This window comes from Pelecanus crispus, chromosome 8 (assembly GCF_030463565.1).
Source record: "Pelecanus crispus isolate bPelCri1 chromosome 8, bPelCri1.pri, whole genome shotgun sequence".
NCBI lineage: Eukaryota > Metazoa > Chordata > Aves > Pelecaniformes > Pelecanidae > Pelecanus > Pelecanus crispus.
In genome coordinates, this window is record NC_134650.1 from 10,680,251 (window position 1) to 10,811,786 (window position 131,536).

Here is a 131,536-nt window from a genome sequence, read left to right on the forward strand (position 1 = left end):
TGGCAGGTTGCTCCAAAGAGAAAGGAGGAAAGTTGGCAGCTGGGCCCCGGCCTGGGTGTGCCAGGGTGTGGCTGCTTCAGCCAGAGTCAATCCTGGGGAGACGGGCTGTGCCGGAGGTATTTCCCCGTTTGGGGGAAAACAGAGGGGACCCCAGCTACACTGGGTGCTGCCCCAGCTCTGCATGGGCGGGGAGCGCTGCACGGATGCTAGGCCTTGGTGCCGGGTTCGTGCAGCACCAGGCACGGCGTGGTCCCGGCTCCCACGTGTCACCGCAGCACGCGGGCACTGGGCGAGATGGCCCGCAGCAGGTTGGGAGCCACCAGCTGAGCCCTGGGCTGGGACCTTGGAGGGACAAACATGTCACGAGCAAAACCTCCGACCGCGGCGCTTCCTGCCAAGTTACCCCACCCTCCGTGGGTGTGCTGGAGCAGCACGGGACTGAACATGGCAGTCTCTCCACGGTGGCAGCACACCAGTGAGGGACGATGGGTTGGGGGCCTCGGTGCGGCCCCACCGGGGCAGATGCTGGGGAGGAATGGTTGCCCCATTGCCAGATGCAGATAGGGCAGGAGGGAGCGCCCGGGCAGGGCCAAAGGGGCAGCGGGGTAAGCCGGGAGCCCTCAGAGCTGCCGAGGCACACGGGCAGGGAGGAGGCAGGGTGCAGGGCTGTGCAGGGGTCGGGCCCCACTGCCCCTCCGAGGTGCAAACCCGCAGCCGCTCCAGGAGGCTGTTTTCGGTGAGGGAAGGCTGCACCCCGGCGGGGTGGCGACGGCCGGGCAGCGGGCGCTGCCTGCCTGAGTGTGCAGAGAGGCTGCTCCGGGGCCCCGGCCCGGCGGGGGGGAGCGCGGCGCCAGCACGGCCGGGGGCTCCCGCACGGCCGGGGCGGGGGTGGTGGCGGCGGCGGCGGCGGGGGGGGGGGGGGTGCGAAACAAAGGGCAGCGGCGGGCGGGGGGAGCGGGTCCGCCCGGGCAGCGCCGCGCCGAGCCCAGCCGAGCCCCGCGGCGGCACCCAGCTCCCCGCCCGGCACCCCGGGGGGCGGCCGGGCCCTGCCCCCCGCGCGGCCCGGGCAGCACCGCCCCGGTGCCACATCCCTGCGCTGCCCCGGCCGCTGCCCCCCGCCCGGCCGCCCCCGCCCCGTGCCTGCCCAGCCGTGCCGGTGCGGCGGCGGCGTGGCGCGGCGCCCGGACCCGCGCGGCTGGCGGCGGAGACCCCGGCCCCCATCTGGAGGTAGCGACGGAGCCGCCGCCGCCCGCCGCCCGCCGCGGGGCCGCCGGCCGGCCGAGGGGGAGGGGGTGGGGGGGCGGCGGGGTTGCCGATGGCGGCCCGGCCCGGCGGAGCGGGCGGGCGCGGGGCCGGCTGCGCGCCGCTCGGCGGCGGGAGGGCGGGCGGGGAGCGCGGCGCTCGCTGTCCGGGAGCGGCGGAGCCCGGCGAGGACAGCCAGGCCGCGGGCACCCGGGCGCCGCTCCCCGGCGGGCGAGGCTCGGCGAGGCTCGGCACGGCAACGGCGGGCCCGGCGGAGGGCGACGGCCCGGCCCGCCGGTGCGCGGGAGGGCGGCGGGGGGAGCGCGGCCGGGGCGCCGGGCCCGGCCCGCGGGGCGCGGCGGACAATGGCAGGGGGTAACCCGAGCCCGGCGGGGGCGGGCGGCGGGGCCCGCGACCCCCGCCCCACCGGCCGCCCGCTGGGACCGGGGGCCGGGACCGGGGGCCAGGGCCGAGGCGGGGCGGGCGGCCTGCGCCGCCGGGCAGGAGCCGCCGCCCGCCGGGTGCCCCGCCGGGCCGCAGGGCCCGGCCGACTCCATTTTGTTGGCGCCCGCTCCGCCGCCGCTCGCAGGCCCGCGGCCTGCCCGCCGGCCCCGCGGCCGACGAGGCGGGAGGGGGGTGGGTGGGGTGCGGGGGCGGCCGGCCGGGGCGCCGGGGCCCGCAGGTGAGGCGCGGCCGGGCCGCCCCGTCCCGTCCGCGCCCCGTCCCGTCCTGGCGGGGCCGCCCGGCGCCCCCCGCCGCCGCCGCCGCCTAAGATGGAGGTGGGGGCGGCGGGCCCGAGGGCGCGGGGCCGCCATGTGCGCCGGGCCGGGCCGGGCCGGGCCGGTCGAGCCGGGCCGCGGGCGGGGAGCGGGGCCGCGGCGGGGCAGGCCGGCGGCGGCGGCGGGGCGGGCCGGGGGGGGGCAGCACTGAGCGCCCCCTCCCCTCCCCCACCCCCGGGCGGGCGGCGCGCGGGGGGGGGGGAGGGGGGCGCCCGGCGAGGGGGGGGTGGGGGTGGGGGGGGTGGGGGCCCCGCGCGGGCGCGCGCTGATTGGCCGCCGCCGAACCCCAAGAGCGGGCGCGGGGGGCGCGCGCGCAGGCGCGGGGCGCGCGCCGGCGGGATGGCGGCGGCGGCGGGCGCGCGCATGCGGGGGAGGGAGGAGGGAGGCGGCGGAGGAGCGCTGGCGGGGCCTGGCCGGGCCGGGTCGGCGCGTCTCCTTCTGGGCCCGCACCGGCGGCAGGCGGCGAGCCGGCCGCGGCGGCCGCAGGTGAGCGGCGCCCCGCGGGGCGGCGGTGGCGGCCGGCGAGGCGGGCGCGGCCCTGAGGTCGAGGCGGGCCGCGCCGTGCCGGGCGGCGGGCCGCGGCCTGGGCCTAGCGCGGCGGCGACGGCGGCGTCGGCCCGCGCGGGGCCCGGCGGAGCGGAGCGGGCCCCCGGGCGCGGCTGCCATTTTGCGGCGGCTGCGGCGGCGGCCGGGCTGACCCCATTGTGCTGTGCCCGCAGGTGGATGCCCGCGGCCCGGCATGGAGCAGGCCTGCGAAGTGAGCCGCCGCAGCTGCCTCGTCCCCTTCGGCACCTCGCTGGCGGCCGCCGAGGCCAAGGGCGGCCCCTTCGGCGAGGGCCGCGGCCCCGAGCCGCCCGCCATGCAGCTGGCCGCCGCCAAGCCCGTCTACGGCCAGGACCCCTCGTCCTGCTACATCCCGCTGCGCCGGCTGCAGGACCTGGCCTCCATGATCAACGCCGAGTACCTCGGCGGCGCCGCCGACGGCGCTGAGGCCCTGCCCGACCCCGGCTCGCCGCCCCTCCGTCTCCCCGCGGCGCAGGACCCGGCGGCCGGCGCCGACGGACCCGGCCCGGCGGCCGACGCGCCCCGCGGGGCCCTGGCCTTCCCCCTGCTCCTGCGGGGCGGCGGAGAGGAGGCGGCGGAGGAGGAGGGCGCGGAGACGCCGGAGGAGGAGGAGGACGACGACGACGATGAGGAGGAGGAGGAGGAGGAGGAGGAGGCGGCGGCGGACGGGGAGGAGGAGGCGGCGGCCGAGGCCGGCTCGCGGGAGCGGAGCCGCGGCCGCCCCGGGCCGCAGCAGGGCCCCGCCAGCCCGCCGCCGCCCCGTCTGCAGCCGGCCGAGCCGGTGCCAACGACGGTGCTGGACGGCTGCCCCGCGGAGAAGCCGGAGCCTCCCGCCGCGGCGGCGGCGGCCCTGCAGCTCGTAAGCACCGGCGGGGCGCGGGCGGGGAGACGGAGGGGGGGGGGGGGCGCCGGGCGGGGGGCCGCGGCCGCTGCCATTTTGCGGCGGAGGCCGGCGAGACGCGGAGCGGCGGGGCCGGGCCGGGCGCCCTCGCAGCCGGCACCCTCGAGGGCGGGCAGCCATCTTGCCGAGGGGACCCTGCCGAGGCGCGGGGGGAGGCTGCCGGCCTCGGGGCGCGCTGCGGCCGCCCCTGGCCCGCTGTCGGGAGCCGCTCGGGGCTGCCGGGCCGGGGGTCGCCGGCCTGCGCGGGCTGTCACCGGGCTGGGCCACGCACCTGTGCCCCGGCCCGGCGGCTGCGCTCCCCCCGCGTCTTTTTCTCCACCCGGGAGTGAGAGGCAGCAGGGTCCCTCTGCCCGAGAACAGCGGATCGCCGCAAAGTTGTGGTGGAGTTTTTTTTTTTTTTTTCCCGTTACAAGTTTGGGGTTTTTTTGGGTTTTTGTGGTTTTTTTTTTTTTTCTTTTTTGGGGCTCATTGGAGATAGCAAGGGCAGGAGGAGAGCTTTCCCCTCTACTGCCTGCTCCGGCTTTAGCGCTGTCAGACGGCTCTCTTTGTCTGGCCTGGCTTGAGGTACCCAAGCTGTGAGACTTTGGCGATGGCCTGGGAGGGGCTGTGTCATGGCCTGACAGACCTCACAGGCAGGAAACCTTGCCCGTTATTCAGGCTGACTTTTTTTTTTTTTTCTTTCTAATTTCTCTCTACACTCACAAATTCCTTTAGTTTGTTTTCTAGTATGCTTAATAAGAAGCAAAACTGACTGAACTTTTAGAGCTCTGAAAGGAGTTAGATGCACCCAACTTTTTTGTTCAATGCATTTTTGAATGCAAGTGTAATTTTTGGATTGTTTTCAGCATGATTTTTTATTTGCAGATATGTATGTGTATTTCCTGCAGCTCTTCAGTAATTTTTTTTTTGTTTCTTAAATATGTTTTTGTAAACTTAAGGCTCGTTACTGGAGGATGCTCTGGGTTTTAAGTATTACTTGCTGCAGGGTGTGAAAATTAACTCGTGACGGCACTCACACCAAAACCATCTTGCTCTCTTTGATTTCAGTGTAGCCACTGATGCCGGACAGATGCTACTGGTGCATGTAGCATTTGGGGAGAAATCCTCGCTTTCACCTATGTTCATTTGGGAACATGCACTGTTCCTGCTGTGTGCTCTGGGAGGTGGGGGAGCGCTTGTCACAGAGTGCCCATGGAAGGGGTGATTTCAGGAAGATACTGACAGCAGCTTAATTTATCTGTGGCACGGTTAGGCTCAGCTCTGGCTCTGGGTCATGGATCCTCTCGAGCGTTCCTTGGGAAGAATCTGTCTCCTTATGGAGACTCAGTCTTTAGTCTTTGGGGGTAAGAGGCTGCTGTTGGTCTGAGGTTTGTGCATATACTTGGCTTTGTTTTGCAGAGCGAAGCGGGGATCTCTCAGCAGACATGTGCTCAGTGATGCGGTTGTGGGAGGGTCTCACTTTGTAAACAGAAGCTAGCAGAGGTACTTTCACAACACTTGCCTCTGCTATCAGTGGCTTTACGATGTGCTCCACAGAACTGCAGCTTCTACTGCGATAAAATTCTTTGTGATTGAGCCTGTTATTTGAATATGCAACGAGGGGTTGACTTTTCAGTAAAGCCGCCTTCCTGTCTGCTGTAGTACAATGTTAGCCTTGCTGAGTTGTTTTGGTGACTTAAAAGCGTAGCTGCGTTCAGAAAAAAAAATGCAAAGACAACAAGCATTTTTTAGGCAGCCTGGGATCCTTCTCTCCTTGAGTCTTTGCATTCTTCCTTTAGTTAAGTAAGTGCCGGTTGTCTGAGTGGTCCTTCATTTCAGCCCTGCTGCTTGTGGAATGGGAAGAGAGGGATTTTTCTCTGTGCCAAGTTACCAATGAGACAGTTAAAATCTTTTAATTGTTGAACATGATGTAGTAGCTGGAAATAACCAGGCTTGCTCCTCAGATCATGTATTCGTGTAGGCATTTAATTCCTGTCTCATTTGTCTTTGGGTAACTGGAATCAACTTTTGTTGAGAGCCTGCTAAAACTTAAACCAAAAAACCACCCCAAAACAACAACCGCAAACTGCCGGGAGTTCTGCGCTGCTATTTTTAGGGTGGCTTGTCATAGCTGGGCTACTCTTTCAGATAATCACTTTACCCAGCCTGATGATGGGGCTCCTCCACCTTACAGTGAGACTTATTCAGAGCTTTTATTTTTGAAGCTCAAGGCTTTGAGTATGCCCACTGCTGCTCAAACTTCCTGTTTCGCCAAAAGGAAAGTGTGCATCTATTTCGGACCTCTGTGTCTGCCTCTCGCAAGTTCTGAATTTTTCACTAGAACTTGCTTTGAAAATGCTGATTTCCAAAATGTCAAGAGTGCTTCCAGCAGAAGAGCCAGCATTTGGTTTAGTCTTTAGTGGGATGCAAAGTCCAGCATTTAAGTAATGCCCCTGGGTAGGAGGGCTGGTGGTTGGTATTGTTTTGCATGGGGATTTGTTAATAGCCCTGGCATCCATTGCACTCAAACATTGTCCCAAACAGGGGAGAGGTTGCTCAGGTAGCATTCAGTTGTAAAGAGGGATGTGCATATTCTGAAGTAAAGTTATTTTAAGTGTCAAGTTAATCTCAGTTAAGGTTGACTGAAGGTCTCCATGCTCCCAGCAGCTCCTGACAGGTTTTGTGTTGGAGAAAAGGAAATTATAGCAGTGGTTCTTGGGTCTTGTTTCTGCTCCAGAAGTGACGATACAGTGACTGCTGGCAGCTGCTGGATTACTTCCTTGTACACATGTTGGGTTATCGCCATTTAAATTGAAATGGGTGGTCATTTTTAAATTTCTCTGTTTGTTCTTTACCATCTTGACATGAGCTTTTAGTGCTTTTCTGGCTTTGCAAGTTGTCGAAGTCCTGGACAGCATTATGTGGAGCTGGAGGGAGAACTGAGCCCAGGCTCCAGTGCTGGGAAGGGTGGGTGCAGCCATGTAAGGTCTGAGCGCCATAGGTCTTGCCTGAACTCAGTTGCTGAGGAATTGGAACAGGTGGACTCGTTTCTGACAGAACTCTTGTGCTGAAGTTTTGCTTTTTTACATAACTTCTGGTGCAATGTTACTTGGCTTTTGTTTTGCCAGTTTGTTGGTTTTTAATTGCTACCCACAGAGTATGTTAGAGTCATTCGGTTTGCAGAGTTGAGCACTTGGAAGCAAAGAGTTCTTGGGTTTGGGTATGTCCGTACCACTCCTGGTGCACGTACGTTACGCAGCATGTGATCCTGGGTTATGCATTCACAAGCTGTTTTTTCCACAGGATCCTGATGGCTTCAGGCTGCAGGATGCACAGAGCTCGCCTGAGGCACTCGCTCAATGTTGCTTTTCATTCTTCTCGTGCTATTTCCTTGTTGCCCAGCTCCACGCTGTAGGAGCGTGATGTTCGGGTAGTGGCAGTGAGGAAATGAGGTACAGGGAAATCCAGAGCCAGATCTTTCATCGCTAAGGATGGATGCTTCCAGTGACTGGAAGTAAGGAATGAGTAGGGCAGGGCTCTTGGAAGGTCCTTGCTTTACCAGAAACACACTGTATGCAATGTGTTAAAAGTACCGAAGGCCAGCAAAGTCCTGTCTTTAAGCCTAGAATTAATCCGTGATGAACTTCAGAGTTCTGTTGCAACCTGCAGCTGTGGGAGAGCACTCTTGTTATAAAGTGCTTGTATCCCTGTGTGAGAGTTACTCTGGTTCTTCATTTATTAACTGACATGTCTAGTGCCATTTCTCTCTTTGCTAAAAATAAAATAAAGGAACCAATGCCATGTGATACTTGCTACTCCTGTAAACGTTTCTGAAAGAATCTCCTACTGCACACTGTTGATTTGAGGTGTAACTAACTACTGGTAACATTATATCCCTGAGATACAATAGGCATGGCAGTGGTTTGTTTGAGCAGGGAACATAAATTTCCTTGGTCAGTTGACATCTTCCTGATGGGAGATTAATTCCGTTTGGCCGTCTGTGCTTCCTGCGGGCATGGTCTCCCTCTACGTGCACCTAGCGAGATCAGGCTCTTGGTGTACTACTGTCCCTGTGCGTCTGATCTGGCACGCACCCCTCTTTGCCACTAGGATTTACGCTGTTTGGAAGATGTTATTTTTTCTTGGAAAAGAGCACGTAGCTGGATCTCGCCTGGCCATGCAGTCTGCTGGCATCCACTGGGCCCCTGTACTGAAGTGCATTCATGTCGCAAATAGTTCTGAACTTAACCTGCAAAGGACTTAAGCTGCAGTGGGCATCCAGAAGAGTGGATACTTCCACGGTTAGGGCACTGTCCTCAGCTGTGTTACTGATCGACCATAAAGTTTTGAGGTCCTTAAATGACTTTGGTGCTTTCGTGATGTGATGGTGCTGCATCGCCTCGTTGTCATGGTGGTAGTATGAGTGGGCTGGTGTTAAGACGCTGTCACAGCAGGACAGTGGTGTGTGGTGTGAGGAGCAGCTCACTTTGTGTGTGGTGTGAGGAGCAGCTCACTTTGAACGATGGCAAGTTTTTGAAGAGTCTGTAGGATCAAGAGCTCTCCTGCACAGTGGATTGGATCCTGGAAGTATTTACTCTAGCTGTTGCCTGTGATTGCTCTTACTCTCCTTGTTTCATTTATATTTGTTCTCTAATCTCGTATGCTGATGAGGTGCAAAACATCTGCTTGTATATGTGATGTTACAGAAAATAAGGTGGTTTCTTTAGTAAATATGGATGTTCTGGCTACCTCCTGTGCGGTGTGAAATTTGAATGACCAGTGCCTTTGCAGTTCACATGGGGCCTTGCAGCTCTCTGAAGCTGAACATGTCTGTGTGCAAATAGCAAAACTAAAGGTATTTTCTTGCAGGTTGGCCAGTCTTGAAGGTGAGGTTTTGCTGAATATAACAGCAGAAACCTCTTATGTAATTTCTGCTTTCTGTATTTAAAACTTTTTTTTAAAGCTTGGGTAAGAGAGACTTTGTTCAAGTGATGTCCTAGTTAACATAATGTCTGCAGTCATAAATATTTCAAGTTTCTAGTGAAGATTGTTGCCAGAGTGTAGACTTCACTCAGCTATTCAGCAGTGTAGTTCTGCTCTATGCAGTGTGGCATACTTAATACATTGCCTGCTACTGTTACAGGAAAAAGTGGCCAACAGTAGCAACAAAATAGTCTTTTACAGGTGTTTTTTTAGGATGCGTGCTGCCTCTCAAGGCCTGCTACCTATGCTAACCATCTTTGTATTTACTTGGTGATTTTTTTTTTTTAAAGTGCATCTCCCAGAACTTGAACCTTTTTTTCTAACAAATTTTACACTGTTGAGGGTACAGTGATTCTAGTTCTGCTGTCACAGCTTCTTCTAAGCTCTTGCTAGAATCAATGGCTCAGTTTGATGCTGTAGCAGTAATGTTTGACTTCATGCAAAACAGGAATATGTTGCCCTGAAGTTAGGGATTTGTTGATTGTTTCTTGCAGTATAGCAGCTTCTTGTCGTACCCCATTCACAGAAGTGGGGTTAAACTGTGTGATGTGTAACAATTATTAGTTTGTTGGGTTTTTTTAATTTCCCCATGTTAACTGAACAAATCTATAAATCACTGAAGAGGTGGCGTTGTGGTTTAACCTGGCAGGCAGCTAAACACCACACAGCTGTTCGCTCACTCCCCTCCTCCCCAAAGGAATGGGGGAGAGAATTGGGGGGGGGGGGGGGGGGAAAGGGAGGGGGAGTAAAAATCATGGGTTGAGATAAAGACAGTTTAATAGGACAGAAGAGGAAGGGAATAATAATGATAATATACAAAATAAATGATGCACAGTGCAATTGTTCACCACTTGCCAACTGATGCCCAGACAGTCCCTGAGCAGTGGTACTGCCCCGCCAACTCCCCCCGGTTTCTATACTGAGCATGGCATCATATGGTATGGGATAGCCCTTTGGCCAGTTTGGGGTCAGCTGTCCTGGCTGTGCCCCCTCCTGGCTTCTCACTGGCAGGGCATGAGAAGCTGAAAAGTCCTTGAGTAGTGTAAGCACTACTTAGCAATAAATAAACCATCAGTGTGTTATCAGCATTATTCTCATACTAACTCCAAAATACAGCACTATACCAGCTACTGGGGGGGGGAAGAAATTAACTCTATCCCAGCAGAAACCAGGACAGGTGTCAACTCTGAATATGACTAACAAGCTACTTGAGCCCCAAGAAAAAAAAGTGCTATTTTCTGAGTTATAATTGAGACTGTATTTCTTAAAAAAACTATTCTTAACTCAAAAAATCAGTATTATGGGTGATGATCAACTTTCAGTCTAGTTGCTTAGCATATACTTCTGTTTTTCTTGCCTGTGACTGACAGCTTCTTATATATAGTAATTTTGATTGGTTTTTTAGTTATTTGGTGTGGCATTTAGAAAGGCACAGGGAATAGAAACACCTGAAGAAAGAAACTCAATGCTAGTGGAGGGGGGGACAGACACACTTATCCTGGGAGTTTAAAAAAAAAAAAAAATCAAGTTAATGCTATTTTTAAGAATTTTTTTTTACCAGAAAAATATGACCTATGTTCTGTTCTGTCTGCATGGAGCCATCTGTGCCATGCAATGCAGTCTTTGCTCGGTAAAATGGGAGTTAAATCCTTTATGGTGGTTAAGGCATTGCCAGAATTTCCAAGTTAATGGGTGGAAAAGGTCTGTAAGAGGGTCTGCTTTGAATTAGAGCAGCAGTTTTCAACCTCTATTGATTTGTGGACCCCCTAAACACTTCCCAGGTGCAGACTCTTGTCTAGTGAATTTAGACCTATCAACAATAGCCTTGCTTGCTTTCATATAATTTCATGGCATGAGAGTATTTTCCTGTGGCTGTGAGTTTGCAGACTGCTGACTTCCAGAACACGTTGCAAATGTTAGTTGCAGTGTCTGACCTGTGTGAATTTTGTGTTTAGTCAAATGTAATGTGGCATTTGGGCTGTGGGTCGCTGCTGGAGCAGGCGGGAGTGCTGTCCCCCTCCTGCCTTGCTGCTGTCATGTGTTGCAGGAGTGCTTGATAAAAAGTTGCCGTTTGCTTTGCTGAAATAGTTACTGGAAGTTTAAATGTTACTTTTGGGTGCCTTGTCCTGGGTGCAGTGTTACAAGCTGGTGTTGGAAACTGAAAGGTGTGGTGACATCAAAGAAATGGCTTGGTGCTAGTGCAGAGGGCTTAGGGCTTTTTGGTGTGACATGGGACAGGACTGTGACTGGTCACTGGCGTTGCCGTACCACTGCTCTGTGGGGAGGGCTGCAAAGAGCAATTCATGGTTTTGCCTGCAGGGAGGGTAGTCAGGTACAGGTAGTGTGTCCCGCACTTTTTAGGTTTGGAGGCGCTCAAGCATAGTCCTTGCAGTTGTGCCTGGGGATTATAGGAGCCTCCTTGCTACGTTTGCAAGGTTTGCCGGTGGTGCAGGAAGCAGGGTGCCAGTGGGAGTACTACTGAGGACATGTGCAGGGCATGGGTGTGTGTCTGGGCTCCCTCAGGAACATGTCACGCTCCTCCCAGCAGGTAGCTGCAGCAAGGGAGTTTGGCATGCCTGCAGAGTTGTGGTGCTCTGGAGAGTTGGGTGTCCCACTGGTTCAGTCCTGGGTAGGAGCACGGGCATTGTTTTGGCTGATCTGAGTGGGTGCTCCTGACTCCAGTGCCCAGGAGAGGAGAAGATGCTGCTGTGTGGTGGAGGTGGAGGCTGATGCCCCTGGCAGGTGCCAGCTGAAATTCTCTGTTCTTGTTAAATTAGAAATCTGTTTCAGTGTGGAATCTCAGAGTAGCTTTGCAGCAGTGATTAAATGTGCAGCAGAGATAAAGATGGACTTCATGCGTATCCATCTCTCGTGTGTCCAAAAGCATTGATGAAGTTAGGAGGGATTTCAGCAGTGTGCTTTGCCTTTATTGAAGGATGGAAAAAGACTTGTTAAAGTTGACATGCTGACTTTCTGTGGTTACCATTAGGATTGCATCAAGGTTTCATAGAATCATGGAATCGTTTAGGTTGGAAAAGACCTTTAAGATCATCCAGTCCGACCATTAACCTACACTGCCAAGTCTACTCTAAGCCAATCAAGGGTAGACTAGACTAAACCATATCCCGAAGTGCCACATCTACCTGTTTTTTGAATACTTCCAGGGATGGTGACGCCACCACTTCTCTGGGCAGCCTGTTCCAATTCTTGACCACCCTTTCCGTAAAGAAATTTTTCCTAATTTCCAACCTAAACCTCCCCTGGCGCAGCTTAAGCCCATTTCCTCTCGTCCTATCACTAACTACTTGGGAGAAGAGACCAACACCCATGTCACTACAACCTCCTTTCAGGTAGTTGTAGAGAGCGATAAGGTCTCCCCTCCTTATCTCACCCGGGTCTTTGGAAGAATGGCAAAAAGAAATTGGGAGAAAAGTCCTTGTGTATCATCTCTCTTTCCCAGCACTTGTGAGGGCAGGCTGGCCCTGGCCAGGCACCTTCGCTTCTGTCTCTAGCATAGCCCGAACAGCAGGTCTGTACTAAGTTGACCCACTCAGCTCATTGCCTGGTCTGGTTGTAGCCTCGGCAGTGATGGAGCTGCACAATCCACAAACGGATGGCTTGTCCAGCAGCCAGCGGCATCTGTCTGCTGCCTCTTCAGGGCTGAGTTGCTGCCGTGGCTCTGTGCGAAGCAGCAGGTCTGCAGGTGGAAGGGGCACCGCTTGTGATGTGCGTGACATCGGGGAAGGGAGTGGTTCAGGGATGCTGTCGGTGGCTGAACCACAGGGAAAGGACAGCACATCTCCAGCCCTGGAGGCTTTGCCATGTCCCTCCCCATCCTCTTCCTCATGGGGTGCGGGTGGGCGGGGTGCTGGGGTAGGGAGCAGCAGGTAGGGTTGATAAGCAAAGCTTTGTCTGTGTGAGTTCTTGTCAGGGAACTTGTTCTGTGGGTTACGTACAGTACTGGATAGCTGCGAATGCTGCTGGAGATGGCCCATTCACACTGCTGTAGTCTTTGGGGAAAAAAAACAGTTTTAGAGATAATAAAATAGCAGCATAACTCGTTTTAACTTTCAGACACACATCAGAACTAATGCAACGGGGACTCACTTTTTATTTTCAGACATGCAGAATTTGACTTTTGTGTGTGAGAACCTAGAAGTATTGAGTTGGATAGAGCAATCCAACACAGTGTTGCATACTACTCAAAGGATGGGATGCCTTTTGGTTTGGTATTTTTTAGGAAAAAGTGGACAGAATTCCTTGCACAGTAGTATCTCAGCGCACTGGAAACCTCCAGCTTCTTTTTTCAGCTCCTGTCGGGCGTCCAATGCTGAGCGTGCAGCGAGGTTCTTGCCCTGAGCCTTGCTTGAAGCTTCCGTGTTCCTCTTGTTTTGGAGGAGTGTATTCAGGTCTTTCCCTCCCACTGCTGGTGGAAAGATAGAAACCTGCCTGTTGCCTAATGCGAGAAGGGCAAGGAGCCAGGGTGGTTATCTCCCTTTTAATAGTTCCTCCGCTTGCCCTCATATTACTTTGTTGTTTGGCTTTCCCAAACATCTGTTCAGACTTCTTGCTATTCTGGCTAATGTGGCGAATGCCCACAGATTTCTAAATTGCAGCAGTGAAACAAGTCAGGTTCCTCTAATTTTAGTTGGCTGTCCTCTCACAATATGTGTGTGAGTATGTTTAGGAAGCTGCATCCGCAACATAAGGGTTAGGAAGCCTCTCTGAAGCATAAGTTTGCAGGACCTGATGACTGAAGCATGAACCTTCCTCAGGGTGTGGCTCTAAGTGTGGATATCAAGAAATAAATAAGACAAGATAAGTTTATTGTACTGCTAGTGTTCAAAAATTCTAATTTAATTTTTAGTAGGGCTTCAGGAAAAGCAGCTGAAATTTTAAATTTAAATTAAAACTTAATTTTATGTGAACAGAACATTTATAATTTTTTGTTGTTTTGGAAAAATGGTTCAATTGGGCAGGGGGGATTTGCATGCTGAATACACCCTCATTTTGAGGAGGTTGTGGTCTTGTGTAGGTGGCATCTTTTCCATTTGGGCTAACAAAGTGGGACTGTACCTTCTTCTCTTGTGGGCAAATCATAATTTCTGCAGAAGATTATGTTTGCAAGCCCTGGTTAAATGTTTGTTGCTTTTAAAGAAGCCCATGGAATTAAAACAAAAAAACCCCAAAACAGACCGAAAAACCAACCAAACCAAAACACCCAACAAGCAAGTTTTAGTGGTTACATATTTAATTCAACCCAAACTCCCAATTTTTAGCTGTTAAGGTTCTAATACAGTATTCACTCTTTGCACTGCATGTGCATGTCATTTTCTAGTACTGCTTCATTCTGGTTACAGCTTAAGCTGTAATGGATACAGTTTACATATATGAGTTGGAATATCCAAGTTTCATTTTGTGCTGTTTGAATCTGTTTTTCATTTCATGGATTTAGAAACTTCATTTTTGAAAATGAATGTTGCATTTATGAGATGTCTTGCTTGCGAACAATTTGTTCAATAATATGAAGGAGCACAAAAGTAAGGCTGAAAAGGGGACAGATCTGATGACCTAGTTTCAGTTTGGGGTTTTTTGCTAGTTCTCTGATATAAGAAGATACTTGTTGATATTTGTCCATTATGAGACTTAGCAAAGTTCTGGTAATGCCCACAGTTCCTCTCTTACTTGAAACAGTTAGTGCTGATTAAAAGAGCCAGATTTAAAGAGAGCTTGGCTTATAATTTAAAATGTATGCAGATAAGCAAGTGTGAGAGTTTCTCCTCTGTTTCAGGCTCCTGGCAGTGGTTTGAGATCTTCTGTATGTTTGTGTGTCTGTGGATTTCTCTCCCCTGGGGATCTGGGTGAGATGGTACCCCTTTTTTCCCACTTATTCCTCAAATCTTGCTGTCAGGTGCATTTCTGGTTATTAGGATGCTGAAGTGCCAAACCTTTCTATCACACTGCTGTTCTATCCAACCTATAAGGAAAATTATCTCCATTAAGAAAGCAGTGAAACAGAGATGCTCTTAACCGGTTATCTTGGTGTCTTGAGGCTTTGGTGTTCTCACATCAGTACATTCTTTATTTAAAATTCATATATTTATAACTCTTGAACTTGATACAGGTGCTTCAGGATATATGAATTACCCAATGTTGCACAATCAGCTCTATTTTAACCTTTCACAGTAGTTCATACGTACATAGCACCCTTTGCATTTGTAGGCTGCCGCGACCTGGAAAAACTAGCCAAAGACAACAAATATCCACAAGCATGTAGATAACAGAAGTTTGGCTTGTATCATAATCTCTGCTGTATTTTTTGCTAGTGAATATTTAATTAGCGAGTATTTAACACTTCTGTGTGATAATGGTCCCAGATAAGAGGTAGTATACTTTTTCAGGCACAAATGTAGGTCAGACGCCTGTTTTTGCTGCAGTGCTGAAGCTGAAGGAAGACTGGAGCAGTGGGGGGACAAAGATCATGGCCCCTGGTCCCCAGCAGCGCAGGCTGCCTGTGGGTTTCCAGCAGGCTTCTCTGACTTCTGTGTTTGACTTGAAGCTTGCCATAAAGTTAAGTGGCAGTGTGATGATACTGCTGATGAGGGAGGTGATGGTTTCAGCAGATATGCTTGCTGTGCAGGTGTTGTGGTTTGGGTGGGTTTTCTTAAATACTTACTCCAGTTGGGCTACCCCTTTCCCTGTGCAGGGATTTATTCCTGTGACTTTTCTCATAGCGGAGCGCAGACGGCTGCTGCTCTGCCCGCACTAGCACAGGTTCAGCATCGCAGCCTCTCTTTGTAAAGGCTTAAAGCTCATATACTTTGTAATGCTACTTTGTACGAAGGAAACATTGATTGATGACCTGTTTTTACTTGACTTCAAATACTTCTTAAGCTATGAAGTAGATATAATTTAATTTTCTTTCCATTTTATGTTTTTTCAACCGATTTGGTTTTGATTTCAGAAAAGCTTCTTTAAAACAAGAATCTTTGCTAAAGAGAATTTATTTTTTGGCTTTCATCACAAGCAGTTACTAATTTCAGTTCTTGACTTTGCTTCAGTGTTGTTCTTAATCTCATCTCCTTTTTATCTTTCCATGCAACATTCACAAGCAAAGATTATTTCCCAATTCCTGTCTTCTTTCCTTCTATCTGTATTTGTTCACTTCTCAGTGCATGAGTGTTGGAGCTGAGTGAAATAATGAACAATGGATCCCTGAGCCTTCTTTCTACCCTCCCATCCTTAAGAGCAGGATGGTGTTAGGAGTTGTAGTTCTAACTATCTCTGACTGTCAGCAGCAGTCATTGTATGAGAGTTGCAGCCATCACTGCTTCATTTTTGTGACCAGAGTTAAAGGATCTGGACCCCCCCCATCATAGGAGCTGTATGGGCTCGGGACAGAAGGATAAACCTGAGCTCAGAGGGCTGAGGTTGAAGCTGCTCTGCTTTGTCTTAAACTGTAAGTTAACTCAATGAAGTTGAACTTCAGCTGGAGGTAAGCACCATCTCATGAAAACTTTTGGGATAGCTTTAGCAATGCCCTTCCCAGCTAGTTTTGGGAGTGCTTTTAATAGAATTTGCCCCAGTTGCTGCCCTTCCTTTGCCAGGGCAGAGGGTGAGTAACCTGTTGTGTGATGGTGAAATGGCAGGAGTTGGGAGTGTCATGCTCTAGGCATGGCACACCTGTGACACCAGCAGTGTGGTTGGTTGTGTTAGTGGATACTACTTCAAGCAGACTGTTTGGCCCAGGCTAATCCAGGTGCCTTCAAATGTCATCTCTCTCTCAAGTTTGCTTTGTTAGATGTATCCCCCCCCCGGCTTCACCCCAGTACAAAGAGCTGTTGATCTTCAGCCGGTTCAGCCATATCTGGGGGTGGATTAGTGGCTGGCAGGAATTAGGTGAAATCCTTGTCAAATCATCCTGTTCAGGAAAAAACTAATGATCATTGAACTTTAAGGGAAAAAAAGGTGGTGGTGGGGAAGACAGTGGACTGACCCTTGCCAGGCTTCCAGTTCTAACTAATAAGAAGTAGGTATTGGGAATAGTTTGTTTGCAATCTTGGGGGTAGGTGGGCTGCAGGGAGAAGCACGAGAGTTGCTGCCCCAGGAATGAGGAGCTTTGAAGAGAGCACTGGAAGCTTATGGGGCAGAGCTGTTGCTGCCTTCTGCCCCTGGTGCTGATGTATGCGCCGGCTTGTGTGCAGGGTGTGACTTACCTGGCAGCTACTGGTGTGGTGAGATCTGCTCACGAGATATCCTGTGCTCCTGCTGCAGGGCCCTGGGCAGCTCTCTGCTGCACTTCGGCCCACATGCTCAGCGGAAAAGGCTATTAGTGTCATTGTTTATCCTGTATTGTTTAATTATCGTTTGCATGTGCCTCCTCCTTTTATTTTCTTCCTTGGCTTTGATTCTGTCCACTTCTTGCCTGAAACAGGCTTGGCAGGATCTTCCCCCATTATTATTGGGGGTCAGTGGCTTCCTTCTTTCTTTTCTCCATCCTTCTCACGCACAATCTCTTTTGCTGCCCCAGCCTTTTTCAAAAAGCATGTTCTGTCCCTTCACTGAATTATGTCATGTTTATAATTAAGTCAGGAATGAACTATAATAGGGCTATTTTGTCCAAGCATTTCCATGATGGCTTTCCAAAGCAGGTCTGAATTTGAAGTGTGCAGGGCTATGACTGTGCTTGGACTCTGGACAGCTAGGCTCTTTTGGTACATGATACTGAAAATCTTGGCCTGTAACAATATATATATCTGCCCCTTTGTGTGCAGTTTGGTCTTACCGTGGCTCTGCCAAGATGTCACGTCCCCAGTCACGCTGTTGGGGCACACTGGGTGTCTGCAGCCATGCCACGCTGTGCTGGAGATGATGGTACTGCTCTAGTTGTTACGCAGAGATGACCAGTGTTATAGGAAAGGTGCACCCTGGGGCTTTCAGCATATGTGTGTCTTTGTGGACTTGTGCTTTGTGCCACTTCTTCCAGCAAGATTAATAGATTGAACAGCAGCTTCAAGTGACGTAGCCAAGAGTGGTTACTGGATAAGTGTTATTTTGTCACTTTTTAATGATGTAGTTATTTTAAAGGGAAGAAGATTGGAGAGAGACAGTCGAGGTCCAACAGTATGTGTACAATCATATTTGCTTTATGGTGAGAATTTCAGGAGGGCAGAGATACTGTTTGTGTAGTTGTCTTGCTTATGAGAAAGCCTCCTTTCTCATGCAATAACCAACAGTCGGCGCTCAGCTTCACTTAGTGAATTGCAAAGATTGGTGTGTTTTGGCATAGTACAAATTCAGGAGGTGGCTTTCAAGGTAGAAGTGTTTGTGCAATCCTTCTGCTGAACCTCAGCTTGTGACCCCTTCCTCAGTGATCATTTGGGATCTTGCATTGGTGGAGAAGGTTTGATTAAAAACATCTGCAAGATACATTCTTGTTTTCTCCAAAAATAGCACAAAATGGTCTGAAATACTGTGTATCGTCTAGAGTTTAGGCTGTAGCTTGTCCCATCTGAACAGCAAATTAAAGCCAAACAGTTGATAAAAGGAGTGAGTACTGTCTACTCTGTTAGGAGTACATCTAACAATACAAAAACTGTGATGTTGCTCACCGACAGAGTAGGGCACTGTCCTTCCCTTCCTCACTAACCCAGTCTCTTACCTGCTTTGAATTTCTTCTGTCTATCTCCATGGAGTTACAGCATGGTACCTACCTGGTATGCAGTGGCTTACAAGTTTTTTTGTTACTTAAACACTTGAACATTTCCATGCTCTGTAGGTAAACAGTACTCTCACCGTATGTAGGGATTACATCTGAAGTTCATTGTGTTTAAAAAAACTTGGGCTTCCTCTAGCTCACAGAAAAGTTGCCATTACTGCAGGGCTGAATTTTTGGCCATCAGGATATATTAGCAGTTTGATCTTGGCATAGTAATTGTTAATTGTAATAGGAATGAAATTTGTTGTATTCTGACCCAAGAAATACATGCTTTTGGGGCTGTAATTCTGGCATTGTGCAGCAGAGTTCAAAGGAAGAGACTTACTGTACCTGGAGATGATAATAACTGCTGCTTTCACTCCTCTGCTAGGTTTTTTTTGTGTGTGGTTTTTTGGTTTTTGGTTTTTTTTTTTAAGTGAAGACATCTCTGGCCAGGTGGTGGGTATTTAGGGGGAGCAGAGATAAAATAGTGCAAGACAGTGACCTGCTGCAGTGTGTCCTGTCATAGGGCTCTTCCTCGGGGCATCAGAACTTGGTGTGCTTCCCGATCTGCCTCTTCCACCCACTGGTGGGGCCTTTGTGGTGGGTGGTGATGAGGCCAACATCTGACTGCTAGTGCTGGCAAAGGGAGAGAGCAAACCGGGGCAGGGGTGTGGGGGGTGGGGGGTGTGGAATGAGAATAGCTGCGGAAAGAGGTAACTGTTTAAACATTATCTGAATAGTTTCTTGAAAGCCACGTCTGTGTGGGCTATTAGAGGGTGACAAAGAGTTGATTTAAATGCAGACTTGCCTCTAGGCAGGGGATGTGGGTGTCCCTCAGGTGGATCAGTGTGAATGGCTTTGGCAAATCTCCAGCATAGTTTTCCTGCTCTGTCCAGCCGACTGTGCTCAGGTTACATTTGTCAGTAGGATGCACATACATCGTGTGTGTACTATGCACTGCATTTGAGATAATCAGTTAGTTATGATATACATGGGCCCCATAAAGCCTAGGGTTAAAAAATGTGTGTGTGGAGGATTGATGCAAAAATCACATTTACAAGAAGAACACAAGCTGGAAAAGGACCAAAAAAAAAAAAGGGGGTTTTGCATCTGAAAGCGCATCCGCATTTTAAAAGCCCCAGCAAAGGCAGCACCTCTGGTTCCCATGCTCACGGATGCACGTTTTTGTTCCAGAAAACCTGTGTCTGTGTCGAGGTGGAGGCACGGAGGCTGCAGCAGGGCAGTGGCAGAGTGAGGGTCTGCAGCCCGCTGCCCGGTGCTCCTTCACGATCTCCATTCCTGAGCTCCTGTTCAGCGATAAGTTATTGTGTGGCTTTTGATGACTGAGTGAGAAGAATTTCAGCAATGTAGTCTGTAATGTCATTACCTGCTTTTTTTCATGTAGCAGAGGAGTTTATCCTTTTGCATTTTCTTTAACCATGTGAAGAAAACCCATAAAACTCAACCTGAAGCGGAATATACCTTTTATTAGAGAGGTCTGTTGCGTTTTAGTTGCTAGGTTGTTGAACTGTGAATTGCTAGAGACGTGCCTCGGGAAGGGTGGTGAGCAGGATGAAGAAGTGAAGTGAGAAGGTGTGTATTTGTGCTATGACAGCTTTAATGAAGAGCATATTGCCAATGCTTATTGGCAAGAATAATACCTGCAGCACTTCATGGAGGTGAACCCACCTGGGACATGTCATTGGCTGGTGCTGGTAAACAGGCAGGATACCCTACAGCTGGGCACAGGGACTCCTGTATCCCATGAAAACCTATTGTACCCTGTCTTGGCTCAATTAATCACAACGCTGGTAAGCTCCTGAATCATCTTGGCAGAGGTCCTGCTGGTAGCATGCTGCCCAGCCAGAGTGTGCGTACTTAGCAAACAACACGGGATCTGCTCTCTGCTCTTCGATAGCGAGGCAGAAATGGCATTAAGCAGCTTGAGGTTTTTGTGTGTTGAAAGATTTTGACATTCTTGTGATTGCTGTGTAGCCCTGTGAAGCAGAGTGGGTTTGGGTGTCTGTTTCTACGGAGTTGATACTTGTGAGCAGGTTTTGGAGACAGGAGAGCTCTGTGTGTTTGTCTGTTAGAGGAGGGATGGCTGCCTTTGTGCTCCCTTTCTCCTGCTCTGTAGTTTTGGGGCAGAGCAATGACAGTTCTGCTCATATAAACTAAAAATTAGGACATAAGGTTTTTTTTTTTTTTCTGATTGTACCTGGTTTCAAGTACAAGGTGAAGCTTTTTCCTGAGCACATCTGAGAAGCAGGGCAATTACTAGCTTGTACATACCAACTTTTTTTTTCCTAATTGATAAACACTTAATTTGCTGTTCTCATCACCTTCCAGTCAGGAATGTTTCATTGTCTCTTACTACTACTTTTTCTGTACACTGAAACCTTTGAAATGAACAAATTGGTGTTAGTGATGTAATGGGGGCTAGTAGTGACTCAAAATACTTACCTGCTCAAATGTGTCAAGTTTGAGTGCAGTCATTTACCAGAGGTCATGTTCCTTACTAAAAAAGTAACAAAAAACCCCCTCGAACCCTGGTTTATTGTTTTGTTCTTTCAGAAGGATGGGGAGAACGATTGTGTTCTTTGAAGGTGTAGGAGCCACTAAGTAAAATCAGGACTTGCTTTTTAATGTAAATGTCTCTGGTGGCCAGATGTAATCTGTACAGAAGGGTGGGTGGAGGCGGCAAATCTCTTTAAAAGCATCTGGAGCTTTAGTGATTTCTTGTGTTCTGGTTTTTCCCCAAAGATCCGAGCCAAGAAGAAACCTACTCCAGTGAAGTATGAAGTTGGGGATCTTGTTTGGGCCAAGTTCAACAGACGCCCATGGTGGCCATGCACAATTTGTCATGACCCAGTGCTGGACTGTCACTCAAAAATGAAAGGTACTGTATCTACTCAGACCACAAAGTGGAGGTGTTGTGTATGGCAGGGTGCTGCAGTTTTTAATTAATTTAAAAAACATTTCTGGCCCTTGAAATGTGTGAAGAAGTAGACTCTATTGTGGAAGACCTGGATCTATAAAGTAGACCTAGATCAGGGAGGTGACAGGAGGAAGATGGGGCTGAGTTTGATGGAAGTGGCACAGATAGCTGTTGGACATGTAGGCTTTTCTTCCCAGAGCATAGGAAGGATGAGTAGCTGGGCTGAGCTCAGGGCGGTGCAGAAGAAAGAACAGCCTCTCAAAAAAGGGATGCAGAGAAAAAGGAGTTGGATCAGGGAGGTGAGGATGGAGACGTGCAACGGGTGGGCAAGCAGAGCTGGGTAGCCTGGAGTGTGTGAGGACACAAGGTCGGCCAAGCTTGGAGAGCCAGAGGCTGGAGAGGCCGAGAAGCAGGGTGTGGGGTAGCGCAGTGTAGCTGCCGAATGCCTGAAGGTGTGATGGGAATGTGTGAGAGGAAGTGAATTTTTTTTTTTGTTTTGGTCTTGTTTGGCACAAGGAAACAAGGGGCTGTTTATGGGGAAATATCAGAAAAACGTGGAGGTGGAGCAACATATGTGAAAGTTTAGGGCATAGTGTGTCAGAGAGACTAAGAGCCAGCTGAGTATGAGGGGAAGAGATGGGGGAAAAAAGACAGAGCTGTACGTGCATGAATGTAGGGGAGAGCCAGGAAGGAAGAGGGTGTTACAATCTCAAGGCAGAGGAGTGTAGGTGAGTGATGGAGAGAACAGAGGGGAAGCAATTGTTTGGAAATTGCAGCTCATTTGAAGGCTCTCACAGTGCTTTTAGGATCATACTAGCTGCCATGGGGAGACTGCCACAAATGGAAGGGCTTATTTATTTGTTCTTGGTTTCCCCTTATTCTTTTTGTTCTGTGGGCGACTGGAAACCCCTTGAACTGGTGCCATCTGCCACTGACAGCTCTGAAGACTGGTGAGGTTGCTGCTCACTGATGTATTTCTTTCCAGTTTTTATAGCCTTCACCAGCCGAAGAACAAAGTGCTGAGAGCAAGTAGACTTTTTTTCCTAGTGGCCCATCAGCTCAGAGCCCTCTGCTATTTCTGTTGAGACACAGAGTAGCTTTTCCTACATTGTGCTCATGTCATCCCCAAGTCTGGTTGCTGTAGTCTTCTTACTTGCTATTTTTCCACCTTCCCCTTCATCCTTGGGGAAGCATTCATCCTGATTCTAGATAATACTGAATGTGCTGTTTTAAATAGTCCCTTTCGAGCTCTCAAATTCCTGTCAAAGATGTTGCCGGAAGATATGCCAGACATATTCTTCCCCCACATCCCTCCCCATGAAGTTTTGGACAGGATTTAATGTATATAGCTGTCCAGTAATCCCCTCTCAGCCTGTGTATGAGGATTTCTAATAAAGGAATTCTGCAGGGAGGAAGCATGCTATTAACGAATTCCAGCAAGGTCTGATCTCCAGCTACACGATAGACTCTCCCATTATGTTTTATCTGTGTTCAAACCAATAGAGCTCTGGGGACAATTGCGTTTTCCAGTTGTGGCTGTATGTAACCTGCTCAACTCCCCTCCCTGATGCCAAGGTGGCAGAGTGGGTGGATCTGAACTCTGATGCTTTTGGGCAGGGGGAGCTGCTGGGGCACTGTAGGAAGCCAGGTCCTCCTGCCTTGGCTCTCCTGTTGCCATGGGAACAAGCCCTTCAAAACAAAGCAGATCGCTTCAAACTCATCACTTGTGCAAAAACCTCTTCTCCTCTTGGGTTTGAGGCATGGTGTTTTGTTTAAAATGGTTTGCCTTTTGTCAGCAAGCCATTGACTCGAAGATTTTTGCAGCTGGAAGATTGAGGCTCAGTGGCTTGAGTCCTGCCCGGTACTGTGAATGGGACAGATGAAGTCTGTCATCTCTGCCCTTGGTTTGATGCTGCCCTGGTCATTATTTGTCATCCTCTCAGTGGTCTTGGTCAGAATCTCAATGTTGGCATCACTAAAGGCCAGGCTACTGCACTGTGCTGGCACTCCTGGAAGAGGCAGCACAAACCAAATGGGCTGCGATGTCCAGGCTACGTGTTTAGAGAGTGAAGGTGTTCCCAGGAGAACATGAAGCACATGTTGTAGTGAAGTGCAGGGAGAAGTTTTTATCACTTGTTCAAGCCTTGTTTGCTCTGTTCTAATGCTTGTAACTTGTCCTTTTTCACCAGCACACCTGGTACTGGTTCAGTTCTTAATTGTACCATGTCTGTTCAGCATTCTTGCACAGAAAGCACCTTTTGAAAAATCTTTGGTTGTGCCCTTATGATTGAGTTTCTTCTCTTACTCTGCAGCTTTGTGCCCAAAGTGTGCAGATACTCATTGCAACTAACACTTTGTCATGTTGCACCTAGTCCTTGTAGAGTGTGTGTGCATATGTGTACTTAAATAACTGCTGTTAATGTTTTATATCCTAAATAAGAGTTTGCTTGGTAACAAAGCATTGAACAAGATGGGACATATTGTGGTGGGGGAAATTCAACCTGTATGAGTAAATCCTATCCAGAAGGATGTCATATTTGGGTGTTGCCAGCACACTGTTGCCTTTTCCCAACGGTCAAGCGGACTGGACTGCTTAATCATTAATCAGGGAGTAGCAAAAAAGAAATGTCCTGCCTAGCATGTTAAAATGTCTGAAGGGAAAAAATATTTGGATATTTTTGCAATTTCTTTTGCAGCCAAACTGTAGTTTTTGCTCTGGAGAGATGACCCATCTTAGACCTGTTAATCAATTGTTTGTTACCAAAAAAATTAGAAATGGAGAGTAGCAACACAGAACATAGACAGCAGAGGTCAAAGGGGTGTCCCTTAGTTCTGAGTAAAAATCCGCAGAACTGGCATTCATGTGGGAATGTTATTAAGCAAAAAGTAGTTGAAAATTAACTGGCAAATTGTTACCGTTTTCTGTGATTCTTCTTGTCTGTCTTTATTCTATTATATGCAAGGGGTTAATTCTGTTGAATTTCTCAAAATAGTTTCCAATCGGAGACCGTACCGAGAGTACTATGTGGATGCCTTAGGAGAACCTTCAGAGAAAACCTGGGTGGCTGGGAAAGCTATTGTCCTCTTTGAAGGAAGACATCAGTTTGAAGAGCTGCCTGTTCTTCGGAGAAGAGGAAAGCAAAAGGAAAAAGGCTACAAACATAAGGTGAAAGATCTGTTTTCTTTAATATGTTTTTGATTCTTTGGATCTGCACAGTACAAAGTATTCTCCTTTATGCCTGGAATTGCACTTTGACAGCTTTCTTCTGTGGCAGTGACTGCAGCAACATGATCAGGGAAGTGATCCTTTGCATCTATGATCCTTTCAATGAGCATAGTTTATAAGCTGCCAGGAGTTTCTAGGCTCTCTTTTATGTCAGGGTGTGGCCTGCTGCTTTTATTGCCCTGGACAGCTCTGGGAGGCAGAGGAGTCAGGTCTCTGTCCGTGTGAGATGTGTTCAGCAGCGCAGCCCTCTCCTGATGTCTATTACAGCATGCTTCTAAATAACTTCCTGTGCTCTCTGGCAGCCTCTTTTGGCTGATCTGAAGCAGAGGTGGAGTTGCACGCTTCACTAGATCACTGACTGAGATAAAGCAGTGGGGTTTTTAGCCCTGCTTCAGTAATTCTCTTTATAGAAACTTGTTAGGAATTATAATTTGACTTGGGAAACGCTTGGTCAGTGAGCCTGTGGGAATGAGTTTTGTGGCTCATCGCATCATCTCAGTTTCCAAACATAACAGCCCGGAGCAGTTGTAGCCAGTATAATGTAACGTGACACAGAGGGTCTGGTCTACGTCTTTAGGAAGGTGACTGGAGAAATTAACTTTTTAGAATTGCTGAAGTGAAGAAGTGTAGAGGCTACTGCATTACTGTAAGAGAACAGATAGTCATACTAGGCAATGGTGTCTGGTTTTCCTTTTTCTCTTTTTCCAAGAGGTTTATTAGCAGTTATGTACTTAACCTATGTTACTGCAAAACCATCAGATTAAATGTGCTCTTGCAGATGTGAGTTCCCGGGTGTAATGCTTTCATTTGGTTTTCCTTTTCCAAGGGCATGTTCAGTATCTTCTCTAAGGACTTTTCTCCTTGTGTTCACAGCCCCCTACCAACTAGTTACATGCTCCCAAATAACTTTTCTGGTCCTAGAAATGCTCCATGATAGAGTCTCATCCTGTACATAAATGGCAGCACCAGTGTGGCAGCAGCAAAGGGAATCTGATGTTTGTTGCTCGTGTAGATGTCCAGGTTTGCCTCCCTGAAAGCCAAGATGTGATGCAAAGCTGCGAATATTTGGCTGCTTTGCTACCAGGCTCCATAAAACTTATTAATCTGCTGAGATGAAATTTTGTTGGAGTGTTTTGTGTTGTGGGTTTTTTTTAAAGTAAGTGTCAGACATTTGAGTTGTTCCTCCTGCCTTAGAATTGGTTTTGATTTTAGGAACAGTTGTGAAGCCTTTGATTTGCTGTTGTGCAGCCAAGAACAGCACGCACAGATAAGAAACAAGTTTCTTGCTGTTTTTAGATGTTAGCAGAGGTTCCTGTCCAGTATGGAGAGTGCTTTTTGTTTTATGCTAAAGGTACAGAGTTAAAGCTATGAGATGTCTAGGTAACAGACGTCTTAAATTTGTTAGAGTATGTTTTAGATGTGTGTCTGGATCTCACGTTTGCACCGAGGTGAGTTGATGGAGAGGGAAGATTGAATTGTGCTCTGAGTTCAAGGGATGCAGAAAGAATAAAGAATGAGCAAAGCGAACATGTCTGCTCAAATATTTTAAGGAAAATGATGCTGCATTTGCCTGGAGGGGCTTGTTGACTGTTGCTTTGCATTTCTGTGCCGGGGATCCATACCATATGCATTCCCCTTTACAGGCTGTTGTGTTCAGCATGTGCTGGGATGCCAGGTCATCTGGTTCCTGGGAGACCTGTGCTTGCAGGACCTTTTTTCTGTGGTGGGAACGCACAGGGATTTTTATTAGTCTCAGCAGTAGTGCAGGGTATGTACCCAGGAGAAGTATTTTCTGTGTTCACTAGGCACAGTCTCTCGGAATCCATGTGATTGTCTTAAAGATGCAAAGTGCAGGACTGTCACTCTGTTCTGTGCCTTGTGTGTCTCTACCTCACTTTTATCTTGTTGCTTACCGCATCAAATTTTTCTTTTTTTTTTTGTCTCCTCCAACTTTAAGGTTCCTCAAAGATTTATGGCTAAATGGGAAGTCAGTGTTGGACAGGCAGAAGACATTCTTCTCGGGGGGGCAGAGGATCAAAAATGCAGCCAGAACTCCGGCGAGCTGGACAGCGAGAAGGAAGTGCAGTCGGAATACTATGCTAATGGCCCTGGAGCAGAAAGGGACAGGCAGCTGAACGGTTGTTTTAAATCCTTGGCATTTGACTCCAGACACCTGGCCAGTGAAAAAGGAAAACTGCGCATTAAGTCACATGTGAAAAAGAGCTCTGACAGCAGAAAAAGGACTAGAGTAAAAAAGAGTGGTGCAAGAGGGGAAGCATCTAGGGGAGAAATCAAAGAAAAAATGCCAGAGAGCATAGTTAGAAACATGATTGTTGGGGACCTACCGGATAAACATGCCTCTCATGAACTTCGCCGAATTGCCAACAGCCTAACGGCATCCAGTAGCACCAGGGAAAACCATTTGCTTTCCTCCTTTGGAGAGAGACGTTTTGAAAAGACAACTTTGAAACCGGACTATGAGAATCGTAGAAGCGATGCTCTGAAGAACATGCTACAAGGGGATTTGTTTTCCAGTGCATCTTTGCAGAGAGAGAAGAGCTCCCTGGGCATTTTGTGCAGTTCCAAATTACAAATACACTATTCTGCATCTGATACTGGTATTGAGAAGAAGCAAACTGAATCAGATTCATCCTCTTCCCTCTCAGATGGTGGGAACAGTGATGTAGATACCATGGACCAAAGTTCAGAGAGAGCCTCTAGTGCTCTTGAAGTCAGTGATTCTTCAGATAAAGTGGAGAAGGAATTTCCTATGATGTCAAGTGGAAACATTAAGCTTTCCATGTATCTTTCTCAGAAGAGCAATAGAAGGGCCAGGAAGAAGTTATACAGAGATCGCAAACCTCTGGGAGGTTCAGTAGCCAGCAGAGTTGATGCTGAATTTGCAGATGGGGAGCTTGAAGTGGGCTTCTCTGATGCTGAGAGGTCATTGACAGCTCTTGAGCGCTCTTCAGATGTGAGAAATGACAATCTTTCCCTAGCACACAAGCACACTACTCCCCAAAGTATTTCCAAGGACAGCTCCTGGCCTGCTGTTGCAAATCAAGCAATCCTAAAACCGAAAAGCATGAAATTGCCCCGAATCAGGAGTATAAAATGCAAACATAAAGAAAAAGTTGCTGGGTTGGAGCCTTCTCTTGCAGAAGAGGAGGGTGGTGTGAATCGCTGCTCTTCTGATACCAAAGGTTTCTCTGGTCTTCAGAGAGATTCTCTTCAGAGAAGCGGAAAAGTTGATGGTCAGAAACTGTTAAACAACATGCATGAGAAACCCAGGGACTCTGCTGAAATAGAAACGGCTGTGGTGAAACACGTCTTGTCAGAGCTGAAGGAGCTGTCTTATCGGTCCATGAATGATGATGCTAGTGACTCTGGTGCTCCAAAGGCCACAGTACCTTTACTTTTCTCTTCCGCCTCTGGTCACGGTCCTTTGCCTATTGAGCCAGATTACAAATTCAGCACCTTGTTAATGATGTTGAAGGATATGCATGACAGTAAGACAAAAGAGCAGCAACTGATGACTGGTCAAAATATAGTCCCATTTCGAAATACCAGCACAGCTGATGGTTCTGGAAGCAATTCTGCAAGTGGTCTGAAGTCCTTGTCTATTGTAGGTCCCCCATATAAAATAGAAAAAAATGGAGATTGTGTCCAGGAAACAGTAAATCCAAACTCAGCTATAAGCAACTCCTCATTTTCACGCAATCCTCCAACCAAGTTGACGGGGATTGGTACTAGTAAAAGGGAGCCCGCGAGTACTGCTGTTTCTGGGACAAACGGCACAAATTGCATGTCCAAACGCAACTGTTCAAAATCTAAGCAGTCATCAAAGCTTGGAGATAAAACAGTTTCAAACAGAAAGGACTTAAAACCAGGAGGGCCAAGTAAGTTGCTAAGTCGGTTATCCAGAGATTCAGGAGAACATGCATTCCGCGTTCACGGTTTGGTTACCAGTCCTCTAGGTAATGAAGCAGAAGATACTGAGAGGAAAGAGTCTGTTGATTTAACAGAACATTCAACTGATGAAGACTCTGCCTGTTTATCTGATGACAATTTAGATCGTATTGGAAGGAGACCTGAAGCTGGTAGAAATATTGAGAGCTGCACTTCTGCTGAAAATGGGGAGAGTCCAGACTTGGATTCAGAGGCAAATAGTGAGAGCTCTCTTGGTGATGAGTCTAATGATATAAATCACGTAGTAGCACCCAAAAAGCGATGGCAGCGTTTTAACCAAAGCAGTGCTAGATCTAATAAGCACATCAGTAGATCTAGGGAACAAGGAAACTTGGAGAGTGCCTTTGGCCTGAATTCTCGTGGCTTTTCACGGAAGGGAAATGAGTGCTTGGGACGTAGGCATTCCCCTCATTCAAAGGTGCTTGAGGGAGACCTGACAGATCAGGACTATGAGAATCATTTAGACTTAGTTGAGAAACGTTTGAATGTATGTGGTAAGCCAAACAACAGTGTGATGGACTCAGAAACAGAGCTTGGCAACTTTGCTCCCCAGTCTGAATTCTCTGCACAAGGTAAGGGAGCTGGACTTGCACCAGAGTGTGTATTTGTATACATTTTATACTTTTTCATTTAAAGCATAAGTTATGGAACTTGGGGCTGTTTGACACCATGGAGTTGTATACGTCTGAGATGAAGAAAGTGTGATGCATTGGTTTTGGGTTCTCTGTAAGCATGGAGAACAAAGAAGGCAGAGCGATTATGGGATTTTGCTTAGCTTTTTGGTCAGAAAGTTTAAATACATTACAAATCATTAGTTCCTCCATAGCGAAAGGTAAAATAAGCATCCTTCTGAGTTTGGGATTTTTTTTTTTTCTTAAACTTATACCTTCATAATGTATTGCTTAGAGCCATGTGCTTGGTGTTGGCTGGATAGATCAGCACTGGAAAGCTGTGGGAAACTGAGCCTCAATGGCTGCTCTTTTGGTCATCATCTGTCCATCCCCATGTGTCATTGTTCCCCCCTGCCCCCCCAGTGCTGTTTGACATAGAGTCTGTCTTTGGTTTATTCTGTAGGATTTCATTGAGACAATGTGTTGAGGTGTTTTGGCATTTTAGTGTGGAATTTTATTAGCTGCTAATAACAAATTGGGGAACCCCACAGATTTCCTAATTTACAGCTCTGATGTGGCTGCCTGAGAGGTGAAGGGGAGAACAGAAGAGGGGGAAGCTGCCAGGGAGGCTGGGTTGGAGGTGGGACTGGAACATGGTAGACAGAAGTAAGGCAGCATCATTGGAAGGGAAATCACCTAGGAAGGAGGAGGCTTCTGAGGACCACAAGGCCAGACAGCCCTGCCTCTGCCACAGAGATGGAGACATTTGGTAAAAGAGAAAAAGAAAAAAAAAAAAAAAAAAAGTGTGTGCGTGGAGGGAGTAGGTCCAGCAGAACCACATTCAACACATACCATCCTGAGGCTTCTGCAAAGAATCTGGAGAAGCAAACCTTAATGAAAACAACAAAATGAAATTTTTACATAGGTTTCGCCAAACGAAATTGTTCTGATCTATTTGTGATAACATAAATTAATAGAACTTGTCAGACTTTTGAATGTGGGTGCATTTAGTCACTTGCATGTTCCCTCAGTGCACATTTTGGTGTGTGTATTTTGCTATTAGTGGTTGCTGGAGGTTGCCTGCACCTCTGTTTGTGTGGAAGAGGCAGCTCCTGGCTTAGCAGTCATAGGACCTGCCCAAGGCAAGTCACAGCAGGCACAGAAAACGAGCCCATAGGGTGTAACGCATGGGGTAAAAGTTCTGGTTTGAAATCATGTCAAGCTTAATCACCCACTGACTCCTCTAGCTGTGGCTGCGTGTTTTTGAGGACTTAAGTCTTCACGGAGCAGGTGAGAGGATGCATGTTGTTCCGGGGCTGTCAAGGCTCTGCCGCAGGGGTGTCACAGCCTGCTGGAGGGAATGAGTTCCTTGTTTGCACTAAGATGCAGCTGGGTTCTCATGGCTTCATGTCGGTTTTGCAATTGAAGCGTCCCTGTAATGTTGCTATGTGAGATAAAGATGCAAGTCTACAGAGAGAGCTAGAGAAGAGCTGCTAAGAGGTAGTAATATTAGAGGGAAGTGGCAGAGGAAGGCAGCAGGCTCCTGGGCGAGGCAGTGCAGAGCTGTCCTGGTACTGCGCACAGGGATGCAGCAACAGTGGGGGCCTGGATTCGCTTGCAAAAGTGACAGATCAGCAACTGCAGTGTAATCTAATTCCCCTGCCCGAAATAGCACGTGAGCCTTGAAGCACACCTGAAGCTTATCTATACAGATGTGCCATAGGGAGGCACCGGAGTGTCTGTGTATGAGGAGCTGCCTGGACTGCTGTTAACATCCCCAGTGTGCTGGTGGTAGTGAGTAAACCCCTAATGCTGTGAAAAGCCCATTTGTGGAAACCAGTCTTCCTTTTGTATTGGGCAAGGCCAATTACGTAGAAAGTAGAGAGAATGGTGCTGGAAGTTAGACTAACTGCTGCTTACAGAAGAGAAGGAGTTTCCTCTGTTTGCCAGTGCTTTGAGAAGATGTGGCTAATCCTTGTCCGCAGCAGGCAGAGTATCAGTGTAAGAGATCACAACGGATTGCACTCACAACTGTGTAATTTCCACAAAGCTCAAACTATATAAAGTCTTCATCATAGTTCAATGGCAACATTTGCATATTTTTGCTACAAACTTTGTGGTGCGATTTAGAGCAAATAAGGCAGAAGTGAAGATTGGTGGAATATGCTAACTTAAAACATTTTTATAAATAATAGTTTTGTCAGGTATATGATTTGCCAGTGCCAATCAGACTGCACGTGGGATTCTTTTATGGGATTTTCTTTGGGGAAAAAAATGCAGTTAAGCCAGCCCTTCTGGCACATTGCTGTGCTCTGCTGCATGGCTTTGGAGCTCTAAGTAGTTGCCCAGTGAGGATACTCGGCCTATAACTGGTTATGTGCTGAAATGTGTATTTCACCCAGACACCTGTGCAGAGCGTTAATAGAAGCTGAAAATAGCTGTGTTTGAAAAAGTTGTTCCTTTCTTCTCTTTTGGCCAAGTTTGATGTTTTCATGCTTGTTTAACCACAAAGCCACAATAAAGTGTAGCAATCTTGTCCAACATCCCTGTTCTGAAGTGTTGCACTGGAATGCTTTGTTATAAAATGTTTCCGTTTTAAAGAAGAAAAAGCCACCTCCCACATGTGAAAAGAAGCAAAGAGAATATTTAGTGTTTGTTCCTAAACATCCAAGAGACCACAAATGTTTTCATGACTAGGAGAAATCTTTTGACAATATTATTTAATAATTTTGAAAACTAATAAAGGGGAAAATTCAACGGTATTCTGGGAAGTGAGAAAAAGACATAAACTTGCATTATCTTGCTTTTGCAGCTTGTTGAGCAGAGATGCTGTAGAGCATTAGGGCTCTTTTTTTGGAGCTTGCCGTGTGTTGGGGTGTTGAGGTGGTATAGCATGGGTGGTTAGGTTTGTATCGAGGAAATACCTGTTAACTGGGTTTCCCTTGCGATGGTGCAGCATTGTGCAAACAAAGACATCTGAGCCCTCAAGAGCTTGCAGTCGCTGGCAAGGACTGTTCGCTCCCTGATCTCATTGTGGAATCTAATGTTGGTAAGCAAAGGCAATAAATGGGCTTGCAGTAGCAGATGGGGAATACAAGGCTCTTGTAGTACATACAAAAATATGCCAGGGAAGAGGGGAGGGGAAGGGAAGGAGTTCGTTTTATGTGTTACTAGTGAGACTAGTGACTGAACTGTGTTACAGGAAAACAGTGTTTTCCCCTGCCACTGCACTAAAACCAAAGGAGTTTGGGTTAACAGCAAAAGTAGCATGATGAGTCTGAGTTGCTAATGGACTTAGGTTTTGGTAGAAGTACTGCAAGAAGGTTAGATAGTTTGTCTAGGGAGATGTTGGGTGAAATTCCAGGAGCCTCTCAGTCAGATATCTAATGGTTTTTGATTTTTTTATCTTAACTGCTTGAAGTCTCTTAGGTCTTTAAAAACCCCACCTGCCCTGTCAGGACAGTGCAAAATAGGAAGCTCAAAAATTATAAAGAAGTATAAGGGCTCTTCCCACATGGAGCCCCTGGAAGAGAAGGCAGGAGCAACTGTTATCTACAGATCACGAGGAGAATTTTTTTCTTGTGATCCTCTCAGAAACACAGTCTTGAAGCTGCTTTCCTTTTTCTTAGTACATTCAGAGAGGAAACGCCTTAGAAAGCCAAGTAAACGGCTTCTGGAATATGCAGAAGAATATGATCACTTATTTGCACCCAAGAAAAAGTCAAAGAAGGTCCAGGAGCAATTGCAAAAGGTGGGTGAAGGCTAATGTGCTCTTCGTGGTTATTACCCTGAGGCTCTGGTCTGCTTGCTTTTGATGAGTTTTTGCTGGCTGAGTGTTGTTGTGTGCAGTGCCACGCAGGATGAAAGTTTTCACCAACATGTTTCGCTATGCTAGGTGAATTCTGTGGTGAGGTCTGAATTTGAAGGAGGTCTTCCTGCACAATGCAGTCCTGACAGAGATACCCAGCGGGGGCCGAGTCCTTTGGTTTCAACTCCATCTTCAACCAAAGAGTCCCCTCCCATCCTTGAAGCAGAATGCTCCTTCTCAGAACTAGGATCCCATTCCACTGATCCTACTGATCAACTTCTAGAAGGACCTTCAGATTTTCCAGAGCTGGTGCTGTCTTCCTCAGATGTTTCTGAAGTTTCCGCTTCTCCAGATGCGGAAGAGAGATTCCTGAAATCAGGTGAGCGGGAGGTGGTGTGATTCTGCTCCTGTAAGTGAACGTGTCACAAGTTCAGCAGAAATTGTTGCTTTGGTCAGAGTGAAAAGGTTAGTAGTTGGCGATCTGTTAGTTTGTTTTCGCTTTGCTTCATTCAATCACAATTACTAGTGCTGGGAAGGGAGAGGGGGCAGGTGCAGTGGGTGACCCAGTGAGCTGGATGACTACACTTATTCTTTTAGCTTTCTGTAGTGTATGATGGTGCTCCTTAGGTCCTGGCACAGGATACCCCTTTACCCAAATTAAGAAAGTCATAACTCCTTCTTTGAGTCCTTGCCATCTGTGCTTGCAAACAGTGGCATTCCTTTAGCTTGAAGGTCTCTTGCTGCTGTTAAACCCTTTGGATGAACATTGCTGTCCTGAGGTTGATACACAAGGTCTTAATCTGCACAGCTTGTGGGGTGACCTTTAGCTCTCCTACTGAGCTTAGGAAATTGTAGCACAGAAATCCCTCTGGAAAAACTTTTTTTCTTAGAGGTTCTAAGCATCTGTAGAAATTGTCGGAAACTTGTACTAGCAGCAAGTCAGAGTCTTAGCTTTCAGCAAGGCACAGTATACAAAGAGGGAGTGTGGTCTGACAGGCTTTTCCCCTTTCCAGCAGAGTCAGTATCAGGGTCTACTTTGCAGTACGTTCATTCTCTGGTAGCATCTAAAGACATGTCCAGGGTTAAAGCCCTGGTGTTCTGCCTGTGTGAACTTGGAGGCTCTAAAGGGCCTATGGTAAAAAAAAAAAAAAAAAACAACCAAACCCAAAACAACAACAAAACACACACCCCACCACCACCAACAACCAACCAAAACCCACCCCCCCCACCCCCCAAACCAGGTGGACAGAGAGGTATGGTCAATGGGAGGTCAGCTAGCCTGTTATATTTGAGGGCAGAGGGGTTGCCTCTGGGGGCTTGTGGGTGTCAGATGGAAAGTTGGAGAGGATTAAAGGAGGAAAAACTGGGGATGTGAACCTGAGGTTGGAGATGCAGAACAGTACAGGGTGCAGCAGTGGGAGCAAACGTCCAGTATGCAGGGGTTTCATAGCTCTTCCCCCTCCTGAGAAAACTCCCCTCTTACTGAAGCACACAGAGCCCAAGCTATGAGAACGATGCCGTGTTGTCCCTCCCTTAGGTGTCTGGTGCATAAGCAGTGCATGCAGAGGTGTGTGTCACAGAAAGGACGTGGCCGAGGCTGAAAACAAGCAGAGGAACAGGTTAGGATGGGTAGCAGGCTGTTTCTGTGGACTGTCTTGCACTCATAGCATTGTCGTTTCCTGGTCGTTTTTATACTGTTGACAAAATTAGTGTGGATGAGCCCAGGTCTAGCAATTTGTTGCCTCCCGAGTGCCAGCAAAAAGCTTGAGTAGGAAATGGTGCAGGTTACAGCTAGTTTGTTTGGGGTGTCTTTTCCCAGGTAGTTTTAACTGGGAGTGTGTCCTTTAGCCTGTTTACTATGTGCAGCATGAATGCTGGTGTGAGTGGTGTGGGAGTGGAGGCAGGGCTGTATTTGTCAGTGGTAGGACTGGCTTATGCCAGATCAAAGTGATTAGGAAATTACGATCTGAATTGCGCTGCCAGGATGTGTTACCTGCTGGCATTGACTTCATAGTCTCTCTTCTGTGGGTAGATTTTTGCATTACACATTGAGGTATGCCCGAAGGTCGTGGCAGACTGAGGTCCCTTTTTGTGGAAGTTGTACAGAAACAGGTAATTGGCATCTCTGCCCAAGGAGCTTATGATCCCAAAGACAGGGTGAAGCAGATTGTTTTGAACTGTTGGCTGATATTTGCTTAATGCTCTTAGTCTGATTGAAGAGAAGAAAACCCCGTTTATCTGATGTGAAGAGTTTCATTGCAGGAAACTTCGAAAGCAAGCGTCAAAGGAAGCCCACTAAAAAGCTCTTGGAATCAAATGATTTGGACACTGCCTTTATGCCAAAGAAGGATGAGTGGACTCCCCCAAAGAAGGTACTTTTCTTCCAGCTCTTTTAAAAACCGGATAGAAAATGAGCCTAGACAGCAGACCCTGCTGATGAGACCCAGTGCAATGAGCTGGGTTTTTTAGGGTTGGTTTGTTTTTTTTTTTTTGGCTGTGGCCCAGGAGCAAAGGGTCCACCCTTCCCAAAGGTGCTGGCTGCTGTGTTATGATGGAGAAGTCTGCTGATTACAGATGTGTTCCCCACCCCGCCCCACTTGTAATGGGGATTGGGTAGTTTTGGCTGTAAAATCCCCTTTGACCATTGATTTATATGGAAAAGGAGTCATCTGGATGCTGGCTGGGAAGGTGTGAAGGCTTTCTGTCACTGTTATGTTGCAGTGTAGCTTGAGCTTGAACTTAAGGCTTTGTCCTTTTCCATCAGATTTCTTCTGAGTGGTGTTCCCTTTGTTACCTTCCTGAGTGAGCTGGTGAATCATACATAAGTGCAGAGCTTGTAGCAGGATGGAGGCTTGAGTTGTATCACATGTAGTATGCAGTGCTTGGTGCATATTTTTAAAGAAAATGTTCTGCTCTGCTAAATGCTTGATATTCAGTGACATGGCTTGGAAAAAAGCAACTTGTAAAGAATTATTTCAGATGGTGTACCTGTACGAGACTTGTTGCCACTGTTTCAAAGGCTGACTAATAACAGTTTTTTCCTCCTTTCCTTTTTTCTCCTCTGTGTGGCACAGTCTTAATACAGTTATCATGGTTGCAGTAATGCAGAGGCCAGTGTATTTCAGTCTTAAGCTCCGTAAAAGCGTAAAGCCAGAAGAGTCTCTGTTCCTAGCAGCTTACAGAGTGTTAGCAGCCTTTTTGGGAATGCTCAGGAAACAATGGATGATGCTGGTGAGCACAAGACACAGCAGACTCAGCATCACTCCCTGTCCAGAGACTGACTTTGCCATGTGGGATCTATCACACACACAAAACAAATGTTTTCTTGTAAAGTCTCTAATCACTGGTGAATTCGTGACCTGAACTGTAAGTTACATGTTGCAGTCTGTTGTAAAGGGTCCGAGTGGCTGAGGAACGTGCATCTCTCGTTTGCATCTGGTGACTTGACTCTGTTGTGTATTTGTAGGGCACTGGCCCTTCAGAGAGCGACAGCTCTGAGCTCTACTCACCAGCCCACTTCTCGGACCTGGGAGAAGGTAAGTGAAGGCAGGGCTGTGTGGGTAGACTGTTGGTGACATTTGGATCAGTGCCTGTGGCTTTGTGTGTGTGTAAGGGCTTATGTGTCCTGGGCTCAGAGAGGTTGCTTGCCTCAGCTGAGGCAGTGGCAGAAGAAATAGGTACCAAGATTGTTTACCCAAGGTACTGTTATGGCTTTGATTTCCCTATGGGAAGTGGAGATGCTGGGCTCGTATTTCTATGAGATGATGTTCACTTCTCATTCATGGTCTGGGTGCTTGAAGGAAACTCACCAGCACAGGTCCTGTACCATTGCCCTGTGTTTTGCCTGATGGCATGCTGTGACCAGGCTTAACAGTGGCTGCCCTGTCCCGTGGACAGTTGTGCAGTTGCATTGTACTCCCTCCCTGTCTGCCTTTGTATCGCATTGGTATTGACATGAGGAAGTTTTTGTTGCAGTGCAGTGGGAGGAGGTAGTTACCAGCATTTGATTAGCAATGTAAGCTTCGTGCTGGTAGCGCTGCTTCTTTTCTCCTGGGGGGCTGTCTCAGGAAAGTCAGTGATATTGTTCAGCAGCCTAGCAAAAGAAGCTTAAACCAGTATGAATTGGTGGTCCTCTGATGGTTGCAGGGCAGACTGCCTGGAGGCTGGTATTACCCCAGCCCTTATGCCCTCAAAGACAGTAGGACCCAGCCTGAAGCTCTCAGCGTGTAGAACTTGCTGGTGGCACCTGTAGCAAGGGAATTATTTCTGCGTTTTCTTTGAGTGGTCTTTCTATTGCATCCCAGCTTCTGAAAAGCTCTTGGAGAAGCAGCGGAAGCGGAAGCGACAGCGCCATCCCTCTGCAATGCATTCCAAGAAGGAGAGAAATGAGGAGGGGCTGGGGGAGACCCCACACTCTGAGGTACTGTTGGGTCTTCCTACATGCTGTCATCCCTATAACCTGTCTGCTACTTCCCAGGGCACTTTGCAGAGCCTAGGCCAGGTCATCTTTGGCTGGCTGGCATGTCAGTTGGGAGTTTGTTCCACTGATGTAGTCGCATGAGCTGGGGTTAAAGCTGAAGATACCACCTTGATTTAGTAGCTATTTTGTGATGACTGCTTAACTCAGGCTCAGTTTTTAAGCTGCTGCTCAGCTAATTCTCCAGGAGAGAGGCTGTTCTGATCTGATGGAACCAGGTTTTGCCTGGCATCTTGTTTTGCACCTCAGAAGGTCTAACTGCTGTAAAAGGTCTTCTCTGGTAGTGGTGGTAATCTTGCCCTTTTACACACCAGTATGAAGTACCAGCACTAGACTGTGGACTTCAACCCCTTCTTCCACTTGCCCCTGCACGCCAGAGTGAGCTGAGAACCACATTGGAGGGGATGGGGGGAACTGTGACTGCTCACAGGAGCCTCTGATTCCATTCTGCCATCCAGCAGAAAGGGATAATTGGGGCAACTCCCTTCTACTGCATCCCAGCAGAGTCGGCGTACAAATATCTCTGACAAGCGCATTTTGCCTTTTAGGAATGAGCCAGGTATCACGAAGTGTAGGGGAAGCAAGACTTTTCCTGGGAGAGGCGGGACACCTCTGGGCCTCTCACCATCGCCTCTCACTTCCAGTGGCCCAGGTTCAGCAGCAGGCTGTTCTGTCAGGATAGTCAGTATGTATTTCAGGAGCCAATTATAGACATATATTGTTGTATTTGTTGTTGTTATACAGCTTCCAGGAGAGCACAAACATCACACTACTTTGAGTAGTGCCAGCCACCCTGCTGCTGCTTTTTGAAAAGGGCGCTTCTGATGGGGGTGATAAAGTGGGGTAATACCCCTGGGCCATGCAAGCCTTCCTGTGATGGTGTTAGTGTTCCTTCTGAAGTGTGCTCATCTGGAATCATGTTTCAAAGAAGCCTGTGCAAATTTGCCAATGCTGGGGGGTGGTTAATGCTGTCTGCTGTTAAGCACCCACTAAGAGAATGGCTCAGCTCTGAGCCAGCAAATTCTCTGTGAATCTTTTATAGGGAAGAAAAGAGAGGGCAATTCAGAGCAGCAAAGTAGCTAGGCATGGCTCTGAATCTTGCACCCACCATTCACTGCAGAGGAAGCCCAGGGAGTCTTAACTGCCTCCAGCCTTAGACATCTGTGTTGAGTACCAGAGTTAGGCATGGTAAACCATGCCAAAAAAAAAAAAAACCAAACCCAAAACAATGCTTGGCACGTTTTGCCAGCATCCATTTCTCTGTGATTGTGTCTCTTGGGCCACTGTGGTGAGAGTGTTCACCCCTTGACTTAGGTGAGTGCATAGGTACTGGTGAGTATCGGGGTGCTGTGGAGATGCAGTTGCACTTTCTCGTGGAATTCAGACCGTGGTGGTCCCTAAGTGACTTCCCACCCACTGGGCAAGGAACTCCACTTTGTGCTGAACAGTGCTAGAAGAAATAGACGGTCTGATGATGGTCAGCGAAGCCTTGGATCCAGCTGCTTTTGAAGGAAAAGAGGGCAGAGGAAAGCTTGTCTGTCTGGGCTGAACTAAGCAGCTTTCTCTGTCCTTGCCTGTCTGTGGAGCCAGGAGTGCAAGTTTACAACATCAGGGCAGCAAGAGACTGAGAGAAGGGGATGGAAAATGCTGTTGAAATGGTTGTCAAGGTTGTGAGCCAAGGTCAGGCTGTGCCAAAGAACAGGCCAGGCTTTTGAGGATGTGCCAGATACAGCAGCACAGATAGCTCTGGAAGAAGACCCAAGATGAGAGACCTGCCCTCTGTAGGAGGTATGTAGTTTTGCAGTGCTTGTGCTGGGTAGGGGAAGGAGGGGGGAGCAGTGTGACAGGTTCTTTTATTGAGTGATGGCCTTGAATGGTGATCCCCTTCTCCCTGTTCACAAAGCACAAGTATCTGGCCTTGCCCATCCTGCTTAGCTCTGACATTCCCTTCCCTATGTGGTTCTGGGAGCATTGATTAAAATAAGGCTAAGATCTTGGCGTGTGAAACTTTCAGATTAGCCAGCTGTTTGCGGAACGAAATAGGATGGGTTTAGGCTGAAAGAGCAGGGCTAGAGCATGCTGTGCCACACTGGGCAGCGTGGGCCTAGCTGTTCAGGTAGCATTGCTACTAGCAAATGCTTTCAGATCTGAAGAGGGAGTTGCTGGTTAATGTTATATGACTCCTTAGATGCAGGTTAGTCTCTCACGTGTGTGAAACATGGCCATCAGGGTTCAAACCAAAGAGTCCTAGCAGCCATGGTAGAAAGCAGCCAGAAGGATGGAAAGACGAACTAGTTCTAAATCCCTCATACCTCTGTAGCAAATCTGTGCATGTCCCCCGCTTCCAAAACACTCTCTTGAAACCTTAGCTACAGCAGGAAGCTACTGCCACTGACCACAGTATGGGTGGTGCTTGTTTACCAGCACCCTGCCCCTCCTGACAGGGACCTCAGTGACCACGAGAGGGGCTGAGCTCACTTTGTGTCTGTAACTCTGGGGCCTCAGCAGAAGCTGTAGCTTTTGTTGTTTGCCCATACCAGTAGCTGATTAACCCTGCTCTTGTTCTTCATTACAGTGACCCCTGCAACCCTGAGGTCACTGCTGAGCTGAGCAGAAGAGGGAGCACCTATGTAGGAATAGGAGGACCTGAGCTGTAACCAGTCCTTGGAGCACTGGTTGCCAGTGCTGCTCCTGGAGCATTCCAGGAGCCAAAGCGAGTGTTTGGGCCAGAGGGCTGCCTTGCAGCAGACTACATAATACATACATAATTCCTAGCAGAAATACAGCTGCAGGAGCAGAAGTATTGTAGCACTTAGCTTGAGAAGATGCAATTTTGTATAGAGACAAAGGTGGCTGTTGTGTTCTTAGATGGTCTCTTTAGCAGCGCTATAGAGACCTTTCCCTTCCCTCTGCCAGGGCTGTGTGGTAGGGTGGCAGCAGCCTATGTGCTCCTTATCAGTACTCCTGCAGGCTGCATTGCTGCCAGCCTTCCAGCAAGATTGTGATGATAGTCTATAAGGCTGTACACCATATGTTATGTTGGACTGGCAGTAGTTTGTAGCTGGGACTTTGCTTTTTTTGTGCTTAATAAAGGCAATTTATACCATTCATCTTTGTATTGTGTGCTTTAATATACTATCAGTGCACCTGTGCATCATTGCTCCACAGAACTCGCATGGCTTTAAAATGTCCCCAAATAAAAGCATACTGCTACATTCAGGGAATGAAGGGGAGGGGAAAAAAAACCCAACAAACAAAAAACCCCCAAAACAGACAACAACAGAAAAACCAAACCCCAGGCAAAGGAAGCATCATTATCTGACCAGAATACCAGCTCCAGGTTTTTCCAACTTTAAACTTTGGGAGATCTTTATGTCCTTGTTTTGCCCAGACTAACAGTGTGTTCAGAGGGCATTCAGCTCAGCTTGCAAGCTTTAGTAGCACCACAACTCAGGCTGATACTCTCCCATACAGAAAGTGGTGCAAAGCTCCCTCTTGTGCTTGTTAGCTGGGCAACTGGTACCAAGCAGGCTTGAAGGTATGAGAGTGATGGCTGCTGCTCCTGCTAGCAGTTTGAATTCCTCACAGGGTCTTTCAGGTGTACAGTTTGTGTCTGGGCATACACTGGGGTATGGCTTGGTGACCCAAGGAGGAACTGGCAGCTATGCACTGAGATCACTTGGCTAACTGCAGTGAGCTGCGATATTAAAAAATGGCAGAGTCCTTAAAATGTTCTTGCTCAAAGCGCTTAGCTAAAGGCATCACTTTGGTGCAGCATTAATGGTCCTTGTATGTGCTCTGGAGTGGCAGCTGGGGCTGGTGAGACCACTGAAGTGTAGACTGTCCCCGAGAGGCCTGGAAGGTGGCAGGGTGGTGTTTCCTAGCTCCAAGTTGCCTGTCCTGGTAGAACTGAAGGTAGTGCTGCCATGTGTGGCTCCAGGACAGCAGTATATTGTGGCAGAAACAAGTATCTCTGGGATACCTGCTCCTCTCCTTCATTCTGACGGTGTCTGGGCAGCTCTTGTGGACGCATTGGAAGGTGTCCTTCCACCTTGGGAAGCCTTACAGCAGGATCCCTGACTTGACCCATAAGGGTGTGGTTGGGCATTTATCATTTGAAACCCATCTTCTCAACAGGATACTCTTTCACCAGTAGGTGTTATAGCCACCGTAAGATGTTACGGTCAGTGCTGTGATACTCGTACAGAACAGATGCTTATGAAAGGCGCTCTACCCCAGACAGGAGGGTGGTGTAAATGCCATGCTGCACTGTTCACTTTGGTGTTGGCCAGCTAGTTCATACTAACACAGGCCTTGAGTACCTATGTGCCTGTATTTTACGTGGGTTAGGACAAGCTGAGACAAGCATGGGGAAAAGTCTGGCTCATTTGCTGGGTGACAAAGATTGTTTGAAGTTTTTCATTTGCATTTCCAGTGCAAGCAGACATCAGTATGCAGGATGCTTCAGACTATTCCAGTCTATCTGATTTGTTTCTATGCAGGGCAATACCTTTCTTCCTCAGCCATGACTCCTTCCTCAGAGAGGGATTATGCACAGGAAAACAATTGTGTTGAGCGTGTATTTTTTTTTTAATGATCTAGTAAACTAAGAGCTTTTTCCTTTCTTGTAAGTCTTTTGGTGGAACTGTATGGGGGATGTTCTCTCCAGGGTGGGTAACACACACAGACCAACTGCCAAACCTGTTATGTGCTCAGTGGCTGAATTTGTAGTTTTCAAGTCAGGATAGGAACTACTGACAGCCCTGATTCTGGATTTCTTTTTAAAGGGGGAGACATCGGTTCATGGGACTGCTGCAAGCCCCAAAGAGGGTAATGAAGAGGGGTCAGAGAATGACCATGGAGTGCCTTCGTCCAAAAAGATGCAGGGGGAGCGTGGAGGAGGAGCAGCTCTCAAGGAGAATGTGTGTCAGGTAGTGTCCCTGAAGAAATCTCTTTGGAACGTTACCACTGTAAAGCATTTTTGTGTAAGTTCTGGGACATGCTAGTGCCCTAGATAAGCCTAGGTAGCCTCAAGGTGCTTATTGTAGAATTAACTGGCTTTTTGTGCTTTGAATTGAGCCTTTCTTCTGAGATTGCCTCTCCTGCTAAAGTTCACAAATGTTAGGGAGACGTGACCAACGTAGGATTCATTTTAGCCGATGCATAGTAGCAGGGACAGGATGGCAAATGGTGATGCACAAACTACCTGAATTAACTGACACAAGGAAAACTTAGCATTTTTCCACAGAGGTCTCTGCTGGCAGCCCTGGCCAGCACATGTGATTGTTCTTGTCTGGGTTGAATTGGGGAAGGAGGTTGCTCAGAGCTGACATTGTGCTTCTTTCCCCACAGATCTGCGAGAAGCCAGGGGAATTGTTGCTGTGTGAGGCGCAGTGCTGTGGTGCTTTCCACCTGCAGTGTCTTGGGCTCTCTGAGATGCCAAAAGGCAAATTCATCTGCAATGAGTGTTCCACAGGTACGGTAGCTTCTGCGAGTGCAGAAGGACAGGGTGCTTGCTGTGTGCTTACCTGGTGCTTCCTTTGCTGGAGTGACATGCCTGCAGTAGGGCCGCTAGCTAGCTCTTAGTTCTCCGATTATTGGTTTAACGTTTGATGATGACTTTCTAATTAACTGGTCTTACTGTTCATTCAGGCACGTGAGGTGCGAAGAAGTAAATGTCCAGGATCTGATGGGAAAGAGAAGGGGAAATTCTTACCTGGGACTAGGGAGAGAAGGCTGATAAGGGAGGATGAATCTGGAGTGGGCTGGAAAGCGGGGAATATCTAAGTAGGGTTGTCAATTTTTGTTTTAGTTCGTATTTTTCCCTGGCCTGAAATCACAACTATAATAATACTTTTTTTTTTGATCTGGAGCGTTATTGCAGCTGCAGGCAAAACCAGCCTGCTGCAGAGACCTGTGCTTTGGGATAGGTACAGCAGGTTGGGAAGTTGTGCTGTGCTAATATGCAGCCTGGTGGAAGTGTCAGGTCTTCATTTAGCCCTTCTATGTGACTGGTGTCATGTCTGCTCCTCTTTCTCCAGGGGTCCATACCTGCTTTGTGTGCAAGAGCTGCGGGGAAGATGTAAAACGGTGCTTGCTGCCTCTCTGTGGGAAGTATTACCATGAAGCGTGCATACAAAAGTATCCGCCCACGGTCATGCAGAACAAGGGCTTCCGATGCTCCCTGCACATATGCATGACTTGTCATGCTGCTAACCCAGCAAACGTCTCTGCGTCTAAAGGTACTGAAATCTTTTAGAGTGGTCTAGGGGATGCAGTCAGAACCCTTTTCTTTGTTTCATGTCTGTGTGCAGTTATCTGGTCCACTAGTTGTTTATGTTGATTTTCCGTCCTTGCCATAGTGCTTGCTGTAGCATTTGCTGAGGAATAGTTTCTCTCAGGGGAGTGGAAGGGTTGGTGTCAGTATGTGTGAGGTTGCTGCTCATCAGCACTCCTGATGGTCAGACATGGCAACTGAAATGTTCTCATCTGTCCAGACGCTTGGATGCCTGCACGTCCAGCGATGCCACATGCCTCTCTGAGGTTTTGAATAAGTCTCTGGAGCTGTACAGACACTCATATGTTTCTCCTGCCTACTTTTCACTGTGCCAGTGCTGCAGATGATGCCTGCTTAGTAGCACTGGCTATCAAGGCAACAGCATAGAGAGCAGAGTAGTAAGAACTATGATAGTATTCTAGGTTTCCTTTTTTTTATAATGCAAGCTCTTGTCTTGCAGTAGTGACATCCTCGGGTTAAGCTTCTCGGGCAAACATTTGAGCTGTTTGCAGCAATACCTTGACTTTTATCTCACATGATTAAACTTAAAACTTTACGTGATTGCCTTGTATGTTTGCTTCTAAAGCTGCTTTTCTTTAAATCCTTGGTATCTTAAGACAAGTGACAATAAGACCAGCTCTATTTTTGTCCTCAGGGTCTGCATTAAAGTTGTCTTTTTTTCCCCACGTATCAGTATTTGGTGTAGAAGGCAACACTAAGGCCTAAAGCCCATGGCTGACCACTTCCCCACTGAACATTTGTGTTGTGTTCCTCTGGCTGCTGCTTCTTGGTGGTCAGATTTACCCCTTTCCTCCCACCTCTTCTCCCTGTTAATAGTCTCCTGTGAGGAACTGAAAACAGGCTCTCAGAAACTGTGGATAAATTAGGCCTGTAGGCAATTCTGGATTTTCTGTTCTGGAATTTCAGGGCAAAATCTGATAAAGTGGAGAGGCAAGTGCCAATGTTTTCAGAAGCTACATGGATTGGTTTCACTATGTGCAGCTAAGCACCTGGAACACCCCCTCTGTAATTATTGTCTGAGCTGATTTACTAATTGTTTGTATATGATAGGAAGCAGTCCCAGTCTGTGAACTCTTGAACTGTTTCTGCACAGCGTGCAGGAGGTTTTTCATGTCTAAATAATGCAATTGTGTATATGTTATATACAAATATATATGTAATTTTTTATATATTTTGTTATATTAAATAATTTCGTAGGAATCTAGTGAGTATGTCATAAATGGTCTATAAAAATTTTAGGTCAGTTTCCATTTCCAAAGATCACCTATGGTTGCTTGTTTTGAGCTTAGGTATCAATAGAGACTAGTTTTGGGAGAAAACAGTATTGGCCTCTCAGTGTTTCTGACATGTTCTGGTGCTAGGTCGCTTGATGCGCTGTGTGCGATGTCCAGTTGCGTACCACTCCAACGACTTCTGCCTCGCTGCTGGGTCCGTGGTCCTTGCCTCCAACAGCATCATCTGCCCCAATCACTTCACTGCACGGAGGGGCTGTCGCAACCACGAGCATGTCAACGTCAGCTGGTGCTTTGTCTGCTCAGAAGGTGAGACGGTCTGCGCAGGGTCCCCTGTCACGAAGCAAGGTCCTGACAAGAAGTCATTAGAGCAGGCAGAAGGTTTGCCCGTCCAGAGCATGCCAGTGAGAACTGCAGAGAACAGCTCCTATCCATCCCCATTTAAGTCCAACTTCAGGCTAGAACTTTTTCTGAATCCTTAGAAGGGTTCTTTGTGTAGCATAAGTAGGGCACGAGCTGTTGAAAAGGGTTTGCAGAAGAGCATCATGCCCTGTTTCTGTCTGGACATATGGAGTCCAGGGCTTCTGCACAGTGACTCTGATAAATTCTTCCTCCTTTTCTTTGCAGGGGGCAGTCTTTTATGCTGCGAGTCGTGCCCGGCTGCGTTTCACCGTGAGTGTCTAAACATTGAAATGCCAGAGGGAAGCTGGTATTGTAATGATTGCAAGGCAGGCAAAAAGCCACACTACAAGGAAGTAGTCTGGGTGAAAGTTGGGCGCTACAGGTAGGTGAAGGTAGAACAGACTTGTCCCCATCCCTTCTTTATCACCACTCATGGTGATTGAGGTGAGAAGCTGCTCCTCTCTGCAGGGTACAATGCAGCAGCCTCTGACTTTTTTGCATGCATGTAGCAGCTGGTAAAACGCATACGTTCCTCCTCCAGTAGCCTCTTTTCTCCCCACCAGCTTTGCTGGTAGCCCTCAGGCACCTTTTCCCCATGTCTTCATGCAGTAGCATGCTTCTGAGGTGGTTGGAAGTGGGGAAGCCAGAGGTTTCATCTGCCTTTCCCTGTGTTGCAGGTGGTGGCCAGCTGAGATTTGCCATCCTAGGACAATCCCTGTCAACATCCAGAAAATGAAACATGACATCGGCGAGTTCCCCGTGCTATTCTTCGGCTCCAAGGATTACCTGTGGACCCACCAGGCCCGTGTGTTCCCTTACATGGAAGGTGATGTCAGCAGCAAAGACAAGATGGGGAAGGGCGTGGATGGCATATACAAGAAAGGTAACTTGCCTTCATCCAGGGAGGTACATGTTCTGTTTCTCTTCGTTCCTATTTGGAGAAATGGCATTCTTAGAGAAAATATCTTTTTAGAGCTAACACTAAAATAAATTTGCAGAATGAGCTGCTGCTTATCTATCATCCAGCACACCCAGAATGTTCGTTGGTCTGAGCTTGCATTGAGGGGGAAGTGTGTGTAGATCTTGAATCCTTCTCCAGCTCTGACATAGCTGCTCTAAATCTGAGCGAGCTGCTGCTCTGTCAGATTTCCTGTGTCTAATACAGTCATTATCTGTATATACAAATGCACTTGAGAGTTGCGAATGCAGCTGCCTGACACTTCCACCCAAAAGCAGGCAAAGCTAGCTGACAGTTTGGATGCTTCATCACCCACGGGCAGGTCTCTTATTGTAACTCCTGCGACTGCCCTGTTGCATTGGCCTTTTCTTCACCCTCCTCCAGTGAACCTCTGTCTCTGAGGTACGCAGCCAGGGAGGTTTGCTTGTGGAGCTGTGAGCACTGGGTGGACACTGGCAGCCCAGCTCTGTGTGAGCAGAGGGAGTTCCTTGTAACACACTCTGCTCTCTCACTTAGCTCTTCAGGAAGCTGCAGTAAGATTTGAAGAGTTGAAGGCACAGAAAGAACTGAGACAGCTTCAGGAAGACAAAAAGAATGACAAGAAACCTCCTCCCTATAAACACATCAAGGTGAGGGCAGGTGCGGGAAAGAACTCTTGAGCTGTCAGTGCAGGTGATTTACAGGTATACAGAAACATTTCTACTGTTGGGCATATGGCTGCATTTGAAGGTTACTTTGGTCCTCTTGGCATCTTCAGTCATCCTCCCAAGAAAGGATTAATGTGTGCACAGAGCTGTATGGAAGCTGGACACCAGTAATAGAGGTACTTTGATTTACTGGAACAGATCTAGACATCTCTGTGCTGTTCCATGTCAGTTGCGTGGTCTGAAGTAAGTGTCTCTCTACCTTGGGGACTTAGGGGAGAGTGCTAGTAATACGCAGCATGTTCAAGTACTGTGTACTACTGGTGGCAAGGTGGGCATCCCAGGTGGTGTCAGATAGGAGATGGTCAGGGTGAAGTGGAGGAGAGCTGTGGGGAGGATGGTAACCTACAGTGGAGCTTGACAGTATCTTGTTTCATTTCTGCTGTTGTTTTATGTCTTTTTCTGTGTCAGTTGGTGACTGAACAGAAATATTAAAGCAGATGTACGTGTTGGAATATGAGCCCTTTTGCTGAGTTTTGGGGAACTCTTCATGTTTAGGGCTGTATTTTGAGGTAGAATCGGAGGACCAATAGAAGTCCTACAGCATGGATGTGACTTGAGAGGAGAGCTGGGGCCAAGTGGGTACATGTGCTTGAGATGTGGGTCTAGACTGATCAGAAGCCCAGTGACTCAGAGACTATGTTCTTCTTTTTTTCATTGCCTCTGCTCCTTCCCTTTTTTTATGTGGCAAACTATGAAAGCTTAACTGGTTGCTGGCACTTTTGATTTCTAGCTAGGATTTCTAGGCAGGCAGGTATATCCTACATGAGTTACAGTATAGTGTAAAGAACACAACTGAATGCTGTGGCAGCAGTATAGGTCAGGCAGCTTCAGTGGAGGAAATAAAGTTTCTCATAGGTATTTTTAAGCCTGTCTCTGGCCGCAACATGAAGGAACTTTGGAAGTGGTTTGGAGCCTTTGAAATGCCCTTTTAATATAAATAGTAACAGTTGTGGTCATTAGCCATGGCAACTCCTCTGAGGTCTGGGTGCAAGGTGTTTGTCTTTGTGAAAGCAAAGCAGTTTGCAGGAGCATACGGTGAACTGGAGAAGGCTTCAGGGTGGAATGGCCGAAGCTGGTTGTGCCCACTCCCATCCCAGGCTTCTAAGGAGATCAGCACTTTGGGGTCCATCCTGAGGAGTGGCAACATGAGAAGCTGCTGCAAATACACTTGGTATCCTTCATAACATCAGGGTTGCGGCTAGTCCAAGCATTGCCCTGTTTTGGAGCTGGTTCTGTACCAGCAGTGCCTTAGAGAGTAGGGCAGGCCTGCTGGGCACGTGTGTGCATTTAGAGGGGTACCGTGCTCAGAAACTGTGGTTGCTTGGGGTGGCAGTGCCAAAGACAGCAAGGGCACCTCTGTCTGCCCGGTGGTGGACAGTCCTAATCCTGTGAGTCTCATCACTCTTAACAAGGTGATGAGCTAACAGTCTGAGTAAGAGATGGGAAGCAGCAGAGGAGAACACAGGAGTGACAAGGAAGGTCGGATGTGGGAGGCAGTACTAGGAGGAAGGGGAGACTCTGCGTGTTGAAGAGGTTAATCTGGGGGTTCTGCAGGGTTTGCTTTTAAACAAAGAAGGAGGGTAAGGGCTCGGCCAGCCTCTGCAGGCTACCAGCGCAGAAACTTTGCTCTGTGGGTGGGACTAGATAAATTGTGTGTGGGCTGGAATAGTTTTGCTAAATGATCCTCTCCTTTTGTGTTCTGAGAGAGGAAAGGGAGCTGATGGTATTGCTTGCCTAGGCAAAGAACAGCAAGGAACTTTTCTTCAGTGTCTCTCTCCAAAGTCCTGACTCTCTGTTGCCTGCCTTTCAGCGTTCGCTGCCTTTAACCAAAACCAAAGGACCCTGCTTGTGCCACAGACATGCCAGTTGCTTCTCCACCTGGTGCTGCACTCTGCTTCCTTCCAGAGCGGTTTTTAGAGAGCTCCTTGGCTTAACTCTGAGCTCCCCTTTGGGCCTTCCAACCCCAGCTTTGTCTTTTTCTTTCATTTACATCTGCAGGACAGTTGGGTAGGGAGCTGCTTGTGGCCTCGTGCGTAGGTAGGCCCTCTGTACTCTGTTGGGCATGCCAGCCTGGTTCTTATAGTGACAGCTGAGAGCACAAAACAGCTTGAAGGTAACAGAGTCAAAACCCAGGGCTGTAAAGAAAAGCTAAAGAAAAGCACCTGAAACTCAGAGACTGGAGAAGGTGCTGTTTCACGCAGAAAATGGTTTGGTGTTGGTCGCAGGTATGGTGTGCACCCAGCGAGAGCACTGGGACACCTGGGCTGGATGTTGGCACAGTGGTGATGGGAGGGGGGACAGTTGGCAGCCTCTCCCCCCTCTGGGGGTCACAGAACGCACACTGCACCAGGTGATGCTAATGGGGGACCTGAATCCTCCTTAGCTCTTTCCTCTAACTGTTTACCTCCTGAAATGGTGTGCCCAGAACTACATATGTGCCTGTACTTGTGTCCTTCTGCCCCTCGCTGTAACTAACTCGTGCTGCAGCCTGTCAGCTCGTAGGCAAAGGTTGAGTATAGAAGTGACTGTCAGGATAACTGGTTGTTCTAAGAGCTAATGTCCTTTGTGTGCATTCAAGGTGAACCGGCCAGTGGGTAAGGTGCAGATCTTCACTGCAGACCTGTCTGAGATACCACGTTGCAACTGCAAACCAACAGATGAAAACCCATGTGGCCTGGACTCCGAATGCATCAATCGCATGTTGCTCTACGAATGCCACCCCATGGTCTGCCCTGCTGGGGAGCGCTGCCAGAACCAGTGCTTCTCCAAGCGGCAGTATCCCGAGGTACAAATTTTCCGCACGCTGGCACGAGGCTGGGGGTTGCAAGCCAAAACAGACATCAGAAAGGTACATACTCTGTTTCTGCATGTAATTTTCTCCTGCTGCTTCTCTCTTGCTCAGTGTTGGTTTCAATAGATTAGAAAAATTACTGTCTTCCATAATTTGAAGACTTCTTGCCATAGAATTCCATTTAGGAAAGAAGTGGATGAATTTAACTTTTCCAGTCCTGACAAGAATGTTTTGCCTCAGCTAACCAAGAAAATGGTTTGCGTGTTGATGTCCCACAGGATGAGAAAGATGATTGCCCAATCTGTCTGCTTGTATGGACGATGGGCTTTATGTGAGTACACCAGAACGCAGTGGCCTGAAGACAGTGCTCAGGATTTCCAGATGGGGAGCAGTGATTATACCTTGCTGCCATTCTTGAACAGCCAGGCTTTTCCAGCATGAGAATCTTGTATCAGAAACTGAAACCAGGGCTTGGCTCTTACAAAAGGGTCTTGGAGATGGATATTATTGTTGCTGAAACTGACATCTCTGGCTAAAACACATACATATTTTTTTAAATCTAGAGAACAGTAGTTCTGTGGACACATGTCTGTGCTGAATGAAGAAGGAAGAATGGTAAAGCAAAGAGAACCCCAAAGCTAAGAAAGGGTGAAGTGAAACAGAGGATAATTAGCGTAGTAGGAGAAGACTGTTTGAAAAAGGAGTAGGGACAACATGCTGTGGGGGAGGGCTTGATAGCAGAAGGAGAAATGTGAGTCTGTCCTGTTCAGGCTTTGCTGCTTGCTGTGATACAGGTTAAAGGATCTCTCTGCTATTCCATTGCACCTGTTATGTTTCACTTTGAGCAGACAGTCTGGAAACAGCAAAATTCAATTATTTAATGGAGGCACCTATTTAGCTCCGGTGGAGCAGAGCTGGGGTTCCCTTTGATGGTTGAATTATGGCCCCTGCAGTACTTCACTCCAGGGGAACTCCACGGATTCACTGTAGGAGCAGCTGCCCTAGGTGCATCATGCTGCTCAGTGTGGTTGGTCCCCAAAGGGATATTTTTTCCAGCTGGAATGCAGTTATATGATGCTTTGAGCTTTGCAGTGAAGCACTATTCTTGCAGTTTGCTTTTATACTGTCCCTGAATGTTAATTCTTTCTGTAGCACAAAGAATAATCTGATGGCTTTTGTTGCTTTATTTAATGTATTTCAAGTTATTTGTTGAGCGTGTGAAACAGATGTATGATTCTGGGCTCTTAATGAAGATTATAGGTCAAGCTGGCTGCAGAGCACAGAGGAAGATTTTTATGAAAAGGTTTCCACAAAGGAAATAGGAACTAAGTTTTAGCACAAAGGTGGATGTCCCCCTATCCTGGAGGGAATTTGTCTCGTCTTATCAGCTTGTTTTTTTCTCTGGCAGGGTGAATTTGTTAATGAGTATGTCGGGGAGCTAATTGATGAAGAGGAATGCCGAGCCCGAATACGCTATGCTCAGGAGCATGACATCACCAATTTCTACATGTTGACACTGGATAAGGTATGTGGAAGGAATTGCCAGGATCCTAGACAGAAGTAAAATGATTGCAAGGAAGGCATGATGGGGTCTTCTCCAGCAAGTAAAAAGGTGCTAAGAGTTGTTGATGAGCTGGTCTGTATTTCCACGAAAGAGAAGACTAACCAGCCATTGGAGTTCATTCAGAAGAGGTGAAGCAGTTATCTGAGTGCAATTGCCTGAGGATCGCAGATCCTGTTTCAGCATAACAGGGTGAATTTGTAACCTCAGGACCCTTCCCAGCAGCTGAACCATGGAGAGTCCAGCACTGGGCCAGAGAAGGCATCAGCCCTCAGGTGTACAAGTATCAGGCACAGTGAGACCCTCATTTAAGTTCAGATCCCAGGTCTTGCTGATCTAAGTAGAGGGGTGGAGTTTGTTACATCCACAGTAGGTCCTGGAGGCCAAGTTGTTGGTGTGAGCTCCTGGCTTTCAGAGGTAAGTAGTTTTGTCAGCTGCTTTCCACACTTTGTCACTCAACCTTGGAAAGTTTAGAAGGAAATCATGAAAGCAGGCATGGGAAGAAGCTGTTGAGTGTGGGACAGGATAACAACGGGACTGCTTTCTGGATCTCCCATTTTCTTGCTGGAAATTCACACTGACCATATCTTGTTCTCCTCTTCTGGCTGATGGGTGGGCACAGGGACAAAACTAAGTGTTAATATCTCCCTCATTATTACAAAACCTAATCTCAGTTGCAGCTGCCCTCTCCTCTCTGATGCAGTCTAACAAATGGTAGTGTACTGTACAGAAGTGTACCTCACATGTTACATACCGTTCCTGTTTTCCTTCTATACATTGACGTACAAGAAATAGGAACTGGTATTTTGCTTTTAAGCAGAAGTTGGGGTCTGGAACCGCAAGTGCTGCCTTGGAAGTGTGCTTGGTATAGTGTTTATCCAGTACTGACACCGCAGGGAGACCTAACTTCCCAGAAAGCAGTAGTAGCGCTTTCCATGCTGTTCCGGAGCCTGTCTGTCTTTGAAGAGTAAGATGATCTCTCAAGGTCCCTTCCAACCCAAAGCATTCTATGATTCTATGATGTATAGGAGACTATATTGCCATATAATCTGCCAGCCCCGACCAGAGACATTAGTGTGCGGAAACTGGTTGGGTGTCTGCCGATTGTCCAGGCAACACAACACCACCTGTCCCTTACGCTTGGTTAAAACACATGTACGAACTCAGGTGCTTTGCAAGCGTCATCAGATGCCTCCATTGTCATAGTTTTCACTACTGATTAATGCTTTCCTGGTATACTGGTACCTGGGCTGCAACAGCTTGAGCGGGAAATGACAGTTTATTAAATATGGTTTTCTGGGGTTTTTTTTCAATTCCAGGATCGAATCATTGATGCTGGGCCAAAGGGCAATTACGCTCGATTCATGAACCATTGCTGCCAGCCAAACTGTGAGACTCAGAAATGGTGTGTGAATGGCGATACTCGGGTTGGGCTCTTCGCAATTGTAAATATCAAAGCTGGTAAGGAACCCCACTCTGTCAGTACCTGCAGTTAAAAGCATTGGAGTGTTTCTGTAAGGAAAGGGGAGGGTTTATAGCTCCCTGGGAAGGTATTTAATTTTTGTTTTCACATAGGCAGTCATGAGACTTAACACCAGCACTGACATAATGAAGCACATACATCTGTGGTATAAATGGATGTTCATAGTTCTAATTGACAGGGTCAAGAAATGGAGCTAAGCATGCTACAGTGTGGGGTTGAATGCCCTTTTTGGCTGTAGTATGTGGTAGGAGTGTGACAGTCATTTGTGTCATTATATTTCAAAAGTGCTTTTACTTCAACAGTAAGATGTTCTTCCCCATCGTTCATTACAACTTGCTTGGTTTTGATCTGCTTTTGTGCCAGGGACTGAGTTGACTTTCAACTACAATCTGGAGTGTTTGGGAAATGGAAAGACCGTTTGTAAATGTGGTGCCCCAAATTGCAGTGGCTTCCTAGGAGTACGGCCAAAGGTATGATACCTCCTTTAAGCTTTTGTTCTTCCAAATCACCTCTTTGCATAGATGTGTATCATTTGTTGCAGAGATCTCAGGAAGGGTAATCCGGTTTCAGTGTGGCCATGAAAACACTGCTTGAAATGAGTTGAATATCCAAGTGTTCATTCTGAGCGTGCAGATCTTGGACCTGAGTTATTAGATTTGCTGTAAATAATGACAGGAAAATGTATTTTACAACAAAAGAGTAAATGAAAGATTTTATTCAGAATTTTCTGCTTACTAGCATGACAATTTCCGTCACATTAGAGGGGCAAAGGACAGGCATGGGAAGACATCCAGCGTATAACCAAGAAACCGCAGCTCAGTCCATTTCCCAAAGTGAAGGACTGAATAAATTGTGAGCATGCATGGAAGGCCAGCAAACTTGCATTCCTTCAGACTTGCAGTTACTTTAGAGCCAGAAGGCTTCTGCATCACCATCTTTGCGGCAGTAAGAAAGTTCGTGGTTTTTTTCCCTTCTGGTTAAGCAACTGAAGTGCACACATCAGACAGGAATAAGAAATTTGCCATGTCTGTAAATAGAAAAATCACTAGCTTTTAGAACTCACTGACTTTTGAAAGCTTCATGGTGTAACTGTAATGTTGCAGTAACAGCAATTGATTTCAATTACCTTCTTGTGTGAGCTGGTTCTCACTGGGAAAAGGAAATAACAGGAGCAGTTGGCCGAGTTCCCAGCTGTCACCAGCTAAATCTATGTCTCAGCTGTTGGTTTGTTTCAAGAGCTTCACCAAATCAGTCTGTAATCCCTCTGCTCTGGCATGTGGATACTGGCAGCTTACTTACCCACAGTTAAGGGTTAAAAACTCCAGCAGCACAGTTGTTAAGTCCCATTGATATATAGGGAAGGTTTTGTGAATTCTTCAGAGAGCTTAGTTCTGCAGAAAAATTAACTTATGATTAGAAAAACTTCATGTCTTCAGAAGTTGACAGATGAGGTGAATTACACATCTGGTGTATTTAGTTCTTTCTTGGATTGCAATTTAAAGTTCAATTGATTTTGTGCTGCTCCTGTGTTATACATGGCTTGATTGTCATTTTTGCCCTGAAATTGTAGGTTGCATGATGGAAATCAGAGAAAGGTGCCCTTTAGTTGGCATTAATGTTCCATTGTGATGCCTGAGGCGACTCATTCCATCTTTATGAGATGGGCTAAGAAACAATACCCAAGAAAACAGTACCTTGGTGGTTTTTTTTTTTTCAAATTCATCCCACAATTGATGCATTTTTAAGCTTCCCGAAGATACAGCAAGACAAAACTTCACTGATTATACTCAAGTTCACTCCTAAAAGTGATCTTTCGAACTCGGAGTGTGGAAGAATGCTTGGGAGTCTATTGTACTACAGTCAGCAAGTGGGAATTGCTTAGTCCAGCTGTTAGACCTCGCTTAGACATTCAAATTAGCTGTGAAAGGTTTTTCTTGTTCTCTTTGTAATTAGATGGCTGAGGTACTAGGTACTGAGAATAGGTGGAATAGTTTAGGTAGAGAGATTTCACTGCCCGCATTTTCAATGATAAGAAAAGCCTGACTTGTCCCCATTGTCAGTGGGAATGACGGTATGAAAACAGAAATATCCACATGTGAAGGGGAAGGAAACAATCAAGAGATGTGACTCCCTGGTGGCAGGACAGCTGGATAACCAGTGCTGCTGAATTCTGAAATTGTAGGTCTGGAGACAAAGGTTTTTAAATGTTTTTGTGGTTTTGTTTTTAATCTTGATAGGAGAGTAATGAAAATAGTGCCCAATATTTATGCAAAATAAAGGATGCAAAAATTTTCTCGTAGGCATCCTGTCAGCACACAAAGACATTCTGCGTGAAGAACATGTATTTGGACACAAAGATATGTGGAAAATTGCATAAAATTTAGCTCATGTCTATTTAGAGAAACTAAACTGATGGTGATTTGATAAGGCCACTGACTGGGGACAGGTAGCATCATCCTTGTGGATTTGAGTGAATGGTACAATGGGAGGCTTAGCCTGGAGAGGATCTGTGCTAGGGAGTTAGGAGCAGTCTGAGGACCTAGCTTGAAGCGGGGGAGCAGTGTTGCAGGAAGCCTTAGGCCAGAGAAGAGAGTGCTTAAGCCATTTAGATGCCAATCTTGGGACCAGTTGTGGTTATTTCATTACTGGCTGTAACACAGCTGTTAGAAGCATGGTAATTTAACTGTACTGATGACACAAAGATGTCAGGTGCCATTGGTGTGGGAGAGGGAGAGGATGGGGCAGTTGCAAAGGGATAACTGAGTATAACTGGGAATGTGCTGAAGTTCAGAGATTCAGTACGCCAGAGTACATGCCTGGAGGGTAATAGCAGAAACAAATCTGCTGAGATGAGAAGGTCATGGATGAGTAGTCATGGTGGAGAAGGAGTTGTGCAGTTCAGCTGCCACAGGACTGAACTGCTGTGGTGACACAGCTGTGAAAAAGGCAAATGCTGGTGGTGCTTTGGGAGTAATTTCTTACTCTTCTGGAGAAGTGTTGATGTCATTGTACACGGCCTGTGAGGCATCATCTGAAGGAGTGTATATAATTCTGTAACTTGTGTTTGGGAGAAATAAACTCAGTAGGGGCAGAGAGAAGCTATTAGGAAGACTGAGGTTGCAGACTGTGGAAGTGTTTGGCTTATGAGAAGGAGAGTGTGTCCTGGTGGTTACTTCAGGGAGAAAAACTTTAGCTGGAAAAGAGCAGCGTTGACATGAGAACAAATAGGTCTAAACTGATCACAGGTAAATTCAGACTGAAAATGGAGAGAGGAGTGAGGAATGTCAAAAAGTGCAGGAAGGCCTGGGAGAGACTCCTCGTGAGTCATGGGTGCAAGGAGACCCAACTGCTTTGACGGAGGACCTAAAGAGTCTGTGAGAGGCAGCCCATGGCTCCTTATTCTGCTGTTGCTAATTGTATATATCCCATGTTTAACCAGACGTCGGTGCAGGGCTTCCAGGCTCTTTCAAAAAAAAATAGAATTATTTGCTGTAGTAAATCAGTTGCCAAATGTTAAGAAGCACTGTAGAGATGCTACATACATTTCAGGTATGGCTGGCAGTGGGATTTTTATTTGCAGGGTTTGCAGTTGTCTCCACTGTAGCAGGAAGGGAACAGATGGAAGGGGAAGAGACCTGCATTAACTGACGTTGTCTCACCCACAGAGCCAACCCAGCCTCACCGAGGAAAAGTCCAAGAAGCTAAAGAGACGGCCGCAGATGAAGCGCAGGTCACAGGCGGAGGTGATGAAGGAGCGAGAGGACGAGTGTTTCAGCTGTGGGGACGGAGGGCAGCTAGTTTCTTGTAAGAAGCCAGGCTGCCCCAAGGTGTACCATGCGGACTGCCTCAACCTGACCAAGAGACCTGCAGGTCAGTGCTCCGCACGGCTGGGCTGTGCTTGGGTCACAGAGTTGGCTCGAGGTGTCCCAGGTGCTGCTCATCACCTTGCACTCACTTCACAGCATCTTAAAATTTAGAGAAATCTTTCTCACTTGAACAGACTTTGTGGCCCACACAACACAACCCTAGTTTGCACCCCACTGTGACTGCAAAAAGATGAATTAATTGCTGAAGGGGGAGCTGGTCCTTGCCTAAGAAATGGTGCTTGTGAGCTGACCCCATCCTTGGGGCTTGGCAGAGGACAGTTCCAACAATAGTTGAGGTATTGGTTCCTCAGATTGGCCGTTTTCCCAAAGTGGGAAGAAGACAAGTGAGTTGAATGGTGAGGAAAAGCACTGATGGAAAATAGGAGTTAGAGAAGAATGTGTTAAATGTCTGAATAGCCATGAGTTCATAGTTAAGGAGGAGAATGGTAACCAAGCATATCCTAGTTTGTGGTGAAATAAGGGCAGAAATTTGAAATAAAAAGTATTCAAAAAGTACTTCTAGTTGGGTGCAGAGAAAGGAATAGGCTCCCTGTATGAGTGATAAAACATCTTCGAGTTTGTTAGTGGCTCAGGAGGTGTAAAGTAACATCCATTAGAGGGAAAGATTTAAGTTGCATTTAGAAGTTATAAGGGAGCTGGTTGAGGGGAGTGTTTCCTCTGTAGTTTCAATTTGTCTTGATTACTAATGGAGTTCCCAGGACCTTTAATGAGTGTTCAGGTTTAACCAGTGCTCAGAAAGGGAAGAAGTCTGACCTGAGTCTTGGTAGGCCAGTTGGCTGGATGTCTGCCAGGCCAGGAGGATGGAAAAGCTGATAACGGGATCAAGTGCCTAAAGAATTAAATGATAAGAATATAAACAAATACTAGGTGACAAGTTTTTAGGTAGAATAACTCATCAAACCTAGTTTAGGGGGTTTTGCTAAGATAATAAATATGTTTAATAAAAGCAACTGCATTGAAGGAATTTGTTTAGGGGGCTGTAAATCTTTTGATTTAATACTGTAGGCATTGCTATATTAGAAATTCTCTATAAAGCTCTTTACAGTATTTTCTAAACACATCGGAGGCAGGCTGAGAAAGATGGAACCAAGCAGTCTCTGAAAGTAACTGCCAGGAGAGTCACTGCAACAGAGTGTTTCTGTCAGCACACCACGGGGAGCGAGAACTGGGCGTTCAGCACCTCTAGCTGTAATTTGGCAGAAGGTGTAGAAGGGCTAGTAGCATATTTTGTAGATGACAGAAATTATGTGTGTGCATGTGTTAAGTTTTGAGGAGAATAGGGCATTTATACAGAAGAGCTTGGATTGCTCATTGAACAGATGCTGTAACAGAGCAATGTGAAAGCCAACGGGATCGCAGGTCATTCCTATGGAAACATCGTCATTCAGGGTGAGGGAGTCCTGAATATCACCTTTCTATGCATTTTTGCGTGCTAAGACAGGGTGCTGTATCATCCTGGCAGGTTTTCCCATGCTTTAAAGTCTCCAGTAAAGGAGAATCCAGCCATTAGCCTGTTCCTCTGCTTTCCATTTGAAAAGTTTCTCCTAACAGCCTGACTTGAAAAAACAAAGGATTGCCATCTCTCGGATACCCTTTTTTTTTTTTTTCACACACTGGGAGACTGTCACTTCCTTAGTCCTTTTCCGGCTTAAACACAGCCTCTCCTTGCAGCTCTTATTTTCTAAAATGATTATTCTTGGTCTGCTCTGGACTGTGTCCCACCTGCCTACACATTTTTTAAACCGTGGTAACAAGAGTATTTTAACAGTATTGCAGCTGAGGCCTTGCTAACTCTGACAGAACAGAATAATTATATTTTGTGTTTTACATAAAATACCTCAGAAAATGAGATTCGACTTGTTTTTCAACACTAACTTTTATATTTATGTGATGTTTGTGATTTGCCCTATCATCCTTGAGTCCTCTTGTCTTGATCCTTTTCACATATTTATTTTATTTCTTCCTCCTGCAGTCCTGCTTTGCACTGGTCTTTATTTAATTGCACCTTGTTGGTGCAAGAGCATCTGTCCAGTTTAAATTCTGAGCCTGTCTAACCAGATTTTTGCAGTTCTTCACAGCCTTGTTATCTACCCGGTTCTATAAGAGTATTTGCTGTTCTGCTTCCAGGAATTTAAATTAAAATACAGACTAAAATAGACTTCTGAAGAACATCACTGGAAATGCCCCCTCAGTTTGCGAGAAGACCAGTAAGAGCAGTTTTCTGAGAATGTTTTTCAGCCAGTTGTAGCCATTTTACCATTTTTACATGTAGGCTGTTATTTTCGTAGCCTGCTCCTTAGAGTATCATACAGGACGTGAAAGGTTCAGTACTTTTTACTTAAGATGTTTCTTTTGCCATGGGCATTGCTATTGAGTAATTGGAATTTTCTGCTTGTTTGCGTATTACTAATTGTGTGATTTTAGTTTCGAGAGCTCCTCTGCTCGGAGCTGTCTCTGGAGAGGCTGCTTATTCATTAGGCCTTTTACCCTGTCAAAGACTATTAGAGTGGTTTGATAGGATTTATCCTTCCTGCAACACACTGGCAGGTTTTGACTTATTTTATTTTCCATCCGTACAATTGACCTGTTATAATAATAGTCCCAGAGTCTTTCCGGTGGCTAAAGTGAGTGTTGAGTGTGGCTCTCTGGGTTGCTGATGGTGTGAGGGGAGCAGCGACAGCCTGTGCTACAGCACTGCAAGCCCAAGAGGAAAAAACACGTGCAATGTTAAACAACCCCACTCTGAAAAGGATGCTGAAAAATTGGAGAAGATGCAGAAAAGTGGTGTACATATTTTGAGACCAGAACAGAAGCCTTGGACAGGCTTCAAAGGAGGGGAGAACATGCTACATGTTGTCTTCAGCCCCAGGGGAAAAGCAGTATGCGAGAGGAGAGTGGAAAGCTGATGTTGCACAAGTGCATGGAGAGATGCCCACAGCTGCTCAGTGCTGTGCTGCAGTCACACTCTCTTCCAGCCTCCCTGCAAAAGAGCTGGTAGCCAAAGCCACAGATGTGTGGGCTTGGTTCAGGGAGGCTGGGAAGTGCTCTGGCTCGTCTGGTGTCCATGGCTGCCCTCCATCATTGCTCGTGCTCTGAGCGCAGGCTGGCCTGTGCGAGGGCTGCTCTGCAGGGAGCTGCTCTTCGCAGCAAAGCAGGGAGCTGGGGAGGCTGTGGGGGTATGGGGTGTTGGGGGGAGCATGGAGGTAGGAGGCATAGTTGGAAAGGCAGCCATGCTGCTCCTATGGTGAGAGGTCAGGAACTCAGCGTCATGTATCCTGGGTGCAGAGAGTCTCACTGTTCTTTGTGTCCATGAACTAGTGAGAAGCATTTAGTAGAGACGGCAGCAGCTTTGGCTGTGGGAGCAGGGGGCTGAACCCGTGAGGTCATCTACAAGTGAAAAAAACCAGCAATCTCTGAAGTGCAATGTTGGTTTTTTTTCCTCCATAATGGTGTTGATGCTGAATGGTGAATAGATTCAGCGTGGACATGGAGCTCCTCAGGGAACAGCTTGGCTTTGTGTTAAGCAGTATTTTTATCGTGGCCATACACAGAGGTTAAGGAAGATGCCTTTGTGTACAAAGACAATAGAAACTTACTCCCTTGTGATCACTCCCTCTCACTTCTTCTTTCTGATAAACAGGAAGGGAGGTTGTTGGCCCAGAATTAACAAAGACTTAGATGAACCTGATGCATCTAGTTAAAAAGTCTGCTGGGTGTATTATACACAGATACCACTGGTTTTGTCTGTGGAAATCAGAGTCACAGAGATGTGCAAGCTGGGGGTGTCTGCTCTTCTCTAGGTGCCCTTATTGGTTAGTGTCATGCTGGAGCCAGATGGGCTTTTGGTCTGACCTGGCATGGCTTGTGTTTGTTATAATTATCATTGGCCTTGTTGCTTCCAAGGATGCAGGTTCCTGTTAACTGGCTGTTGAGCTTGGGAGCTGTGGCAGAAACTGAGGACATGTAGAATTGTATGGGAGTGTTATAAGGGTGTTCCCCCTCTCCCTTGAACTCCCTTTGCAGCAGGCCTTGTCTCTTCCCCTTGTACCACTCCTAAGGTATGTCTTCTCTCCTGTGTCTGTGCTGCAGGAAAATGGGAGTGCCCATGGCATCAGTGTGATATGTGTGGTAAGGAAGCAGCTTCCTTCTGCGAGATGTGCCCCAGGTCCTTCTGCAAGCAGCATCGGGAAGGCATGCTCTTCATCTCCAAGCTGGATGGACGTTTATGCTGCACTGAGCATGATCCCTGCGGGCCTAACCCTCTAGAGCCGGGAGAAATTCGTGAGTATGTGCCTCCCATAGGAGCCCTGGCTGATGGCGAGGACACCCAGCCACCGGAGCAGCCGCCTGCAGACACAGACACAGACCTGAGCGTTCAGCCTCTGGACAGCCTACCTCAGTCTGTGGCCCTCAGACTGCAGTCACCAGAAAAGCCCCCCGCTACCCTAGCGCTGAGGCTGCCACCATCAGACAAGCCCCCCACCACCCTAGCCCTGAGGTTGCAGCCATCAAACAAGCCCCCCACCACCCTGGCCCTCAGGCTGCCTCCACCAGACAAACCGCCCGCCACCCTGGCGCTGAGACTGCCACCGTCAAATAAACCCCCCACCACCTTGTCACTGAGGCTGAAGCCATCCAACAAACCCCCCACCACCCTCTCGCTCCGCCTGCAGCCTTCGGACAAACCTCCCACCACCCTGTCACTCCGTCTGCAGCCGTCGGACAGGCCCCAGGCTGCCCTGTCCCTAAGGCTGCAGTCAGAGAAGCAACCCATCATCGTAGCTCTGAGGCCTCAGCAGCCCGACAAACCTCCCACCAATGCGGTGCTGTGGCCACTGGACGAGTCCTCCAGTGATGCCTCGCAGCCTCATCTGCCGAGCAAATCTCCTCCAGGAACTCCACAGTCGTCAGACGAGTCGCTTGTTACTGCTAGCGCCCTGCAGCTCCAGCTGTCGGACGAGCCTCCTGCCGCCCCCGGGGTTTTGGGGTTGTTGGACAAGTCTCTCATTGACACCAGGACCCAGCAGGCTGAGCTGCTGGATGAGTTCCCAGCGAAATGCCTACATCCTCAACTGTCAGACAGACTTTTTGCCACAGCGGGGACCCTGCAGTCCCAGCCGGTAGACGAGCCTCCGGCGGCTGATCAGCTTCAGCCGTTGGACAAAGCTTCTGCCCAGAGTCCGCAGCCTCAGTCTGTGGAAAAGCCTCCCAGCTCTGTGGTGCCACAGGTCCCAGCATCAGAGATGGTTCCTGGTCCTGGGGTGCTGTGGCCTCTGCCCATTGAAAAAGTCCCCAGCTCCCAGGTCTCACGCATCCTGTCCACGGAGAAAGCTCCTGGATCAGCTGTGCCACGGCCCCCACCTCCGGAGAAGGCTTCCTTTTCCGGGGCAGTGCGGGTCCCAGCCACAGAGAAGGCTCCCAGCTCTGGGGCATCCCGTCCCCTGCCTCCAGAGAAGGCTCCTGCCTCGGGGATGCCACGGATCCTGCCCGCAGAGAAGGCTCCCAGCTTAGGGGCGCCACGGCCCCTGCCTCCAGAGAAGGCTCCTGGCTCCCGGTCACCGCACATCCTGCCCATGGAGAAGGCGCTCGGCTCGGGGGCTCTGCGGATCCCACTCACACAGAAGGCGCTCGCCCCTGGGGTGCTGCGGCCCCTGCCTCTGGAGAAGGCTGCCGACTCTGGGGCCCTGCGGGTCCTGCCTCTGGAGAAGGCTCTTGGCTCTGGGGTGGCCCGACCTCAGCTCTTGGAGAGGCCCCTCACTCTTACAGCTCCGTGGCCTCAGGCGTCGGACAAGCTGGCTGCTGCTGTGGCTCCTCGGCCTCAAGCCTTGGAGAAGCCTCCAGCTGCATCGGCTCCGAGGCTGTTGCTGTCAGAGAAGGCACTGCGGCCCGTTGACCAGAACGCTCAGCCGAAGGAGAGAGGAGCCCCAGCTGTGGACCTGAGTCCCCAGCAGAAAGAGAGGACCATGTTAGCTGGCGAGCAAATCTCTTGGTCTGCTGGGAAGGTGGTGACGCATGTCGGACAGGTACCTTGGCCTATGGAGAAACTACAGACACTCGAGCAAACCCACTGGCCCACTGCAAAAGCCCTGACACCTGCAGAGCAGTCTCCCCGGACAGCAGAGAAACTACCAGAGCCGACCCTTCAGCCCAGCTGGGAAGTGGCCTCAGCCCCCGCAGAGCAAACCCCTTGGACATCAGAGAGATTGCGTGCGTTTGAGCAGACCCCTCGGCCGGCCAGGGAAGCGCCGGTGCCCCCGGAGCAGATGCAGTGGCTCGTCACAAACATTCAGACAATGGACCAGATTTCTTGGCTGAGTGGAAAAGCACAGACTCCTCGGGGGCAGGACCCTTTGCCTGAACAAAACACAGCGCTAGCCCGTAACCAGGATTCTGTCTGTCGTGAGTTGGCTGACTCAGAGCCAAAGTGAGGTTGGTGAATATGGGAGGCAGGTTTCAGTCTTTTAATGTTTAGGGAGGGGGATCTTTGTTTTATGTTTTTTTATTCACTTCCCTGAGCCCAGCCCCTAACCCATGCACATCCCATCCATATTCTCTCGTGACATGAGCAAGGACATTCACTTAAAGTCTGAGTGTGGCCCAGCCGAAGGGAGAGAGCATCCATGACCTTTTCCTCTTCCTTTTACAAATGGTAAAGCTGAAATAAAGAGTCCACTCTGGGTAAAAATCTCCAATTCCATTGAAATGGTCACATTACTGATCCAGCGTGTTCGAGCTCCAGGTCTGATTCATAGGCGGGTTCCCAGGTACAGCTAGGGGCCTCGCTCTTGTTACTGTATTTAGAGGAAGCAGATCGCTCAGGCTGCCCTGGGACTGGAGACGTTTCGGGGATCAGGCGGTGAGGAGTCAGGCGTACGCCCTTGCTGGACTCTGTGGAAGCAGGGAAGGGGTTTATCTGTCATCTGCCCAGCTCTCTGTCCCTGCAGGGTGTTGCTTTGCAAGGTTTGTCTGTATGTTCACTGGGACGTGCTGCGTGCGTGGTACACTGAAGGACAGGTATCGTCTCCAGCTGAGCTGGGAGAGGAGCCCTCTGCACTTGCTCAGTGCAGTTTTCTCCAGCAATAGACAATATCCATTCAGGCTCCTTTGTACAACGCTACAACTGGCCAGGCCTGAGAAACGGGGGATCTGAAGGAGGTCAGGGAAAAGAGAGATCTTGGAAGAAGCCATCTGGCAGTTTTTTCATTCTTGTGTCTTAATCCTTCAGCATAGGACATGCGGAGTGTTTCCTGCACTTGAAAACATTGTGACCTATGAAGCAGCAATAGCAGAGTAGGGCAGAGTGGGTTTCCCCAAGGTGCTGAGCACCGCCCTGGCAGGGTGGTGGTGCTCCCTTTCAAATTTCCATCCAGTCTCTTCTTGACTTCTGTTGTCATCGTGAGCCAGCAGACTGAGCAGTCTTTTCTCCCCTTGCCTCAGACATGTTCAGGACGTGTTCGCTGTTCGCATCACCCCTGGTCTTCCCAGCAGCGGGACGCACTGCCGAGCTGCAAGTGAAGCCTGTACCGTTCGCTACACAGCACGGAGGCAAGGGTGCCGTAGCTGTATCAGGACCCATCTCAACACCTTCCCCTTGGGTAGCTTCTGGCTTAACTCTTCTACAACCAAAGGAGACTTGAATCAACTGGACTGTGTTGGTGTGCGTGTGTGTGTGTGTGCACGCGTGTGTGTGTCCTTCCAACTGAATAGTAGTTCTCACACTGGAACACGGTGGGCTCCAGCAGCTGGCTGGCTTTCTTTTTTCCTCTTCTCCCTTTTCCAGTTAAGGAGATGTTTAGTACCTGGTGGTCGTCAGGCTGGCGTCCAGACTAGGCCTGCTGAAAGCCATTTACTCAAGCGTTGAGGCAGAAGTTCACTTGGCCATGGTACTTGCAGGGCGAGCGGTAGAGTCCCAGGGACCAACCTGGAGTGGCGTCTTGTGACCACCGCCACCCTCGCAGGCAGGAGGAGGACGGGCGGCGCTGCCCGGGCTGGATGGGGTCGGTATCCTGCCAAGGAAGCGCTGCTGACCAGCACACTCTCCCACTCTCACAACACATTACCTCCATGGTTTGCCTGACCTCCACCGATCCGGGTGCCGCAGCCTCGGATCTCCGTGCCCACCACCAGACCCTTGCGCAGCTCCAGTGTATCCTTCTCCTTCCAGGCAGATCCGCAGGTCCCTCCCCGGAAAAGGAGCATTCAGCTCCAGGATGACCCTCTCCCTCCGACGTGGGAGCAGGTCCTTGTTCCCACCTGGCTTGCAAGTGCCTGCTGCTCCCAGAGCAGACGGTCATGAGCTTTGCGGTTTTCTATGAAGGGAGGCAGACACTTGTACCAAGACTAATCCTGATCCATTCTCCTTTCCTGATGTACACACCCCAAGACAACATCCTGCTGTAAAGGCCAGGTGTGCTGGGCACGAGGGGACGTTACAAGCGCTATGGTGCATCTCTTCTCTAGTCCGAATCATTTCAGATCCTTTGTAGAATAGCTAGCAACTTCAAAAAGCTTTACAGCTTATGGAAACTTACTGTTTAATGTTGTTTTTTTCCGGGAAGACTGGCAGGTCAGTTCCTGCTTGCTGCTGAAACTGGGGAAATGCAAGCAGCTTGTGTTTCTGCGTGACTCCTGCACAAAGGGAATCAGGACAACTCCTCAGAGCCATTGAGAGAGAAGATAATCTAAGGGCATTCATTAACTTTTTTAAACAAAATAAAAAAAATGGTAATGAGGTTCAGTATATTAAGTATTTATCATGTGTGAGAAGGAAAATAAATCTTGAATTTACTTTTATAGGCCTTCCCATGAGCTGGACTTAGTCATGTAGATTGTGTAAGTAGGGTTACCTCCATGCCAGCCACCCAGCCAGCTACAGCTGTAACCAGAAAGGTATCTGCACTGCTCTGTCCACCTCTGCTTTGCATTGTCACGTGTTAACTAGTTACTTGTTTCATGAAAAATAAACTGTGAATATTTTTGGTGCAGGCTTTTTTAAATCTGTAAAATGGAGACGTTCTCAATGAATTCTCATAAGTGCAGGTTTGAAAAAAATCACTTCTATAAATCATGTGCTCATGTAGTAAGGTGAGGTTCACGGCAGCAGCAGCCTTTCACACAGCAGGCTCTTGCCCAAAAGCTTGTTTTGAACAGTGAACATGGATTGAACCGTTGCATGGCATTTCAAACCCGCAGCCTTATTCCTTGCATCTGACCATACCCCACCTCTCTTCTTTGTCTCCCTTCATGCCTTTTCCATGAGGATCCAGGTTCCTGGCTTGCTGCCTTCCGGCTACATCCTGGAAAGTTGACTTCAGCATAGCTGGGAAGCTGCTCAGTAAAGTTGGTGTTTGGAAATGTCGTTGAAGGAGGAAGCCAGCAACCTGCTCTTTCCTTCTTGCCCTCGTTGGGCCCCTGGGCAATGCTCTGTCAGATCAGGAGGGCTTTTCAGATGTACGCGGGGCTGGCAGAGGGACTAGTGGTGCTGTTAGGAATGGCTGTGCTGGGTAACCTCGGCACGATGGGCAAGGCCCGACCAGGCGTAGAGATGGGCTCTGGCAGCCCTTCCCAGCCCAGCCTGCCTTCATCGGCTGTGAGCGTGGTCTGGGAGAGAGTTCCAGGAAACACAACCCTCATGAAAGAAATGTGGGCTTCTTCAGCATTTGAGGTGACTCTGGCTGTTGGTGGCAGTTGGTAGCACTGCCTTGGAGGAGGAGAGGGAGATGTCTACCGAAGTAGTTGGGTTCATTTTCCGCGGTTCATCGCTGCCTTCAGAGTTCAGCCAGTTTGAATCACTGGGGTATTTTTAACGTAAAGGAAAGTGGCAGATAACACATACACCCAGCAGGCTGCTCCTGCAGGAGAGACTGCTGCGGCTCTGCTCTGGTCTCCCTGAGCCCTCGCGCTGGGCTGGAGCGAGCCGAGGAGCTTGGCCAGCTTTGCTGTGTCTTCGTGGCTGAGGCCACAGCGCTTCTTTGCTGCGTTGGAGGGAGCCAGACCTGGCCACTAACAGTCTTGGGTCAGGCATAAATGCACCCAAGGTGGGGGAGAGGTGACTCTTGTGTTGATCTGCTGTTGTGGAGAGTTGTAGAAGCAGAATTAAGGGTAATAGTTATTTCTGCTCATAGCTGTGCCCCTTTCCTTGCTGTTCCAGGGAGGCTCACAGGAGCTTCCCAGGCTCCTGGGTCCATTTCCACTTGTAGGGATGGCTTCCCCTTCCCAGTTCTGAAAAGGCTGAAAGATTTGCTCCCATACAAATGCTTTGCTGACCAACATGCTTGCTGTCAGGATGGCCTGGCTGCCACTGCTGGGAGCAATGGGCTGAGGTCACCAGCTGTGGCCTCTGTCCCATGGGGGGGACCCACTTCAGTAGTGGGTTTCCACGGTGGGCAGGAGAGTCTCAGTTGACCTTTGGTGGCAGATGAGCTCTGGTGAGGGGTGACGGCGTGGTCGTGATCTGCCTGCCCAAGCCAGGGAGGAGAGTTGCAGAGGAGGAGCCAGCACAGGGCCCGTGGGATGCATCGGCAGGAGGGGAGTGGGCACCGGCCGCTGTCCTGCATGGCTTGTCCCATCTGCAGCAGCTTGCTGGGCTGGCGCCTGCTGTCAGCTAGGGCTCTGGTGAATCTAGCAGAGAAGCAACCACTGTAAGAGATAATCCCTGACTGCGCATCTTCAGATACTAACTAGCTCATGGTAGCTTGCTTTATTGCTGTTCTCGAGTTAAAACTTTTCCTATTTGACAGAAAAAAACTCGCAAGAACCAGATTCACTTCAATGCATAAAGTATCCAGGTGGTACTGTGGGAGCATGCGTTACAGTTCAGGGTTAAACCCCCCACAGGCACAGACTTCACTTTGAAGCTGTGGGTGTAGTTAAAATTCAGGAGATGAGAGAGAGAGTTGAATCTAAAGGGCAGTAATGTACTAAGGTCAGACCATGCGGATTGAGGGTGCTAGAAGAGCTTCAGTTCAGTTTCACAGAAAAAAAAAAGAAGAAATTAAAACCAGCCCTAACCCTGATGCATCTTGGCAGTGGTTTAACCTGAGCACGCCGTGGATGTGTGCTGCTCCTACCTGGACGCTGCAGCCAGCGTTGCGACAGGGCAGGGGGAGTTTGAGAAACCTCAGACCTTCAACACCTTCCGTTTATTTTTAATTTCAGCCTTAACTTCTGATTTTGCTTGATGTTTGGAATAACCGTAATTGTAACCTGCTTGTAATGTGCTTTGCCCTAAATTACTGATGAGGCTTTCAGCCTTTGCCAGCCAGTGAGTGTTAAAGCAAAGTGGCAAACCATGCAGCTACTCTGAAAGTACAGGGGGGGCCGGCGAGGGCTTGCGCCGTGTTTGATCGCCTGGGCTTTGTCCGCACTAATTACTCCCCTGTGGTAGCGATAACGCCGGTGGCAGCATTTGCAGCCGAGGCTGTGCCTCTTGCAGCAGCACGGCCACGCTGATGGGTGCTCGGGGCTCCCAGGGCCTGGGAGATAGGATGCTGGAGCTTGGGGACCGCTCCGCCGCGTGCCTGGCTTCAGCGTGAGTCTCACCTGCGGGGTGGCAGTGCCCTGGCTTAGCAAGAGGTGGTAAAAGGCAAGATTTGTGCTCTGGGTCCTCCAAAAGCCAAGTCCGGCGCAGGGGGACAGCGTGCATGAGCTTGGGCTAGAGAAGTGACCGTGATGGACAGTCCCTACAGCACTGAATCTACCTCCTAGGGAAATCTGAGAAATGGGTGTTGCTATGTCCTATTTCAAGGTAAAGTTTTAATCAGTTTGCCCTTGGCGAAGCACTTGGGCTATTGTGGTGCTATTGTAAACCGTTTGGCAGCTTAGCACAGTAGGGCTGAACTCACAGCTCCTAGCCCACGGGCTGGAGGTTTCTTCGCCGGCTGAATCCCGTCCCCTGATAGCTGGGGCTGGGCTTCGGCACGTGTGACAGAAACAGGATGAGGCGTGACTCGGTTCCTTCGATTTATGATGGTTTTGAGACTCAAACCAGCGTGCCAGTGGGCCCCGTGGGTGTAGGGAGCGAGTGGAGCCACGTGAAGCAAGGCAGGCGTCCGCAAACTGCATGTTCTTTGTGTCCGTTTGGTACTGAGCTGGTTTCAGTTTTTGTTTTTTTTTTTTCTGATGTTTCCAAGTTGTTGACTTCAAGGAACTGGGTTTTGTGTATTTTTTTAGACACTGGGAACTTGTTAAAAGGAAAAGCAGCAGCACCGGGAGGCTCAAGGTGGAGCATGGCTGGAGCTGAGGGCGGCCCCGGCCGATGCGGGTGGGAGGAGGTCAGATGTGTTGGCAGCGGCTGGCGCGGGCAGGCAGGGAGCAGCTCTCCCTGCGACGGGCAGAAGCCTTTTGGCAGCGGCACTTCTGGCCCTGTTTAACCACAGTGCCGAGTTCAACGCCCCGCCAGCCTGCTCGCCTCCGAGACACCAAATGTGTCCAGTACCGCGCCTGGCTTTGAATGTCCCCTGCCACTCCCCGGTGCCACATGCTCTCAACTGGGGTCCTGGCTGCTGGCTAGACTGGGGGTCCCGGGGAGGGTGGCCCTGGCTGCCTGCTCCCCCTTCCTCGCTGCCCAGGGATGCGGGGTGCCACCCGTGCCAGTGGCGTAAGTTGTGCTGAAGCCGTGAGCGGGAGGTTTGCTCAGAGAGGGGGGAAGAAGCCTTGGTGTGAGCAGCCCCACGCTGCCCATGGGCTGGCGGCGGAGGGGAGTCCCCCGCGGGGTCCTGCCCCACAGGCTCAGCCGGAGGGGAAGCACAGCGGGAGTCAGGGTGCCCAGCTGAGGCAGGGGCCAGCCGGAGCTGCAGGCGGGCACCGGGACAGTGGCTGGGGTGAACACTGCGTGGGGGATGCGTGGGTGCTCACCCGGGCTGGGATTTGTCTGTCAGTTCTAAGCGGGGATGCCAGAGCGGGGAGAGAAACCTACATATTTCCAGCATGTATATTATTTTTAGAAGAGGGAGAGGGGAGAGGCTTGGACCATTGATTACTTTCATTTTGCTCCCCTTAGACTGTTGGCTGTGTATGTGAAACTTATAATGAAAAGAGGGTTGCCCTGCCCAGGTGCTCCCAGAACATGTACTGTAATTCTTTGTATATAGAAGAAAAATTACTGTAAAGTAAAGTTTAACTTTACTCTCGATGTCCTCTTGTGGTTTGTCTTGCCGAACGGGGGGACGCGGGGGGAGCCCGGCTGCGCTGACACCCGGAGCAGGAATGGGAGAGCCCTGACAGCCTCACACGGCAGCAGCGCAGGCAGGGGGACAGCTCAGACCACAATGCATTTTATTTACATTGTACACCTCGAGAGAAGACGCTTAAATAAATCTGCAAAGAATCAGGCAGCATCTCCGAGAGAATAAGTTAACGGCCGCTGCTGGGCCACAGCAGCCATGCGGGGAAGCAGCTCCCGCAGACGCTGGGTGGCAGGGAGAGGGTCCCCAGGGGCAATGGCCCCGCAGGAGGCTCCCGGTGCTGCACGGCAGCCCTCTGCCGCTCTGCACGCCGGGAGGAGAGCGGTCCGCAGGGCCACGCGCTGCTGCTGCGTTGCAGACAGGCCCGTACAGCTAAAACACAGCAGGTAAAAAAACCAGGAGTCTGGTGTGTGCCGGCTGCCCGGCCGGCAGCAGCAGTTCCCTTTTGGCAGGAGGTCTCAGTGGTGGCAGCAGCTGTAGAAGTAGGCACCACTCCTCTGGCCCAGGTCGACACCCTTCTCCTCTGGAAAAGAGCAGGGGCGGCAGGCTACCTCCATGCCACGTGGAGCCCAAAAGCTGCTGGTGCCAGGACTGGGCTCTGGCAGGTCCCTCGGGGAGGGGTTTGGCGTCCCCGCAGCGAAGCTCACGGCCATGGCACGGCCCAGGGCGGGAGGCGTAGCCAGGCCGAGCGTGCCTGGACAGGCCCGGTGCAGAGCTGAGAGCCCGTCCTGCAGCCGGGCAAGGCTCCTGGCTGCCCATTTGCCAAAGGCCACCCGCAGCCCAGTCGGGGTGGATGTGCTGAGCTGAGCCCGGCTTCAGCAGTTACAGGGGTGCCGTGATGGGGCCCAAGCTCTGCAGGACAACCCCCGGCACGGAGCCACAGCAGCCCCAGGGAGGGTGCCAGACCCCACAGCGCTCATCCTCCACAGCCTCCCCAGGGGCACATTCCCCCCCTGGCACGGGAGAGGGTGCTTGGGGAGGGACGGATCCTGCTCGCTCACCTGTCATCACCTGGAAGGCGGAGAAGTGGACGTAGTCCTCGGCCACCTTCTGGAACAGCTCATCTGGGGGGAGAGCGGGCAGGGTGGGTGCGGGCAGCCCCACCGCCAGGCAGAGCCCCCCCAGCCCCGCTTGGGTGGGGGCATGGCTGGCAGCGAGGGGGCCACTCACCCACGCTCTGGCCTGTCTTGCTGGAGGTCTCGAAGAGCTCTGCCTTGATCTCTGAAATGAGGGCCCGGGTTAGCGCCTGTGGCTGCAGGACATGGCCCCGCGGGCTCAGCTGCCCCCAGAGTCACCCCTCGGTCAGGGCTGCCGACAGCGGGCTGGCAGGGGCCCAGGGCAGGGCTCGGCACTCCTGTCCCCTCGGTCCAGCTGGCCGCGCGCCTGCCCGAGTCAGGACGTGCCGTGCCTGGGGAGGTCCCGGGCAGAGCCGGAGCCTTGCCGTGCAGGGAGCCCTGGTGCCTGGAGCCGCCAGATCTGCTGCGGATCTGGGGCAAGGGCAGAGCCCCTCGAGCCTCCCAGGCACGCATGGACGCATCAGCTCCATCCCCCGCCTCGCCCCCCACCCGCTTGGTGCTGCGGGAGCCCAGGAAGCGCCCACACTGCCCAGCTGCGAGCATCCCAGCCCTGTGCGTTGCCCGGCCGTACCGTCGGCGTAGTCCTGCACGTCGTGGAAGTCGACCCCCCGCTTCCTCCTGTCCTCCTCCAGCAGGTCGCTCTTGGTGCCGCACAGGTAGATCCGGCAGCCCTGCGGCAGGCAGAGGGGCGGGAGGGACGCGCCCGGGGGGCCCGCCACCGCCACCGGCTCCCCTTCCCCTCCGGCGAGGCCCCCCAGCTCCCCCCAGCCCGGCCGTACCTCCTCGCAGTTCTGCAGCTCATTCACCCAGAACTTGGCTCGCTGGAAACTGCTGCTGTCGGTGAGATCTGGGGGAGAGGGGTCAGGCTCTGCTCCCTCCCTCGCTGCCCACCCCACGCCGCAGAGCCCGACCCACCGGTGCCGGCACCACCCCAGCCCGGGACCTTCGCAGCCGCCGGCTCCTTCCTCTTCCCGCGGCGCCGTGCCCTTACCGTAGCAGACGACGGCGGCCCGCGCCCCGCGGTAGTAGATGCGGCTCATGGCCTCGTAGCGCTCCGAGCCGGCCGTGTCCTGCGGGGGACGGGGAAGAGCTCAGCAGGCGGGGTGTGTGTGGGGGGGGGGTCTCGGGGGTCTTCGTGCCGGGAGGCGGCCGGGGATGGCACCGGGGCGCCGGCACAGCCCCCGCGCTTACCCAGATCCCCAGGGTCACCGTCTGGTCCCCCACGGACATCACCTTGGCCACGAAGGCGGCCCCGATCGTCTGGAAGAAAAGCGGGAGGAGCGGTGGGGACCGGCCCGGGGACGTGGTAGGATCCTGCCCGGGGAAGCGGGGGGCATCGGGCCTGCGAACGCGGCGGGGAGCCGGCCCGGGGACGCGGGGGGACCGACCCGAGGACGCGGGGGGCGCCAGCCCGGGGATGGGGGGGGGGCCGTCCCGGGGACGGGAGGGGGCGGCGGGGGCACGGTCACTCACGTTCTGGTAGGGCCCGGGCCGGAAGCGGCGGTGGGCGCAGCGCTCCACCAGGCTGCTCTTGCCCACCCCCTCCTGCCCCAGCAGCACCACCTTGGCGTCCACCCGCCGCCCGCTCATCCTCGCGCCGCCGCCGCCGCGGGGCGGGGCCGCAACCGGGCGGGGCGGGGCCGGCGCGGCGGAAGCGGGGCCGGCGGCGGAAGTGCGCGACGCGGCGAGGCGGAAGTGCGCGACACGGCGGGGCGGGGCGGGGCGAGGCGAGGCGGGCGGAGGCGGCGGGCAGAGGCCGCATGGCGGCCGCCCAGCAGGCGCGGGGCGGAGCGGGCGCGGCGGCGGCGCGGGCCTGAGCGGCGGCGGCCCATGGGGAAGTACTGCGCCAGCCTGGGCGTCCTCAAGGGGCCCTGGGACCAGGTCTTCGCCGCCTTCTGGCAGCGCTACCCCAACCCCTACAGGTGCGCCCCGCCGGGCCTGCCCCCCCCACCCCCCGCCTCACGGCTTCCCGGGGCCCTCCCCGGCATCTACCGCGACCCTCTGCTCCCCCCACCCCCCCCAAAGGGTCCCTCGGGGTCCGCGCCCTCCGCCCCGGTCCCCCGCGGGATCGTGCCCCCCCCCCCCTTTCCCCTGGGGTCCCACGGGATGGGCGCCCCACTCCCGCAGTTCCCAGGGGACAGCTGGGTCCCCCTCTCCCTTAATACCACAGCCCCCTTCCCCCCGCAGCCTGATGGTTCCCAGCCCCGGGGAGGCGTCAGCCAGGAGCGGGGTCCAATGTTTACTTCCCCCTCGCCGTTTTAGCAAACATGTCCTGACCGAAGACATCGTGCACCGGGAGGTGACGGCGGACCACAAGCTGCTCTCCCGGCGGCTCCTGACCAAGACCAACCGGATGCCCCGCTGGGCGGAGCGTTTCTTCCCGGCCAATGTCGCCCACTCCGTCTACATCCTGGAGGACTCTATCGTGGACCCCAAGAACCGAACCATGACCACGTTCACCTGGAACATCAACCACGCACGTCTCATGGTAGGTGCCTGCGGGCGGGCACGTGGGCGCGTGGCAGGCGCTGGGCAGCACCCACAGCCGGCTCGTGCCTCGTGCAGGTGGTGGAGGAGCGCTGCGTGTACCAGGTGAACCCGGAGAACAGCAACTGGACCGAGGTCAAGCGGGAAGCCTGGGTCTCTTCCAGCCTGTTTGGTGTCTCGCGGGCTGTCCAGGTGAGCACTGACAACTGCTCTAGCAGTGCTACATACCCCCTCTTTGGAGAGGCCTTAAAGCTGCTGCGCCCCCCTGCTCTATCCCTTCCTGTGCTGTTTTTTTCACCCTTTCCCCTCTTTCCCCCTGTCCTCTTGAGCTCTTGGGGCACTCGGAACCATCGCTACTGGTGGGCACGAGTCACCAGGGAGCTGGGCTTATGCCTTCACTGACTTTTCCCTTGCAGGAATTTGGTCTGGCCAGGTTCAAAAGCAACGTGACCAAGAGCACTAAGGGATTTGAGTATGTGCTAGCAAGAATGCAAGGTGAGCACCTGAGGGCAGGCTGAGGCTGACTGGGACAGATCTCTTGGAGTTACAGGTCACACTGGGAACGCTTGAGTCCACGGGCAGGCCGTGGCTTGGACTAATCTGACTGTGAAATCCTTGTTCCTTGCCTTTGCCCCCATGTCTTGGCACAGCTGGCTCTTCCTGAGCGGAGCAGCCAGGCAGCACTTACAGGGCCAGGCAGGGGTGGAGCGCAGGCAGGAGGGGGATGTAACACGGCAGCAGTCACGTGCCTGCAGTTCCCCTTCGTGGTGCGCCCTGACATGCATAGGTCAGGAGCACTGGGCTTGGCTTCCCCCTGCGTGGGAAAATTGCCACCGTCCCGTGGTGACGGGGCCGAGGCCGGTCTAGCTTGCGTCAGCCGGCACTCCTGTGCCGGGGCAGGGTGGAGGCCTGCTGGGGCTGGGTTAACAGCTTCCATGTTACAGGAGAAGCTCCGTCCAAAACGCTGGTGGAGACAGCCAAGGAAGCGACTGAGAAAGCCAAGGAGACAGCTCTGGCTGCTACAGAGAAAGCCAAGGACTTGGCGAGCAAGGCAGCCACCAAGAAGAAGCAGTACGTCTGAGGGGCCGGGCACAGGTGGGCGCCGGCTGCACCAGAACAGATAGGAGCCTCCTTAGATTTTATATTTTTAAACAAACTGTACAAGTCTGACAATCAGCTGCTGTTAGACCCTTTCCAAGATGTAATTATCATTAAAAAAAAAAATCTACTCCCACCTCTGATTTAGCCAGGCTGGTCTGGCTAGAGCAGAGCCCAGCACTGCCCTCCGCTCCAGGGGTCCAGCCCGCTGCCGGGGCTCTGGGCTTGCAGGCAAGACGCAGGTGGGGGTTTCACCAAATGCCTTTACTAGAATAGTGTTGGGTATATACAAGGGAGAAGTGTGGCTGCGGGAGCATGAAGGCAGGTTGCTTAATGCACTCATTTCCCCTTCTTGACTCTCTGGGGGTGGCAGAGCCCTCCGGTAGCTGCGTCTGCTGGGGGTGGCGCTGCCCCACACCCCTGCCAGGCAGCCCCTGGCCTGCCCAGGGGTGCAGGGGGGTAGGCAGGAGGGTGTCCCCGTGACAGCTGGCCCCTCTTCCAGCACCTCTTGCAGTGCATAGCAGTGCGCAGCGGGTGCCACAGTGTCGTGCCAGCCCTGTGCGCCCAGCGCCGGTGCTGCTCAGTGGCCCGGCCGCAGGGGGCCAAGCCAGGCTTTTGCCCCCACCTGCAGCCCCTTACCCGGGCAGTCCTGATGAGGCTGGTGGAGGCCACGTTTCCAGCAGTGGCAGGCAGGGAACAGGCAGGCAGGCAATGCAGGGAAGGCAGCGGGCACCGTCAAGACGTAGGGCTGCGGGGGCTGGAGTAGCTGTGGTCCCTCCCAGTGCCGAAGCCAGGCAGCAGGTCCCCGCCAAATACCGCGCCATCCACTTCGATCTCCACATCCTCTGGGCACCGGGGGGAGGAGGCTGGGTTAGGCCCTGGCAGCCTCCCCTTCCCTGCCCACTCTTCCTCCCCTCACTCACCTCCCTCGGAGGGCTCCGAGAGCTGGGATGAGTCCAAGCTGTCAGCCCGCACCCGTTCCCCGCCAGCGGGAGACAGCAGCCGTTCCAGCCGCAGCTGCAGGCTACGCTGCCGGTTACGCAGCCGATCTTTGGCCCTCTGTGCCCTCAGCTCCTGCTCTTCCAGCCTCTACGGGGATCCGGTGAGCCGTGAGCCGGGTTCTGAGCTGGGCGGGCCTGTCGCCACTCGGGGCCCTCTGGCCGGGGCCCCGGCCAGAGGGCCCCGAGAGGCGACAGGCCCGCCCCGCTCACCTGGATGTGAAGCCGGGCACGGTGCAGGAGGCTCAGTGTCGTGGAACGGGCCGGCCCCGTGCCCACCGGCACCTGCTGCTTCAGCCGCTCCAGACAGCACCGGAGCTGGGCTCTCCTGCAGCCGGGCATGGAGGGGACGACAACACGGCGGTCAGCCCCGGGACGGGGGGCACGGCCACCCCCTTGCCCCACCGTTACCCCCCCTTTTTTCCCCGCCCCGGTACCTGTGCTTCTCCAGCGCGTTGTGCACCGACCTGCGGGAGAGCCCCCGGTGATCAGGACCGGCGCTACCGGCCGCCGCCATCATCATCCCCCGCCCCACACACACCAGCCCCGCCGCTCACCTGACGCTGCCCACGGCCCGGCGGGACCGCGCCGGGCAGAGCGAGGCGTAGCCGTGCTCGGCCTCGGCCAGGCCCGGCGGGTACCGGGGACCGGCTGCCCCGCGGTCCCGCCGCTCCAGGAACTCGGCCGCCTGCAGCAGCACCTGGATGCTGGTGGCCGCCGGCTCCATGGCGGCGGGCGGGCGGGCGCGGTGGGGCGAGCCGCGCGTTGATTGGCTGTCGGGCGCCCCGCGGCGCTGACGTCGGCGCGGCGGGGAAACAAATTCGGGCGGGAAAGCCCGTGCTTCAAATTTGAATCGGCGGGAGGGATGGGGCGGGACAGGCCACGCCCCCGCCGCCAGGCCACGCCCCCTCCAGCGCTAGGCCACGCCCCCCCAGGGGGTGCGCTGGGTGTGTCCGTGCGCCGTCACGCGTGTGGCGCGGAACGCGCCTGTGAGACCACGTGGGTCAGGCGGGGAGCGCGCGCCTGGGCTTGCCCCCCGCGGGGGGAGCGTGTATGTGCCCCCACTGCCGCCCAGCCCACTCGAGACGCCCGCTATCCCCATCAGCTCCCCCACCCACCCACCCCCCAACCTCGGCCCCCCGCGCCCACGGGGTGTCCCGGGCCGGCTGCCCCCACCAGCCCCCCGCGAACGGCCGCGTCCCAGCGCCGCAGGGCCCAGCCGGGCGGGTTTATCTCTTTATTAAGACCCATCGGGAGGAGGCGGGTAGGGAGGGGAGAAGGGTGCCGGGCCCCACGGGCGAGGGCCGGCCTCCGGGCACAGCACGGCCCGGGCGGCCCCGGGGCACTGCCGTCACGTGAGGGCTCTTTGCACCGTCTCAGGCCAGGCCCAGGGGGGAGACTCTGCCCCGGGCCCAACAGCAGCCAAAGTTCAGCTGAAAAAAAAAAAAAAACCACCACGAAGCACATTTCCAGCCGGGGGGCAGGTGCACGGCAGAGGCACGCAGCTCACCGGGAGCGGGGCTCGGCCGCGGCACGCTGGGTGAGGCGGTCCCGCGCCCACCGCAGCCCCGGCCCCACCGACGCAGGGCCACGGGCTGCTGCTGTGCGTGGGGTCCCGCCGCCATGCGTGGGGGGTCCTGCCGCCGTGCCCACCCAGCCCCGAGGGGAGTCGTGGGGCCGCGGAGCCGCCCAGCAGCCCCGGAGCAGCCGTTTGCCCCCCGCTCTGCGGCCTCCTGCAGCTGCGGATCTGGCACGGGGGGGTCTCTCACTGGCTCCGGGCACGCCGGGGCGCGGGCGAGAGGTGGGCAGCGTAGCAGTGCGTGCAGACGCGCACGGGTTTTGGCTGGCCGTAGTGCGGCACCACCGCGGTGTGTGATGAGCAGCGGGCACAGAAGATCTGCCAGGAGAGGGCCAGAGTGGGGCTGAGCAGAGCCGGGCCCCCGGGGGACCCCACACACCCCAGCCCGGCCCCCTCCTACCTTCCCACAGCTGCGGCAGTGGTGCCTGCGGCGCAGCAGGGTGAAGGGCGAGCGGCAGGCGGAGCACTGGCTGCACGTGCTGTCCGGCACCCACTCGGGCAGGCGGTGGGTGCCTACTGGGCAAAATGCGTTGGTAAAAGCCACGGGGCTCCCCCACACACACCCCGTCTCCCATCCCCTAGCCCTGGCCCCAAGAATGTCCCCAGCCCCTTGGCTGGACCCCAGGATCAGCCGCAGACTAGCACCCTGCTCCGATGCCGTGGCACGCCGGGCATCCTGGGCAGCCCCTTACCTGCCCTCCGGAGCCCGGCAGCCTCCGCGGAGCTGGAGCAGAGGGGACAGTCGGCCACACGAGGAGCATCTGCTGCGCACGGGTCACCGTCCTCTTCCTCTGTGGGGACAAGGGCTGTGGTGCTCCAGCCAAACCGGGGCTGGGCTCAGCCCCATGGGGCTGGGCACTGTGGCCACATCATCCCCACACCTGGTGCTGTGGGCCCGTCTCGCCAGGGACGGGCGATGGGCAGGGCAGAGAGGGGCCGTGCCCCATGTCCCCTGTCCCCAGGGGTTACTCACGGCTGGCACCCGGCTCCTCCGAGGGCTCCGCCTGCGAGGCGACGATCTTGAAGACCGTTTTCAAGATGCTCCGCAGGTCGCTGGCAAAGTTAGTCTGGAGCTGATCGGCCACCCCTGCACCGGGAGGGAGGGGGGTCAGGGTGCTGAGGGGGCCTGGGGATGGCGGGGGGACGGTGAGGGGGCCACTCACCGGAGATGCAGACGAAGAGGGTGTGCAGCATGTCCTTGGTGCTGCTGTAGCGGGAGCGCAGCTCTGAGCAGCAGGCACCTGGGGTAGCATTGAGCCCTGGGCTGCTCCCGGGGGGCTGAGGGCTGCACAGGGAGGAGGCGATGGTTACCCCAGGGGTGGCACAAAAAGTCCCTGTCCCAGCAGGCAGGGATCTGCCAGCCCAGCCCCACTCCCTCCCTGCCACGCACCCCCACTGCCGGTTGGTGCCCAGGTCGTCCACCACACCGGGGGGTCCCAGCCACGCCATGCAGGTGGGGGGCGGTGGGGTGGCATGGGGGACCTCCAGGAGACCCCAGGGAGCAGGGGCGTCTGCTCTGGACACAGCTGCCCCCCAAGCTGGGGGGGTGGCCGGACTGCAGGGATCCTCCGATTCGGCTGTACACAGGCTCCTCTCCAGCAGGCAGAGCTCCTCCTCTGACAGCACCCGCAGCAGGTCCCTGTAGCGAGGGGACAGCATCAGCCCCATGTCACGGCCCCACTGTTGCCCCACAGCCCCACCCGCGGGTGCCTATCGCCCCCCACCACGTACCTGATCTTCTTCAGGAGGTTGTAGAAGGGGCTGAAGACCCGGGACATCTGTTCAGGACTCCGCTCCAGGCTGAGGGGACCCTCGGGGTAGATGAGGAGGCCGCTGCGAGGGGACAGAGCCCGGCTGATGGGGGGGGGGGGGGGCCTGCCTGGGACCCCGACTCCCCGAGGGGGGAAGGGGCTGGTACAGGGTGAGGAGCACCCAGGCACCCCCTTCTCCAGGGATCTGCACCCACCTGATAATGGCCAGGCGAGGGATGGTGAACATCAGCAGCGGTTCGTAGCCATCGATCATCTCCTGCGTCAGGTAGCCCAGGCACAGGGCCCTGGGGGGGGACACCTTTACATTGGGGCTGAGCCCTGGGATGCGGCCCCATCCCCGGGGCCGGGGTCCCTGCTGCCCCCCCGCCTGGTGTGCAGTGCCCCTCACCTCTCCACTGTCTCACAGAAGAGCACGATGATCTCCTGCTGCCTGTAGATCTCCTCGGGAGACTTCACCGCCACCAGCGAGGACACGTAGCTGAAGAGCCGGGGGGGGACCATGAGGCTCCTCCGGCCCTGGTACAGCCCCCCCCACCCCAGCACCCCAACCCCAGCCCCCACCTCAGCTCAAACTCTGCGAAGAGCCGGTCAAACTGGATGAGCACAGCCTGGACGGGCTCCGGGTAGGAGCCAGGCTGGCTCAGGCTCTGCTCCCGCAGCACCGTCCGCACCAGCTCCAGGCTGCACAGCAGGTTCCTGGCCTGGGGCCGCAGCTGTGCCCCATCCGCCTCCTCCACCTCCAGGAAGGTCCCAGCTAGGAGACACTGCCAGGACCAAGGGGGCCACCATGAGCCAGCGCCTGCGGCAGCACAGCCCCTACCCCCAGGGTCAGCCCGAGGTGGGGTGTGCCATCCTGGCTGGCATCCATCGCCCCCCCCAGCCTGGGGGAGCCGGACCCCATCGCCCGCCCCAGGACAGCATCCCTGGACTCACCTCGGCTGCGAATAGCATGTGGTTCCCCAGGTTGTCCACCAAGAGCTCCTCAGGGAATTTGACCAGGTAGTCGCGGCTGTGCCGCTGCGTGGGGATGCACTCCTCCATGATCCGCTCCAGGATGGCCAGCAGGTGAGCCTGGGGAGGGCAGGGACATCACCCACGGCCGCCCAGGGGTGGGCCGGGGTCGCACCGGGACCCGGGCTGCCCCCGTACCTGGCTGAGGTGGAGCTGGTTGAGGAGCACCATGTACTGCTGCGGGTCCAGCTCGGCGTCCAGCCCGTTGATCTCAGCCACCACCCGCGTCACCCTCTCGTCAGCAAAGAAGAACTGGGAGAGCAGGCGGGGGTCGGAGCGCTGCAGGGAGAGCAGAGGGGATATGGTGGGAGCACCCCGTGGCTCCGGGTGCTGGGCCAGGGAGACCCCAAATCTCCTGTGCCCGCAGCCAGGCGGGGCGGGGGCTGCTGGCATTTGCTCCCCTGCAGCCGTTCCCCGTGGGGCAGCCCCAGGTCCACGAACACCCACTCAGGCAGGTACGTGGGACCCCCGCGGCGGCTCCGGCTGGGCCGAGCTGTGCCGGGTGCTGGGGGCAGGTGTGGAGGCCGGCGGCCCCGGCCGAGCCGTCCCGGGGAGCGCCGCCGTCCCCACCCACCCGTGCCTCAGTTTCCCCAGGGGCAGAGCAGGATGAACAAGCTCGGCCGCATCCCGGCAGCGTGGGCACGGATCCGTGGCGCGGCTGTAAACACCGGCTCAGGTGAAAGGTCCGGGGGGAGCCCCCGACGGGGCACGGGCAGCCCGGAGGGACGCTCCTCGCCCCATCTCTCCCCCCAGACCCCCGCGGGGCCGGAGGGGGTGGAAGGGGCCGGGGTGGGGGGGGGAAATCTCCCCGCCCCGGGAGCGGGCGGCGCCGGGACGGGCGCTGAGCTGCCCGGTCCTGCCCGCTGCTGCCCGCACCCCCGCCGCAGCTCCGGCCCCGGGGCCGGGCACCGCTTCCTCCTCCCGCTCCGCCCCGGGGGGCCCCGCCGCTCCCCCGCTGCGCCCGGTGCCGGCGGAGCCCCCGGGCAGCCCCGACGGGGCGGGGGGCGGTCCCGGCGCGACCCCCCCGCTCTCACCTTGGGCCGGCGCAGCCAGCGGCGGAGGGCGGCGGGCAGCATGGCGCGCCCCGCAGCTCTACCGCCGCCCGGCTCCCCGCGCCCGCCGCTCGCCGACGGGGCGGGACGGCACCGGGCACCGCCCGGGGGCGGACCGGGGCGGTGTCCGCCCGGCACCGGGACGACCCGGCGGACCGGCCTCCGCCCCGCCCCGCCCGGCCCGCGGCGGGACCCGGGGCTTTCCCGCTGCCGGGTGGCGGGAGGCGGCCGCCGCTCGACGGACCGGTTCCCTGTGGCGGGGCGGGCGAGGGCGGGTCCCCCGTGGGGCGGGCAGGGTGCCCCCGCCGGCTGCCCCGGCTCCCCCTCCCGGTGCCGCGCCCCGGTCTCTGTTCCTGGCTCCAATTCCCGACTGCAACCCCCAGGCTCCCGGTTCTCCCCTCCCGGTGCCCGGGCCCTCCCCTCCCGGTTGCCTGGCTCTTCCCTCCCGGTTCCCCTCTCCCTGCAGCCCCCCGAGGCCCAACCTTCCGGGGACAGGGACACCCCAGAGATCCGGCCCCGCAGCCTCCCTAGCCCTGAGCATCCCCGGGCTGGTGGGGGGGCACCGGGTGGAGGCACCCGCAGGCACCCGCCTGCTCTCTGCTGCATGGGCTGCACAGGGCGTGGGGTGCAGAGCGGGGTGCTGCAGTGGGAGGGGGCAAAGCAGCCCCTCAGTAGGGGCAGAAGGGGCATAGTGGCCAAGGAGGGGTCCTGGGGGTGCTTGGGACGCTGGGCACAGAAAACAACCCCAGCCGTGACAGAGGAGGTGGCTGCTCCTGTGCCATGCTAGGCCTGGTGCTGCTGGCCACAGGATGTGGGTGCTGATAATTCAGCCTAATGGGGTGGATTCATGGGTAAAAAATCCACCGAGGACAATTAAATAAACACGGCAGCACCACCTCAGTTTGAGGAAGTCCCTGAGTCACAGCGGTCCCACGGCCCTGTGTGCAGAGTGAGTCTGGAGCCCTGCCTGTCCCACGGCTGCAGGCAGCACTGCCACAGCATTTTTGGGGGCACAGGGGGCTTTCCTTGGCAACCAAGTGCTCCACGTGTCCCTGCGTCACCAGCACCGTACTCTGCTCCACGACAGGAGGGCAGCTCCGGTGACACGAGGTGTGGTACGGAGCGAGGCCCGGCCTCACACAGACCAATGCCACGATACGGGGTTTTGGGGTGATGCGTGGCACCAAGGCTGGCAGGGAGGCAAGGGGCTGAGCCTGCCCCCAGCTCTCTTGGGGGGACACCCTGGGGGGCACCCCAGGGCTGCGGGACCTGGTGCACTGGGACTGCATAGAGGGGCAGCAGACCCCCGTGGGCAGCCTGTGATCAGGCAGCAGCAGGAAGGCTGGGGCAGTGGGCACTGTGCTGCATGGCTGCACTGCGCTGCACGGGGGGAGGAGGGGAGGCCTGAGCTGGGACCAGGGCACAGGGTGCAGTGTGCAGGGCTTGCCCTGCCTGGATGGGGTCATGCAGCTCCAAGGATGTTGTGGTGCTGAGCATGGCATTGCACGGCCAGGATGCACCCAGGGTACTGGGAGAGCACCGCTACATGGGGATGGGGTGCAGGGGGGCTGGATACCCACACGTGCGCCATGGGGTCTTCCACCAGTGGGACAGCTGGGGCAGTGGGCAGTGTGCTGCTCATCCACGCTGCGCCGGGGGTACCCGTGTGCCAGGATTGGAGTGCAGGAGAGCTGCAACCCATGCGTGGGTCAAACGCTGTGGGTCTGAGGTCGTGCTGTGTTGAGGACGACGTGGTGCTGAGCACGGCGCTGTGCAGCCGGGATGCACCCAGGGTACTGGGAGAGCATCGTTACACGGGGATGGGGTGCAGAGGGGCTGGAAACCTGCGTGTGCACCCCAGGGTCATGCAGGAAGGCCAGGGCAGCGGGCAGCACTTCTGCGATGGACTGGGGGTACCAGTGTGCCAGGATTGGGATGCGGGGGAGCTGCAAACGCACATGAGGCTGTGCGTCTGGGGCTGAGGACGCTGCAGTGCTGGGATGCACCCAGGGTACAGAGCGCGCTGTGTTACACGGGGGCGGGGAGCAGAGGGGCTGGAACCCACGCGTGCCCTGTGCGGTACTGCAGCACCAGAAAGGTCGGGGCGGTGGGTGGTGTGGTGCCCATCCTGGGGTGCGGGGGAGCGGTGCCTGGGGCTGCGACGCCCCGAAGACACCGGCGCGTTTTAGGACCCAGGGGAGTGGGAAGGGGGGCGGAGCCGCGGGTCGCGACGGCGCCGCCACCTCCCGCCCGCCAGGGGGCGCGCTGCCGCGCGTCGCTGCCCTCTCACAAAATGGCGGCAGCGGCTTCACCTCGCCGGGCCTTTCCCCCCTCCCTCCTTCCCCCCGGGCAGGGGCCGGACGGGCCGCGCCGCCATATTGGCTGTTGTCCTGGCTGCGGCGGGCGGCGGGCCGCGCTCGCCATGACTCGCAGGCGGAACAAGGCGGCAGCGGCGGCGGCAGGTGGCTCCGGGCCTCGCCGTGAGAGGGTGGGGGGTTCCGACGCTGGTCCTCCTCCCCCTCCTCCGCCACCGGAACCGCCCGCCCCGCCTGAGGTGGTGGTGGTGGCGGCGGGCAGCAGCGGGGAGCCGGGCAGAGCCACCGCTCAGGTACAGGGTTAGGCCCTGCGGCGGGGAAGGGGCTGTCTCTGAGGGGATTTCAGTCGGTGCGGGGATGGGGCAGGGCCCGGGCCTTTGTCCCCCCCCCCCCGGGCCCTGCCCCATCCCCACACCGACCCCGGCTTCAGAGCATCCCTGGGAGCGCCCCTCCCCCCCCCGCCCTTGAGGCCCTGGTGCCCCCCATCTCCCTCTTCCTGGTTTTGGAGGGTCCTCTGCACCGTTGGGGTGGGGGGGGGTGGTGGTGGGGAAGCCCTCGTGGAGCCACCCTGCTGGGGTGCACCTTGGTTGGGGGGACACAGACCCACGCTGAGGTGAGCGGGGAAGGTGGGAGGTGAAGCCCAAGCCCTTCTCTGGGGGACTTGGCTGCCTTTGGGATGCGGGAGCCACTTTTTACAGCATCCTGGGGCACGTGTGGGGCTGGGATGGGTGCGCGGGCAGGGCCTGCCCTTGGCTTTGCAGGTCTGGGTGGTGGAGCCGGCTTGTGGCCTTGGGTTGCAGGCGTGTGGAGCTGCAGCAGGACTTTGGGATGCTTCTGGCAGATGGCTGGGGTGTTGGAGGCTCCCACTGGTGTGTGGCATCCCGGGGGCTCGTCTCTCCCAGCGGTTAGAGAAAGCTGATCTCAGGCTTTGCTGGGGAGGGTGAATCAGCCAGCGAGCCTGTCCCCCACCATTGCATGCTGTTCCCCCTGGCATGACTAGCAGTACTCGGCAGCATGAGAGCAAAGGGCTCTGCCAGCCACAGGGTCTGTACGCCCCTTACTCTGTCCCTGTGTGTAGGGAGGTCTTGTGGATCTGCTTGGGAGACCCGTGTGCGCTCTGGAGGGCAGAGCCCCGGGCTCAGGGACAGGCGTGCTCGCCTGGGCGGCGTGGTGTGCTTCAGGGGGTGTTCCCCCAGCTCCTTCTTGCGGGAGGGTCCAGCCCTGCCACAGGGCGATGGCAGGTGGCTCGAGCATCTGCTGAATGGGCTGCAGGCCGGCTCCTGCGCCTCTCGCTGCCTGACATCCCTCGACGCGTCTGGCTGCTGCTGCCTGCTCCGGGTGGCGGGCAGGGAGCCCGGGGGTGGGCCCCGGGTCTGGATGCGCTGACTGGGTTGGGGAGAGCCGTCTTCTCAGCTGCCGTGCGCGGCGGTGGCTGCGTCTGCCCCTGCTGAGACACGGGGTGGCCTGGAAGCCCCCTCCTCCCCATGGCTGGCCGGGCGGGTGGGCAGGGGAGCTGTGCCCCCCTCGGCTCTCCTTGGCCTCTGACCTTTGCTTCACCTTGAGCCTGGGAGACGCCATCTGTTTCGCAGCAGCAGTTCAATGTGCAGCTCATTGTCGCGGGGCCCCGTCGCGGCAGCAGACAATGGGGGCCCCCCTCACCCGTGCCACGCTGGGCTCGTCACGGCTGTCAGCCCTCTGGCGAGCCTGCGGGCTGTGGCCCGGCGCCTGCCACAGCGCCAGGCGGGAAGCCCCGATCTGGCCGCCCTGTGCGGGGAGAGCGCGAAGCAGCGCCGGGGGCTGCACCCCACCCCGGCGCATCTGCGCCGCTGGCTGCGCAGAACAAAGAGGCGGGTGGGAGGGCCCGGGGCTCTCGGGTAACGCAGTGGGGGGTCTGTGGTGGGCAAGGAGGAGGGTTGTGGCTGCTGGACCCCCTTTCGTATCCCTGTGTGGTGATTTCTGTGGGTCTTGCTTTGCCCTGTGAGTCCCCTCAGTCCTGGTGTGCTGGAGGTGCAAGTGGGAGCTGCTGGTAGCCTCCCAGCCTGGTGTGCTGGTGGTAGGGCTGGCTCTTTAGCACGGCGCGATCTTCCCAAGGGTCCAAAATGCTCCCAGCTGGCACATGGCAGGCTGGCAGCAGATGGGCAGCCTGAGGCTGCTCTCCTCCAGTGGGAGAAGGCGCATTCCCACATGGAGCCTACAAGAAATTCTCTGGTTTGGTGTCAGTGTCCTGAGGTCTCATTTCCTGCCTCATCTGCCCTGCACCTGTGCCGACCTGGGGCCCTGCCATGCGGTGGCTCACACCTGGGGTGACTCGTGGTCTGTGTGTCCTTCTGCAGGTGTTGCCCACCGCCAACCAGTCAGTGCAGACGTGCTGCCTGCTCTGTCACCGGGAGCGCAAGGACTGGGGAGGGCCGTCCCACAATGGGCTGGTTTCCCCGGGTGAGAGGCTGCCACCGGACTTCGTGCCAACGCTCGTGCAGAACCTCCTGGGAGAAATGCCACTGTGGATCTGCCAGAGCTGCCGGAAGAGCGTGGAGGAGGAAGAGCGGCGGGCGGTGCAGGAGCAGGCCCTGGCAGTAAGCAGTTACAGAGCTGGGGTTGGAAAGGCCAGGGCTGTAACTCCCAGGACCGCAGCGCTGACCACCCTATGGTGCTGGCTGGGTGTGTGGGTCCCCTCCTCGCTCAGAGCTGATCGCCTCAGGCATCCCAGCCTCGCTGCTCCCGGTAGCCACACTGCCCTCCCCAGGGCTGTTGCTGGCTCCTCGGGGAGAGACTGCAGTGGGGCAGAGCGCGGTGCCGTGGAGGTTTGTCTGGCAGCCTCTGTTGGGTTGGAGCTGCCTGCCTGGCGAGGCTGGCAGTGCCGCTCCTTCTCCGCCAGCCCCACTCCACTGTGCGTTATGCCGCGTCCTCCCCGGTCCCAAGGCTGCTCCCTGCTGTTATGCTGGGCCTCCCTGGAGCGGCAGCGTGTGCCAGGGCAAGTGCCTGCCTGTGCATGGAGCTCAGGGGAAGAGGAGCTCCCTCCTGCTGGCTTTATTTAACCCTGGCCTGGTTTGTGCAGGACCAGAGCAGGCATGTGGCCCTTGGCACAGCATGGCCGTGCTGGCGGCGGCCCTGGGAGCCAGGCTGTGTTGCCGTTGGACAGATGGGCTGTTTGCCATCCCCGAGACAGTGGCAGGAGCGGTTCCCATGTGCTGAGCCCCTGCCTCAGGGCAGTGGAGGGGGTCTTGGTGCTGATGCCCTGGGTCCAAGGGCCTCCCCTCCCAGCCTGCTGCTGCTTCACTCTGTGTTTTCCTTGCCAGGTCTCGTTATCCCACACATCCTGCAAGTCGCAGTCTTGTGGGGGTGGCTCCCACTCCTCTTCCTCCTCCTCCTCCTCTTCTTCCTCCTCGTGCCACGGGAACTCAGGGGACTGGGACCCCAGCTCTTTCTTGTCTGCTCACAAGCTCTCGGGCCTCTGGAACTCGCAGCACACCAACGGGGCTGTGCAGGGCAGCCCCCTCGGGGCCCCCCCTGCTGCACTAGGTGAGTTGAAGCCATCCGTGGGGTTGAGCAGAGCTTTCTGCCCAGTCCTTGGCTTAGGTGGTTTCCTTGCGGGCACCCAGCTGGCGTGCAGGGGTGGGCAGGCTGGGCCTCTGAATGCCAGTGCCAATGGCATGCCTGGGTGCCTTTGCACCAGGCAGAGGGGGCTGGGAGCCCGCCCTAGCTCTGCTTTCCTTCCAGGCGACAAGCACCCCGGCCTCGCTCTCTCTCCAGAGCGCGCCAGCCAGGCGCCTGCCGTGGCGCCGGGGCTCAAGGCCTGTCCCTACAGCCACGCAGCCTCCCCCACCTCCAGCAGCGCCGCCCCGGGCTCGCCTCTGCCTACCTCACTCGAATTCTGCAAGACGCTGCCGAAGCAGTTCAAAAGCATGTGCCGGAGGGCCACCCCGCCAGGTGCGTGCCCAGGGGAAGGGCCGGCCTTATCCTCCCAGCCTGCTGCTCCACGCAGCCCTTGCTGCCCCAGCGCCTCCCCCTTGCTCTGCTGTCCGTGGGGCAGGGCTGAATCCTGCGGGGGAGACGGGGTGCCACTGAGGCCCCTTGCGAGCGGGTGTGGCTTCTAGCGCGAGCGCCCCGCTGCCTGTGGGGAGGCAGGTTTTGTCCCACGGAGAAGCATCCTGTGCAGAGGTGGTGGGTGGCTCCGAGCCTGGCCCTGGCCTGTGTGGGACAGCCCGTGGCTGACCCTCTCTGCTCCTGCCCCTCTGCAGGTGAGGCCTTCCACTCCTCAGAGCATCATCAGCACTCGGACCTCACTGCTCCTCCCAACAGTCCCACCGGCCTCCCCTCCCAGCCGCCAGCGCTGATCCCCTCCAAGCAGACGCCTGCGCATCCGGGGCCCTTCGGCTCCCCTCCCCACGTCCCGCTGGGCACCTCCCCGCAGGCTGCGCTCTTCCCTGCGCCCAGCACGCAGGCGGCAGCCCCAAAGCCAGCGTCCGAGTCCCCTCCCGCCGGCACAGTCTCACATGGCCTGGGGTCATGTAAGAGCCCGCACCTGCCCCCTGCCAATGTGCCGCTGCTGAAGATGCCACCTCCGCTGTCGGGCTGCACTCATCCCTGCAACGGGCACTGCAGTACTTCGCTCATCCCTCCTCCTGCCTCCCACCAGCTGCCCAGCACGAACAGGTGAGTAGAGGAGCCCTGCCTGCTTCCAGCCTCTGTCCACACTGGGCAACGCACCCTTTCTCCTGCCCCTGCCTGCGGACGCGCTTTCCCCTGCAGAGGGACCGACTACCCTGGCGTGGTGGTGCAGAGAGCCGCTGTGTTTGCGGGCCAGTTCTGCTGCTGCAAACCCCTGGTCTCTGAGGGTTGAGCTCTTTCTCTCCCCACATGTCTTCTCCATGCGGTTGTCCTTTAGTACTGTGGTGCAGAAGAGACTGTGCTTGCTCCTCCTCCAGCTAAAAGACCCAAAGGAACCGCCCGGTCAACCTGCTGTTGGCCAACAGGACCTTTGTCAGTGAGACCCGTCGGGCAGCTGTGACACTGAGCAAAGGTCCTCGAGAAGATGAAGCCTGTGGACTTGTGGTTCTGCTCACCTGCTCCCCTGGCCCTCTCTGGGCTGCCTGTGCCCTGGAAGAGAGCATGCTGAGTCGCAGGCGCTGGTTCCTCTCCGCTGATTAGCGCTCCCTGCGGAGGGCCAGCCAGGTCCCGAGCTGGAGCTCGAGGAATGGTGCTGTGGGCCGTGCCCTGGCCTCCCTGTCTCTGAGCTGGGCAGTCTATGCCTGTGGGAGCCGGGCCTGCCTGCACGTGGGGATGTCTGGCAGCTGCATGCAGTTCCAGCGTTTCTCACCTGTGCTACCTGCTGCCCCCAGTGAGTACTGCTCCCTGCCCTGGAATCAGCTTGTGGCCTGGCAGGGCGACACTGCTTTCTGGAGCTCTGGTGCGCCAGCCTCCTGCCTGCCAGAGGCCCTGGGGGGCGAGGAGCTACAGACATCTTCTGCCGTGGGCTCCTCTGGCATCTCCCCCGGAGGAGGATGCAGGGGAGGGGGTTTGTCTGCCCTGCAAATCCTTCTGCTCGGGCACAGGCTGCCCTGGGAGGGGCGTTCCTACACGCGTAGCGTGGGGCAATTTTTGAGACTCCCCCCCCACCCCTGCTCACCTCTCACCGTCCTCCCCTTCTCTTCAGGGACCCGTCTTGCAAAGGGCACAAATTCCCAAACGGTACCAGCTGCCACCCGCCGCAGCCGTGCGAGGCAGACGAGGGGCTCGGGGAGGACGAGGACAGCAGCTCGGAGCGCAGTTCCTGCACCTCCTCCTCCACCAACCAGAAAGACGGGAAGTTCTGCGACTGCTGCTACTGTGAGTTCTTCGGCCACAACGCGGTGAGTGAGGGGCTGGTCTGCAGCCACCCCCGGTCCTTGCGCTCCGCTCTGCGGTGAGACGTTACACAGTCTTTGTGCTGGGAGTGCGGAGGTGGGCAGGTCTGGCCACAGCTGTTCCTTGCTGGTGTGTGCATCCCCCCCCTTCGTTTCCATCCTGCCTCATCAGCCTTCTGGTCCCCTTGCTCCCAACTCAACTCGTAGTCGCCTGCCCAGCCCTGGGGCTTGGTGCAGCCAGCCAAACCCTGTGGCTTCGCTGTGGAAAAGAGTTCAGCGGGGGCTGTGCCGACTTGTCTCTGAGACCTCGGGGAAGGGGGCGGTTGGGGAGGTCAGTGGGAGAGCCAGGGCTGCCTGCACATCACGCTGGCTTCGTGTGCCTGCCTGGCTGACAGCACTCACCTTCTGCAGCCCCCAGCCGCTCCCACGAGCCGCAACTACGCCGAGATCCGGGAGAAGCTGCGTTCACGCCTCACCAAGAGGAAAGAGGAGCTGCCGCAGAAATTGGGGCACAACAGCAGCTCAGGAGAGCCTGCTGTGGACCACCGCAATGTGGATGAGCTACTGGACTACATCAACAGCACAGAGCCGAAGCCCTTGAACAGTGCCAAGGCAGCCAAGCGGGCACGGCACAAGCAGAAGAAGAAGGTGAGGCTGGGCAGAGGGAAGCGCTGCCTGGGGCAGGCTGCAGGAGGGAGGTCAGGGCAAGACTGTGCCCCTTGTAGGGCTTTGCCTTTTCTCCCTCACATCAGTTTGGTTTCTTGAACTCTGTGTCCTTTGCTGCCCTCTCCCCTGAGGTGACAGCGGTACCCAGCTCCGTGCATGGCTTCCCCTCCCTCTGTTCCCACAGAGGGTGGCCCAGCCCTCCTGGGCGCTTTGGGCTTCACTGTCCTACCTGCTCCGTGCTGCATCTCTGACAAACACTGTGTGCATCTGTGCTGGGGAGAGGCAGTGCCGTGATGGCTTGTGCTGGTGCCTTGTGCTCAGCATGGTGTCTGGCACGGAGTGTGGTAGCTGTTGCAGTGTCTATGGAGGACACATGACTGTTTGGGGGCTGTGGAAGTTATGGGGTGGCCATGCTGAGTACCAGCCCTTGGGTTTGCTGCCTGATGAAGCTGGTGCACAGCTAGCCCAGTGGCCTGCGCCTGTGGCTAGGGCACCCGCTCCTCATGGCACCTGTGTTGCAGGAGAAGGAGAAAGCCCAGCTGGAGGCGGAGGCCCAGAAGCGGGCGGAGCGTGCCCCTGTGGCCAGCCAGGCCAGGGAGCCGGCTGAGGAGAAGCTGCTGGAGTGGCCGGAGCTGGAGCTGGAGCGGGTGAACAGCTTCCTCAGCAGCCGGCTGCAGGAGATCAAGAACACCATCAAGGACTCCATCCGGGCCAGCTTCAGCGTCTACGACCTCAACCTGGATGTCAATGACTTCCCCAAGAAGGCAGCTGTCCTGGAGCAGAAGAACCTGCTCTCCCACCTCAACGGCTCCTCCGACCTGCAGGACATAGACCTGGCCCTGGCCCCGCTCAGCCTGGGCCCCGCCAAGAGCCACGCACTGCTGCGGGGTGAGCTGGGCCCCCGATGGGGCGAGGGGCCCGGGGGGCCGCCGCCACCCCCGGCGGCCGAGAATGGCGTGGTGAAGCGCCTCAGCGCCGTGCCCAGCCTCTCCCGCATGATCTGGGTGCAGTCCAAGGCCGCGGACTCTGCTGCAGACGGCAGTGGGCTGAGCCCGGAGCCCAAGGAGGGACCGCAGCTCAAAGGGCCGGAGCCGCCGGAGCCGGTGCCTGCCGGGAGCCGGCAGCGGAAGAACAAGCGGCAGAGCGGGCAGGCGAAGAAAGGGGAGGGTGCTGCTGCGGTGCCTGGTGGCCAGGCCCGGCTGGAGAGCCCTGGTGCGAAGGGGCAGGTGCTGGGAACCAAGCACCCTTCCAAGGCCGGCGCCCCAGAGCCGCAGCGGGCGGGTGGCTGTGCCGAGCCGGGGGAGAGCGGCAAGGGACAGCCCTGGGGCTGTGGCGGCACCAGGCCGGAGAAGGAGAGGAGCGGCGAGTGCAAAGGCCGGAGGGGAGAGGGCAAAGCGGAGGCGCCTGAGCCGGCGCAGCAGCAACCGCCTGCCCCGGCTGTGGGCGACCGGCAGCCGCCCGCTCCCCCTGCCCTGGGGGGCTCCCCCCAGCCCAAGGGCAAGAGCAGGAAGAGCCGGAACAAGGTGGAGAAATCCAATACCTCGATCGGTGAGTGCCAGGAGCGCAGGTCTGTGCCGCCATCCTGGCGGCGGCCCCTTGCCCGCCTGCCCTGCCAGCCCCCTGCCTGTCCGGCAGCGTTGACCCTCTCTCTGCTTTGGCAGATGACGTGTTCCTGCCCAAGGACCTGGACGGGGTGGAGATGGACGAGACTGACAGAGAAGTGGAGTATTTCAAGAGGTGAGGGGGTAGCCCTGGGCCACTGAGCCCCACTGGCGGGGCCGGGGGGGGCGGCGGGGCCCCTGCCTGACCAGGGCTGTCCTCTCCCTGCCAGGTTCTGCCTGGACTCGGCCAAGCAGACGCGGCAGAAGGTGGCGGTGAACTGGACCAACTTCACCCTGAAGAAAACCACTTCCAGCGCGGCCCAGTGAGGTGCGGGGAGGCTGCCCCCCACCCATGGCCGCTCGCCTCTCCTCACTGTGCCCCCCGCCCCGCGGGCCCCCGCCTCGCCTCGGTGGGGTCCCCTCCTCCGCGGGGGGCCCCGGTGCTCTCCTGCCCCGTGGGGGCCCCCGGGGCTCCCCCCCGTCCTCCTCCTGCCCCCCACCCCGCGGGGTGACCCCGGCCATCCTGTCCCCCTCCCCGCGGGCGCCCGGCTCCCCGCGCCGCGGGGAAGGACCGTGCTGGACCCAATAAAGAACTTTTTAATTTTTTATTTTATTTAAACCCCGCTGTCTGCTGCTTTCTGCCGTCGCCCGCGGGGGGGGGGGGCGGGGGTGGTGCTGTCGTGCGCCTTCTGCACAAATTTGGGCGCGGAGGCGACCCGTCGGGCCCCGTCTCTGCTCCCGCCGCGTCCTGCGCGGGGGGGGGGGGGGGGGCGTGGCAACGCGTTGCTGGGCGACGGCGCCCGTCCCCGTACCGTCACTTCCGGCGCTCGGGATTTACATCCGGGGCAGTGCGGCTGTTGTGTGGAGACGGCGCCATGGAGGCCGGAGCTGACAGGAAGGTAGGGCCGGGCCCAGCCTGGCCGGTACCGACAGCCCTGGGCGGTCGGGCGGGGCCGGTACCGCCCTGGGCCGGCCTCAGCTCGCGTCTCCCCACAGAGGCAGCGGGAGGAGGCGGTGGAGACGTCCGACTTGTCCGGGGAGGAAGATGACGACTATGTGCCCTACGTGCCCGTCAAGCAGCGCAAGCAGCAGATGGTAACGGAGCAACGGGGCCCGGCGCGGCCGGGGGAGGGCTCTGAACGTCCCTCCCGACGCGGGGCCTCTCACTTTGCCTCCGCCCGCTTCCTTCCAGCTGCAGAAGCTGCTGCAGATGCGGCGGAAGGTGGTGTCGGAGGAGGAGCAGCGGGACAGCGGGAGCGAGCAGCGGGGTGACGAGGATGACATCCCGCTGGGGCCTCAGTCCAACATCAGTCTCCTGGACCAGCACCAGCACCTCAAAGAGAAGGCGGAAGGTAGGAGAGCGGCTGGCGGTAGGGCCAGGCGGCTTTCGGGAGGGACTGAAACCTCCTCACTGTTCCTCTGACTCTCCCCCTAGCTCGGAAGGAGTCAGCCAAGGAGAAGCAGCTAAAAGAGGAAGAGAAGATCCTGGAGAGCGTGGCAGAGGGCCGAGGTGAGTGGTGGGAGCTCTGTGTGTCTCGGAGGTGTCAGGGCAGTAGTAGGGGTATTAACCGCCTTGCAACACTCAGGGATGTTTGCACCCAAGACAGGATAGGAGAGCACAATGGGATCCTTCAGTCAGCATCCAGCTGCCGGCTTAGCCAAGACGGTGCTTGGCAGGCCCCTAGGCACGGCAGGCTGCAGTGTTCGGTGTTCCTGTACCCAGAGGGGCTGTCAGAGGTGCTGCTTTTCCTCCTCTGTCTCCAGGCATGGTCTCCCAAACTGCCTGAGGACTTCTCTGCTGAGGTTAAGTGCATCTGGAGATGAAGAGCTTGCATTGATCTCATCGGCTTTGTTCTTGCAGCTTTGATGTCAGTGAAGGAGATGGCAAAGGGTATCACCTACGATGATCCGATTAAAACCAGGTACGTTTCACAGTACAGAGGTTGTCTTCCTGAACACATTGCTTCCTCGCAGCTGAAGGGAACTAGAAGCTGTGCAGCCTCGCAGGAGGAGCACTGCTCTGTGGCCACTGCCTTCTCTCTGGCTCCGCTGCCTGGCTTCTTACTGCTGTACATAAGATTGAAGGCTGTTGAGTCATGTTGAACATTGTTTTATATACAGTTAAGATTTTCTAGAATATGTTTATGTTAAACTGAAGACTTGAGGTGGATCTTCAGAACTTGGAGGTGACTAAGCTAGAGAAAGAGACTGGGAGAGCCTATAGGGCCAGTGCTGCTCGAGGCAGTGTCAGAGAGATGATCGAGATGTGTCCAAAAGATTTTTGGCATGTTCTGTCCACCATCCATAGACTGTTCTCAGCTGTTAGTTTGGGACTTGTTACTGAGACTTTGGGGAAACATTTAATACACAGAACTAGTGTGGGTCTGCTCCCGTGCTCACACCATGAAGCCCCTTGGAATTACCCGTTTTCCCTGGTGGGATAGTGGAGCCTGACAGGGAGTTCCCCTGGGTCTCCGTGGGGCTGCTGCCTCTGGAGCCGCAGCCTCATTCTGCACCATGACTTTTCTCGGTTGCCTTCGCAGCTGGAGAGCACCTCGTTACATCCTGGGCATGTCGGAGGCACGGCACGATCGCGTGCGCAAGAAGTACCACATCCTGGTGGAGGGGGAAGGCATCCCGCCCCCTATCAAGAGCTTCAAGGAGATGAAGTTCCCAGCAGGTGGGCTGGGAGAGGGGCCTGGCAGGGTGGGAAAAAAAAAAATCTCCTGGGAGACGCACGTCAGCGAGTGAAGCTGTCGGGTGTTTAATGCTTAGTGTTAGTGGGGTCACAGCTTGAATTCCCAGCAGGGGCTGTGTCGTCTAGCTGCTGGCCCAAGGGGTGTTTGTCACTGGTGGAAGAGCTGCTGGTGGGATGTGAGTAGGAGAGAAAGAGAGAGAAGAGTTCAGGTCATGAATGTTTATGTCCCTTTTTCTCTGACAGCTATCCTGAGGGGCCTGAAGAAAAAAGGAATCCAGCAGCCAACACCCATACAGATCCAAGGCATCCCCACGATGTGAGTGCTCTGTCCCCATCCCAGAGTGGGGAGCGGTTGCTCCCTACAGCCCACCCAGCAGTGTGTACCGGGTGCTCTTCCCTGGTGACAGATGTGCCCCATCACCTTGCTCAGCCCTGGAGGTCTGAGCCATCCTGTGATGCTCCTCCTCACCATCGGCCACGTTTCTCTGCCAGCCTCTCAGGAAGGGACATGATTGGCATTGCATTCACTGGCTCTGGGAAGACCTTGGTGTTTACCCTTCCGGTGATCATGTTCTGCCTGGAGCAGGAGAAGAGGCTGCCATTTTCCAAGCGAGAGGGACCCTATGGACTCATCATCTGTCCGTCGGTGAGCGTCAGGGGCATGGTGATGTGCGGGAGGAAACTTTGATTGATATTCAGTGGGAATCCCAGATCCTCCCAGCATGGAACTGTAGGAACGAGTGAGTTTTGTCTCTGCAGCGGGAGCTGGCCCGGCAGACCCATGGCATCATTGAGTACTACTGTCGCCTGCTGCAGGAGGATGGCCTGCCCCCGCTGCGCTGCGCCCTCTGCATCGGGGGCATGTCTGTCAAGGAGCAGATGGAGACAATCAAACAGTAAGACCTTCTGCAGGGTGTTTGTGGGGCTGGAGCTGTGCTCTGTTTTCTGACAGGTGACTAAGGGGTGGCACCCTGGCTGGATGGCTTCAGGAAGGTGTGGGGGTGAAGGTGATGTGCCAAGGAGCTGTTACCTTCCCTGTGTGTTGCTGTGTGGGGCAGGAATCTGCGTGCCTGACCGTGGCCTTCTCTCATCCTACAGCGGTGTACACATGATGGTGGCAACCCCCGGCCGCCTGATGGACCTGCTGCAGAAGAAGATGGTGAGCCTGGACATCTGCCGTTACTTGGCCTTGGATGAGGCTGACAGGATGATCGATATGGGCTTTGAGGGGGACATCCGTACCATCTTCTCCTACTTCAAGGTACTGAGCTGGCATGGTACGAGCACCCTGAAGCTCCATCCCTACGCCCACCTGGTTGGGTGAGTGCTACATCCTTGCCTGCACTGTGTTCCCTGCGCAGGGCCAGCGGCAGACCCTCCTCTTCAGTGCCACAATGCCCAAGAAGATCCAGAACTTTGCCAAGAGTGCCCTGGTGAAGCCCATCACCATTAACGTTGGGCGAGCGGGTGCTGCCAGCCTGGACGTTGTGCAGGTGAGGCAGTTGGGTGCTCACCCATGCCTATGTGGGAGGCCAGCACCGTTCATGAGGGCACTTGATGCATCCCTTGTCGGGGAGCTGGGGTTCATGGCCCTCCTTCCCAAGATGTTAAGGGATACCAAGCAATGGCAGTTTCTCTGCCTGCCTGACTCATTTCTGTGCTTGTTCCTAGGAAGTGGAGTACGTGAAAGAGGAGGCCAAAATGGTTTACCTCCTTGAGTGCCTGCAGAAGACCCCACCACCCGTGAGTAGTGAGCTCCGGCTGCTGTGGCAGCATGGCTGGGGGCAGCGCGAGTGCACCGCAGCCCCGGCACATGGGTGGAGCTGGTAATGGGGATGTGGCTGTGATGCCGCAGGGCTCTGCCATGGTGGGGTAGGTGCATGAGTGAGCCATGCTCCATGTACAAGCAGGTCCCGGGCCCAGAGCTGTTGTATGTTCTGCTCAGCGAGAGGGAATGGGTTTCCTGGGGTGTTGTGCTGGTGCAAGCAGTGCGAGCCCATCGAAAAGTGGCTCCTCCATGTTGTCTGTGCTGCCGCAGGTGCTGATCTTTGCAGAGAAGAAGGCGGATGTTGATGCGATCCATGAGTACCTGCTGCTCAAGGGTGTGGAAGCTGTGGCCATCCATGGAGGGAAAGGTCAGTGAGGGTTTTGGGAGGCCTGGGCCGTGGTGTGGCCTTGCCTCATCCCGCTCCTGCCAGGGTGGTACGTGGTCACAGAAGGTGCGAGTGTGCAGGAGTTTGTGATGGTGTGAGGAAGGGCTGTGGCAGTGTCAGGAGTGAATGCCATGTTCCAGACATAAACACAGGGCAGGTCTCTATGGGACCTAGAGGTCCCTCTGCTCCTTTATTTGGGGAAAGGCTGCATAGGCTCTCTCACTTGGGAAGCCCTGGCTGAGCGATGCTTGGCTCTGAGGCCATAGTGGTTGCCACAAGAGGTAGGACTGGGAGCTCAGCCCTTGCCGATCTTCTCTGCTGGGCCTTTGCAGATCAAGAGGAACGGACAAAAGCCATCGAGGCCTTCCGAGATGGGAAGAAGGATGTCCTGGTTGCCACTGATGTCGCTTCTAAGGGCCTGGACTTTCCAGCCATCCAGCACGTCATCAACTACGACATGCCAGAGGAGATTGAGAACTATGGTGGGGACTGGGCCCTGTGGGGGACCAACGAGGGCATGACGGGGTGGGTGCAGAGGCCAGTAAGGCTCTGCGCTTGTCTCTGCAGCGGCTGGGGGCAGGGATGGTCTGTCACATTGCATTCACCCGGTCCTGATCCTGTCTCTTTCTCCACAGTTCACCGTATCGGGCGTACAGGCCGTTCGGGCAACACCGGCATTGCCACCACCTTCATCAACAAGGCCTGCGGTGAGAAGCAGCACGGGGCTGGGGGCTGCCTGCGGGGGGGCTGTGGCTGCAGGAAGCAGCTGGGTGACGGAGCTGCCTCTGCCTTGGCAAGGGCGGTGTTCCTGAGCAGGCAGGGACGAGTCATGATGGCCTGTGGAGGGAAGACGGTGGTGTGAGGCAGTGTCCCCCACCCCTGCTCGGGCCATGTCTGATCTGTGTCTCTGCCCCCAGATGAGTCGGTGCTGATGGACTTGAAGGCCCTGCTCCTGGAGGCGAAGCAGAAGGTGCCGCCTGTGCTCCAGGTGCTGCACTGCGGGGACGAGACCATGCTGGACATCGGAGGTGAGCAATCCCGGGTTGGCACAGGGACCTCCCGCAGGGCTGTTGAGAGACCCGGGCTGCGGACAGGACCCCCAGCTCCCGGGGTGGTTCTGCCTGCCTCGGGGCTGTCCTTGCCTGGCCCTGCGGGCAGCCTGGTGCTGCAGCAGCGGGGGGAGGCGCTGGCGTAGCCCCTCTGCTTCTGGGGTGGGGGGGCTGCTCTCCTGGCATGGCGCAGCTCCCCCTGACCTCATCCCTCTCGTTGCAGGTGAGCGGGGCTGCGCCTTCTGCGGCGGCCTGGGCCATCGCATCACCGACTGCCCCAAGCTGGAGGCGATGCAGACCAAGCAAGTCAGCAACATCGGCCGCAAGGACTACCTGGCCCACAGCTCTATGGACTTCTAGCCCGGGGAGCATGCTGCCCAGTGCTCCCCCTGCACGGGCTTTGGTTCCCTTTCAGCTGGGGCAGCGCCCCAGCTGCCCTCACCTTTCCCAAGCCTGTGGGCCTGTCCTGCGCTGCTGTGGCCCCTTTTCCAGGCATCTGGCCACTGGGGCTGTTGCCAGCTCAGCCTGATGGAAGCTCCTGTCCTGGAGGAAACATATGGAGCTGTGTTGCCACAGCCCATTACATCAGGGGCGCGTTGGGCAAGCAGGTAGCGGTGCCCAAGGGGAGGAGGAAGCTCCAGGTGGGGCGACTGGTCTGTGGCTGGCTGCCTGCTGCCCCTGCCAGCCCCCTGCAGTGGCCTGGCCAGGGTCTTACGTCGCTCCTCTCCAAAGCCCCTCGATTCTTCCAGGACCTTACCTGGTTTTGTACATCCTCAGCTGTATCCTCCAAACACACTCTGATGCAGCCGGGGCGAGGCAGAGCATGCCGCACTCATGTCAGGCGGTCCCCTTGGTGCTTCCTGTGCTTTGCCTGCGTGTGTTCTGCCCCACTGCCCCTCTGCGAGGGGGAGGGCGGATGGACAGACACCTCCTGTGGCCCAGCCTCTCCCCTTCATCCCACACACCAAAAAGGGGAAGTCACCAAGAGAAGGAAGTCTGCCTCATGTAGTTGCTTCGGGTGCAGCAGTCACGTTTTCTCTGCTGCTGGTAGCCCGAGTCCCCGATTCTTGCGCTGGCTGCCAGGGTGGTGCTGGGCCCATGGAGAAACCGGTGAAGGATGGGATCCTCTATGTGCAGCACTGCAAATTTGGAAAGGTAAAGGGTGGATTTGAGGCTGGGTACAGGGTTTGCCCCAATCTGTCTTGATGCCTGCCCTGGGGCTGGGCCCTCAGCAGCCTGGGAAGGGGGAACCGGAGCCAGACCCCTCGGAGCTGCCCGGGGGGGGCCCTGGGTTCCGCAGCCCTGGGAGCGGGGCTCTCCCTGCAGCCGAGGGGACTCATCCGTGCAGGCACCTGCTCAGGCTCGCCCCTGCATGCGGGGTCCCTCTTCTCGCTTGGTCACTGCGCGATTCGCAATGAAACAATAAACGCGTGTTAATGAGGCGCAGCTCCAGCGTGTGTGTGGGAGCAGGGCACTGGGGCAGCGCGTGGGACATGGCTCTGCACCCAGCCCTCCGTGAGCCTGGCCCTGGGGTGCCAGTGCCATCCGTGGGGTACCCCTCACAGCTCAGCCTGCTGCCCTGGGCCCTCGGGGTGGGCACCGAGTGTTGCAGCCCTCTGGGCACGGTATGGGTGACATGGTGGGAGTCCCTGCAGGGTTGAGCCAGCTCTAGGGAGCTGTGAGGTGGGTGTTGGTGAAGGACTGGTGTGCTGGCCTTGCCTTGGCGGCATCCCCTCTGCCATGGCCGGGCGGCTGTGCCCCCGTGGGGGGCTCGGTGGATGTGCGAGGCTGCAATCACGCTCCAACCTCCCTGCTGAGCAAGAGATGAGTCCTGGAACTGAAGCGGGCAGGCCCCGTGTGCACCGGGCTGGTACCCTGCTGCGTAGGAGGCAGGCAGGCCGGTGGCGGTGGGTATTTTGGGTTGCATCTGGTTTCTGCAGGGTGGAGGCTTTGCTGTGCCTTTGAGGTGCGTGGGGGCACGCGCCTCCTCTATCCCATGACAGGCTGGGAAGGTGCTGGTGCCACAGAGTCTCCCCTGGGAGGAAGTGGGCTGCAAGCTGCAGGGCCTGGCCGTGCTTGGCAGATGTGAGGCTGCCAGCAGGAGCTTCAGCAGCTCAAAATGGCTTTAATTTGCATCAGGGTCTGTCCTGAGAACAGCTCGAGAGCTCAGCTGCAGCAGTGGCAGGCCGGCACTTGCAGCGGGGAACAAAGAGCAGGACCTGGTGCTTGGTGAGCCGGGAGCGAGCGTGACTCACCCAGCGAGCCGTGCTGAGCTCAGGGCAAGCTCGACCCAGCTTTGGGACTGCCCTGCCCCGCAGCCCTGGCAGTCTGTGCTGGCCCCGGCTCTCCGTGCCCTCCTGCAGCACCCGGCGGGTCTGGGCAGGGACCCCCTGTGACCCCTCCTGCCCCGCACGGCTCTTCCCAAGCACTGCTGGCCCCGAATGGAGGGCAACGCTGCAAGGACACAGCAGGAAGCTCTTTGCTGACCCTTTTTTCTTTTTTCCCTGCCTGTGCCCTTCTCATGCTGCAGAGGTCCTGGAGGAAGATGCGAGCCCAGCTCTTTGCCGCCAGCCCCTCTGGCGTGGCCCGCATGGAGAAGTTTGACGTGCGGGATGACGGCACGGTGCTGGACAAGACCTCCCTGCGGCGGTGTGCCCGCCGGGTGATCCGCCTCTCAGACTGTGTCTCCGTGGGCCCAGCAGGCACCGAGAGCTGCCCCAAAGCCACCGCCGCCTTCTACCTCACCACCACGGAAAAGAGCTACGTGCTGGCAGCTGAGCAGCGGGATGAGTGGATTGCCCAGCTCTGCCAGCTGGCCTTCCAGGTACCGTGGGGTCCAGCAGAACCGGGACCCCTCTTGCTGCTCCTGGCTCGGGTGAGCCAGGGTGCTCTGGGGTGCGTGGGCAGGCAGGGGCGCTTGTGCTCCCCCAGTCCAGGGGCTGGCTCACATCCCTCTGTTTCAGGGTGTAAAGGAGACGGCGCAGAGCAGTGCCAGGACCCAGCCCAGCCCCGCTGTCCCCATGGAGGAGAACTGCCTCTACTCCTCCTGGCAGGACCGTACGTGCAGGGGTGGCAGATGGGGCCGGGGTGGGCTCTGGCTTGGCGCCTTGGTGCTGATCCCCACCTCGCTCTGCTCTCGTAGTGACCGAATTCCTGGTGCTGGTGGTCCGGACAGATGCAGCCACCCGCTGTGGCCTGAACGGGCACTACCTGCTCTCAGCCCTTCCCCAGAGCCTGACGCTGAAGGACCCGCAGTCCCGCCAGCCCCTGCTCACCTGGCCCTACCCCTTCCTCCGCAAGTTTGGCCAGGATCAGGTGTGTGCCTCCCCCCTCCCAAGGGCTGCTGGCTGCCCACTGCCCAGGGCGGGTGGCAGCCTCTCACCCTGCCCTCTGGCCCCACAGACCATCTTCTCCTTCGAGGCCGGCCGCCGCAGCGACTCCGGTGAGGGCACCTTCACCTTCAGCACCCCGCGGGCCCCGGAGCTCTGCCGGGCTGTGGCCGCCGCCATCGCCTGCCAGCAGCAGGGCAAGGATGCCCCCGACCCCCGGCTCTTCTGTGCCCCGGACCCCCAGCTCTCCGCACAGGGCCTTGAGCCCCAGCCCTGGAACCCTGGGGCCGAGGAGCCCCAGCCCAGCCCACCCCTGGGGGGGGCACAGCCTGCCTCCCACCTCCCTGCCAGCCTTCTCCGCTACCCGCCGCCGGAGCTGGAAGCCACAGGCCCCATCATCTATGCCTCCATTGCCCGGGGCCAGCGGCCCCTCTTCGGGCCAGGGCGGCCGGGGCCCAGTGAGCCCTGGGCCGCAGGGAAGCTGCCCCCCGAGCATCTCTACGAGAACATCTTCACCTCGGAGTTGGGTCCTGCCGGGGCAGAGGAGGAAGAGGAGGGAGGGCAGTGGGAGCTGGGGTGCCGGCAGGCCCCCGAGGGCCACAGCAGCGAGGTGGGCCCGCTTTATGACAACCGGGCCACTCTGGCCCAGATGCCGCGGGGCAGCCCCCAGCCCCCCGAGCAGCGCTGGGGCCATGGGGCGCAGGAGGCGCCGCCGGGGCGCCCCGGGCACAAGCCCCAGAGCAACCTCCGGGCCAAGCTGGTGCGGCTGCTCAGCCGGGAGACCCCCGGCCCGCGGGACTGGGCTTGAGCCCGGACCAGACGCCGTTCGGTGGTGCGGTGCGGTGAATAAACAGCCTGGGCCGGACTGGGGTCTGCCGGCGCTACGGGGGCGGGCGGGGGTCGGTCCCGGGGTCGGGCGGGGGTAGCCCGCGCCTGCCCGCCAGGGGGCGCCGCCGTGCCCGCCCCGGCAGGCGGGCGCACGCGGTGATTGGCCGAGTCGTCCGCCGGCTCCGCCCCCCTTGATCCTATATAAGGCCGGGCCGGGCGGGGGCGGTGCCCGGGTTCGAGTCCCGCGTCCGCCCGCACCGCTCCGTCCCCCGCTGCGGCGCCGCTCGCTCGGCCCCGCTCCGCCGGGGGCCCGGCCGGCCGCGGTGAGTGAGTGCGGGGGGGGCCGGGCCGGGGTCCCCTTCCTCTGCAGGCGGGATGGGGGCACGGGGAGGGTAGGGCCGGGGCCTGGGTCTGGGTCTGAGGGAAGGCGGTTGGTCGGGGGCGGGCAGGGCCCGTGTGGGGCAGGGCTGGGGTCCCCGAGCCCGGGGAAGGGAGGCTGCGCGGGGCGGGGTGGAGAGGGGGGCCTGGGGGTGCCCGTGGGGCAGGATGGGGAGCGGGGCCCATGGGGCAGGCAGCCCAGGGCCTGCTCCCTCAGGAGCAGGAGGGCTCAGCAGCCCGGGGCTGCCGGGGACCCCCAGCCCGCGGGGCGGGGGGGGGGGAGACTGCCTCCCGCTCCGGGCCGCCCCGGTCCCGCCGCCTCGCTGGGGCTTGCGCGGCTGCCGGGCGCCGGGAATGCCTGACACGCAGCCTTCCCCGACCCTCCCGAGCGGGGAGCGGGCTGGTGTCGTCTTACACGCCTTATATAGCCCGCACCGGCCCGGGGGAGCGGGGGCACGCTGGCCCCCGGCCCTGCAGCCTCCACCGCCTCCCAGCTGGGAGCCTGCCGTCCCCTGGAGGGGTGGGGAGGGCCCCGGGTCCCCGGAGCCGGCCCTGTCCCCCGCCTGGCAGCGGCAGGAGGAAGGTCCTGGGTGGCTTCGTAGGGGCCTGGTGGCTCCTTCCAGGTGAGGGGTGGCTGGGAGGCTGGGGCTGGTCCATCTGCCCGAAGCCTTGGCCGGCTGACAGCTGTCAGCGCGGCCCTGGCAGGCAGGGGAGCGCCGGGATTCCCTCCCTGCCGAAGCCCCGGCTCTGTGTGCGGAGATGGGCTCGCTCCCAGGTAGCATCTGTTCAGCCGGCTGCTGGAGCGCCAGCCTGGCTGCTCTGCCAGGCACCTTGGGTGGCATCGCGCTGCTGCTGCTAATTCACCTGGCAAAAACGCTTCTGGTTCCCATCTTTCCTTCTGAAACGGTCTCGGCTTTTAGCAGCATGAGTTTCTGGGGTGCTGCAAGGGAGAGCATGTCCCACGTTTGGGAGAGGGAGAGCAGAGCCCGCAGGCGCTCCGCTGTGGGTGGCAGTGGGGCTGTACCTGGCTCCCTGACACTAGTCAGCGTTAGCCTGGGCCCCTCAGCTCTGACGCTGCCAGAGGAGATGCTGATAGATTTGGGGTGCGTCTCTAACCACAGTGTAGGATGGTCAGGGTGGAGTTGCTGCTGGAAATGTGTCCTGTCTCCTCCTGCCCCATCCTGGCAGGCGCCAGGCCCCCTCCTCGCCTGCTCTCCCTGCGTCGTTCCCATGTGCCCTAATGCCAGGATCACACCTTCTTCCCTTGCAGAGATGGGCGACATGGAGTCCTACAAGGTGATGCTGAATGGGCCGGCACCCTGGGGCTTCAGGCTGCAGGGAGGGAAGGATTTCAGCATGCCACTCTCCATCTCCAGGGTAAGAGAAGCCGAGACCAGCAACCCTCATCCTTCCCCTGCCTCTGTGGGTGGGAGCCGTGGCGGCTGCATCCAGGTGGCTGAGGCAGAGCCGTATGGGGGATGTGGATGATCCAGGACCCTAAGAGTGTTGCGTCCTGCCCTGCCTGGCTCTGCGTAGCCTCCTCAGAGCCTTATCAGCTGCAGTCCATCATGGGGGTGTTCCGGGCAGAGGATTGCAGACGAGAAATGCTGTACAGCCTCTGCAGAGTCATTCTGGCTGTTGGGGGGGGCAGGGGAGGCCCCTTCCGGAGCGTGCCCACTGCAGGGGGAGGGGAGCCACTCTCACAGTCTCCAGACTGTGGGGCTGGCTTCCCGGTCTGCACCATGACACCGGGCTCAGCATCCTGGGACCCAGCTTGTGCCCTTCCACCCTCCCTCCTGCTGCACGGCTCTCAGCTCCACACCCGAGCTGGCCCGCGAACAGCCAGGGAGGGGAAGAGACCTGTGCTGCTGCCCATGCTGCTGCCCATACTGCTGCCTGCACTGGGACGTGGCTTCCTCCACAAAACCAGTCTGTTTCTCCAGCACGAGCAAGAGCTGTTGTGTTGCCAGCTCTGCATGTGGCTGAGGCAACTGGTGCGAGCTGCTCCCGATGCGATGCTTGCCCAGGCCAGGTCTGGCCCCTGGGTGCATGCAGGTCCCTGTCCCCAGGCGGCCCAGTCCCCTGGGTGGGTGCTGGCCGCAGCTCCGGCCACACAATTGCCTTATAAGCCTTGGAATGCGACTGCATTGCCCATGCCGCTGATGCTTGGGCAGCTGGCACGGAGGCTGCTTCTCAAAGGCCAGCTTTGCTCATAGCACCGAGCACTGTGTGGGGGCCTGCCCCCGGCACGAGCCCAGCACCGTGTGCCGGTCCCAGAGGGCATGGGTCTCTGCAGCACCCCAGCACGGAGCACAGACCCCGAGGGCACTATGTGAGGCTGGAGTTGCCGGCGCCGCTGCCCCGGGGCCTGCCGATCTCTGCTGAGCACACAGAGACGGCTTCAGCAAGTTTATTCTCTAAAAAATGTTTCTCTTGGCTGTGAGCCAGCGCTTAACAAAGGGTCTGGTCGGATGGAGGAGCCTCCCAGGGCCGGGGCAGGGGCCTCGTGAAGCAACAGCCCCGCTGTGCCCTCAGGGCTTGGGCAACGCTGCTGTCCTGGGCAGGGCAGGCAGGAGCGGTGAGGACATTCCCAGGGGATGTAGCCAGCTTCGGGTGGCTCTCTGGTGAGACAGGGCTCTGGTGGGCCCTGTCTGATGCAAAGGGGTGACCCTGCGCTGCTCTGCACCCCGGAGGCATCCCCAGCCCTAAAGCTCCTGCCTGGAGCATGCTGCTGTCCTTGGCCACTGCTTGCCTTGAGCCAGGGTGCTGCTGGCAGGGTGGGCTGGAGGGAGGTGTCCTGCCCCGGCTTTGAGGGCTGCAGTGGGGCCCTGCTCTGCGGAGCCAGGGAGCACAGAGGGAAAGCAGCACCGGTGTGTGCTTTGGCTCTCGGCTGCGTCCATCACTGTGACGCTACTGGGTGAGCTGTGAGTCTGCTTCAGCTTGGTGGTCACACAAAAGAGGTGCCCCCGTGGTCCTAGGCAGGCGTGCCTCTCGTGGCAAGGGGCTCTACTGGGGGGTCCTGACACCTTGGCTAGGCAGGCTGCGAGACCGTGATCCTGAGCTGCTTGTGGTGGAGCCAGGATAAGGGCTGGCACCTGGGGAGCTGGATGCTGTGTGGCACATCTCTGCATCTGCTGACTGGGGAAGAGGAGAGACCCTCGGTGCTGCAGGCAGGAGGGCACTGGGGGATGCTGCCTCAGCCCTTGTGCAGGCGCCCCACTCCCCTCCGTGCTGGGTGAGACTCTGTCCAGGGTGCCCGAGCTGGGTGCGGTGGCGGAGGCATGAGGAACAAAGGACTGGCTGGGTGGAGAGGGGAGGAAGGAAGCCCTGGTTAGCGGGGCCGGGAGGGCTGGCACTGCTGCGGCTCCTGGCTGAGCTGGCACCTGCCGAAGGGGTTTCCTGGCGTGCCGGTGCGGGGGGGGGAAGGGGAGCGCAGCGGTGCTGGCCGGGCTGGGAGCGGCTGCATGACGCAGCCTCCTGTGCTCTCCCCTTTCCGGGCGGCCATGTGAAAACCTCTCCCAGCTCCCACTCCTGCCTCCAAACCCACGCAGCCGCCCTGCGCCTTCCCCAGCCCTCCAGGGCAGCAAGCCGGGGCTTGCAGCAGTGTGGCCAGGAGCTGGCCAGCACCACTTGCCGCCCAGGGCACCCTCCTGTGCCAGGCGGGAGGAGCAGATGCTGGGCGGCATAGGGGCACCGGAGGGGGTACCCATGTGCTGCCGGGGACGGCAGCAGGATGCAGGTGGAGCCGGGCTGCATCCAGCCTGGGTGTGGGGTTTGGCCTCATGTGGAGGGCCGGTGCTGGCGTGGGGAAGGGGAGCGCGGCTCTGGGGCGAGCCGGGCCCTGCACACAAGCGAGGAGGGGCCGGGGCTCGGCGGCAGGGATTTTTCAGCCCTCTGACGGCGCTGGGAATCTGGCTCACTCCTTTTATGTTCATGTCGAACAGGACTTGAGGAAATACTTGGTCCAGGTCCAAGCGCCTCGAGTTCTTCCGTGCTGGAGGAGCAGGAATGGCTGCAGCCTGCCCACGTCTGTCTGTCTGTCAGTCTGTCAGTCAGTCAGTGCCTGGGAGCTGTGTGCAGTGCTCGGGGCCCTGCTCGCCTTTGGCTGTGCATCCCCCATGGGAGGGGAGGGCAGCCTCTGCTTCCCGGCACAGGGCTGACGTAGAGCCGTGCCGTAGAGCCATGCCAGGGGCAAGGCGCATCCCCGGCACTGTGGCCAGGCAGGGGAACCCATGGCTGTGCTCCTGGCTGCCCCGGCGGGGCGAGGGCTGGGGGAGCAGCGTGGGTGGGGGCGGGTGTCTCCCTGCCCCAGGGTGGCTCCTGCTCCTCTGCAGGGATGAGGTAACGTCTGTGCCTGCCGGCACCAGGAGGGGAACGGGATGGGAGCAGGGGTGGCTGGGGGGAGCACCCGGGGGGTGCCTCCCTTGTCCCCCTGCTCGCCCCCAGGCGAAAGGCTGGAAATGCCTGTGGTTCGCAGTGAGACATGGGCTGCCTGGCGGGCCCTGACTCACTGCGCTCTCTTCCCACTCTGGGACCGTGGGGATGGCTCCGAGGGGCGGCTGGGCCTCCTGCCGAGGCTGAGCCAGCGCCGCCTCCGCCATTTGGCGTCATGGGGATGGGGCCCCGGGGTGCTGGCACAGACCCCAGTCGTGCCAGAGGGCAGGGGATAGGCAGCACCCTGGGGTAGTGCTGAGCCCCCCACTGCTGCGGAGGAGAAGAGGCTGCTCTGGGCTAATATGCTGGGAAACAGGGGGTGATCCGGTGGTCCCTTCCTCCCCCTGGGTCAGGTCTGGATGGTGTCCTGTGCCGGGCTGGGCCCTGCACGAGGGAGCCTGGGCCCCGGCAGACCCCTGCCCTCGTGGGGACGAGGGTGTCCCTCCGCTCCTGCGTTGCTGCTCAGCTGGCCTGGCTCTCCGTGACTCTGTCTGTCCCGCAGCTGACGCCAGGCGGGAAGGCAGCCCAGGCTGGCGTGGGAGTGGGCGACTGGGTGCTGTACATCGACGGGGAGAGCACCAGCTCCATGACGCACATCGAGGCCCAGAACAGGATCCGTGCCTGCGGGGACAGGCTTTGCCTCACCCTCAGCAGGTAGGATTCGTGGGTCCTGCAAACCTGGGGTCTGGTGTGGCCGGAGCAGAGACAGAGCCCTCTGCCCAGTGCCATCTCCCAGCCTTGCCATCTCCCGGCATCGCTGCTCCTTGCTCAGAGCCTGGCAGCCCCTGGCTGGATCCGAGGGCTCTACTTGGCTGGATGAGGCTAGCCTGGTGGCCAGCCCTCACCTGCGAGCCACGGGGCAGTGCCAGCTGGCCGTGGCTTCCCTTGGGTGGGTGCTGCATCCCTGGGGTACTGGTGTCCCGGCGGTGGCTGGGCTGACTCCAGCACCTGCCCGGCTGTCTCCTCTCTTGCAGAGCCCAGAACCACGTGGGGAAGCCACAGAAGGTACGTGTCGCTCCTGGTGCTGCAGTGGCAGCTCAGCCTCATCTCAAGGGAGGGGAATCCCTGAGCGTAGATGGACAAATGGACTTTGCTCCTGGGGCCCACAGGCTTCTGCGGGTTTGGGTGTGTTTGGAGGGCTGGAAAGCTCCTCACTGGAGGAGCAGCTCTGATCCCTGTCACCACAGGGGATCGAAGAGAGCAGGCTCTGCCCAGCGGGCGCCTGGGACCTGTGCCCCCTCTGGTGCCGGGTGTGGGCAGGGGTGCAGAGGGGCCGACACAGGGGAGGAGGCCGGGCAGCCACAGCATGGCCTTGGGGCCCCATGTTTGCTAGTGCTGGGGAGTGCCCTGGCACGGGGAGGCAGGGCTGGGGCCGGTGACCAGCGGCTCCTGGATGGAAGCCACCTGCATGCCTTCAGCTTTGTGCTGCGGGACGGTTGCGATCAGTGTGCATGCATGCACTGTCCCGCTGTGGGCAGCAGCGAGCGTCTGGGGCACTTACTAATCCTCCAGTGACCCTTGGGCCAGGCTTGTGACCGGTTGTCACTGGGCTGGGTGCCCTGTGGAGAGAGGTGCCAGCCTGGCAGAGCCTGGTATCTGAGGTGCACATGCTGTCCAGCTTTCCTACCTGGCTGCCTGCCTGCTGCGCTGCCTGGCCCGGGGCTGCCCCTTGCATGCTGCTTGACGTGTGAGCCCGTGTCTGTGTGTTTTGTCTCGCTCAGGACTCACTCCCCTGCTCTGAACCCCTGAAATATAACTTCGCTCCCAGCACCGCCCTCAACAAAACAGCTCGGCCCTTCGGGGCCGGCTCGCCTCCGAACCCACGGCCCGGGCTGGTGACGAAACCCGTGACGTACGTGCCCCTGGTGCCCGCCTGCACCCCCCAGCACAATGGGTATGTTGCTGTCCATCCTGCTCCCCGAAGATCGGGGGGAGCCCGCTGCCTGGCCCTGCTGTGCCTTGCATGCCAGGCACCCATGGGTGGGAGCGGGCGACAGTGCCCGTGCCGGGCTCCCCTGATGGCTGGTGCTGAGGTGGCACAACAGGACTGTCATGCGTGGGAACACACAGCCATGCACATACCGATCCCTCGCTCGGGGACGTGTCAGCCCGTGGGGAGTCCTGCAGGGCACGGCGCGGCAGCCGTAGCAGGACACTCACTGGCGTCTGCGGTGGCAGGGAAGCGGTGGCTGCATCGTGGCCACCAGCCAGCGCCTGCCCGGGGATGTCCTGCCGGTCCCCCGGCTGCCTGGATGGGCTGACCAAAGTGAAGCCCTTGAGCTCTGCGTGGTGCCGTCCTCACCCCGCTCGCAGGGAAGAAGCTCCCACCTCTGCAGGCTGCCCACCCGGCTGCCACGTATCTGGCAGCTGCCGGTCCCTGCCCCTTGTGCTGAGAGCTGCCGTGGCACCCTGACGCTGGGCAATGGATGGGGGGGTGATGTGGCCCTGGCTGCCCTGGGCACCCAGGCCTGTTCTGGGGGGCTGAGGGAGGAACGGTCTGGTCTCTTGGCGTCTGTCCCTGCCTCCCAGTGTGCTCCCAGCCCTGGGCGAGCTGGGCATGATTCTTGGGGGTAGGGGGACTGGTGTAGGCTATAGGTGAGCTCTGGAAACTTCTCAGGTGCTGCAGGTCTAATTTCACCTTCCTTTTTCTTTGTTTCTCTCTTCCCTTTCTCTTTCCCTCTCCCCTACAGGTGCTGAGCCTTGACAAGTCAGTAAGCCTTTTGCCTGCTCTCTCTATCCTCCCTGCATGCCTCTTCCCTGCTAGTGCCCTGTTCTCTGGGGCGGGCCAGCCTGGGACAGGCAGCACGCGCTGCTCTGCCGGGGGGGGGGGGTTGCTCCTTGCAGCGAGCTGTCCCTAGCCTGAAGGGCAAGCGCTGCCTGTCTCTGCCGGCTGCTGAGGCCCTGAGTGTCCTCACACGTGGTACCTGCCCTCCTCCCCAGGATGCGGCTCAGCTGGGTGAGGGCTGCGGGGCTGTGCCGGCACCCTGCTCCGGGCCAGGCAGGTGGGCGGCACTGCCATGGGCACTGTAGGTGTTCACTGGGCTCTCGTGCAGCTGCCCTGCTGGTAATTTTTTTGACCTTGGCTTATTCTTGCCTTGTTCTTTCCCCTCCTGGCCCTTGGGGCCAGTCTCAGGCTGCCAGGAATGGTGGTCAGTCCGGAGTCAGCCCTTAATGGGTCCTTCCTATATGGAGGAGGAGTAGGGGGTGTGGGGAGTAAGGCAGCATTCGGCGTCTCAGGTACTGGCGTGCTGTGGTTCTGTGCTGGGGGACGGGTGGGGCAGTCCCAGGGAGGTGATGCCATGCGGATCTGTCAGATTTGACAGATGACACTGTCACTCGCAGGCAGCCCCCACAGCCGCTGGAGCCCCCCAGCACCCCCGTGTGCGACCCTGTGAAGTTGCGGCTGATAGAGAACGCTGAGGACTGGCAGCCCCGCACTGGGACCACCCAGTCCCGCTCCTTCCGCAAACTGGCCCGGCTGACGGGCACAGACGGCAGTAAGTTCCCACAGGGCCCGGCACTGCCTGGCTGCCCAGGGGTGCCTGGCTTTGCCAGGGCAACTGGAGCCAGACAAAGGCCGTGGTGCATCGTGGCACCGGGGCATCGGTTTTGGCCCCCTGTGGCCCCTCTGGGGTGTGAGCCAGTGGGAGCTGCCTGGGTCTGTGCGTGGGCTCGTGGTGGTGCCACTGGGCTGGGGCCGTGCTCTGCCCCGTGGCCGGGCAGGGCTGTGCGTTGGGGCAGGAGGGTGGTGGGAGGAGAGGTCGGTTTTCCTTGCTTTCCCTTCCCTTTCCTGCCTTTCCCTTCCTGCTGTCTGTGGGCCTCGGTTGCCGCAGGCTGACTCTGTCTCCTCCTTTTTCTCCTGCTGCGCTCAGTGGAGGATCGTGAGGATGAGCTTGTTAAAAAGCCCAGGTAAGGGGAGCATGTGCCAGGGCAGCAGCAGGAGCCATGGGGGTGCCCACCGAGGGCTGGTTTGCACTCACTGCTTGCAGTGACTCCAGGGAAGCTCATTGCCCTATTGTTATTTCTTCTCCCTCCTCCTCTTCCCTCTCTGTCCTGTCTCCTCTCCCCAGAACTGAGCTGTTGGCCGAGCTGCAGAGCCCACCCTGCGCTCGACCCATGATGGGCACTGCCAGCACTCAGCCACTGCTCTGACCGTCACCTCGGGAGGGTCCTGCCCGGGCACCCACCTGCCAGGCAGGCTGTCCCCAAATGGGGTGTCCCTGTGCTGGGTGTGCCAGGCAGGACCCGCTGGGCACTGCTGGCACGGAGCTGGGGAGGCTGAGCTGCACCGTTGCTTCTTGAGCAAATGGGATCTGGAGGAGGCTGGTGGCACTGGCAACACCTTGCTGGGGGTGTTGGGAGGTGCTGGGCAGTGCCTGGACCTGGGGCACGGTGTCCTGTGAGCCTGGCGTGGGGCTGTGCTGTGGCCGGGCAGAGTGGGTGAGTGTCGCCGGCTTTTCCATGGGGCTGGGGGGTGGCTGGGAGGCTGGTCTGGAGTGAATGCTGCTGGCTACTCCGTGGGGCTGGGTGTGCATACAGGAGGGATGCACTGAGCCATGGGTCAAACACTGACTGTTGTGCCGCCGTTTTTCTGATGCCACAGGGATGCCCACGGGTCTAGCTGGGGCACCGGGGAGCAGCGGTGAGTGCCGGGATCTGGTAAGGGGGTCTGCGTGTGCGAGGGCACCTTTGGGAGCGCTGCCCCATGCTGTGGTGCCGAGCAGGGTACGTGCATGGTGCTAGCTGAGCACCTGCCCTCTGTCACTCGCAGGCAGCCCCCACAGCCGCTGGAGCCCCCCAGCACCCCCATGTGCGACCCTGTGAAGTTGCGGCTGATAGAGGACGCTGAGGACTGGCAGCCCCGCACTGGGACCACCCAGTCCCGCTCCTTCCGCAAACTGGCCCGGCTGACGGGCACAGACGGCAGTAAGTTCCCACAGGGCCTGGCACTGCCTGGCTGCCCAGGGGTGCCTGGCTTTGCCAGGGCAACTGGAGCCAGACAAAGGCTGTGGGGTGATGTGGCAGCAGGGGCTTAATTTTGGCCCCAAGTCAACCCTTGATGGAGGCTGAGCAGTTGGGAGCTGCCCGGGTCTGTGCGTGGGCTCGTGGTGGTGCTACTGGGCTGGGGCCATGCTCTGCCCCGTGGCCGGGCAGGGCTGTGCGTTGGGGCAGGAGGGTGGTGGGAGGAGAGGTCGGTTTTCCTTGCTTTCCCTTCCCTTTCCTGCCTTTCCCTTCCTGCTGTCTGTGGGCCTCGGTTGCCGCAGGCTGACTCTGTCTCCTCCTTTCTCTCCTGCTGCGCTCAGTGGAGGATCGTGAGGATGAGCTTGTTAAAAAGCCCAGGTAAGGGGAGCATGTGCCAAGGCAGCAGCAGGAGCTGTATACAGGGCTGCATGTGCCGGGCAGGACACTGGGCACTGCTGGCGCTGAGCTGGGGATGCCGAGCTGCACCTTAGCCTCTCAGGCATATGGGGACTGGAGGAGGCTGATGGCACTGGGAAAACCTGGTGTAGGGGTGTTGGTAGGTGCTGGGCAGCGCCTGGACCTGGGCACGGTGTCCCCTGAGCCTGGCGTGGGGCTGCCGGGTAGCTGGGCAGAGCTGGGTGAGTGTCACCAGCTGGTTTACCCTCGCTGCTTGCAGTGACTCCGGAGGAGATCTTTGCCCTTTTGTTATTTCTTCTCTCCTCTCCTCCTCTGTCCTCTCTACCTCCCCAGAGCCGAGCTGTTGGCCGAGCTGCAGAGCCTGCCCTGCGCTCGCCCCATGACGGGCACTGCCAGCGCTTGGGCACTGCTCTGACCGTCACCAGGCTGTCCCCGACAAGGGTGTCATTACAGGGGGATGTCCCTGTGCCAGGCAGGACCCGCTGGGCACTGCTGGCACTAAGCTGAGGAGGCCAAACTGCAGCATGGTGTACTGGGGGTGTTGGGAGGTGCTGGGCAGTGCCTGGACCTGGGGTGTGGTGTCCTGTGGGGCTGCGGGGTGGCTGCAAGGCTGGTCTGGAGTGAACGCTGCCAGCATCTTCGTGGGGCCTGTGCCTCTGGGGCTGGGGATATGTACAGGAAGGACGCACTGAGCCGTGGGTCAGCCGCTGGGTGTTGTGCCGCCGTTTTTTCCGATGCCCGGGTCGAGCTGGGGCGTGGGGGAGCAGCAGTGAGTGCTGGGGTCCAGTGAGGGGGTCAGCGTTTGTGAGGGCACCTTTGGGAGCAGTTCCCCATGCCAAAGCAGGGTTCATGCTTGCTGCCAGCTGAGCGCCTGCCCTCTGTCACTCGCAGGCAGCCCCCACAGCCGATGGAGCCCCCCAGCACCATCGTGTGCGAACCCGGGAAGTTGCGGCTGATAGAGGACGCTGAGGACTGGCAGCCCCACACCGGGACCTCCCAGTCCCGCTCCTTCCGCAAACTGGCCCGGCTGATGGGCACAGACGGCAGTAAGTTCCCACAGGGCCTGGCACTGCCTGGCTGCCCAGGGGTGCCTGGCTTTGCCGGGGCAACTGGAGCCAAAGGCCGTGGTGCATCGTGGCACCGGGGCATCGGTTTTGGCCCCCTGTGGCCCCTCTGGAGTCCCTCTGGGGTGTGAGCCAGTGGGAGCTGCCCAGGTCTGTGCATGGGCTCGTGGTGGTGCCGCTGAGCTGTGGCCGGGCAGGGCTGTGTGTTGGGGCAGGAGGGTGGTGGGAGGAGAGATCGGTTTTCCTGCCTTTCCCTTCCTGCTGTCCGTGGGCCTTGGTTGCCGCAGGCTGACTCTGTCTCCTTTCTCTCCTGCTGCGCTCAGTGGAGGATCATGGTGATGTGTTTGTTAAAAAGCCCAGGTAAGGGGAGCATGTGCCAGGGCAGCAGCAGGAGCCATGGGGCTGCACGTCTTGGGCAGAACCCACTGGGCATTGCTGGCACCGAGCTGGGGATGCTGAGCTGCACCATGGTGTCCCAGACATAGCGGGTCGGGGGTGGTTGGTGACACTGGCAAAACCTTGCTGGAGGTGTTGTGATGTTTGGGCAGCGCCTGGACGGTGTCCCACAAGCCTAGCATGGGGCTGGGGGATGGCCGGGCAGAGCTGGGTGAGTGTTGCCAGCTTCTCCCTGCGTGGGGGCAGGGAAGTGAGCTGGGGCTGGGGGTTCACCTTACTTGCCCCGTGCAGCCAGGCAGGGATGGTGCACGGTGCCCCTTTTTTTGCCTACGCCTCTTCGCGATGCCTCCTGCCCTGGTGCCGTGACTGTTGGGTCCCAGCTCTGCCCAGTTTGCTCTGCCGAAAATAAATGCTCCTGGTTTTGTAGCCGTCTCCTTCTTGCCCTTGCCCTGGAGAGGCACAGAGCCACTGGCTCTCCCTCTGTCCCTGTCCCCTCTCTCGGGTCAGCCGTACCTCTCTGGCCCTGGCTTGCCCTGCCTGCTCCCAAGGCCAGTGCTGGCAGCCGGCCGGGGGGCACAGGCCTTGCCCCTCCCAGGACCAGCCTGGCCCTGCCTAGCCGGCAGGGATGGCAGAGCCCTGCCTGTCCCCAGCTCTGCCGGAGCTGAACCCTGGGGCTCCCCGCGCCGGGTCGGGTCCAAGCCACTCTGCACCCCAAATGAGGCTGGGGGTGACTTGTGTGTGAGCCGGCAGCTGGGGTCTGTGTGGTCCCCGGGGTCCCTGGTCAGTCTGGAGCAGCCCAGAGCTGGGTGTGGGACCCCAGCAGGCCTGCACTCCCTCCCGCTGCTCCCCACACCACTACAATGGCTGCCAGAGACCCCAGGGGTGCTATGTCTTTGCAGGGCTGAAGGCGCTTGGCTCGGTACCCCCATCACCAAACCAGCTACTGGCTGGGCACGGGGGCTTGGCCAGCTCCTGCCTGCTTGTTGGGGTGGGGGGGGCCTGCCTGCACACACAGGCCTGCTGGGCAGAGGGGGCGAGCGGGGCAGGCTGGATTAACTGCTGGTTCTGTAGCCAGGTCTCCGTGCTGGACCCGTCCCCGGGAGCAGCAATGAAGACGGAGCCAGGAATGGGTGAGCAAAACATTTCCTCTGGGCTCGGGGGAGAAGGGCGGGGGTGCCAGGGGATGCTGCTTGCCCAGCCACGGGCGCTGGGAGGGGGCTGCTGAGGGATCAGGAGCACCATCCTGGAGACTTGTGTGTGCGTGCAGCCCCCAGGACCCCTGCCGCCACCCCCAGTCCTACCAGCCGCCCGCCCTGGGCTGTGGACCCCTCGTTTGCTGAGCGCTACGCCCCAGACAAGACAAGCACAGTGGTGAGCAAGCACAGCCAGCCGGCCACGCCGACCCCCATGCAGAACCGCAGCTCCATCGTGCAGGCGGCGCAGCAGGCCCCCGAGGGACCCGGCCGCACGCCCCTCTGCTACAAGTGCAACAAGGTCATCAGGTGAGCCCTGGCCACCACTGCCGCCATGCCAGCGTCCTGGGCCCCGTCGTGGCTGACATGGCTCTGTCCCGCTGCAGGGGACGCTATCTGGTGGCACTGGGACATTATTACCACCCCGAGGAGTTCACCTGCTGCCAGTGCAGGAAGGTGCTGGATGAGGGTGGCTTCTTTGAGGAGAAAGGCTCCATCTTCTGCCCCAAATGCTATGACACGCGCTATGCGCCCAGCTGCGCCAAGTGCAAGAAGAAGATCACCGGGGTGAGTGTCCCTCAGCCTGCCCCACACCTCCTGTCCCTGCTCCCTGCTCACCTGTGGGTTCTCAGCTCTGTTCCTTCCTGTCCTGATCCCATCCCCGGGGATCCTTTGTCCCTTTCTGTCCTGGGGGGGGTCCTCTGTGGTGCAGGGAGGTCCTGCCCCCGGCTGACAGCAGTTCCCCTCCAGGAGGTCATGCACGCGCTGAAGATGACTTGGCATGTGCAGTGCTTCACCTGTGCTGCCTGCAAAACTCCCATCCGCAACCGTGCCTTCTACATGGAGGAGGGACAGCCCTACTGTGAGAGAGGTAGGACCAGGGACCCCACGTGCCACCCCGCATGGCCCTGGGGCACCGGGCACTGTCAGGGCTCAGCACCTGCCCACGGGGGTGGGGGGTGAACTGTCCTGTGCTGCGGGGCTCTCCCCAGGCCCTGGGGAAGGCAGGGACCCATCTCCTGCGGCCCTGAGTCCTCCATCCCGGTCCTCCCCGGCTGCTGGGTAATGCCATCACTCCCATGTTGCCATGGCAATGACGGAGGATGTACATCAAAGGCGAGTGCTGCATCCTGGGAGATGAGGTTTGCCTCCTCCCTGCAGCCCGGTGGTGGCTGGGGCCACCCTGCACGGCACAGGCATCTCGCCTGGGTGTCTTGGGCTTCGTCCCCCCGGGGCTGGCAGCGAGTTGTCCCCAGGCTGTGCCTGTGGGATCACGGCTGTGCTGCAGCCCTGCTCCCCTGGGACGAGGGGCTGCAGTGCCAGGGAACGCTGACCTGGGCTCTGCCTCTCCTCGCAGACTATGAGAAGATGTTTGGCACCAAGTGCCGCGGCTGCGACTTCAAGATTGATGCTGGGGACCGGTTCCTGGAGGCGCTGGGGTTCAGCTGGCACGACACTTGCTTCGTCTGTGCGGTGAGCCATGTGCCTCCCTCCCCGGCTGCTGGTGGGGGCCGTGGCTCTCCCTGGCAGTTGTGCCCTGCATGGGGTACACCAGCAGTGTAAGGTCCCTGCTGCCACAAGGTTTTCCCCACTTTGTTCTGCACTGGTGGCTTGGGACCCTGCTCTGAGCCTGCTGGTTCCTGGCATCTGTGCAATGCTGGTGCTGAGCCCTGGGTTGTAGGGGGGGACCCAGGGGCTGGCTCAGCGCCCCTGACCTGACCTGATCTCCTCCCCAGATCTGCCAGACCAACCTGGAAGGGAAGACATTCTACTCCAAGAAGGACAAGCCGCTCTGCAAGAGCCATGCTTTCTCCCACGTGTGAGGGGAGGGAGTTCAGCTGTGCCCACGCGTGCCCCTGGCCCTGCATGCTCCTCTCCCCTCCCCTGCTGCCCCCAGGGAGCCAGGCTGGGCCCTCACCCCTTCCCCTTGCACCTACCTCTTTCCTGGCAGCTCCTGGCCCAGCTCCAGCCGGAGGTGGTGCTGGGCCTGGAGCCCCTTATAGCTGGGTGGCTTCTCTGCCCCCTGGCTGTCCCTAGGAGCCCCAGGAAGGGGAGGCTGCATGGGTCTCCTGCTCCTGAGCCACAGCAGCATGGTGGCCACGGCCGTGCAGAGGCTGGAGTCAGGGAAGGTCCAGCACAGCAGGGCTGCTCCCTCGCTCGGCTGGGGCCTGACTGCCTGGCAGCTCGGTGCCAGGGCAGGGATGCTCCTAGCGTGTCCCTGAGTGGGTGAGGACCAGCCTCCTGCCAAGCTCTCCCCCACCTTCCCCGCTGTGTGCTTAATGTATGGGGCTGGAGACCGGGCCCTGCTCCCCTGCCAGGTCCCTGCCCATGGCAACCCCCCGGCCACCCTGCAAACTGCTGCGGTGGCTTCCTACCCTGGCTGCATGCTGGGGGGTCTGTGCCCCATGTCCCCCCACCCGGCTGGCCTGCTGCTCTCCTGGGGCTGGCATGCGGCAGCACCCCCAGCCTGGCCATGCCGGGAAGCCGGGCAGCATGCCAAGCCTGCCCCAGCCGCGGGCTAGCAGCATGTGCTGATGGTGAGCAGGCCAGCGGGCTCCCGCAAGGCTTGGGAACGGCTTTCTACCAAAGAGCGCCTGCCACTACTGTCCCAGGCCTGTAAATGCTTCTCCCAAACCCACACTCTCCGGTTGGACTGCCGCTGATGTAGCCACGGTGCTTTTAGTGCCTTTAATAAACACTTCTCTGCAAGTGCTGGCTGTCTTGGGACCTGCGGTTTCGCCGAGCGAGGTGCGGCCGGCTGGGAAGGTCACACTCAGCCCTCGCCCCACTCCCCCCGGGGCCCGACTCAGCTCCCTCCAGCTTTCTGAGGGAAATCTTCACCTTGGATTTCTCCTCCTCTGCCTGTGTCAGCCTGGGCTGGACCCCTCATGTCGCCTGGGTTGTCCCTCTCTCTTCGTAGCAGGCAGGACTGCTAACAGAGGCGGTAATTAATCCAGGAGGCAAAGCTGCAGCAAGAGGAAATGGGGCAGATGGCCAATGCTGTAGGGGGGTTCCCCGCTTACCCGGCAGTGTCCCCCAGTCCCTGCTGTGCCTTGGCCCTGAGTCCTGCACAGGGGACAAGAAGTCAGGGGCACGCGTGGGCCACGTGCACCAGCTCTGGGCGTGCTCCATCGTAGGGCAGCCAAGCATTTGCTCATGCGATGCAGCTGCCGTCCCAAAGGACGGGTGCGAGGCAGCGCCGGCACCTCCGGCTGGAACGGGCTTGAGGGCAGCGGGTGTGGGGAAGAGCTGCTCCTCCCGCTCTGGCAGCTGGAACGGTCATTAATAATTGCAGCTCTTACCATGATGAGCAATTGTAAGGAAAATTGTCTTGCTAATCTACTGGAAGGTTCTGCTGGGGCCAGGAGCTGGCTGCAGGAGGCCGAATGCCTCCCGGCATCACCCAGAGCTGACCTGTGGCTGTGGTGCCACACTCCCCAGTGCCAGCTGCAGGAGTGCAAAACCCCATCAAAGACGGGGAGGGGAAAGTGGGAGTGATGGAGGCACGCTGGGGCTGGGCTGGGTGCTCAGGCTGGGGCACATGTGGGCAATGGGACGGTCACACCGCGGAGCAGCCGGACATGGCTGCAAAAAGGGACAGAAACAGCTGGCACCTGCCTGGCAGGGCCAGGACGAGCAGGGATGTGGTAAGCGCCCGAGCGTGCGTCCCAGCTGTGCAGCCAAGGTCAGGGGAGACGCAGGGGAAGCTGAGGCGACTGTGGCCCCACGTGAGCAGCCACCAAGCCGGCCCTGGCTCAGGCAGGACAGCAACCCGTGAGCGGAGGGCAGGGAAGGGGCAGGGGGAGGCAGCCGTGTGGGACGGAGCCTGCTGGGGTAGCACGGCCTGGGAACTGGTTCTGCCAGCTCAGCCCCGGGGTACCCGGCCTTGGAGCAGGGCCAGGGCAGAGCTGCGGTGCTGCAGCCAGCCTGCCTCTCCCCGAGGAAGAGCCGAGCATCTCCCTTGTGCTGCTGCAAGGCCTGCACCCACTGGGAGCTCAGCCCCTTCTGGTCGGCGCCTTGTTGCCTCTGGTCCCTAACGATGACGCCTGACCACCCAAGGTGCCTCCGTGCTTTGCTGAGACCAGCTCTTGCCCACCAGCTCTGCGCACCATGTGAGGGGCTTGTGCACAGGCAGCGGAAGGAGGGTCTCGGGTGGGCTGCGGAGGTGGAGCCTGGGGAGGGGCCGCGGCCGCGCTGCTCCGAGAACAAAGCCTGGCGGCGGCAGGCTCAGGGCTCCCACCATGTCCCTGAGCGGGGGTCCCACCACATCCACCCCCAAAGCCAGCTGAGCCGCTCACAGGGCGCTGGCCGCAGCCCCGGCCCCCACATTGGCCCCGGCAGCTGCTCTGCAGCTGCTCCCAAACTCTTGCAGCCTCTTAGGGCGGCTCCGGCGCTGGCCTGGCTCGGAAATGCTGGTGCAAGGAGGGCGTGCAGGCGTGGGGGAGCAGGCAGCACAGGCAGGGCCCACGGTACCCTGCCCCGTGTCCCACTGAGCCCAGGGGGCTCATCCACAGGCTGCTCTGAAGGGCTCGGTTTGAGAAGGGCCACACTGGCATCAACCTCAGCCTGCGGGGATCAGGCCCTGTATGCTCCCTGCTATCGCTCTGGCACAGAGACCCCTTCAGCACAGTTCTGGTCTGGGATGCGGGCAGTGCTGGGGGTTGGGGGGGGCGGGGGGGACAGGGTGATGCTGCCTGCGCCGGCAGGAGCACATGGACCCACCTGGGACCCCCCGCAGAGCCCTGCGCTGGTCAATGCAAACCCACCTTGGTGGGTTCACAGGGAGGCAAAACCTCCTGGAAAAGGTGCCGTCATGCACAGTCTGGCAGGGTCCTGAGGGGAGCGGGGGGGGTTGGGAGTGGCGAGGATGGGGGAAAAAGCAAAAGGGCTCCCACAAAGGCTGCACCCACTGACACCTGGGGCAGCAGGGATGGCACGGCTGGGTGCGTGGGGCAGAGCCCATGGTGTGGTGTCCTTGGAGCGGAAACCTCAGGGCACAGCGTCTTGGGGCGGGGGGGAGCTGAGGTCTGAGGGCTCCCGGTGCACCATGTGCCCAGGGTGGAGGGGACATGGGGCAGGGGAGGGTCTGGGGTGCAGAGGAGCTCCCACCATGCGAAGTCCCCAGGGGGCAGGGTCCCCAGGAGGGGGTGGCACAGGACGCCGGTCCCTAGGGCAGAGGAGAGCCCAGGGTGCAGAAGCACCCGGGGTGCGGGTTCCCAGGAGGGAGCTGCGCCGGGGTGCAGGCTTCCGGGGTTCAGGGTCCCTGGGGCAGGGGATGACCCGGGGTGTGGGTTTGCGGGGGCAGAGCAGAGCCCAGGCTGCGGGTCCCGGGGAGGCAGGATCCCGGGGGCGAGCCGTGTGCGGGGGCAGCCCGGGGCGGGGGAGATGCTGTCCGCACCCCGGGGGTCCCGGCGCGGTGCCCGGCGGCGCGGCCGGCGGGGTGCCCCGGGGGTGCCCCGGGGGCGCGGCGGGGGCCGGGGCGGGGGCGGGGGCCGGGCTGGGGGGGCGGAGGGGGGGGGGGGGGGCGCCGTTCGCGGCGCTAGGACCGGGCGCGGCGGCGGGCGGAGCCTCCCCGCCGCTCGCCCCTCCGCCCGGCCGCTGCGGCAGTGTCTCGGAGGCGGGCAGGCGGCCGGTCCCTCCGGTCCCCCCGGCAGCATCCCGGCCCCGCCATGGCTGGCGTCGGCTTCGCGGCGCACCGCCTGGAGCTGCTCGCCTCCTACCAGGACGTGATCGGCGAGGACAGCCCCACCGACTGGTGAGCGCGCCCGCCGCCGCCGCCGCCCCTTTGTCCCCGCCGCCGCCGCCGCCGCCGCCGCCGCCGCCGCCGCCGCCCTTTGTGCACGGAGCCGCCCGGTAGCACCGGCCGCGCCCCGCGCTGCGCCCCCCGCCGCCCCGGGCCCGCGGTGCCGGGAGCCCGGGCACACAAAGGCGGGCGGGGCGGCGGGGGGGGGGGGTGTGTGTGTGTGTGTGCCCGGCCCGCCGCCCCCGGTGCCCGCACCTGCCCGCCGCCGCCGCTGCCGCCGCACCGGGCCGGGGCGCGGTCCCCGCTTTGTCTGCGCCGGGCCGGCACGTGCGAGCGCCGGGACCCGCCGCCCCCGGGAGCCCCCGGCACGGCCCGAGCCGACCCCCCCCCCGCCGGGCAACGAGCGCGGGGAGCGGGGGGGGGGGGGGGGGGGGGGTCCGCGGGCGGCGGGGAGGGCCCGGGGCCCCCCCGGTGCTGGGCCCGGCCCCGGGTCCCTCGCTATTGTCTGGAGCCGGAGCCGCGGTCAGGGGCGCCGGGGGGGGGGGGGGGCGGAATCGGGGCGCCCCCAGCCCGGCCCCGCTCCCGGCCGGCCCTGGCGGTGCCCCGGCAGCGGGCGGCACCTCTGCCCCGGCGGAGCGAGGCCTGCGGCCGCGGGGGACCCGGGTATCCCCCCACTGGCCCCGTTGCCCCCATTCCCCCCAGCTCCCGGGGTACCCTATCCCCGGGGGGCCGCGGTGCGTCGGCCCGGGACTGTCCCGCCGGGCTGGGGCTTCTGCGGGCTCGGGGTGGGGGGTGGCCTCCCCCGGCGGGACCCCCCGGGCTGCCCTGCCCTGCCTGCACCCCCAGTGCTGGGCACCCCGTGCTGCGGGCGCTGGGGCCCAGCCGGATCCAGACCCCACCGCAGCCGGCGCAGGAGCCCGCAAGGAGCATCTCCCCACCACCCCCCATTCTCCCAGCGCCCACCTGCATCTCCCAGCCCCACCCGGGTGCCCGAGGGCTGGCTGGGGCCAGCTGCCCCTGCGACCCCCTCCTTGCCCCCTGGGGTGCCTGTGCTGTGTATGGGGGGATGCTGCCGGCACCCTGGGGTGCAGCTCTCTGGGCAGAGCCAGGGTGCTGGATGCCTGCTGCTCTCTGGCCAGGGTGCCTACCGTGCACCCACCCCCCAGACAGGGTGCACCCACCCCCGAGCCGGGATGCACGCTGCTCTTTAGCCGGGTCCCTGCTCTCAGGGCAGGGCTGGGAGCCCTCCGGGCTGTGTGGGCCTGTTCAGGTCCCGCTCCCCGCCAGCCCTGGGTCTCCGGGGAGCCCCGCGGTCCTGCCGCCAGCCCAAGGGTGCCGTGGGCGAGCGCGGTAAGTGTTGCCGGCCAGGAGGCAGCTGTCAGCCCTGGGTACATCTTGCTTCCCGGCATCCGCTGCAAAGGAGCCCTCCCTGCCAAAGCTGCTGAGAGCAGCAGAAATGGTTCCCGGGAAGGCAAGCGCTGGGGCTGCCCCCCCCCCCCCCAGCACTGAGCCCGGCCAGGCAGCGAGCCCCCGCCATCCCTAACCTCAGGACTGAGCTTGCCCCGTTGTCCCCAGCTCCTCCATCCCGTGGTCACTGGGGGTGCCTGGCACTCGGTGCCAGTGGGAGCAGCATCCCCGCTGCAGGGCCCAGCGGCCGGGTGTGGGACGAGGGGTGATGCTCAGGGGCTGAATTGGGCAGGGGTGATGGGGACCATCCTCTGGCAGTGACCCAGCCTGGCTGAGCCAGGGGCTGTGAGGACGCTGCGCCGGAGCCCAGCCCTGGGCTGGTGCCAGGGGATGCCGCGCTCTCGCCCGGCCGGGATCCCTGTGTTTAGTCTGGGATTCCCCCCGCCCCAAGCCCGGTCCTGGAGGGTCCGAGCGTCCCCTCCCCCTGCCCGGCCCCGCGGAGGCTGCTGGGGCCCATTACTTGATCGGAAAGGAATTTGGTGCTGCTTTCTGAGCATGCTGACTCCCTGGAGCTCCCAGCCACATTGGAAACACATGTGCCCGGGCTGGGGCAAGGCAGGCTGGGGCGATGCTCCCCCACCTCGGCCACAGTGTGGGGGGCAGGCAGCAGCGGATGCCCTGGGTGAGGGCGCTGTGGGTGCTGGCACCCATGGGTGCTGGTCTGCCTGCTTCAGTGAGCGATGGGGCCGTGCGAGGGCAGAGGGGCTGCTGTCCCCTTGGCGGGGTGATGGGGGATCCTCACTGGAGTCCCCTGGCTGTGGGGAGTCCTCCTCCCTGGACTGCACAGGGCACCTCACCCATGGGTGCCCAGAGCCCAGGGGGTGGGATGGGGCTGTATGGGCTGGGTGGAGGGATTAAAGCCCATGGAAGGGGCTAAGCGATGCATGATGCTGCCTGCACCCACTGTGGCACGGCTGGTCCCTGCTGCTGGGGCTCATGGTGATGCTGTTGGGCTGTGGGTCCCTGAGGACACCCCCAGGGATGCTGCTGGCCCCAGCATGGCCCCCGCTGTCCCCCAGACTGGAAACCTCCGGATCCTCCATCCTGGCATGGGGTCAGGCCGTGCGACTAGGCTGCACTCAGGGCAGGGCTCTGTTTCTGCAGGAGTGCCCAGGGTGACGGGACCTTGCCAGGAAGCACCCCTGGGTGCAGACAGCAGCACCACGCTTGGGTCCCAGGGGCGGGGCAAGAGCAGGCAGTGGGTTCCCCCAGCACCCACAGGCTCCCCAGGCAGCGACACCTGGGCTCTGCCCTACTTGTTTCCTCCCCTCTGCAGCCAGCTGCATCCCATGCTGCGAGCCCCCAACCCCTGCCTGCAGCCCTGGACTTCCCCAAACTGCTGCCATCCACCCCCATTCCTGGGGGATCACAGCAGGTCCCCCAGGCCAGGCTTGCGGTTGCAGGCAGGGGCCACATTTGCCGCCCTTCCCCGGCGCAGGCATCGCAGCCGGCGCTTCGCAGCTGCTTTGCCGTCTCCAGGCTGGGAGCCGGCGCCGGCTGGGCCGGCCGATTAGCGGGATCGGGATGTGCGGATTAAAGTCAATCTTGTTGGTGCAATTATCTGCGGCTCGCTGCCGGGGGCTCAGGGGATGGTGGGTGCTGGGGGGGGGAGGGAGGCCCCCCTCCATGTTAGGCACCCGCCTGGCTTCCCCTTGTTTTTCAGCTCCTGGGGTGCAGCCACGGCGCCGGTTTGGGGGGGCTCTGGGGGTCTGCATGTAGGGGCCCCCCGATTCCCATCCCCAAGCCCAGCCTCCGTCTGGAAGCTGCAAGCTGGGGTGAGGATGGTTCTGCCTGGCACCGCGGGGATTTTGGTGCTCCAGCAAGCACTGTGCAGGCGCCGCCAGCTGAATGCCGATCGGCAGAGCCGCCCGCCCGCCCCGGTGCAGGGAATGGGGGGGTGTCCGGCACGGGCGGCCCCAGCTTTCTGGGTGCAGCGCGTGACGGTGGCAGGCAGGTTTGGGTGCCTGCCAGGCCCCGGCAGGTCCCCGCTGCCTGCCTGCCTCCCCCGCTCCCCTCCGCTAATCACCTCGTCATCGGGCGAGCTGCATCCCAGCTGGGATGGGGGGTTGCCATGGTGACGGAGGATGCTGGTTGCCTAGCAGCATCCATCCCCTCGCCCACCCGCTCTGGACCGATTCAGCAAGCGTCCTCTCCCCCCTCCATAGCTGGCTGCACGCCTCTGGGGAGGTGCAGGCTGGCGGGGGTCCCTGTGGAGCCCCGGGGGGGCTGGCTGGGGCGCGGCAGGAGTGAGAGGGGGTTTCCCATCCGCCGGGAATGGTTTCCAAGGAACAGTCTCCATGACGGCCCCATCACACCCCGGCGGCACATTGATTTGCTGCTGCTGGTGCTCCAGTGTCCTCCCCCGGCCTGGTGCCTGCCGGGCCAGCAGCTCACGCAGCCAGGCACGTGAGCAGCCCTGAGTTCCCGGTCGGGGCACGGGGCTGTCCCCAGTGCTGGCTGATAACTGGTGGGGTCGGGGGGGACAGGGATGGACGGGCAAGGAGCTGCGAGGCCACGGTGGCTTGCAGCATGGCACAGCAGCCTGTGGGTGGCATCGCCCAGCTGGTCCCCGTGCCCAAGTGATCCCTCTGTCCCCAACATTGGGACCCTGCCCCACAGCTGCCAGCTGGCAGGGAGGGGAATAGGCCCTGCCCACAGTCCTACCTGCCCTGCCTGGCAGCCTGGCCCCTCGTGGTGGCAATGGGCAAGGGGTTGGGGTGGCTGTGTGGCAGCTTGGGGACACCTCGCCGGTCCCCCGGGACCTGCCCTGACCTCAGTGTTAGCAGGATGGGAAGGGACGCCCCATGCTCCCCCAGCCGTGGCTCACCCACACTGTCTCCCCAGGGCCCTCTACACGTACGAGGATGGCTCTGATGACCTGAAGCTGGCAGCATCAGGAGGTAAGGTCCTCTGTCCCCGCAGCCGGCTCAGCTCTGCTGGCGTTTTCCCTGGCACCCATCCCAGTGCCGAGTGGACGTGGGCTGATGGTGCTGTGCCAGGTGGGGGTTTGCTGGAGCTTTCTGGCCACTTTGAGATCCAGAAGGTGATGTATGGCTTCTGCAGCGTCAAGGACCCCCAGGCTGTGCTCCCTAAATATGTCCTCGTCAACTGGGTGAGTGTGGGGGGGGGCATGCTGGGGAGGGGCCATGCCCACCGGGGCTGCAGTGTTGGCAGGGGCATGGGTGCGAGGGAGGAGCCCGTGGTGGCTGGGAGGACGGTGGGTGCCCCATGGTCCCGCTGCCCCATGGTGGTCACAGCGGGGTGGGGGTCACCCCACCGCCCCTCCCTGGCTCAGCCCCTCCCCGGCTGCCGCAGGTGGGCGAGGACGTGCCGGACGCCCGCAAATGTGCCTGCGCCAGTCACGTGGCCAAGATCGCCGAGTTCTTCCAGGTGGGTGACGCTGGGGAGGGGGGACAACGCTGCCGGGGCACCGACCCCGGTGTCTGACGGCCGCTCGCCCCCCCTCAGGGTGTGGATGTCATTGTCAACGCCAGCAGCGTGGAGGACATCGACCCGGGGGCCATCGGGCAGCGGCTCTCCAACGGGCTGGCCCGCGTCTCCAGCCCGGTGCTGCACCGCCTGCGGCTGCGGGAGGACGAGAACGCCGAGCCCGTGGTAATGTCCCCGTGGCAGCGATGGCGATGGCAGCGGGCGCGGGGCATCCCTCCCGCCCGGGGCTCCTGTCTGCCGCAGCCCATCACCCCGTGTGCCACTTACTGTTATTCCCCCTCGCTGATCCCAGCCCCTCCGCCCCCCCCGCCTCTCCTCCGTCCCAGGGCACCACTTACCAGAAAACCGATGCCACCGTGGAGATGAAGCGGCTTAACCGGGAGCAGTTCTGGGAACAGGCCAAGGTGGGGTATGGGGGGGGGCAGCCGATGGCCCCTGGGGAGTGGGGCGAGGCGCTGGTGGGCTGACAGGCAGCCCCGTCCTTCATCCCTCCCCCTCCACCAGAAAGAGGAGGAATTGCGTAAGGAGGAGGAGCGGAAAAAGGCCCTGGACGCCCGGCTGCGGTTCGAGCAGGAGCGGATGGAGCAGGAGCGGCTGGAGCAGGAGGAGCGGGAGCGGCGCTACCGGGAGCGGGAGGAGCAGATCGAGGAGCACAGGCACGGCGGGGGCCTGGTGGGCGGGGGCTGCGTCCCGTGAGATGTGGGGTGGTCACACACAGAGGATGGTTGCGCACGTGCTGTGAGCGGCTGGGTGGGCGCATGGGTGTTCATCTCCACCAAGGACCGAGTTGGGCAGGGGCTGGCAGACAGGGGCTGGCAGGAGCCGGTGCCCAGCCCCTCTCCTGTGCCCCCATTGCAGGCGGAAGCAGCAGAGCATGGAGGCGGAGGAGGCCCGGCAGCGCCTGAAGGAGCAGTCCATCTTTGTAAGTGCCGTGGTGGGCATGGGGCTATGCTCGGAGCAGGAGCTGCTGCCTGGCGCTGCCCCCCCAGGGAAGGGCTTTTCCCAGCTGGGCCCCCGCAGTGTGCTGGGGCCAGGGGGTGACGCCGCATCTCTTCCCAGGGGGAGCAGCAAGAGGAGGACGACAGGCAGCAGCTCAGGAAATCAGAGTCGGAGGTCGAGGTGAGTGTGGCGGCAGTGGCCGTGCCCAGTGCTGGTCCTCACTCCCCAGCCAGCCATGCCCATGCTGGACGGGGACCCAGCCGGGGGGTGCATGGGGGGTGGTCCCACAGCCCCACGCCACCGGGGCGGTGGGTCTCAGCCTCCCCCGTCCCTGCAGGAGGCTGCTGCCATCATTGCTCAGCGGCCCGACAACCCCCGGGACTTCTTCAAGCAGCAGGAGCGGGTGGCATCGGGCAGCAGCGACGCCGTCTCGCCGGGCAGCCACAGGATAGGTGAGGGGCTGGGGGGGGGGGGACTGGGGGCACTGGGGGGGTCTGTAGGCTGCCGAGCAGGTGAGTGCAGCACTGCTGGGACTCCCCGCAGTTCAGCAGGTCTCAGCAGGATCTGGGGGCACCAGGGCTGTAATGTGGGGAGGCGGCGTCCCCTCTGCCGTCCCTGGTGCCGTGATGGCAGGTGCCAGGGGCATGAGGATGGCAGGGGGTCATCCTGCTCTGCTGCACGACCACCGTCACCACCACCACACCTTGTGGCCCCTGCCGCTGGGGCAGCTTGGCAGGGGCTAGGGCTGGATGCCAGTGGGAGGTCATCTGCGAGGGGGGGGTGCATCCTGCTCCCTGCTCGCTCAGGTATCGTCCGCCCACCCGCCACGGTACCACGCCAGCAGCCAGGGTAGCAGCGTGGTCCGGGTGCAGCTGGGGTGGCAGCCGGGGGTCCGGTGTGGCTTGGGAAGGAAACCCTTCCCACAGGATCAGCTAAATGGGGCAGGAGTGAGTGGGGCGGGTGTGGGGCACCCCCATGCCCCATGGCGTGCCTGTCCCAGCAAGGGTCCCCACTGCCAGGGTGGGTGCCTGGGGCGGTGCAGGACACCCTGCTTTTGGGTTGGGGTGATGCCAGCAGGTCTCTGGCCATGGCAGTGGGGCTGTCCCTGCAGGCCATGGGATGGGGGTGACCTGGCAGGGGGTGTCCCATGGGGAAGCTGGGCTGCCCCACAGTCTGGGGTCCAGCCTTGGGACTCTCCTTGTGGCTCTAGGGCAGGGGCTGGCTGTCCTGGTGGGCACCTCTAACCATGGGGGCCACATTATGGGGCTGCACTGGAGGAAGTGCTGGGGTGCTGTGCTGGGGGGGCTGTGCCATGGGGCTGTGTCGGGGGGGCCTGTGATGTGTCTCCTTACTGTGGGGTCATGCCATGGGCTGTGCCGTGAGGCTGTGCTGTGGGGTTGTGCCTTGGGGCAATACTGTGGGGCTGTGCCGTGGGTCATGCTGTGGGCTGTGTGTTGTGGCCAAACTGTGGAGCCGTGCTGTGGGTTCATGCTGTGGGGCTGTGCTGTGGGGCCGTGCTGTGCCTGAGCAGATAGTTGGCCCCATGGCCGTGTCTGGCCTCTCTTCCCACCTGGCCACTTAATGCTGCCTCCTCTCTGTCTGTCCTGCTGTCTTTCCGTCCTCCTGTCCCGCCATCTGCCTGTCCCACTGTTGGTGCTGCCTCCCATCCCACCCTCCTCCCATCCTGGTGCCCTGGTGCCCTGGCCCCGCCATGACCGTGCTGAGCAGGGACTGACCCATCTCTTTGCTCTCTCTCTCTTCGTCCGTCTGTCTGTCTGTCTTTCTCTCGGCAGGTCGTCTGCACTGTCCTTTCATAAAGACAGCTGACAGTGGACCGCCTTCTTCCTCCTCCTCTTCCTCCTCCCCCCCGCGGACCCCCTTCCCCTATATCACCTGCCACCGCACCCCAAATCTCTCCTCTTTCTTCCCATGTAGGTAGCTGGGAGCCCCCAGGTGCACAGCTCCGGGGGGCTAAGCCGTGGGCGGCCACCCCACAGCCCACCCCAGCCCCACAGCACACCGGCCCGGGGGGCGTGAGGACGGAGCCACGGGACCAACGGCAGAGGCAGTGCCCCTCCCATGGGCACCCCAAGGGGACAGCCACCCAAATGGGGGCTGCGCCTGCACCCATGGGCACCCTAAACGCCCTGGCTGGGGCTGGCCCCATGGTGGACACCGTCCCCCCGGGGTGGGGGCAATGTGGCACCCTGCGCCTGTGGGGCCAGTTGTGCCTGTGGTACGGGGAGGGGGCACCAGGCAGGCAGTGCCCGTGGGACAGACGGGGACAGGGCAGAGCTGTTCCTGGAGAGATGATGCGCTGCCATGGGATGGAGCAGGCTGTGCCCGTGGGATAAGGGGGCACAGGGCAGGCTCTGCTCATGGGCAGACGGAGATGGGGCAGGCTGTGCCTGTGAGGTGTGTCTGGCTGTGCCCATGGGGCAGAAGGGGACAGGGCAAGCTGTGCCCTGGACCACACAGGACTGTGCCCATGCGGCAGTGCGGGATGGAAAAGGCTGTGCCTTTTCCGCACAGGAGTGTGTGAGGCTGTGCCCGTGGGGCAGAAGGAGCCAGGCAGTGCCTGGGGCCATGTGGGGCTGTGCCCCCTGGCCAGGGGGTAGTGGAGCACAGAGCTGTGCCTGCAGAGGAGAGGCTGTGCCAGGGCCCAGCTGGGCGATGCGTGGGTAGGGCCGGCATGTGCCGCAGCAGGTACGGGGCTGCCTGTCCCCATACCTGGCAGATGCGGGGGCTGTGACTGCGTGGGGCCGGTGGGAATGCCCGCGGGGGTGGCACAGTGGTTGCTGCACCCCTGGTTGCCTCTGTCCTGCCATCGCAGGAGGGCACGACACGGTGCCAGGTACATGGTGATGTGCATTTGTCAGCTCGTGGCTGGGTTGGCACAGGGCAGGAGCAGGGGCGGTGCTGGGGTGCTGGCTCCCCCCCGATGTGGGCAGCCCCCCCACACCACCCCGTCTCCCTTGTCTGCAGGCAGCCACTCGGACGCCTACCGCAAGGCCTCGGCAGCGGGCTGCAGCCCCTGCGAGTCCAGCCCGGCCGCCACGCTGCTGGGCGAGCCGGGCACCCGTGCCTCGGGCGACGAGACGCCAGCAACGCCCAAAGGTGGGCGCAGGGCTCTCACTGCCTGCCCCTGCCTGGGGCTGCCTGGGCACATCTCTGCAGTTCCCCGCAGCATATCCCCCCGCTGCAGCCCCTGTCGCCTCCTCTGCAGCCCCCGCTGCAGCCCCCCCTTGCCTCCTCTGCAGCCCCCGCTGCATCCTCCGCTGCAGCCCCAATGCAGCCCTGATGCTGCAGCCCTGCCAACCTCCCTTGCACCACTCAATGCATCCATGCTGTCCCATCTGCATTCCTTGGCCTAGCCCCTGCCGTCTCTGCTGTGTCCCCCAGCGCATCCCCGCCGTATTTGCTGCTCCGCGCCAGTGCATCGCCACCGTCTCTGCTGCATCCCCCTAGTGCTTCCCCACCATCATTGTTGCATCCCTGCCGTCTCCAGTGCATTTTCCAACACCAGTGCATCCCTGCTGTCTCTGCTGCACCCCCTCCTCCATGCATCTCCAGTGCATTGCCCCAGCCAGTGCATCCCCCCTCTCCGTACAGGCCCTCCATCTCTGCAGCATCACCCCAGTGCATCCCTGCTGTCTCTGCTGCATCCCCCAATGCGACCCTGCCCTATGTGCACCACCCCCCAGTATGTCCCTGCCAGTGTTGCTGCATCCTTACTGTCCCACTGCATCCCCAGCACATCCCAGCCAGCTCTGCTGCAGCCAACCCCCTTCCCCCGCCCCCCGGCCCCATGTCCCTGCTGCGTCCCCACTGGCCCCTTTTGCATCCCTTGGTGTATCCCAGCTTTCCCTTCTGCATTGGCCCAGTGCACCCCAATCCGTCCCCTCTATGTCCCTCCCACCAGCCCTGTGCCTCCCAGCCACCCCCACCCCCCAAAGGATCACCTTGCCCCCCCCCCCCCCCCGGGGTGGTGTGGGCCATCGGTCCCCTCCCTGCCCAGCCACTCTCACCCACCCCTGCATTTCCCCGCTGCGCCCAGCCCAAAGGACTTCCCCCCCCCCCACCCCCCGCCTCCCCCGCAGCTGCAGCCCGTCCCTGAGCGTCCCCCAGCCATGGATGAGGGGGTCTGTCCCCACTGACCGCTGTCCCCCCGCCTTGCAGAGTCCCCCAGCCCCAGCACCCAGGAGCCCGGGCCAGCCGCCCCCGAGCAGCACTGGCCCTTCCCGGGGCCCGAGGACAAGGCCACCGAGCCCCCGGGGGACGAGCCCAGCCCCAGGCCGGCGTGGACAGCGGGGGGTGACGCCCTGGGGGACCTGGTGACCCTGGAGCCCACCGAGCCCTCCCCGCCACCTGCGGCCGCCGAGCCCCAGCCTGGGGAGACCCCCAACCCCGAGAGCCTCATCGACCTGTGGCAGAGCGACGGGGCCACCCCCGCCGCTGCCTGGCCCCTGCCCGCCGCCCCCGTCCCCGAGGGCCCCCCGGCTGCGCTGCCCGACGAGGGGGCCCTGCTGAGCCTGGACGAGCTGCCCGAGCCCCCCGCCACCTTCTGCGACGCGGAGCAGGAGGAGGAGGAGGAGGAGGAGGAGGCGGCGGCCGGCGGGGGGGACACCCAGCCCCGGGGGCTCGGCTGCCAGCGGGCCTCCCAGGAGGACGCTCCGGGCCGAGAGACCCCCCCCATCACCAACGGGGAGATGGTCCCCAAGGATGGGACGCCGGGTCGTGGGGAGCAGGTGAGCATCGCTGGGGGGGGGTGGGGGGGGTGGGGGGTGGTGTCAGGCGGGTGACGGGGCTGCTGGGGGGGTCCTGACCGCCTGCCCCGCCCCCCCCTCCCCTCCCCCCCCCCGCCCCCAGGCCAGCGAGGGCTACTTCAGCCAGTCCCAGGAGGAGGAGGTGCCCCCCACCGAGGAGCCGTCAGCCAAAGCCCCCCAGCCCGTCTTCTACAACAAGCCCCCAGGTGAGTGGGGACAGTGACCGGGGGGGTGTGTGTGTGTGTTTGTCCCACCATGGGGCACCCCATTCCACCCTGACCCCCTCCGTGGGGCCCCCCCCATTCCACCCTGACCCCCGTCCCCCATCCCCCAGAGATCGACATCACGTGCTGGGATACGGACCCCCTGCCCGAGGAGGAGGAGAGCTTCGGGGGGGCCCTGTGAGCCCGGGCCCCGCTGCCGGCGCAGGCAGCTCGCCCCGGCCGGCGCGGGGCGTGAGGGGGCCGCAGTCGGGGGCCGGGCCCCCCCCTCGCCCCACCGGGGCCCCGCAGGATGAGGCCTCCGGGTGGGGGGCCGCCCCGCTGCGCCCCCGCCCCGGGGCATCTTTTACAGCCCCCCCCCCCATCTCTTTCTCTTTTTTTTAAGTTGTCGGTAGGAGCCGTGTCAGCCCCCCCTTAGCAGTCCCCGCCCCGCTGCCCCAGCGCCCCTTTTGGGGGGGGGGGCACGCTCGCATCCCCTGCCCGGCTGAGGGTCGGGGTCCTCGTTCTCTTCGTGCCCCCCCCGGGAGCCCCCCCATTCTTTGCACGAGTTCAAAAAAAAAAAAAAGGAATAATAATAATAATAATAATAAATGAATATGGCAATAAAGTGACCTGACCGAGGCGAGGCTGTGGCCGGCGGTGCCCCCCCCCAAACCCCGGCACGGAGCTGGTGTGGGGCTTTTACCCTCCCCCCACTCCCTCCTCACCGGGAGCCCCCTTCCCCCCCGCTTGGCCCCCGCTTGGCCCTTCTCCCCCCCTACGGTAACTGTTTTTGGAAAGCACAAGTTCTGTACCGGCGGTGTGCTCATGTCTGTTAATAAATAAAGCGACTCCCACGGGGGCTGCAGCCTGATGCGGGGGGCAGGGAGGG

At 57.4% G+C, this 131,536-nt stretch overlaps 10 protein-coding genes across 16 annotated transcripts; 7 read left to right on the forward strand and 3 right to left on the reverse strand.

The window, feature by feature from the left end:
- The first annotated feature begins 2,760 nt into the window (after nt 1-2,760).
- On the forward strand, nt 2,761-69,124 carry NSD1 (nuclear receptor binding SET domain protein 1). The gene is made up of 22 exons (XM_075715544.1): nt 2,761-3,444; nt 20,912-21,047; nt 24,080-24,252; nt 26,270-28,853; nt 32,522-32,643; nt 32,788-33,079; nt 34,963-35,072; nt 36,167-36,236; nt 37,005-37,120; nt 41,965-42,108; nt 42,530-42,653; nt 43,219-43,419; nt 44,837-45,016; nt 45,335-45,491; nt 45,787-45,992; nt 46,584-46,696; nt 49,353-49,622; nt 50,974-51,090; nt 52,446-52,587; nt 52,973-53,079; nt 56,275-56,479; nt 60,586-69,124. Exons 1-22 carry the CDS (start codon nt 2,761-2,763, stop codon nt 62,922-62,924), a joined length of 8,592 nt encoding a protein of 2,863 aa, XP_075571659.1. The 3' UTR covers nt 62,925-69,124.
- Nucleotides 69,125-70,016: 892 nt separating this feature from the next.
- RAB24 (RAB24, member RAS oncogene family) lies at nt 70,017-72,346 on the reverse strand. Its single transcript, XM_075715560.1, has 8 exons — nt 72,230-72,346; nt 71,948-72,016; nt 71,748-71,826; nt 71,536-71,603; nt 71,328-71,427; nt 70,851-70,901; nt 70,682-70,744; nt 70,017-70,203 (listed from the first exon to the last, which is right to left on the reverse strand). Exons 1-8 carry the CDS (start codon nt 72,344-72,346, stop codon nt 70,139-70,141), a joined length of 612 nt encoding a protein of 203 aa, XP_075571675.1. The 3' UTR covers nt 70,017-70,138.
- Nucleotides 72,347-72,570: 224 nt separating this feature from the next.
- On the forward strand, nt 72,571-74,456 carry PRELID1 (PRELI domain containing 1). Of its 2 annotated transcripts, none has more exons than XM_075715449.1 (5): nt 72,571-72,678; nt 73,019-73,244; nt 73,322-73,435; nt 73,660-73,738; nt 74,188-74,456. In XM_075715449.1, the coding sequence occupies exons 1-5, from the start codon at nt 72,587-72,589 to the stop codon at nt 74,322-74,324; spliced, it is 648 nt and encodes a 215-aa protein (XP_075571564.1). In that variant the 5' UTR covers nt 72,571-72,586; the 3' UTR covers nt 74,325-74,456. The 2 variants fall into 2 exon arrangements, with proteins under 2 accessions (XP_075571564.1, XP_075571565.1); XM_075715450.1 differs by having other exon boundaries at nt 74,221-74,456.
- Nucleotides 74,457-75,076: 620 nt separating this feature from the next.
- Nucleotides 75,077-76,103, reverse strand: MXD3 (MAX dimerization protein 3). The gene is made up of 5 exons (XM_075715682.1): nt 75,897-76,103; nt 75,777-75,806; nt 75,553-75,667; nt 75,265-75,430; nt 75,077-75,186 (listed from the first exon to the last, which is right to left on the reverse strand). The coding sequence occupies exons 1-5, from the start codon at nt 76,064-76,066 to the stop codon at nt 75,077-75,079; spliced, it is 591 nt and encodes a 196-aa protein (XP_075571797.1). The 5' UTR covers nt 76,067-76,103.
- A 1,001-nt stretch (nt 76,104-77,104) lies between these two features.
- Nucleotides 77,105-80,777, reverse strand: LOC142594160 (lateral signaling target protein 2 homolog). Its single transcript, XM_075715587.1, has 12 exons — nt 80,736-80,777; nt 79,840-79,980; nt 79,624-79,761; nt 79,252-79,454; nt 79,079-79,168; nt 78,885-78,974; nt 78,650-78,751; nt 78,082-78,557; nt 77,892-78,005; nt 77,611-77,709; nt 77,319-77,434; nt 77,105-77,236 (listed from the first exon to the last, which is right to left on the reverse strand). Exons 1-12 carry the CDS (start codon nt 80,775-80,777, stop codon nt 77,105-77,107), a joined length of 1,743 nt encoding a protein of 580 aa, XP_075571702.1.
- Nucleotides 80,778-83,160: 2,383 nt separating this feature from the next.
- On the forward strand, nt 83,161-91,529 carry FAM193B (family with sequence similarity 193 member B). Its single transcript, XM_075714958.1, has 10 exons — nt 83,161-83,361; nt 85,402-85,641; nt 86,365-86,587; nt 86,786-86,995; nt 87,307-87,721; nt 88,722-88,917; nt 89,323-89,559; nt 90,099-91,125; nt 91,239-91,314; nt 91,409-91,529. The coding sequence occupies exons 1-10, from the start codon at nt 83,176-83,178 to the stop codon at nt 91,503-91,505; spliced, it is 2,907 nt and encodes a 968-aa protein (XP_075571073.1). The 5' UTR covers nt 83,161-83,175; the 3' UTR covers nt 91,506-91,529.
- Nucleotides 91,530-92,052: 523 nt separating this feature from the next.
- DDX41 (DEAD-box helicase 41) lies at nt 92,053-97,438 on the forward strand. The gene is made up of 17 exons (XM_075714959.1): nt 92,053-92,077; nt 92,175-92,273; nt 92,371-92,530; nt 92,614-92,688; nt 93,040-93,100; nt 93,722-93,858; nt 94,120-94,192; nt 94,369-94,522; nt 94,636-94,772; nt 94,975-95,137; nt 95,238-95,369; nt 95,548-95,619; nt 95,915-96,011; nt 96,362-96,511; nt 96,665-96,736; nt 96,947-97,057; nt 97,302-97,438. The coding sequence occupies exons 1-17, from the start codon at nt 92,054-92,056 to the stop codon at nt 97,436-97,438; spliced, it is 1,854 nt and encodes a 617-aa protein (XP_075571074.1). The 5' UTR covers nt 92,053.
- Nucleotides 97,439-97,912: 474 nt separating this feature from the next.
- Nucleotides 97,913-101,215, forward strand: DOK3 (docking protein 3). The gene is made up of 5 exons (XM_075714962.1): nt 97,913-98,233; nt 99,609-99,902; nt 100,042-100,135; nt 100,221-100,393; nt 100,481-101,215. The coding sequence occupies exons 1-5, from the start codon at nt 97,913-97,915 to the stop codon at nt 101,213-101,215; spliced, it is 1,617 nt and encodes a 538-aa protein (XP_075571077.1).
- Nucleotides 101,216-102,885: 1,670 nt separating this feature from the next.
- On the forward strand, nt 102,886-116,431 carry PDLIM7 (PDZ and LIM domain 7). 5 transcript variants are annotated; one of them, XM_075715053.1, is made up of 13 exons: nt 102,886-102,990; nt 106,550-106,701; nt 107,022-107,052; nt 107,769-107,878; nt 109,390-109,544; nt 109,920-109,956; nt 112,406-112,452; nt 113,548-113,566; nt 114,161-114,388; nt 114,466-114,646; nt 114,830-114,950; nt 115,437-115,552; nt 115,816-116,431. In XM_075715053.1, the coding sequence occupies exons 1-13, from the start codon at nt 102,886-102,888 to the stop codon at nt 115,900-115,902; spliced, it is 1,389 nt and encodes a 462-aa protein (XP_075571168.1). In that variant the 3' UTR covers nt 115,903-116,431. The 5 variants fall into 5 exon arrangements, with proteins under 5 accessions (XP_075571168.1, XP_075571171.1, XP_075571170.1 ...); XM_075715056.1 differs by lacking the exon at nt 107,769-107,878 and having other exon boundaries at nt 107,022-107,058; nt 109,394-109,544; XM_075715055.1 differs by lacking the exons at nt 107,769-107,878; nt 109,390-109,544; nt 109,920-109,956; nt 112,406-112,452; nt 113,548-113,566 and adding exons at nt 108,738-108,758; nt 110,832-110,973; nt 111,351-111,387; nt 113,958-114,016 and having other exon boundaries at nt 114,154-114,388.
- A 3,317-nt stretch (nt 116,432-119,748) lies between these two features.
- On the forward strand, nt 119,749-130,849 carry DBN1 (drebrin 1). 2 transcript variants are annotated; one of them, XM_075715346.1, is made up of 15 exons: nt 119,749-119,834; nt 124,134-124,189; nt 124,289-124,401; nt 124,605-124,679; nt 124,758-124,904; nt 125,066-125,143; nt 125,244-125,395; nt 125,598-125,661; nt 125,799-125,858; nt 126,016-126,130; nt 127,472-127,609; nt 128,664-128,795; nt 129,858-130,426; nt 130,548-130,650; nt 130,779-130,849. In XM_075715346.1, exons 1-15 carry the CDS (start codon nt 119,749-119,751, stop codon nt 130,847-130,849), a joined length of 1,959 nt encoding a protein of 652 aa, XP_075571461.1. The 2 variants fall into 2 exon arrangements, with proteins under 2 accessions (XP_075571461.1, XP_075571462.1); XM_075715347.1 differs by lacking the exon at nt 127,472-127,609.
- Nucleotides 130,850-131,536: the final 687 nt, after the last annotated feature.

Coding starts and splice junctions, on each gene's coding strand:
- DDX41 (XM_075714959.1), top strand. CDS start 92,054: ATGGAGGCCGGAGCTGACAGGAAG. Junction 93,859..94,119: donor GGAGATGAAGTTCCCAGCAG/GTGGGCTGGGAG, acceptor TTTCTCTGACAG/CTATCCTGAGGGGCCTGAAG. Junction 94,523..94,635: donor GACTCATCATCTGTCCGTCG/GTGAGCGTCAGG, acceptor TTGTCTCTGCAG/CGGGAGCTGGCCCGGCAGAC.
- PDLIM7 (XM_075715053.1), top strand. CDS start 102,886: ATGGGCGACATGGAGTCCTACAAGGTGATGCTGAATGGGCCGGCACCC. Junction 106,702..107,021: donor CTTTGCCTCACCCTCAGCAG/GTAGGATTCGTG, acceptor CCTCTCTTGCAG/AGCCCAGAACCACGTGGGGA. Junction 114,951..115,436: donor ACAGCCCTACTGTGAGAGAG/GTAGGACCAGGG, acceptor CTCTCCTCGCAG/ACTATGAGAAGATGTTTGGC.
- NSD1 (XM_075715544.1), top strand. CDS start 2,761: ATGGAGCAGGCCTGCGAAGTGAGCCGCCGCAGCTGCCTCGTCCCCTTC. Junction 21,048..24,079: donor CTGTCACTCAAAAATGAAAG/GTACTGTATCTA, acceptor TTCTCAAAATAG/TTTCCAATCGGAGACCGTAC. Junction 42,109..42,529: donor TCAAGGAGAATGTGTGTCAG/GTAGTGTCCCTG, acceptor CTTTCCCCACAG/ATCTGCGAGAAGCCAGGGGA.
- FAM193B (XM_075714958.1), top strand. CDS start 83,176: ATGACTCGCAGGCGGAACAAGGCGGCAGCGGCGGCGGCAGGTGGCTCC. Junction 86,996..87,306: donor CCGGAGGGCCACCCCGCCAG/GTGCGTGCCCAG, acceptor GCCCCTCTGCAG/GTGAGGCCTTCCACTCCTCA. Junction 88,918..89,322: donor AGTTCTTCGGCCACAACGCG/GTGAGTGAGGGG, acceptor CACCTTCTGCAG/CCCCCAGCCGCTCCCACGAG.
- DOK3 (XM_075714962.1), top strand. CDS start 97,913: ATGTCAGGCGGTCCCCTTGGTGCTTCCTGTGCTTTGCCTGCGTGTGTT. Junction 100,136..100,220: donor CTACTCCTCCTGGCAGGACC/GTACGTGCAGGG, acceptor CTGCTCTCGTAG/TGACCGAATTCCTGGTGCTG. Junction 100,394..100,480: donor GCAAGTTTGGCCAGGATCAG/GTGTGTGCCTCC, acceptor CTGGCCCCACAG/ACCATCTTCTCCTTCGAGGC.
- DBN1 (XM_075715346.1), top strand. CDS start 119,749: ATGGCTGGCGTCGGCTTCGCGGCGCACCGCCTGGAGCTGCTCGCCTCC. Junction 119,835..124,133: donor GAGGACAGCCCCACCGACTG/GTGAGCGCGCCC, acceptor CTGTCTCCCCAG/GGCCCTCTACACGTACGAGG. Junction 125,662..125,798: donor TGAAGGAGCAGTCCATCTTT/GTAAGTGCCGTG, acceptor ATCTCTTCCCAG/GGGGAGCAGCAAGAGGAGGA.
- MXD3 (XM_075715682.1), bottom strand. CDS start 76,066: ATGGAGCCGGCGGCCACCAGCATCCAGGTGCTGCTGCAGGCGGCCGAG. Junction 75,668..75,776: donor AACGCGCTGGAGAAGCACAG/GTACCGGGGCGG, acceptor GCCCGGCTGCAG/GAGAGCCCAGCTCCGGTGCT. Junction 75,187..75,264: donor CTCGGAGCCCTCCGAGGGAG/GTGAGTGAGGGG, acceptor CCCGGTGCCCAG/AGGATGTGGAGATCGAAGTG.
- PRELID1 (XM_075715449.1), top strand. CDS start 72,587: ATGGGGAAGTACTGCGCCAGCCTGGGCGTCCTCAAGGGGCCCTGGGAC. Junction 73,245..73,321: donor TCAACCACGCACGTCTCATG/GTAGGTGCCTGC, acceptor TGCCTCGTGCAG/GTGGTGGAGGAGCGCTGCGT. Junction 73,436..73,659: donor GTGTCTCGCGGGCTGTCCAG/GTGAGCACTGAC, acceptor TTTCCCTTGCAG/GAATTTGGTCTGGCCAGGTT.
- RAB24 (XM_075715560.1), bottom strand. CDS start 72,346: ATGAGCGGGCGGCGGGTGGACGCCAAGGTGGTGCTGCTGGGGCAGGAG. Junction 70,902..71,327: donor CGTGCAGGACTACGCCGACG/GTACGGCCGGGC, acceptor CCCTCATTTCAG/AGATCAAGGCAGAGCTCTTC. Junction 70,204..70,681: donor CGCCTTCCAGGTGATGACAG/GTGAGCGAGCAG, acceptor GCTCTTTTCCAG/AGGAGAAGGGTGTCGACCTG.
- LOC142594160 (XM_075715587.1), bottom strand. CDS start 80,777: ATGCTGCCCGCCGCCCTCCGCCGCTGGCTGCGCCGGCCCAAG. Junction 79,981..80,735: donor GCTGGCTGCGCCGGCCCAAG/GTGAGAGCGGGG, acceptor CTCTCCCTGCAG/CGCTCCGACCCCCGCCTGCT. Junction 77,710..77,891: donor GGAGGAGCCGGGTGCCAGCC/GTGAGTAACCCC, acceptor TTGTCCCCACAG/AGGAAGAGGACGGTGACCCG.